Source organism: Salmo salar, chromosome ssa26 (assembly GCF_905237065.1).
Source record: "Salmo salar chromosome ssa26, Ssal_v3.1, whole genome shotgun sequence".
Lineage (NCBI taxonomy): Eukaryota > Metazoa > Chordata > Actinopteri > Salmoniformes > Salmonidae > Salmo > Salmo salar.
The window spans coordinates 20,755,932-20,877,827 of NC_059467.1; the positions used below are offsets into that span (position 1 = coordinate 20,755,932).

General features: G+C 42.6%; 4 protein-coding genes and 1 non-coding gene across 6 annotated transcripts in view; 3 read left to right on the top strand and 2 right to left on the bottom strand.

Annotated features, from left to right (window-relative positions):
* Positions 1-21,704, top strand: part of LOC106587342 (disintegrin and metalloproteinase domain-containing protein 10) — a 105,194-nt gene extending 83,490 nt beyond the window's left edge. Inside the window, exons 5-16 of the mRNA XM_014175660.2 lie at positions 3,745-3,845; positions 4,508-4,675; positions 8,934-9,026; positions 10,808-10,991; positions 14,601-14,764; positions 15,012-15,195; positions 15,383-15,533; positions 15,684-15,867; positions 15,983-16,091; positions 16,256-16,476; positions 16,694-16,820; positions 17,068-21,704. Of these exons, the coding sequence (XP_014031135.1) occupies positions 3,745-3,845; positions 4,508-4,675; positions 8,934-9,026; positions 10,808-10,991; positions 14,601-14,764; positions 15,012-15,195; positions 15,383-15,533; positions 15,684-15,867; positions 15,983-16,091; positions 16,256-16,476; positions 16,694-16,820; positions 17,068-17,177 (1,796 nt within the window). The 3' untranslated portion in view covers positions 17,178-21,704. The remainder of the gene's footprint in view (positions 1-3,744; positions 3,846-4,507; positions 4,676-8,933; positions 9,027-10,807; positions 10,992-14,600; positions 14,765-15,011; positions 15,196-15,382; positions 15,534-15,683; positions 15,868-15,982; positions 16,092-16,255; positions 16,477-16,693; positions 16,821-17,067) is intronic.
* A 1,091-nt stretch (positions 21,705-22,795) lies between these two features.
* On the bottom strand, positions 22,796-42,768 carry LOC106587343 (hepatic triacylglycerol lipase). Of its 2 annotated transcripts, none has more exons than XM_014175663.2 (9): positions 42,478-42,768; positions 40,767-40,951; positions 36,899-37,078; positions 36,595-36,712; positions 34,332-34,568; positions 33,287-33,529; positions 29,445-29,559; positions 25,702-25,763; positions 22,796-23,509 (listed from the first exon to the last, which is right to left on the bottom strand). In XM_014175663.2, exons 1-9 carry the CDS (start codon positions 42,566-42,568, stop codon positions 23,334-23,336), a joined length of 1,407 nt encoding a protein of 468 aa, XP_014031138.1. In that variant the 5' UTR covers positions 42,569-42,768; the 3' UTR covers positions 22,796-23,333. The 2 variants fall into 2 exon arrangements, with proteins under 2 accessions (XP_014031138.1, XP_014031136.1); XM_014175661.2 differs by lacking the exon at positions 25,702-25,763 and adding an exon at positions 25,446-25,661 and having other exon boundaries at positions 42,478-42,767.
* Positions 23,690-23,762, top strand: trnar-acg (transfer RNA arginine (anticodon ACG)). The gene has a single exon. It is a non-coding gene; the product is annotated as a tRNA-Arg (tRNA).
* An 8,047-nt stretch (positions 42,769-50,815) lies between the features above and the next one.
* Positions 50,816-68,187, bottom strand: LOC106587344 (aquaporin-9-like). Its single transcript, XM_014175664.2, has 6 exons — positions 67,945-68,187; positions 66,437-66,563; positions 58,713-58,850; positions 58,364-58,482; positions 56,917-57,134; positions 50,816-52,758 (listed from the first exon to the last, which is right to left on the bottom strand). Exons 1-6 carry the CDS (start codon positions 68,059-68,061, stop codon positions 52,596-52,598), a joined length of 882 nt encoding a protein of 293 aa, XP_014031139.1. The 5' UTR covers positions 68,062-68,187; the 3' UTR covers positions 50,816-52,595.
* Positions 68,188-72,449: 4,262 nt separating this feature from the next.
* LOC106587345 (retinal dehydrogenase 2) lies at positions 72,450-97,367 on the top strand. Its single transcript, XM_014175666.2, has 13 exons — positions 72,450-72,756; positions 83,500-83,604; positions 84,130-84,270; positions 87,317-87,446; positions 89,120-89,181; positions 89,917-90,045; positions 90,314-90,427; positions 93,568-93,670; positions 94,885-95,069; positions 95,330-95,494; positions 95,716-95,873; positions 96,111-96,185; positions 96,385-97,367. The coding sequence occupies exons 1-13, from the start codon at positions 72,634-72,636 to the stop codon at positions 96,455-96,457; spliced, it is 1,563 nt and encodes a 520-aa protein (XP_014031141.1). The 5' UTR covers positions 72,450-72,633; the 3' UTR covers positions 96,458-97,367.
* Positions 97,368-121,896: the final 24,529 nt, after the last annotated feature.

Sequence of the window (121,896 nt, forward strand, 5' to 3'; positions counted from 1 at the left end):
GGTTGTGATGGATGTAAGAGTGCTGATTGGTGTAGACTAAATGACACGCATACATGTACTGTAATTACATTGTCCTAGTTGTAGGATTGATTGCTTGTGTTTACTGGTGTGTGCTTTTGTTGTGATTAGGGGGCTTTCGCTATTGACTAGAGCAGTGGCATCGACTGTGTGTTGTGTACATTAGGGAAAAGATGCAGTGGAGAGAGGAGACCTTTATTGAAGCGTGCAGTCAGCATTATTGACTCCATCTCACTGCATGTTACTATCTGGGGATAACTTGGGGAGTGAATCATCTCTCTGCTTGGAACTGATCACAGAGCAGTCTGACCTGACCTTGTTTTATTATCAGCACATTGTACAGTAACGGCCTGATTGATTGATGGCATATGCATTCAGTTATTCTGTGTATTCAGGGTTGTTGTATTGCGGTGTATAGGTTAAAACATTCAAAGTGCTGAGTGTGGGATTGTGCTGGCCTGTGTTTTGAAGTCCTGTCTCAGGTATCTGAAGCAGAGTAGGGAGGGCATGTTGCCCAGGGGGGGGAGAGATGGCTCTGTTATCCCAGAGTCCTCATTAGTGACAGACACACACACACACACACACACCGCATCTTCCTCCTCACCCTGCCTGCTCTGTTATGCAGCCCGCTTAGACAGCAACAGAGCTGTCAGGCCTGGTTGACACTGCGCCATTCCCCAGGCCCAGAGAGCCCCGGCTGAGGCCCCTGAGTTCACCTCACTCTGCCCAAACCCAAAACAGCATATCCATATGTTACTCTGCCTACCTCTGTCTCCCGCATAATAAGGGTCAGAAGTTTTCCATGGTCACGTAACCTAACCAGGAAAAAGTAACTTCCTGCCTCCCAGTGTGTCCTCCATACCTGTTCCCAACCCTGCGCCTTCGTCCTGGAACAAATGGCTTTGTTCTGTAGGGACTGACATCAGACAGAGATGGTGAAGTAGTTTGCTGTGAATAGATAAAGCCAACTAGGGAAGAAGTAGAAAGCCCTGTGTTATTCTGTTGACTAAACACACAGCCGTAATTGGAGTTCATTAGCATTCACGCCTGCTGTGAAGGTAAAGAGTGTAGATTACAAAAACCCATTATAAGAGTTTTCAGATTTCCACAGGCAATTATGGCTCTCTGCTAAGAGTTCTGTGTCACTATGGTTTACTCACTTTCATTAGTGTTTCACTGTGCAGTTCTGTGTTCTGCATTGTGATCGCTGAGCTCATTCTACAGGGGAGCTCTGTACTATGGTGAGACTGCTTGTTTATTGACTCATTTATGAACAGGATGGTGATGACAGGGAGGTGATGACAGGGAGGTGATGACAGGATGGTGATGACAGGGAGGGTGCTCTCCAACTTGCTTGCTGGCTGCTCTTCAATGGGTGACATCAGAGCAGAGTCAATAGATTTGAATTGGATGCGTTAATCAAAATGTTCAGTTTTATGAGAAAATTGGATCTGTGCACCTGCTTTAGGCAGACGCCCGTGAACAAACTGTGTTCTTGGTGATCACCATGTTACCTGGGTTGTAAAGTACCCAGCTGTTTTTCTGTTTTTACTGATTTGGTCCCATTGGGAATGCTCCAGCAGCCAGCCAGTCCACAGAGGGACACAGCACCACATGTTGTTCTGGGCAATGGCATTATTTGTCAGCAGAGGGCAAGGACACGGTCACTGCTTAGATGGAGGTTTAAATCTGGACTCTGTGGCAAAATCTGTGGTATCTCAGACCATTCTTTCGCATTGATCTGTGTCAGTAATTGTGAAGGTGTATTGCTGAATACTGGACATTTCTGGATACTGTAGTTTCAAGTAGTAGTGTTGCTCCTTATTGAGTCTGGTGTTTTTCAGAGCCTCTGGCAGAGGAAGGTAGAGGAAAGTCGAGCAGTGAGTGAGTCAGTGACATGTAATTTGGGAGGAAGACTGCTTTGTTACTCTCCAGCCTGGAGAAGGAGACGTCAGCGGTGAACAGAGGCCTATTCTTTCAGTTAGCGTAGACAGTCTGTGTGTTACGCCTTGTTACACACACACACACACACACACACACACACAGACTGTGTTAGGCCTTGTCTCACACACTGAGAGCGAGATATTAACTACCCCTTCTTTCTGTCCTCTTGAACAATGACATATAATGCTCTGAAAGATATCTCAACCCTCAGATGAATGTTGCTGCTAGGAATAGTAAGGTTATCGTACGGGTATGTTTTAGAGGGCCTTGCATAGAGTAGATTAGGTTATACTGGTATGTTTTAGAGGGCCTTGCATAGAGTAGATGAGGTTATACTGGTATGTTTTAGAGGGCCTTGCATAGAGTAGATGAGGTTATACTGGTATGTTTTAGAGGGCCTTGCATAGAGTAGATGAGGTTATACTGGTATGTTTTAGAGGGCCTTGCATAGAGTAGATGAGGTTATACTGGTATGTTTTAGAGGGCCTTGCATAGAGTAGATGAGGTTATACTGGTATGTTTTAGAGGGCCTTGCATAGAGTAGATGAGGTTATACTGGTATGTTTTAGAGGGCCTTGGATAGAGTAGATGAGGTTATACTGGTATGTTTTAGAGGGCCTTGCATAGAGTAGATGAGGTTATACTGGTATGTTTTAGAGGGCCTTGCATAGAGTAGATGAGGTTATACTGGTATGTTTTAGAGGGCCTTGGATAGAGTAGATGAGGTTATACTGGTATGTTTTAGAGGGCCTTGCATAGAGTAGATGAGGTTATACTGGTATGTTTTAGAGGGCCTTGCATAGAGTAGATGAGGTTATACTGGTATGTTTTAGAGGGCCTTGCATAGAGTAGATGAGGTTATACTGGTATGTTTTAGAGGGCCTTGGATAGAGTAGATGAGGTTATACTGGTATGTTTTAGAGGGCCTTGCATAGAGTAGATGAGGTTATACTGGTATGTTTTAGAGGGCCTTGCATAGAGTAGATGAGGTTATACTGGTATGTTTTAGAGGGCCTTGCATAGAGTAGATGAGGTTATACTGGTATGTTTTAGAGGGCCTTGGATAGAGTAGATGAGGTTATACTGGTATGTTTTAGAGGGCCTTGCATAGAGTAGATGAGGTTATACTGGTATGTTTTAGAGGGCCTTGCATAGAGTAGATGAGGTTATACTGGTATGTTTTAGAGGGCCTTGCATAGAGTAGATGAGGTTATACTGGTATGTTTTAGAGGGCCTTGCATAGAGTAGATGAGGTTATACTGGTATGTTTTAGAGGGCCTTGCATAGAGTAGATGAGGTTATACTGGTATGTTTTAGAGGGCCTTGCATAGAGTAGATGAGGTTATACTGGTATGTTTTAGAGGGCCTTGCATAGAGTAGATGAGGTTATACTGGTATGTTTTAGAGGGCCTTGCATAGAGTAGATGAGGTTATACTGGTATGTTTTAGAGGGCCTTGCATAGAGTAGATGAGGTTATACTGGTATGTTTTAGAGGGCCTTGCATAGAGTAGATGAGGTTATACTGGTATGTTTTAGAGGGCCTTGCATAGAGTAGATGAGGTTATACTGGTATGTTTTAGAGGGCCTTGGATAGAGTAGATGAGGTTATACTGGTATGTTTTAGAGGGCCTTGCATAGAGTAGATGAGACCACACTATGGCTGCTATTGTGTACAAACTTTTTCATTACCATTCTAAACAAGTTTAGCCTGAAGCTGAGAGAAGCAATATTACTGGAAATATGGTTGAGCTCATATTGATGGTTTCCTCTTCTCCTCCCAGATTACCCTCATAAGTATGGCTCAGAGGGGGGCTGTGCTGACCACTCAGTGTTTGAAAGGATGAAGAAGTACCAGGCCTCGGCTATGGAGGAGCCTCTCAAGGTGAGCTGATAATACCCCACTGTGAAACCAACCCTATAGCTATACAGCACTCACCAATACTGTACAACAACGTTCTGGACACAGTACTGGAGGACCATACAAACCACCTCACATCTTGCTCCATGGTAAAATAACAGTTAGCATGATAAGGAAACATGGAAGTGATTAAGTCAAACTTGTTATTGGAGCTGTAACGAGAGCCAGATTTATCTTATTGTTCCTGGGTTCTTATCCCTTTCAGCTCTGTGGAACATTGGATGACTGAGTAGAGTGATGTCACAGATCATTTGGCAGGGTGAGGAGTTAGTGTTCTCTCTTCCCAGGGATGAGTCAGACCAGACCAGGGGTGTGTCAGGATATGTTTCCCCATGTTCTGGAAGACCTCCTCCCTTCAGAAGCCAGGGCCCTCTTTCTCCACATTTGAAGACATGGGATTTTTCCCTGACCAAAATGGCAGAAATCCTTACACATTCCTGTTAGTCACCTTCTCATGTCATTTCTTAGACTTGGGCTCTTTTTTTTTTTTTCAATTTCCCACTCTCAATCTATCTCCCCTATCGCTCTTCTTCCAGCTCCGCTCGTTCCACTTCACTCTCCCTCACATCCATCTCTCCCTCCTAGTTGACTAATGGTAGGAGTTCCTCTGGTTGTTGTCTCTGCAGGAGGCCAGCAGTGTGGTGGAGGAAGAGGAGAGGTCCCATGGACATGGTCCGCTGATCCTGAGGAAGAAGAGAGCAGCTCAGATAGAGAAGAACACCTGCCAGCTCTTCATCCAGACTGACCACCTCTTCTTCAAGTACTACGGCACCAGAGAGGCTGTCATCGCACAGGTACTGAGGCTGTAACACACACACTAGGGCTGTCCCAGACTAAAAAAAAATATTGGTTGATCAAGAGTCCTCTGTTCTTTCAACTATTCAATTGGTCTACATTGTAAAAGTGTATTTTTCCATATATAGACACACCCGAAGAGTTTGAATAAAATCAACTATATGCACTGAGCTTGTCTGATGCTTTAAGCTCACTGTTTGATTAAATAAATAAGACACACAAATGACTCAAGAAGGGAGCCCGATGGCCATGCTCTGTTAAAATGAAATGACAGCGGGAGCCTGTGTGACTGGTGCGTCTTGTCTCGCTCTCCTCCCTGCTGCTGCGAACAGGCACCACAGCACAGCAAGTGTTTATCGCCGTTGTCTGTGCTGAAGCTGCAACATAATTACAGCCATTTCCTGTCTTACTTGTTTCTGACTGAGGTTCTGTAACTGAAATACCTAATTTGTTTAGGAAAAACATCTCTTTACGTAAAACATATATGCAGGGCATGCACTTGACCAGTAGGGTCTGACCTATAACCTATCATAATCACATCAATATATTGGTTATAACAAACTCTGAACACCATAACACGTGACAGCAAAATGGATGAAGAGAACGTGAAAAATAAACCTGAAATGGGGGGATGTTTACTGGTTGCGTAAGAGGGAAAAGGAAAGTCAGATGTGTGAAGACATTTGACTTAGTCGTGGAAACTATTGAAGATAAAGGAGGATATAGGAGCAAGCTCTGAATGAGTATTGTGTAGCAAACAGGTGCAGTTGGAGTACAATATTATACACTGCTCAAAAAATAAAGGGAACACTTAAACAACACATCCTAGATCTCAATGAAAGAAATCATCTTATTAATTACTTTTTTCTTTACATAGTTGAATGTGCTGACAACAAAATCACACAAAAATAATCAATGGAAATCCAATTTATCAACCCATGGAGGTCTGGATTTGGAGTCACACTCAAAATTAAAGTGGAAAACCACACTACAGGCTGATCCAACTTTGATGTAATGTCCTTAAAACAAGTCAAAATGAGGCTCAGTAGTGTGTGTGGCCTCCACGTGCCTGTATGACCTCCCTACAACGCCTGGGCATGCTCCTGATGGGGTTGCGGATGGTCTCCTGAGGGATCTCCTCCCAGACCTGGACTAAAGCATCTGCCAACTCCTGGACAGTCTGTGGTGCAACGTGGCGTTGGTGGATGGAGCGAGACATGATGTCCCAGATGTGCTCAATTGGATTCAGGTCTGGGGAACGGGCGGGCCAGTCCATAGCATTAATGCCTTCCTCTTGCAGGAACTGCTGACACACTCCAGCCACATGAGGTCTAGCATTGTCTTGCATTAGGAGGAACCCAGGGCCAACCGTACCAGCATATGGTCTCACAAGGGGTCTGAGGATCTCATCTCGGTACCTAATGGCAGTCAGGCTACCTCTGGCGAGCACATGGAGGGCTGTGCGGCCCCCCAAAGAAATGCCACCCCACACCATGACTGACCCACCGCCAAACCGGTCATGCTGGAGGATGTTGCAGGCAGCAGAACGTTCTCCACGGCGTCGCCAGACTCTGTCACGTGCTCAGTGTGAACCTGCTTTCATCTGTGAAGAGCACAGGGCGCCAGTGGCGAATTTGCCAATCTTGGTGTTCTCTGGCAAATGCCAAACGTCCTGCACGGTGTTGGGCTGTAAGCACAACCCCCACCTGTGGACGTCGGGCCCTCATACCACCCTCGTGGAGTCTGTTTCTGACCGTTTGAGCAGACACATGCACATTTGTGGCCTGCTGGAGGTCATTTTGCAGGGCTCTGGCAGTGCTCCTCCTGCTCCTCCTTGCACAAAGGCGGAGGTAGCGGTTCTGCTGCTGGGTTGTTGCCCTCCTACGGCCTCCTCCACGTCTCCTGATGTACTGGCCTGTCTCCTGGTAGCGCCTCCATGCTCTGGACACTACGCTGACAGACACAGCAAACCTTCTTGCCACAGCTCGCATTGATGTGCCATCCTGGATGAGCTGCACTACCTGAGCCACTTGTGTGGGTTGTAGACTACGTCTCATGCTACCACTAGAGTGAAAGCACCGCCAGCATTCAAAAGTGACCAAAACATCAGCCAGGAAGCATAGGAACTGAGAAGTGGTCTGTGGTTACTACCTGCAGAACCACTCCTTTATTGGGGGTGTCTTGCTTGTTGCCTATAATTTCCACCTGTTGTCTATTCCATTTGCACAACAGCATGTGAAATGTATTGTCAATCAGTGTTGCTTCCTAAGTGGACAGTTTGATTTCACAGAAGTGTGATCGACTTGGAGTTACATTGTGTTGTTTAAGTGTTCCCTTTATTTTTTTGAGCAGTATATTTTTTTCCTGCCCATTTGGAAGTGTAAACAACACTATATAAAATAAAACAGACTCTGGTATTACTTATAACGAAAAAAAAATTGCAAAGCCTTTATTACAGCATAGCAAAGATTGAAAAACAGCCGAATTTGTGAAATTGCTTTATACGACATTTTGCAGTTGCGTGAGGCTTGGTGCTCACGCAATCAGTAGACTATTAAACAAACACTGAAACTGTCAACAGAAGCAGGATCTGTCTTATTTCTGAAGATGTACATGGACGATTTCTAAAGCCATGCACGTTTAACAGTTAGGTTATTGGTTATAGACCTAATTAAGCTGATTCCCTGTTTCCTCACTCCGCTACTGCCTCTGCCGCATTGTTGTCAACACCATTATTATGCACATAGCAACATTATTATTATTATTATTATTATTTTATTTTCTTCACCTTTATTTAACCAGGTAGGCCAGTTGAGAACAAGTTCTCAGTTACAACTGCGACCTGGCCAAGATAAAGCAAAGCAGTGCGACACCAACAAGAACACAGAGTTACACATGGAATAAACAAACATACAGTCAATAATACAATAGAAAAAAAGTCTCTATACAGTGTGTGCAAATGAGGTAGGATAAGGGAGGTAAGGCAATAAATAGGCCATAGTGGCGAAATAATAATTACAATTTAGCAATTAAACACTGGAATGATAGATGTGCAGAAGATGCGTGTGCAAGTACATACTGGGGTGCAAAGGAGCAAAATAAATAACAGTATGGGGATGAGGTAGTTGGATGGGCTATTTACAGATGAGCTATGTACAGGTGCAGTGATCTGTGAGCTGCTCTGACAGCTGGTGCTTAAAGCTAGTGAGGGAGATATGAGTCTCCAGCTTCAGTGATTTTTGCAGTTCGTTCCAGTCATTGGCAGCAGAGAACTGGAAGGAAAGGCGGCCAAAGGAGGAACTGGCTTTAGGGAAAGGCACCAATTCAACGGCTCACTGAAGATTAAGTTTCAGAACCGTGGACAGGGCCCGCTATCCATCGCGGGAGAAAGCACATTTATATAATATTATTTTATTTATCAGTGTTGCGCCATTATTCTTAAATAGTATAGCCTTTTTACAATTTCAGTAGCACGTCTTAGAGGGATGGACTGTGCCATCCCAGTGGCTTCCGCAATGGATTAGTCCACTGAGACCGGTGCGAATCAGACCGGTGTCTTGTGCACCATTTAATTATTTTTATCAATTTGCAACTGCTCGACTAATGAAATCTCGGTCAACCAACAGCCTATCGACCAAACAATTGACTAAATGGTGTCAGCCCTAATACACACACTCTGAGTCATTCAGCAGGGGAAAACCAGGGTCTGCCCTTTAATTCCGCCAGGAGAAATGGATTACAAACAGAATAGTGTTTGTCTGTGGGTCTGATCAGTTGTTGTTGTTGTTGGCTTCCTTCAGCCAGCCTGCCCAGCATCGCAGACTTGTTCCTCCTGACTGAGTTCTATAGCCTAACAAATCAGATGCAGAGGAAATGCTGCCTTTCACTGGGGTCCAGTTAAAGGAGAGACTAGCTGATTAAAATGTCATTTCTGTGGACACTCACTCTCTCCATAGGTGAGATAAAAAAAGGTTCAGTGTGATGAAGTAAATGGGTTCGTTAGGATTGTGGTTTAGCTCTGAGACTAGAGGCTTGTTTATAGGATGGGCTGGACAGTGTGGAGCAAATCTTCAACAGATTGATTTCAATAGGCTGAATGCAGTGATTCTGTAGTTAGAGATATTATTCATGTGTTCATTGGTGGGGTAACAGACATGTCATGTCTTTAATGTAATGCTATGATTTATCTGATGTTCTCTCTGCAGTGCAGTTGTTCCACACTTCTCATCATCTAATGGTGACTGTTTTATTCTCTAGATCTCCAGCCATGTAAAGGCCATTGACTCTATCTACCAGGGTACTGACTTCCTGGGCATCCGCAACATCAGCTTCATGGTCAAAAGGATCAGGGTGAGTTTGTGTTCACGCTTGGGGGTTTGGGGGTGTGTGGGTGGTGAGCACCACTATTTGCCTCACTCATCAGTATTCCACCACACTCCAAGACCTAATAAATCCTTAAAATCCTCAGGTGAACACCAGCTGCCATTTAAAGTAGGGAGCTCTGGGCCCCATTCCAAAATCAATTCAAAACAACTCTCACAAAAGGTTTCTCTGGGGCCAAAGAGCTGGCAACTTTTTAAGTAGAATGATTTCTCTATCTGTCTAAAGCCTTTTCCCACTCTCTCTTCAAACAAACATTAGCATAGTTACCTTTAGCAATGATTATAGTGATGTAGATACAGTGGCCTTTGTTTGAAGTCTCTTCTCCAATACCCCAGGGACCTGTTACTGTAGGCCCTCCTAACAATGCTCCCGTCTGTTCCCCTATCGTGTGTGTGTGTGTGTGTGTGTGTGTGTGTGTGTGTGTGTGTGTGTGTTACTGAGGGTTTCAGTTAGCCGGTAATAGCCTGCTTTTAGCCCAATTTCTTTTTTTGAAAGCCGATAAATAAAATTGCCGCTGGTCAATTGTCCGGGAGAAGGACAAAAAATCCCTTTTGTGAAATAATGCTTTTTAGCCTATTAATTTATGTTAATACCAGTAGATGTAAATACATTTATCGGTCTATACGTTAATTTGCTTAATTTAGTGGAATTTAATTGGCACTTGTGCACAGTATATTTCGTTTTTTAGGCATATCTTATTTATCACACGCCTACAGCATACAGATACAGAGCCTTTGAGTGGAAAATCTGTCAGAGCGCGAGAGCTGCTGCTACAGCATCTCAAACAGCAAATGCATAGGCTCTTCATCAGCGCATCACACACCACTTTGCAATGAGCTGGAGGCAGTATGCATTTTGAAAACATATACTTAATTGTTTGAAACCTGAACGTTTTAATACATATGAGGCATGTCTTACCTTGCAGCACAGAAAAAAAAAAAAAAAAAAATGTATGAAATGTATGCATTCACTACTGTAAGTCGCTCTGGATAAGAGCGTCTGCTAAATGACTAAAATGTAAAAAAAAAAAAAAATGTTAAAAAATCTCCCGTCTTTCTAACGGATATTTTTATCTCTGTCACATGAAACTGGTGAGCTTTTTCCTGCTTATTGCATTATGGAAGGAACATTCACACTCAGCCTACTGCCTTGTGCGCATTGCTGCGTTTTATAATGTAAATAAAAACGTTTCTCAACATTTTAAGCTAAACGTTCTAATCTGTTGCATCAGACTCATTGCTTTTTCTTTTTATTCTCTGTCCCAGAATCTGTTTGGAATAGGCTATTTCTTTCTTGACAAGCTGACCAACAGAATAGGTAACCTTTTCTACTATGGGGGATAGTAGGTTTACAAAAGCTAGGGATTCTGCTGTTCGTCACTGGTCTTGTTGGCTGAGGAACAGGACACGTTATTCTAACATCAGAATTCAGTAAGGAGGAACGCACATTGTTGCATTCTTGACTTGCATGTTCTGTTAATATAAATTACCATAATCTAAATGTCATTTCTGTCATTCTGAGCACCGTGGGTGGACACACTTATCAGGTTACTCACCCAATGCGTATGGGTCCGGTAGATTTCTCAAATGTCTGATAAATGAAAATGCTGCTGGTCAAATGTCCGGTGCAACATTTTCCAAATGGAAACCCTGGTGTGTGTGCGTGTGCGTACGTGCGTGTACATAAGCATGTATGTGTGATTACCTACTCATGACCTATTCAATGAGCCCATTCTTCTACATCTTCAGATAAACACGACCAGTGATGAGCGGGACACCACCAATCCATTCCGCTTTGCTAACATCGGGGTGGAGAAGTTCCTGGAGCTCAACTCAGAACAGAACCATGATGACTATTGCCTGGCCTACGTCTTCAGCGACAGGGACTTTGACGACGGGGTGCTGGGCCTGGCCTGGGTCGGAGCTCCTGCAGGTACACACACACCAATTGAACTTGTGTACTGCACTCATTTGTATAAAGGAATTCAGTGGAGAATTTAAAAAAGAAAACTGAGAATAGTGGACATTTTATGCCTACTTAAAGAGTAGGAAGGTATAGCATCCAAGAAGTCACCCAAGTGTCCAGTGGTCTGTGAGAGACTCCCTGTCTGCAGTATCTCTAATAGGATCGCTCCATTGTAAAGAGCACAGGAAGCAAAAGCTGTGCTGCAGGTTCCCTGCTCTGCCCTCTGAGTACCTGCAATCTTCTGATGTTTATCAGAACGCTCAATGAACCTCAGCATCCCAGCACACGCCCTCTGATACGCTGCTCCATCTGTCACTGCAATATCCCTACTTTCTCTCTTTCTCCCCCCACCTCTCTCTCGTTCCACCGCAATATCCCTACTTTCTCTCTTTCTCCCCCCACCTCTCTCTCGTTCCACCGCAATATCCCTACTTTCTCTCTTTCTCCCCCCACCTCTCTCTCGTTCCACCGCAATATCCCTACTTTCTCTCTTTCTCCCCCCACCTCTCTCTCGTTCCACCGCAATATCCCTACTTTCTCTCTTTCTCCCCCACCTCTCTCTCGTTCCACCGCAATATCCCTACTTTCTCTCTTTCTCCCCCACCTCTCTCTCGTTCCACCGCAATATCCCTACTTTCTCTCTTTCTCCCCCCACCTCTCTCTCGTTCCACCGCAATATCCCTACTTTCTCTCTTTCTCCCCCACCTCTCTCTCGTTCCACCGCAATATCCCTACTTTCTCTCTTTCTCCCCCACCTCTCTCTCGTTCCACCGCAATATCCCTACTTTCTCTCTTTCTCCCCCACCTCTCTCTCGTTCCACCGCAATATCCCTACTTTCTCTCTTTCTCCCCCCACCTCTCTCTCGTTCCACCGCAATATCCCTACTTTCTCCCCCCACCTCTCTCTCGTTCCACCGCAATATCCCTACTTTCTCCCCCACCTCTCTCTCGTTCCACCGCAATATCTCTTTCTCCCCCCACCTCTCTCTCGTTCCACCGCAATATCTCTCTTTCTCCCCCCACCTCTCTCTCGTTCCACCGCAATATCCCTACTTTCTCTCTTTCTCCCCCCACCTCTCTCTCGTTCCACCAGCATGTTTGTCATTTAATTTTCAAGGCCGAGGAGGACTGGATTTGCTAAGGCATCGTCTCCACGCTGTTTCCACTTGAAGTGCATTTTTAAGTTGTTGAATTTTTGCCTACTCAGCATGTTTTGTGATTTCCGCTTTCTCTTTCCATGGGTGTTTGTCAAAACTGCAGCGTTCTCCAAACAAGGTTCACTCAAGGACAAAGGAGCGACATACAGAGTCCTTCTCCTGAAGGAAGTTCTTAGACGTTTGTAGAATGTGAAACAGTCCATGGAGATGATCACACCTCTTTCTATAGCCTGCAGCTGGGTCTCCCTCTGGTCTCCACCAACCCCATAGTGTCAGTCAGTCAGTAGTGTGGACTGTGAGAAGGGAGAAATCAATGAGACAGCCACAGCACACAGACAGAAATGGCCCTGTCTCTCTCACACACACACACACACACACACACTAAACAAGTACAGGCTCAACACCTCTGAATTAATGATTCACACTAGAATAATATGAAGTTGAGTGTGACTGGAGCGGTGCGCTGTCCAGTGACATGGGTGACCCAGAGCTGTCCAGTGACAGGGGTGACCCAGAGCTGTCCAGTGACAGGGGTGACCCAGAGCTGTCCAGTGACAGGGGTGACCCAGAGCTGTCCAGTGACAGGGGTGACCCAGAGCTGTCCTGTGACAGGGGTGACCCAGAGCTGTCCCGTGACAGGGGTGACCCAGAGCTGTCCCGTGACAGGGGTGACCCAGAGCTGTCCCGTGACAGGGGTGACCCAGAGCTGTCCCGTGACAGGGGTGACCCAGAGCTGTCCCGTGACAGGGGTGACCCAGAGCTCTACAGTGCTGGCTGATGGGTCATAATCAGATAGAACAGGAGTCCATACAGATGCAGGCTGTGCCTGGTTCAGGATATCCTCACAGTAATAATCAAGACATAGCGAGAGTGGACAGTACTGTAGTTGAACCCCACGCTCACATGTTACTGCTATAAGTTTCTTTCAATGAGCAGCAGCCCCAGAGGTCAGAGTTCAGGCTGTGTTTTCCTTAGTGAGGTTTAACTGAAGGGTCAGTGTCAGTTGGCCCAGGTATCGTCAACATAACTTGATTAACTTCTAACTCACAGAACCCAAGATGAAAAACGACAGCAAACACTAGGAATCAATACAGGCAAATAAGCAATGTTCTAAGCAGGCTGAATCGATCTGGGTCTGTAGCGCTGTAGAGGGAGGCTGTGGGCTCGTAGAGAAGAGATCTGCCTTGAACGCTCCAGTGGAGTGGACTGACAACAGACGGCTACTAGAGATACCAGTCAGGCCTGGGTAATGGTTTTCTTAATGGATTTGATCCATTACCACACTCATAAGTGACTTCAATGGAAGCATTCCTCATACACGCACCACACCACTTAAACACACACACACACACACACACACACACAATATGTGCCTATACTGTAAAGTGCTTTGGTTTCATGTTTCTGTGTGTCTAAAAGCTGTTGTAGTCAAAGGTGCGGCCTCCTTATGACTAAGCACACAGGCTATTCTCAGATAAAGATGTCGCCACTGCCTGGTATTCCAGCAGAGCCCCAGTCCTCCTAGCCTGGCTGGTTAGAAAATAAAAACCCTCTAGTCCATAGTTGTAGGAGAGATTGGACCTTACTGCAACTGGGATTTCTACTTCTCTCTCTCTACCCCCCCCTACACACACACACTCTCTCACATAGAAACACTCTGTGATCTCAGACAGGGCAGTGTTGAGTGTATAGTGCAGGGGGAGCCCAGAGGCAGACCGGCAATGTGCCAGCTGAATCTGATAGTAGGGTGGGACAGAGAACCTGTTCTGACTCAGCTCTGTCTGACTTTAAACACTCCCTTTGAACACAATATGAAACTATTCAATCAACTATTCAATCAAAACCAGGTTTTCCAATTGATTGAGAAAAATCTAAGTGTGTCAGTATGCTCCACACTTGCACTTTACAGCTAGCTGGCCATGTCTGTCGATGTGTGTGTTCCAGACGGTGCGTTTCTCTCTTTGAGAATGGGTAAGTGAGCAAGTTTAAATTGGCATTCTCAGCGACTGTGGAGCAGCGCCCTTCAGGTCCCCTGCTGTGCCCGAGCTGCCACTCTCCCCCTGCGGGCATATTCAGCACCACCTGGCTGCTCTGCCTCCTCTCCTCTTCCTGCTGCTGTCTGTGTCTCTGTGTCTCACCTACACGGGTGGCCACTGGGCCCAAATGCCCTCTGCTCCCCAACAGTAGCAAAGATCTCTGCTTATTCACTCCAGGCAGAGTATCAGGTTTAATTTACTCCAATAAGAGTGTTACATCATTTCACTGTCACTTGTGTCAGAGTTGGAAACAGTACATCCTCAATGCCATGGAAATCCTTACTATAGTCCTGTTAGTGTGTTGGGTGGGATACAGTGTGAAAGACAGAATCCTCCATGGTGTGTACTGTATGTAATCTTGAGTGGTTTTACTGTGTTCTTAGGGAGCTCCGGAGGTATCTGTGAGAAGAGTAAGTTGTACTCTGATGGGAAGAAGAAGTCTCTGAACACTGGCATCATCACGGTGCAGAACTACGCCTCCCACGTCCCCCCCAAAGTCTCCCACATCACCTTCGCACACGAGGTTGGACACAACTTTGGCTCTCCGGTGAGTATTCTGTCCTGGGCCTTGTCTGGTTGTAGTCTAGTCTTTTATCGCAGTTCACAGCTCTAACCAGATCATACTGCACATGCTAATCAGTTGTATATACTTGAATACCACTTTGTTGAGATACTCAACATAGGATCTCTCTTGGTTTAAAGTCTCAGTACTGGAGGAGTCTGTTAATGCCCTCCTGAGGGAGGAGAGGGATGCTCATTGGCTCCCTGTGAACCTCTTCCCTATGGTTTGACAGCATGACTCTGGGACAGAGTGCACCCCAGGAGAGTCCAAGGCCCAGGAGAAGAAGGAGCAGGGGAACTACATCATGTACGCCCGGGCCACGTCAGGGGACAAGCTCAACAACAACAAGTTCTCCATCTGCAGCGTGAGGAACATCAGCCAGGTCCTGGAGAAGAAGAGGGGCAACTGCTTTGTGGGTAAGTGCCGTCTTTCTGAGGGTGGGTATGTGTGTGTGTGTGTCTGTCCGTGTCCGCACATGCACCTGCGGACGTCCATCTTTGCATATGCAAAAGAAGTGTGGGTGCGCTTGTCATTGGAATGGACATCCAAGGTTATGTGTTCTCTACTGCATCTCATCAGTCCTTCCTGTGTGTGTTTGTGCAGAGTCTGGCCAGCCCATCTGTGGTAATGGTCTGGTGGAGGCAGGGGAGCAGTGTGACTGTGGTTACAGTGACCAGTGTAAAGACGAGTGCTGCTACAACGCCAACGAGGCCGACGGCTACAAGTGCAAACTTAAGCCCGGCAAAATCTGTAGGTAAGTGGCCAGCAATGTACGACACAATGTTGTTGATTTTACGGTTAGTACTGTTGTAGTATTTATTGAATATAGTATTCAACTTGTTTCTGTTTCTGACTTAGTAAAAAGGAAGTTGAAGCTGACTTGGTGTGTGATCTGTGTTGTCAGTCCCAGCCAGGGTCCGTGCTGTACACCTACGTGCAACTTCAAGGGCACCAATGATAAATGTAGGGATGAGTCGGAGTGTGCTGAACAGGGCATGTGTAACGGAGGCACTGCCCAGTGCCCCACCTCTGAACCCAAAGCCAACTTCACCGCCTGCCATGGAGCGACACAAGTCTGCCTCAACGGGGTATGGTCTAGCTCTCTGACCAAACGTGTGCTGAAGTGCTTTAAATCATGACAATGGAGCATAACTGACACTCACCCTGTTTTTCCCTTTCCCTCTCCACGTCTCTGTCGACCAGGGCTGCTCTGGCTCCATCTGTGAGAAGTATGGTCTGGAGGTGTGTACCTGTGCCAGTACTGAGGGAACAGACGAGACTGAGCTGTGCCACGTCTGCTGTCAGGAGAGAAGTAAGTGTCTGTTATTTACCTGTTACCACTATCATCGGCCCATTATTGGCCATCCGTCCCAATATGACATGTATCTTAAACCACCAAGACCCTGCAAAGACTGGGACTGTCCTGTTAGCAGTGACCTCACAGTGACATTCCCCCTCTCCTCCCCCACCCTGCAGTGAAACCTGACACCTGCAGCAGCACGGGCTCTGAGAAGTGGGCCCGTTTCTTCAGCAAGAAGATCACCACGCTGCAGCCAGGCTCCCCCTGCAACGACTTCAAGGGTTACTGCGACGTGTTCATGAGGTGCCGGCTGGTGGACGCAGACGGCCCCCTGGCCAGGCTAAAGAAAGCCATCTTCAACCCAGAGCTCTACGAGAACATCGCAGAGTGGATAGTGGTTAGTGTCCCAGGCCCAGCCAATGTCCTAATTGTACTGTAGTTACCTGTGTTGTTCATAATATTAGTTCACCCTACTGCTGAAACTGTCACTCCCGTTGGCATTAAAACTATTTCAGGAGCTGAATACACCTCAATTTATAAAATGTTCTTACCAGTTTCAATATGAAAGTTGTCAGACACTGAAAAAATATGACTTTGCATAATCTGTGTTCCAGGCTCACTGGTGGGCAGTGTTGCTGATGGGCATTGCTCTCATCATGCTGATGGCTGGTTTCATCAAGATCTGCAGTGTCCACACACCCAGCAGCAACCCCAAACTGCCCCCACCCAAGCCACTGCCAGGTACGTTACGCCTCAACACTGGGGGGGGACATATCTCCCCAGCTAGACTGAAGATGTGGGGGAGACAAAATATTCATAGTGTAGCGTAGTATAGTGTAGCGTAGTATAGTGTAGCGTAGTATAGTGTAGCATAGTATAGTGTAGCATATGTGTTTGGAAGAAGTGTAACTGTGGTTCATTTTATGAAAGCAGGTATGTGTGTTCGTGTTATGATGTTGAGAGCAGTGTGTTCGTGTCTCCCATGCAGGCACGTTGAAGAGGAGGAGACAGCAGCAATCGAATGGCCAGCAGCCCCAGCAGCAGCGTAACCAGCGCCAGCCCAGAGAGAACTATCAGTTGGGTCAGATGAGACGCTGAGACACTGGGCCCCTCTTTGCCTTGGTTCTTCCTAGTGCCTACAGTGGGAACACTTCACTCCAAAGAGTTACCTGTACCATTCATTGCAACCACCCATCTGCAAAACTAACTGGCAACAGAACTGATTTCAATAGACAAGACATACAGTTCCAGGACCTAACACTCAACACCACTGCTCTGGGAGCCAGCCGAGCTGTCCTTCACACAGCTGTAAGCAGAAAATATTATAGGAAAGCTCTTGGCAACGACGGGAAGAGAAAATGACTGATTTCTGTTGTTGTTTTTTCTTTCTTTTTCACTGGAGTGCAGGGGAGAGCAGCAGCATTGTGGTAATGCAGCCTTTCCTCTCCTCCTTTTTAGCGTCTTTCTTTCATCTGTTTTTCCTTTCTGAAGTGCTGCCCTCCTGAGCAGGAAAACAGGACTGCAGGTCACATGGGTTTTTGCAGCCATGCAAAGCCAGGATGTGAGACATTGCAGCAGAAGAGACTAATTTGCCAATGTAATTATTATTTTGTAATCAAAACATAAGAAAAAATGCGCAGGCTTTTATTTCCAAAGCATACATGTTCTTTCTGCGTGCAATTGTACAGGTATTGAGATATAGATTTTTTTTCTTTGTATCATATGAAATCGATTGTTTTCCTGCTGTCTGATAAAGATTATTTACTGTTTTAATTCACTCTCTCAGGATTAATAAAACAAAAAACAGCCCTATCTGTCACATTTAGAAGCTGCTGTGGGGTGGATCAGAACAGACCTCTGTTATCAGAACATGGAGGGAATGTAAACAAAGCTGAATGTGATTAAAGCAGGGTATAGAGAGGCGACAGAGTTGTAGAGACTGTTGTGATATTTGGATGTGATATCGGAGGATATCATTGGGCTGGTGGAAGGTGTCATTTTCAGACAGGTTTGCTTCTAGAGGTGCAGTTTGGGGATGCAACTGTAGCTTTTAAATTTTTTACTTAATTGTGACATTGTTCTCTTCAGCTATTTTTTTCTGACTCAATGCATTGATGTGAATCACTGAACCACTAAATACAGCAGATGTACCTTGTCTATTGATCATTCCATGTGAGGGATGGATGGAGAAAGGAGAGAATCTTCAATGCTTTAGCATACAAGACTGTCCAAGGGCTGGCTGGTGCTACACCTCATTGACTATGCCACTGAACATGGTCACATTGTATCCTTCAAGTCACAGGGCCTTGGCCAGAGCCTGCAAACACAGGCCAGGGTCCATAGGGGGCAATATTACAGAGGGCATCACAGACTGTCACTGTACTGGTTTGGACATGCTCTCACCTAGCTCGGCTGCCCTCACCAATGTTGTTACCTTAATAAAACGCACAGTCTTTAAGAGCTGACCTGGGAACAACTGAATGCCCTGTTATATACCAGTTTGAAGGCAGCTTGAGGAATCTTCTACACTTATGGCATGCATTAGGAATGTGATGAATGGTTTGCCAGAGGAAGATCCTGGATGGCTTTAATGTGATTTGTTTTTTTCTTCTTTTGTTTCTTATTTTAGCAATTCAGATATTTGTATATGGGGGAATTGTATCGATAAAGTCCTACAATGGCTTAATGTCTGAGTGTCCAGCTATGCCAAGCTGTTACATATGAACTGAGATTGATAAGGCTACCAATTACCTGTAACTGTTCTCCCTTTGGCTATAATTTCCATGTCGTGTCTCTCCTATGATGCGTATCTGTGTTGCATGTCCTGTCTCTCTCCCTAACCCCACATCTCTATTGGAAGTACATAGCTCTGCTCTGGGGATGATCTCCACCAAAAGAGACCTATATGTCATTGTCTTTACACAAACCACAGACTATGTGTCTAAATGGAGTTGAGTCTGATTCTCCTGAGCCCATTGCAACTCCACAGTCTGTCTGGAGGTCAGTGGGGTTTGTAATGTACTGCCGACTCAGAGCCACGGAGACCAGGACAAAGACAGGATATCCAAAGAGACTCTGTTTTTCAGCTTGGAGTGCTGAAGTCTCAGGAGGCTTGAGGAAACAGATTGCAAAAGTGACACTGCTTGACTTCAGGTGTCTTTTAGAAGGTCAACTTGACTGACTGTAGGGAGAGGAGAGGACGTGGGATAAATGTACCGTCCTGTTTGTTGTCCTGTCTTTGTGTGGCAGGTGTTGAAAGTCTTTCGAAGCCTGTTACCAAGGTCTCTCAAATGAGTTTCTCAGAATGAACATAGACTAGTACTCAAGTTCAGGAGGTAACCCTAAGTAATTTTTTACTTTTGATGACTTTGTTTATCCCATTTAAATGATGTGACTATATTGATATTTTATGACTGATTCTGGTCCATTATGGCTTTATCAGGTAGGTAGACCTTAGGCAGTGTGTCCTGGAGCTTAATTAAAGACAAGCAGGCCTCTTCACATATTAATGCCTTCATTGTTTCCTCCCAAAACTGGTCAATATTGAATGAGGAAAAATGGCTCTTATCTATGTAGCCACATACAATGTCTACAAGAGAGCCTCTGAAATGGAAACAAAACTGATCCTTCCTTGATTCTAACATGTCTCTGTTCTTTCTGTTTGGTGCTGGTGGGTATGGGTTTGTGCTGGATAAAAAAAATATTGTTTCTTATTACCTTTGGCATTTAGTAAGGCTCATCGGAGTGTGGTCATCTTAAATTCATTCTTCTCATTGTGTTTTTATTCCTGTGGGAAGGTAATAGGTGGGTGTATAGGGGGCGGTGCCTGGGATTTACATTTCTGTCTTTAATTTGTCTTGCTAAAGTGTTTTTGAGAAAAGCGTGCTCTGAAATGTAAACCGAGAGAATCCAGAATGGGAAAAGTCGAATACTGCTGTCTGATTTTAATGTCTGCTGTGTTTTATACAGTATCTTCAATTTTCTTTACGATTTTCTTTTCTTGGTTCTATTTCCCGTTCTACTCAAATTTAATCATTTTACTAAATTGCTAAAAGTATTGTGCAAATGTTTTTTTTTTTTTTTAACTACTTGAAATGCTTTAATAAAAATAGACTTGATCAAAAAATGTTCAAAGAATGGATAAGAATGGCTGAGAAGTCATTCCATGGTTGGTTTGTTCATTGTCACTTTCAGTGGATGAGCAAAACAGAAGGCCCACTTCAAGATATCACACAGCTTGACTGGGCTATCGTCCAAGGAAATCAAGCTCAAAAACTCAGAATAAAAAGAAAAGTTTTACATCTCACTAAATCTGAGGGTGGTTTTAACCTCCCAGACTTGGAATTGTATCAACTCCCCACCCAAGGCTTTTACTTGAGACATTGTTAAATGCACTAAAAAGGAACTATGGGTAATTATTGAAGATGTGCATGCTCACCCCCAGAATCTGTTCACATGTCTATTTTTCAAAGGATAATGCTAAGAACATTAACAACTTCATAGTTAAGAACACTAGCACAATATGGAAGAAAATGAAACGGATTCTACAAGAACCAGTATCACTAGCAAAAAAAAACTATCCTTGAATATCTTTTCAGTATGCACCGATAATAACATGGAAAACTAAAAGGTATAGAAATTGTATATTATTTGGTAATAGGACATGCATGTATTTCCATGACAGAATTAAAAAGCAATTTTGCACTGACCGATGAGAAATTGTCAAATACATTTGTAAACTAATGTATTAAAAAGAGATCAAATTCTACAGCAGAAGGAGAGTCATATGTCTTAAGTGTAAAACTAACAATGGTTCAATAATCCATACCTTTTGGGAATGCAATACAGTCCAAAAGTAATGGGTGGAGTTAGAAAGTTGGCTGTCAGAAGTATTAATGTAAATGTACTTTTTGGTTCATATTTAAAGACCTGTCATATGAGGGTGCAGTGAGATACCCAATGGGTTGGACGATAGTCTTCTCGTCAATTATCTTGAAATATACCAATCCTCCATCGTTAAGACAATAGAAAAATCATATGGTTCATTATCTAAATATATTAAAGAGCTGGTTCGGGCTGGGCAGGTGTGATGTCATTGATGTTCGTGTGGGTCTATATGTTGTCTTTTGCATGTTAATGTTTTGTATTGTCAAAAAAGGAAATCATGCTAATTTTCTTATATTGGCAGTGGTTTCTGTGGATGATTTAGTCTCTAGTTTGGATTGTTTGAAGTGATGGGGACATTTCTCAGCAGCATCCAACATAGGGGATAATATAATACAATACTATCTCCCAAGGTTTTTTTTCTTACAACTAATGACATATTTCTCATGTTGGAACACTGTTTTCTATATCACACAGCCCCAAGGTAGCCACAGCTCTAGTAAAATCGTAGACCCAGTTACCTTTGTACTTCCTCAGCACTGAGAGCAGAGGTAACTGCCTGTAGCCTCCTTGACACTGCTCTCTGCATTCCAATCTTCACAATGACTTCTCTCCATTTCTGCCACACCAGTTGTGTGCTGAAACTCCCAATTATTTTCCCTGTGCTTATCTTGCCCCACAGTCACTTGAACATGTTAAATAGGGCTCTTCCTTCAGCATTAAATTCATTCCATTCATTGATTTATTTGATGATTTATCATGTCTCCTCTTACACTGAAAAGTTTGTGCAAATATATAGCTTTAGTGAGATGAACATGTATCATATCCCATGGGACTGTAGCAGAATTGGTTATTATAATTAAGTACCCAGGAACTGTGTCAAGTATTTGTATAAGCAGTTTGGGTTGATAATACAGTATTATAAATAGCTGTAAAATAAGTGGTTGTAATCAGGGTATCAATATGCAAGGCTATGAGGTGCTATCGTCTATGTGAAATATAACCATGGTCCCTGTCAAATCAGTGTCTTGTTCTGCAGATTGGTCTTATGCCTGAACACTGCAGCCCATAAGGGGGCAGGCTGTCTGATTGGGGCCTGCTGCAGATGCACAGTTGCTTCATAGCACCGAGCTATCTCTGGGCCAAAGCTTTCTGGGGAAACCAGGGGGCCAGTTTGTCCAGGATAGGATTTCATTTCCCTCAGACACAACTGGGACAGGGTGAGCAGTCCTGCTGTGTGCTGGGCTGTCTGATCCAGTCTGGTGTCAGACAAATAGCAGGGGTCTCATTAGAAAGGGCGAGGGAGGCCTGGGAATGAATCCTGGGGACAGAGAATGATGCTCAAACACTGTCGGCTAGACTGTAGTCTTTGCACCCAGTCTGCTTACCAAGGCTATGGCTGTTGTGGGGCTCAGTGTGTGAAAAATACTGTGTAGCCAACAAATTCTTGGGATGCTGCAAATGATTAAATTATCTCTGATGCGGTGTGCCCATCAATTCACATGCCTATTGGGAGTCAGTAAAAATTGATATGGAAAAGGCTCCAATTAGATGTTAGGCATAACAGGACAAATGAAAAGTGGCCCCGGCGCAGAATATTTTTCCAACAGGCATTAGTATAGTTGGTGATAAAAAATAAAATGTGAATATGACTGTACACAGGTTGTGAATCCTAATTTGTACACAATGTTATATTTAGAGTTACTTCTTTGCAACCATTTGAAAATATCTGTATGACATTTGAATCTTAGTAAAAATTCATGATTGTCAAGATTTAAAAAAAATATTTTGATAAATATAGGTTGGAAAACAGATACTGTAGTTGGAGAAAATTGAAATATTACAAACCAATGTTTTATTTAGTCAGGGTCTCAACTTACTTTTGAGAGTAAAAATAGTAGAATACACCAGGTGGTTGTGCATCAGCAGTTTTTAACTTATGTCAGTCACTTGATTGGCTGACAATTACCCATGTCAATTCTTAGTCTAGCCAGCTAACTACCAATCTATCTAAACTTGTAGTAATCGAATACCGACTGGGCATTCAGGGGTCCCCCATTGATTTTGATAGTCATTCTCACTCATATTAACATGGCATAAGTCATGGCAAAATGTGTAGAATTGCAGGAAATAATTTTTTGAAATAGCAAAAATGGGTACAATTGTATGAAATTAGGTGTGAAACTGCAAATATATATATATAATCTGTCCCATGGCAAAATTTGTAGAATTGCATTACATTTGTTATAAAATTGCAACATTTTCTTTCTGGCCCAGTAGAACTGCAGGAAATGAACTGTAAAACATAACATTTCCGCTCAACTGTCAGCTGGCACTAAAATGTTTTGCGGTGAGGTGGCGAGACCAAATCTAGTTTAGAGCCCCCAAAAAACTAGAGCCGGCCCAGCTGATCGAAGTATCCGACTCAAGACAAACGCGTTTTTCTTCTGCGCTGTTTTTGAGCATTTTCTTCACAGCGCACGAAGACATTCTCTTGCGATGGCCGAATGTATATTCCATCACTTGTCTGGGCACAAAAAGTCGTCCTAAAAACAGAGTTGTACATGATCAGGTGTGTCTGGTGTGTCTGATGATGAAGCCTACTGTATTGTTCTGTAATAAAATTATTGGTTATAAGTACCATAACAATCAAATTACCGTCCCTCGCCAGGAAACTATATTTCACCAATGAGAGGAAAGCAACCGTGGCTCTGTAAACAAGAAGTGGGCTTGTGGCGCAATGGATAACGCGTCTGACTACGGATCAGAAGATTCTAGGTTCGACTCCTGGCAAGCTCGTGCATTTTGTCTATGTCTGAATGAAATTAGCGATATCTTGTGAATTTGTGCTGTGTCTTTGCCTATATGTGCCATAAATGCATAGCTCATATATACACCAGTAACGCTGATGCGGTATCAATGGGCAGATTCGATTATGCTGAGCCGCGGGGTTACCGGTCGTGAACGTGAACGGGCAAAAGCGGTGAGGGAGGAGCGCCCTTCTCAAATCGAACAGTAGTCGAGTCTACTCCGCTCGATCATGTTGTCGACAAGGCAGCATGGTGCGTCGTCCAGAAACATTCAACATAACTTTTCCTTAAAATATATGTTCGAATGTTCTAAGTAGTTTTAATTGGGAAGGCAGATAAATCGTTTTCATAAAATAAAAAACTATCACTTTTGCAGGTGAAAACACTGAATCCTATTCATTACTCGACGTACTTAATTGCGTCACTTTTGTTTTGAGCCGACTTCGGCGTTGGTTTTGAACGGGGGTCACGCCAGGGAGGCAGTCCGATTCCAAATTTCACCCGGTGAAAAACACCCATTACCGGGCGCCTGGCCCAGATTAATCGAATCCCCTCAATGTCCACAAATTGGATGCGACGAATAACCATAATAACCAATCATATTGCCGTCTGCTACCAAGTATCCAGAATTGACCAATCAGATGGTAGTTATGGTGTCTTGTCATTCAGTAGCGTGCTTGTGGCGCAATGAATAACGCGTCTGACTAAGAATCAGAAGATTATAGGTTCGATTCCTAATTTTGAGTGAGATTTGAAAATCAGTGACACTTTGTCAACGTGTGCTATATGCAACATCAACAGTTCGGATTAGGCGGAATCAAAGTCCAAAACTGTAACATGCGTTAAAATTCAAAGTGAGGAGAAAAGTAGATCCACGATAGATATCTTTCATAATTCACACACCAGAGGGCGTCAATTGCCATTGAAATAGTACTTTTCGGAAATACTGTACTGTAGGCCTCAAACAGACAAAAATGCTTGTACTGTGTGGTTCAGTATACTGCTGATATTGATCAACTCATAGTATACATGATTATTATGGTATTTTGTGGTGCTTGTTAGAAAGATTGATATTTATAGCACAGCATCTCAAGGGTGGAATGGATGCTGCACATGCAGTGGAGCCTATACAGCCTTAACCTTTAAGATTTATAATGTGCTCTTGCATGAATTAATTTACAACGTAATATGACATGGACATCCTGACAACTAAAACACAGCATCCAACAGCCTATAGGCTAACTGGTGCATCTGTGATCTCTCTCTCATGTAGCATACAGTGTATTTTCCAGAGCAGGGGCACTATGACAAGACTCCACTATGCCCCACAAGCCTGTCTCTGCCTGTGTATACCCATTAGGATTACATGCCTTCCACTAACTATCTATTTCATTATTTATGTATCTTTAATCTTGTTATATAACGAGGGCTGCAGTCAGTGTGCCTTATCACAATTAGTGTTACATAACCTTACCATCCAGAGAAAGCTGAGCCCCTCTGGTAGTTCATAGCTGGGTGACTAACGAGCCAAACGAGCACGTTAGCAGACAGAGCTCTCAGTGTGTCCGCTCCCTTCTCACCTACCCACCCATTCCTCAACGGCCTTTATTGATCTTTATTAATGCAATTCAATCTCACACCCTCCTTGCCCCCCAGAGGGATGGATACCCACCTATTTTGTGTCTCGCCTGCTTTGACACGGATTTTGCCCACGGTGAGCTTGGCATTCATTCCCCCACTGCTCCAGGGGTTAAAGGTCTGCATCTTGCTCCACATATTGTTTACAACACTCCCCTCCCAGCGGAACTTCAGCATCATCAGGTCCCCAATGTCTGAGTCCAGGGTGATCAGAAAGGTGTATGTCTTATTGCCTGAGATCTCCTCGATGCTGAGAGAAAGAGAGAGAGGTTAGAGAGAAGTACATTTACCTTGATGCACTTCTTCAGGTTTTTCCCAGGTTTCTTTCACACATGGGCTGCAAGTAATGAACCTGAAAAGCAGAAGAAGGGTTTGACTATTACATTGTTATTTATTAGCTGAAACAGCTGTGCATGTGAAATAACCATAGTCTTGGGCAGCCTCTTTTATAAGGACATTCAGGGGTGGTGGTGAGGAAATACAGTATTTTCATCCCCCTCCAGAAGTGTGACAGTAGGGAGGGAAAACCATGTGACTCAGTGTAGATGCACGTGAATCATTCATTAGGCGATATAGAGCAGAATGGGATCAAAATGTAGGTTGGCAGGGAGAGTGTTCCTTTGTGATGCACACACATCAATTATTGATATCTCCCTCTCCATTCATAGTCCTATTTCATTCAGAGGTATGAGCTGTTTCCATGTACTTCCGTTACTGCTACCCTATGTTGTACAGCTGACTGGATGCAGTCTCTAGTGAAAGTCTACAGACCACTTGCACAGTCTTCACATTTAGCTGACTTTAAATTCAATCTGAAAAGGGATTCAATTAGATAGATCTACACAATCTAATTCTAGAAAATCTTCTAAATTAGTAAAACAAAATGAAGATGTATCGATTGTCTTCACACCCCAGAGTTATTACTTGGTTGAAGCACATTTGACAGCCGCTACAGCTGTGAATCATTTTTAATAAGATTCAACCAACCTTGCACATGGCATCATATATATCCATAGTTATTTTGTAAAAATTGCTCAAGCTCAGTAAATTAGGATGGACAGAAATATTCAAACCTTGTCTCTGATTTTCAAGCAGATTTAAGTCAGGGCTGAGACCGGACCATTCAGGAACCCTCAATATATACAGCATCTCACAAAAGTGAGTACACCCCTCACATTTTTGTAAATATTTGAGTATATCTTTTCATGTGACAACACTGAAGAAATGACACTTTGCTACAATGTAAAGTAGTGAGTGTACAGCTTGTATAACAGTGTACATTTGCTGTCCCCTCAAAATAACACAACACACAGCCATTAATGTCTAAACCACTGGCAACAAAAGTGAGTACACCCCTAAGTGAAAATGTCCAAATTGGGCCCAAAGTGTCAATATTTGGTGTGGCCACCATCATTTTCCAGCACTGCCTTAACCCTCTTGGGCATGGAGTTCACCAGAGCTTCACAGGTTGCCACTGGAGTCCTCTTCCACTCCTCCATGACGACATCACGAAGCTGGTGGATGTTAGAGACCTTGCACTTCTCTACCTTCCGTTTGAGGATGCCCCACAGATGCTCAATAGGGTTTAGGTCTGGAGACATGCTTGGCCAGTCCATCATCTTTACCCTCAGCTTCTTTAGCAAGGCAGTGGTCGTCTTGGAGGTGTGTTTGTGGTCGTTATCATGTTGGAATACTGCCCTGTGGCCCAGTCTCCGAAGGGAGGGGATCATGCCCTGCTTCAGTATGTCACAGTACATGTTGGCATTCATGGTTCCCTCAATGAACTGTAGCTCCCCAGTGCTGGCAGCACTCATGCAGCCCCAGACCATGACACTCCCACCACCATGCTTGACTGTAGGCAAGACACACTTGTCTTTGTACTCCTCACCTGGTTGCCGCCACACACGCTTGACACCATCTGAACCAAATAAGTTTATCTTGGTCTCATCAGACCACAGGACATGGTTCCAGTAATCCATGTCCTTAGTCTGCTTGTCTTAAGCAAACTGTTTGCGGGCTTTCTTGTGCATCATCTTTAGAAGAGGCTTCCTTCTGGGACGACAGCCATGCAGACCAATTTGATGCAGTGTGCGGCGTATGGTCTGAGCACTGACAGGCTGACCCCCCACCCCTTCAACCTCTGCAGCAATGCTGGCAGCACTCATACGTCTATTTCCCAAAGCCAACCTCTGGATGTGACACTGAGCACGTGCACTCAACTTCTTTGGTCGACCATGGCGAGGCCTGTTCTGAGTGGAACCTGTCCTGTTAAACCGCTGTATGGTCTTGGCCACCGTGCTGCAGCTCAGTTTCAGGCTCTTGGCAATCTTCTTATAGCCCAGGCCATCTTTATGTAGAGCAACAATTCTTTTTTTCAGATCCTCAGAGAGTTATTTGCCATGAGGTGCCATGTTGAACCTCCAGTGACCAGTCAGTATGAGGGAGTGTGAGAGCGAGGACACCAAATTTAACACACCTGCTCCCCATTCACACCTGAGACCTTGTAACACTAATGAGTAACTTTTTATCTGGGGTTCACTCCTTTCATATTTCTTTTGATCCTGACAAACTCCCAGTCCCTGCTGGTGACAAGCATACCCATAATATGATGCTGCCACCACAATACTTAAAATTACAGAGGGTTTCACTCTGCGTTATGTTGTATTGGATTTGACCCAAGCCTGTAGTTTTTAATGTAGTTATTTTATTTGCCGTGTTGTATTGCGGTATTACTTAACGGCCTTGTTGCAAACAGAATGGATGTTTTTAGTGGAATTTTTAACACAAGCTTCCTTCTTTTCACTTTGTCATACAGGCCAGTAATGTAGAGTGAATGCAATGTTGTTGATCCTCTGTATTTTCAAGTATTGTGGTGGCAGCATCATGTTATGGGTATGTTTGTCACCTGCAGGGACTGGGGAGTTTGTCAGGATCAAAAGATATATGAAAGGAGCAAAGCTCAGATAAAAAGTTAGTGGAAACCCTGTGTCAGTTTTCTGAATGTATAACATACAAATGTTACACAAATGTTAATGCCAAAGACACACCAGAATGGCTTTTCTAGAGGTGTTGAGCGTTCCTGGTCCAATCTACGTTCTAACTTAAATTTGCTTGAAAATCAGAGACAAAGTTTAAATATTACTGTCCATCAATGATTCCCAACCAAATTTACTGAGCTTGAGCAATTTAATCAAAAACAATAGATTATATGTTGCCCTAAGAGTTGTGCAAAGTTGGTAGAATCTTATTAAAAATTATTAACAGTTGTGATGGCTGCCAAAGGTGCTTCCACCAAGTATAACTCTGGGGTGTGAAGACATATACAATCAAGACATCTTCATTTTTTATTAATTTGGAAAATTTTCTTTAATATTCTTTCACTTTGAAAATGTGGAATAGGTCTGTAGGAAAAAAATCTAATTTAATCACATTTTAGATTTAATTTTAAGGCAGAAAAATGTGAAGACTGTGCAAGAGGTGTGTTGACATTCACTTGGCACTGCATGTAGAGACTTGAACACTGTAGCCCCGGTTGTCACGTCCTGACCAGTAAAGGGGTTATTTGTTATTATAGTTTGGTCAGGACGTGGCAGGGGGTATTTGTTTTATATGGTTTGGAGTGTGTGTTTATGTAGAGGGGTGTTTGATTTATGTATTCCGGGGTTTTGGTTTAGTTCTATATTGTATATTTCAATGTCGAGTCTAGGGTGTTTATTTCTATGTTTAGGTATTTGGGATTGGGGCCTTCAATTGGAGGCAGCTGTGTATCGTTGCCTCTGATTGAAGGTCCTATATTTAGGAGTATGTTTTTTATGGGTATTGTGGGAGGTTGTTCTTTGCACTGCTGTATTTAGCCTGCAAGACTGTTAGTTCGTTGGTTTCTTGGTTTGTTTAATAAGTGTTCACAAATAAAGTTAAGATGAGCACTCGACCCGCTGCGCCTTGGTCCATTTACTACGGCGACCGTGACACCGGTGTACTGTCTGTATGAAAACTCAGCTCACATCAGGGCCTTGTCTGGTGTGATACTCACAAAGTGATGGGCATTTCAGGGCTGTCCTCCTTTGTCCCAGTGAGAGAGATGATGAGAGTGGGCTCAGTCTTCTCTATCTGGTTGACAAATTGAATCCTGAACTGGTAGTGGTAGACTGCAGGGAGAATAAGAGAGGAGAAGTCATGAAAGATGACATGGACAAGACATACCACATATAAAAGTGCATAATATCTTCATCATCACTAAACAATGTTTTGAACTTTAACCTATGTAGCTGCTCCAATATACACTACCGTTCAAAAGTTTGGAGTCAGTTATAAATGTCCTTGTTTTTGAAAGAAAAGCACATTTTATGTCCATTAAAATAACATCAATTGATCAGAAATACAGTGTAGACATTGTTAATGTTGTAAATGACTATTGTAGCTGGAAACGGCAGATTTTTTATGGAATATCTACATAGGCGTACAGAGGCCCATTATCAGCAACCATCACTCCTGTGTTCCAATGGCACGTTGTGTTAGCTAATCCAAGTTTATAATTTTAAAAGGCTAATTGATCATTAGAAAACCCTTTTGCAATTATGTTAGCACAGCTGAAAACTGTTGTTCTGATTAAAGCAGTAATTAAACTGGCCCTCTTTAGACTGTTGAGTATCTGGAGCATCAGCATTTGTGGGTTTGATTACAGGCTCAAAATGGGCAGAAACCAATACCTTTCTTCTGAAACTCATCAGTCTATTGTTGTTCTGAGAAATGAAGGCTATTCCATGCGAGAAATTGCCAAGAAACTGAAGATCTCGTACAACGCCGTATACTACTCCCTTCACAGAACAGCGCAAACTGGCTCTAACCAGAATAGAAAGAGGAGTGGGAGGCCCCGGTGCACAACTGAGCAAGAGGACAAGTACAGACGCCTCACAAGTCCTCAACTGGCAGCTTCATTAAATAGTGTCCGCAAAACACCAGTCTCAACGTCAACAATGAAGAGGCGCCTCCGGGATGCTGGCCTTCTAGGCAGAGTTGCAAAGAAAAGCCATATCTCAGACTGGCCAATAAAAATAAAAGATTAAGATTGGCAAAAGAACACAGTCACTGGACAGATAACTCTGCCTAAGAAGCCCAGCGTCACCTCTTTTTTATTTTACCTTTTTTTAACTAGGCAAGTCAGTTAAGAACAAATTGTTATTTACAGTGAAAGCCTACCAGGGAACAGTGGGTTAACTGCCTTGTTCAGGAGCAGAACAACAGATGTTTACCTTGTCAGCTCAGGGATTTTATCCAGCAACCTTTCAGTTACTGGCCCAACCTTTCAGTTACTGGTCCAGGGTGTGTGTAGGTGTGTGTGTAGGGTGTGCAGGTGTCTATGAGTGTAACATTCTCTACCGTCTCTCTACTGGTCTCTCTGACTAGAGCATGAAACTCTGCCTCCTGCCTGTCTGGCCCCGCCCAGAAGCTGATGTCATAAACAAAGCTCTGTGGAAACAGGGAGAAGGGATGGAATGGTTGCTCTGGCAATGGGCGGAGCAGGAAGTGGTTGAGGAAGTGGGGGTCAGGTGACCAGAGCAGGAGCAAGTCAGTGAGGGAGTACCATTATACTGCTGAACATTGCACCCCTTGTACACTGCTGCTACTCGCTGTTTGTTTGTTACTTATGCATAGTCACTTCGCCCCCACCTACATGTACAGATTACCTCAACTAGCCTGTACCCCTGCACACTGACTCGGTACCGGTGCCCCCTGTATATAGCCTTGTTATTGTTATTATTATTATTGTGTTACTTTTTATTATTACTTTTTATTTTAGCCTACTTAGTAAATATTTTCTTCTTCTTGAACTGCACTGCTGGTTAAGGGCTTGTAAGTAAGCATTTCACGGTCAAATCTACACTTGTTGCATTCGGTGCATGTGGCAAATAAAGTTTAAATTGATTTCAGTAGACCAGTGACGCCAGGAGGTCAAGGTTCAGACACACACTGACGTCATCAGTGAGGTCATCAGCCCACAGCCGGCCTAGCCGTCCCATTGGCTCGGCCGCCAGCCACAGAGACCCCTGCTCCTCAGCCAGGGAAAGCCAGTAGGGGGGCAGCAGACGCTCCAGACTCCGCCCCAGGTCAGAGATTGACTGAGAGGCTTTGGGCCATGCTCCCCAGACGAGGAGCTGGTGGAAGGCAGGCGGGGACCAGGGACTGATGTGAACTCTCTGAAAGACTAGGCCGCTCACACCATGCAGAACCTCCTCTCTCTCCTCTCTCTCCTCTCTCAGTATCTGCATCTGAGGCAGTAGAGAAGGACGCAGCACGTACCCCCAACACCTACGCACTCCTCTCCCTCACCTTCACACACACTGACCTCTCCCTCACCAACACACTCCCTACCACAGCTGCTACAGTCTCTCTCCCTTCCCTCATCCTCTGAGTCGTAGGTTATGTGTGTGTCTGCCAGTAAGTCCACTAGTGTCTATGTGTTCATGATCATCCGAGGTTGTGTGTGGTGATGTGTGTGGGTGGGGTGTAGCCAGTAGCAATGTGTGTGTGTGTCTTGTATCTCAGGGCAACAGGCATTTAGTCTCTGGGGGGAGGAGTGTATGAGCAGGGGGAGGGGCTCTGTAACCATGGAGACAGGCCAATCCCTCTCCAGGGCCTGAACCAGAAAGTCCTGAACCAACCTGACGGGATGATTAGAACTAGAGGAGAGAAAACCCCTGTGTATGTAATGTGATAGTTCAGCAGGTATGTGGTAGGTCAGTGTGTGTCCTCCCAGAATGCTCTTCATTTATCACCTGATTAATTTAACAAAAGGCACATCTTAATATGTGGTCCAGGTATCCTCATGACATGGCAAAAGTGGGGGGGTGGGCCTTTCGTATTTTGTTCTCTATTGCTCCTCAATTGTTTCCTCAAGCAAGGGGGAGGCCGATGACACCAGAGGGCACCGTCAGACCAACTCCTTGAATGGCCTACTCCTTGAAGTTTGCAGTTTTGTCTAGAAAACACTATTTTGCTTAAAACATAATTTTTTTAATACATTAAATACTACCCGCAAAACACCAGTCTCAACGCCAACAGTGAAAAAGTTGGGGCGGCAGTGTAGCCTAGTGGTTAGAGTGTTGGACTAGTAACCGAAAGGTTGCAAGATACACAAGGTACAAATCTGTTGTTCTGCCCCTGAACAAGGCAGTTAACCCACTGTTCCTAGGCTGTCATTGAAAATAAGAATTTGTTCTTAACTGACTTGCCTAGTTAAATAAAGTTTAGAAAAGTGAAAAGGAGACTGGGATAGGACTTTAATTGGCTTCAGAGGAGGAGAAGCTTTAAAGTGGCTGTTATTGGCTGTGCTCCACAGCAGATAATTTTTTTTTCAATAAAGCCAGTCTCAGATTTCTAAGCTCCTCCTCCTTATCAAAGTTCATCATATCAATCAAATATATTTTATAAATCCCTTTTTACATCAGCAGCTTTCACAAAGTGCTCTACAGATACCAAAAACTGTCCCCTTGATCTGAAATAGACCCTAGACCCTTATTTCCTAGTGAGAACTTGTCATGGCATATATTCATCAAAGTGTGTCCCAACTAATATGGTCTTTGCATCAAACAATGTAACATGCCTACAATTCCCTTTTTTTCTCTTCCCATGAGACTTTATGGTGTTATTGACCATGGACTTGTGTTCCAGAAAGCTCTTCTGCAAAATGTTATTCCTGGTTTTGTACAGTACAGTACAATGCCATGAAGTTAACATGTATTACTCTAGGCTCCTGCCTGTGCTAACTACACACTTTCCTGCTTGTTAAGTTCTGACATTCTACAGTATTTCCTAAGTACATGGAAGAGTGGGTTTTGTCTGTAAGGGACATGGGACACCATTGTGTGCACTTACGTTTGTAGGGCATGTGAGAGCGGGTCTTGTGGTAGAGCTTCTTGCCGGTGGCACTGCGCACCCTCCTGACGTTATAGCCCAGTGTGTTGCATTTGTTCTTACGGCAGTCCAGGCAGGTACCCTTCTCAAAGGCATTGTCATCCCTGCATCTGTAGGCCATGATCTGCTTGTCTTTGTTCAGAAGGGAGTCGATGAACAGGTAGACTGAACGCTCATGGGCACATTTCACTGTCTGCTCAAAACCTAGGAGAGAAAGAGTGGAAATGTGAGTGGAATTTAAAAAGGGGGCAGGTAATAAGACTGTAACACATATGAATTGAGCATTCAAACTTTGGACTCAAATGTTCCCCTTTGTGATCAGGTCACTGCATCATTCTAGCCCTGGTTAAACTAAACTGTGACTGAGGCTATTCAGAACTGTATCTGTGTCAGCCTTCAATCTTTTCCTCTCCTCAGAATACAGACTACGCCTTAACAAGATCCTGATTATACTTTTTAGTTGGTCATTATTTGGGGATTGGTCATTATCCCCAAAGCAGATCTGTCATAATGTCCTGTCACTTCTCTGGGTAAAAAGGCCTGTCAACCTCTTTATGTCTGTGAGCTGACTGATCTGAGACCTGTCTTCAGGCCAGCTTCTCCTGAGGAGATCTCATACCAGCCTGGAGGCAGAATGCAGAGTGGACGGACAGTGCTGAGGGAGACGTATTTGGCTAATTAACTCATGAGGATGACAGATGCTTTAATGTGCTTCTGTCTTTCATGTAAGAAAAAAAAAGTTTGATTGAATCCCCCAAAATCCCACTACCACTTATTTCTGACTATTGGGAATTCTATTCATATTCAGGAGAGCAGCGTGAATATAAGATGAGGCACTGCTTTCACACAATACTGCTTTATTATTTTAGTTTGTGCCTCTCTGCAAGGTAAATGGTAATGGTTTACTTTGATCAAAAATAGCTCTTCTCCTTAATATACCCTACCAATATTTTTCTATATGCCAAATGACTCTCACCTCCCCACTCCACCACCGTGACAGACTCACCATTGATTCCATGCAAGGCGATATGTTCCATTAAGCTCCGGAAAGGGTGGCATCCTGGTTGGAAGTCACCCCCGTTGGGGTAGAAGTCAACATGTGCCACAGGTTGCTTGATTCCCACACTCAGCCCCATGCGTTCTTGGGTGTAGGTGTGGATGGCATCCACAAAGAGGGCATCATCAGGGGACAGTCTGTCTGATGCTGCCATGCCCTCAAACAGGGGACCTGCTGGATCCAGACCTGGACAAAGAAACACAAAGGATCTCAGGCTTTTCACCGGAGTGCCATTAGACTTGGATACTTCTATAAGAATTGTACTCTGTCGTGTCTTTGGGCATCTGTCACGTATCCCACCGAAGGTGGCTCCCCTGCCTGCTCGGGCGGCGCTCGGCGGTCGTCGTCGCCGGCCTACTAGCCGCCGCTGATCCTTTTTTCCTTTTCTGATTGTATGTCTTATTGGTTGCACCTGTTCCCTATTTGAGTGTCTTGATTTGTGTTTATTTAAGCCTGCTTAGCCCGCCCAGGTTTGAGCGGGATTATTTTATGTCAGTGTGCTTTTTGGATGTGCTGGCTATTTCGCCTTGATTTTCTTTCCGGACTGTGTGACCGTTATTACTGGGTTGGTCATTTTGTTCACGCGCCTGTTGTGTTGGCGTTGACCGTTTTGTACCGGAGAAAATATATCATTATTTCCTTACCTCTGCTCTCTGCGCCTGACTCCTACCACCACTCCTAGCAATTCGTGACAGCATCATTAAAACCAAAGACTTATTTTTATCAAATAACTCTCTGTAATTATTATTACGCGATTAACTGATTAATCGTGTAACTGTAATGAACTATAAGGTCGGGACACCAAGGAAAATATTCAGTTTACAAAGTTATAATTTTCCTAATATAACTTTCCAGATATCATAATATCTGACCTATGAGTCTTCTGATTTAATGACTTATTTTTACCTCCCGTCAGTCTCATTCCAAACGTCGTAAATTGTTGTTATCTGCACGAACCCTGTCTTCACTAAGTCATCCATACATCAATGGTCTTAAAATCATTTATTTACTAAACTAATTAATTCACAGAAAGCATACAAAACAGTAGGTATTGTTACAAAGCAATGGTAGAGGAATGTGTCCTAGTGGGCTAAACCGGCATGGCAGCTTGTTAAACAAACAAGGGGTGTGGGGGCAGCGGAGAAGACACTACAGAGTTGATAAATATTAACAATTGATATGCTAATCCTTTGCACATGAACGCTCACTCATTCGGAAACAATTGCAATCAATATATATATTTACGCTCAGTGTGTCATCGTGATCTTTGTTGGAGAGTTTCGTCCTCTCTTTCTCTCTCTTGGTTAGAATGGATCTTTCAAAACGACATTCATTAATGTCGTTATAGAATGAATGTTTCGTCGGTCTTCGCGTTCAATGATACCGAATTTCTAGCTGCAGACTAGTAATTAATATCAAAGACTTATTTATTATTCTGTCGGTATCGATAGTCTAAAAGTTTAACCACGTGGTATGGTTAAAGTTCAATAGAGGAATGCATGGTCAAACCTTGGCCCTCTCTTCTCGAGGTAAGCTGGTCTAAAGAAAGAAACCCTGGGTGGGGGTTCATATACTGAATGTAGAAAAGGCTGTCACATGACGCCTTGTCCTGTCTGTGTCCCTGGGGGGCGTGCCGGTGACTTAGTTAAGCTTTGAACAGAAATACAATTCTCTCACATTAACATCAGTACATAGCATCTCAACATATTCCAAATAGGTTTATCCTTATTCATTCCGTTGATACAACCATTTAGATGTAAGTCCCATAGCTGAGGCTATTATATAAACATTATTATGGTAATATGGCAATATTGTCTCTCATGAGTTTCATAAAATTGTACCAAGCGGACCAGTTCGTAGCTGGATTCTTCACTGATCTTTTATACCTTCTCCAGAACATAAATGTCGTTCGGTTCCCCCATCCGGTGAGGTGGAAGAATTCCTTTGTCTCTCTATGAAACCACCCTGTCTCAAAACTGTGGCCTGTGAGGCAGGACATTCCCTTTGGAATTTATGACCGCCTTCTGACCACAGCAGCCTGGGTAGGGGGAGGTAGGTAGGGGGATGGTGCATAGAAAAGGCCTGGTGCAGAGGGAGGGGATTCAACTGTGCTCGCTGTACCCAGAGAGAGGGCAACGTCATGACAACTCTAATGCATTATTTAGCCAGGAAATGGTGTGACAAAATATTTACAGAGAGTAGAAAACCTCACCAGTGATTCGTCCAATCTTTCCACGTCCTCCCAGGTAGCTTCCAGCAAATCCAGAGACGTGAGCACCAAGACTGTATCCAATCAGATGAACTTTCTCTGCAGGAAACTGGTAAAACTCCTGACACACAAAGATCGTTATTGTGTTAGTGTTGATGTGAAAAGGAGGTGATGATGTGACATTATCGTCTTTTGTAGGAGACATATTATATGTCCTAAAGAGGTTGTCTTCACATTTCTGTCACACAAACAGTACTTTGCTATGGCAGTCCTTGTCGAACACATTGAACACTTTCCTGACTCTCACCTGCAGCCACTGTAGCAGGAATGCTATGTCCTTCCCCACTGCCCTAGTGTTCTGGGCTGCGTTAGGGTAGTTCATATTGGCCTGTAAAAGCCAGTCAGTAACGATCACATTGACATCTCCAAGACTGGTCTTCAGAGCAGAAGCAAGAACGGGCACCCAGCTCTCCATCAGAGCATTTATCTTGGAAAAAGAGAAACGGGTTTTAGTCTAATTTGAAGGGTTGCATAGGGAGGGTATCTAACTGGAATACACAGAATTATGGTAACTTTCAAGGTTTTTGGGGGAATTTTATCAGATGACATCTAGTGGCTTTTTTGGGTTCTCCAGATCATCACAGGTGTACGTAATTATTTCTGGCCCTCTACGTGGCCTCATCACATGTGAAATATATAAAAAAGAATCAAATAACATAGTTTTAAAATAAAAAATAGAATGACAAAGCTGTAAAACATTATCAAAAATATAAATCATCAACTCAGTGAATACCATTGGTGTTTAATATGAGGGTGTCAGCATGAAATATACTTTAATTTTTTTTTTACACCCTTGTATTTATTTTTATATTTATTTTAATATGTCAATATGTATTTTGTCACCAAACTTGAAGCAGTTGTGAAAAAAGTAAATAGTTGGAAGAGTTGCAGAGGTAATTGAAAATAATGCCATTGCTGATAAGTTGCTTTTCTTAATTTTATTTTTTTAACATTTTTATCATGAAACATAACCACTAGAAACTCATGGACAATATGGACACAGACATAAAAAATGTATTCTATATACAGTTGAAGTCAGAAGTTTACACCTTAGCCAAATACATTTAAACTCAGTTTTTCACACTGGTCTATTAATCCTAGTAAAAAATTCCCTGTCTTAGGATCACCACTTTATTTTAAGAATGTGAAATGTCAGAATAATAGTAGAGAGAATGATTTATTTCAGCTTTTATTTCTTTCATCACATTCCCAGTGGGTCAGAAGTTTACATACACTCAATTAGTATTTGGTAGCATTGCCTTTAAATTGTTTACTTGGGTCAAACGTTTCGGGTAGCCTTCCACAAGCTTCCCACAATAAGTTGGGTGAATTTTGGCCCATTTCTCCTGACAGAGCTGGTGTAACAGAGTCATTTTTGTAGGTCTCTTTGCTCGCACACACTTTTTCTGTTCTGCCCACAAATGTTCTATAGGATTGAGTTCAGGGCTTTGTGATGGCCACACCAATACCTTGACTTTGTTGTCCTTAAGCCATTTTACCACAACTTTGGAAGTATGCTTGGGGTCATTGTCCATTTGGAAGACCCATTTGCGACCAAGCTTTAACTTCCTGACTGATGTCTTGAGATGTTGCTTCAATATATCTACATAATTTTCCATCTTCATGATGCCATCGATTTGTAAAGTGCACCAGTCCCTCCTGCAGCAAAGCATCCCCACAACATGATGCTGCCACCCCCGTGCTTCATGGTTGGGATGGTGTTCTTCGGCTTGCAAGCATCCCCCTTTTCCTCCAAACATAACAATGGTCATTATGGCCAAACAGTTCTATTTTTGTTTCATCAGACCAGAGGACATTTCTCCAAAAAGTACGATCTTTGTCCCCATGTGCCGTTGCAAACCGTAATCTGGCTTTTTTATGGCAGTTTTGGAGCTTCTTCCTTGCTGAGCGACATAGGACTCGTTTTACTGTGGATATAGATACTTTTGTACCCGTTTCCTCCAGCATCTTCACAAGGTCCTTTGCTGTTGCGCTGGGATTGATTTGCACTTTTCGCACCAAAGTACGTTCAGCTCTAGGAGACAGAACGCGTCTCCTTCCTGAGCGGTATGACGGCTGCGTGGTCCCATGGTGTTTATACTTGCGTACCTTTGTTTGGACAGATGAACGTGGTTCCTTCAGGCATTTGGAAATTGCTCCCAAGGATGAACCAGACTTGTGGAGGTCTACAATTTTTTTCTGAGGTCTTGGCTGATTTCTTTTGATTTTCCCATGATGTCAAGCAAAGAGGCACCGAGTTTGAAGGTAGCCCTTGAAATACATCCACAGGTACACCTCCAATTGACTCAAATGATGTCAATTAGCCTATCAGAAGCTTCTAAATCCATGACATCATTTTCTGGAATTTTCCAAGCTGTTGAAAGGGACAGTTAACTTAGTGTCTGTAAACTTCTGACCCACTTGAATTGTGATACAGTGAATTATAAGTGAAATAATCTGTCTGTAAATAATTGCTGGAAAAATTACTTGTGTCATGCACTAAGTAGATGTCCTAACCGACTTGCCAAACTATAGTTTGTTAACAAGAAATTTGTGGAGTGGTTGAAAAACAAGTTTTAATGACTCCAACCTAAGTGTATGTAAACTTCCGACTTCAACTGTATGAATATATTTATAGAAGTTATTCAAGTATAAATTACAAAAAAAGTTACCACGTCTGCCACTCTGATCCGTAACACTGGGGCCCCTCAGGGGTGTATACTTAGTCCCCTCCTGTATTCCCTGTTCACCCACGACTGCGTGGGCAAACACGACTCCAACACCATCATTAAGTTTGCTGACGACACAACAGTGGTAGGCCTGATCACCAACAACGATGAGATGGCCTATAGGGAGGAGGTCAGAGAACTGGCAGTGTGGTGCCAGGACAACAACCTCTCCCTCAATGTGAGCAAATCAAAGGAGCTGATCGTGGACTACAGGAAAAGGTGGGCCGAACAGGCCCCCATTAACATCGACAGGGCTGTAGTGGAGCGGGTCGAGAGTTTCAAGTTCTTTGGTGTCCACATCACCAACAAACTTTCATGATCCAAACATACCAAGACAGTCGTGAAGAGGACACGACAAAACCTTTTCCCCCTCAGGAAACTGAAAAGATTTGGCATGGGTCCCCAGATCCTCAAAAGGTTCTACAGCTGCACCATCGAGAGCATCCTGACCGGTTGCATCACCGCCTGGTAAGGCAACTGCTCGGCATCTGACCGTAAGGCGCTACAGAGGGTAGTGCGAATGGCCCAGTACATCACTTGGGCCAAGCTTCCTGCCATCCAGGACCTATATAATAGGCGGTGTCAGAGGAAAGCCCATAAAATTGTCAGAGACTCCAGTTACTCCACAACAGCTTCTACCCCCAAGCCATTAGACTGTTGAACAATTCATAAAAATCGCCACTGGACAATTTACATTGACAACCCCCCCTGTACACTGCTGCTACTTGCTGTTTGTTTGTTACCTATGCATAGTCACTTCGCCCCCACCTACATGTACAGATTACCTCAACTAGCCTGTACCCCTGCACACTGACTCGGTACCGGTGCCCCCTGTATATAGCCTCGTTATTGTTATTCTTATTGTGTTACTTTTAATTACTACTTTTTATTTTAGCCTACTTAGTAAATATTTTCTTCTTCTTGAACTGCACTGTTGGATAAGGGCTTGTAAGTAAGCATTTCACGGTAAAATCTACACTTGTTGAATTCGGCGCATGTGGCAAATAAAGTTTGATTTGATTTGATATATTACCTGTTCATTACCAAAATTATAGAAGATTCCGGTAACTTTGGTAATTCACCTGTAGCTTTGCAACCCTACTCATTTGGCTCACATTTTGTTGTAAGGGAACATACAAATCTATATAACTTCATTCCCCCCAATTTACTACAGTTTCCATCAGATTACCGGCCTGCATCTGAAGTGCAGAATAACAACTGAGTAAAATAAGGAGAACTGCCACCATATTATATCTTTCCCTCCACTGTATATCATTGGGTGCATCTACCGTCCATTAGTGATGTGTTTTACATAGGACCTAATGGCCATGTTGTGTATGTGTCATCACTAGTTGAGCCAGGAGGAGAGGAGAGAACAGGCCGTACCGACCATCCGTGGGTGATGATGATGAGAGGATGACTGCTGTTGAAACCACAGGAGGTCTGAGTATGAGGTCTGAAAGCCTCCACCGTGCACCAGTCCTCCATGTCTTTAGCACCATCAGAGTAGAGCTTAAAGACTGTGCTGGTAATGTGAGGCATCTTCATTCTCAGGACAGGCTTCGGGTCCACTACAAATGTAAAAGAAAATACAAAACATGGCGAATGCAGAGTAATAGAGTTAAAAGGTATAATGTTTTAGGATTTTATATTTGACAATGATGTGTTTTGAACTACAACAACAGATTATTGTGTATAGAGTGGTAGAACAAGCATTTTCATGCATGTGCATTTCATACATACCTGATTATTGATTAGCACAGGGTTCAAACTCATTGATTTAGGAATTGATTCCCCTGTCCACTCAACCTCTGCATAGATTTTTTGGTTCTGGTATGTTTTAACTTGTGACTAGAGTCTGTGTATTCCTTGTCTAGTTTGACCATGAGTGAACACTAGGCTAGACAAGGAATACACAGACTCTAGTCACAAGTTAACACTTACCAGAACAAAAAATCTATGCAGAGGTTGAGTGGACAGGGGAATCAATTCCTAAATCAATGAGTTTGAACCCTGTGCTGTTCAATAATCAGGTATGTATGAAATGCACGTGCATGAAAATGTTTGTTCTACACTTCCCAATATACAGTGGTGATGCTGTAATCCAGCTTTCATTTGTAATTGCAAGAAATATGAGTTGGGAAACAGCCCTTAGAGATGGTAGATTTTTTTGGTTCATACAACTGACTGTATTTTTGTATATTTATATATTAATATTTTATATTAATATTTAATCTTTTATACCTATTTTTTTTATATTTGTTTATATTTTATATGCACAGTGTTTTCGCCAAACTCTCCCTCCACATTGTTGTCACTTCAGCCACAACAATGATAGTATTGTAGTAGATCCTTCACAACAGTAATATATTTTACATCTAACTAGCACTGTTAGTATCTTCATTCTCAGAATTGGTCATTTCACAGTCACCATTTTGACCCAAATAGGAGAGTTATTACTTGAACAACATGCACTTGGGCATTCAGAAAATATGCACAGCCCCTAGAAATAGATATTAACCAATTGAATTAATCTCTGGTGGTTTAAATATACACTAAATTAAATCAAATTGTATTGGTCACATACACGTGTTTAGCAGATGTTATTGCTGGTGTAGCAGAAAATGCGCTTCTAGTTCTGACTGTGCAGCAACATCTAACAATTTCACAACATTAGATGACTAATAGGGGGCACTGTATTGAAGCCGCCATGCGTCCATCTATAATGTCTTTAGATTACTAACGTTACTGTCCCCACTACAACAAAAATACTTAAATACATGTCCGTTTGTCCTTGAAACATGTCATTTAAATACTGTAGAATTCCATTCATTCCTATGGAGGACTGCTCCTACTGGGGAGTGTCAACATGGCCAACCAGGTGCTACAAAGCCTCTCAATGGCCAATACACAGCATCAGCAATCCAGGGTTTATATACATCAATTGTTTCCACCCAGGGGCAGAAAATATATTTAAGTACCTCTTTGTATTTTATAAAGCATGGCCTGTAGTCTTTATAGTAAGGCTTAAAAATATTTTTGATTAACACCCAACCCAGGATTGAAGTTCCTTATAATTGACAAATCAGACACTCACCTGTTCCACTTCCCTTGATTCTCCTGGCATCACCCAGGTGATAAGTGAGCAGCAGGCAGCACAGGACTCTGAGCACCTGGACCAGAGCCATGGTGTCGACACAGACTCCCAGGTAATCCTACATACACACACACTTCAGGTGGAGAGCACAGCAGCTGAATGAGGCTAATAGAAGAGGAGAGTTGGAATTATTTAAGCAGAGTGTGAGCTGGAGGTGAGACCCTCCCTGAAGACATGTGCAGGGGGTGATTCATGAAGTCAGGGTGGGCTTAAGAAGAGAGTAAAGAACACTTTGTACTCAGAGTAGGAAAAAGTAGGAGCAGGGGCAACTGGGAAAGGGAGACAAGTCAGGTCCTGATTGGCTGTCGTCCCGGATTGCAAAAGTGCAGAGGTGGGTGTTGGGCTGATTGTCAGACGGTTTTGTAGCAGAGAGCAAAGATCCTGGATGAACCCAAGCTTTTGTTAGCGTTAACCATACCTGTTAGTGTTAACCGTGCCTGTTAGTGTTTCCTCAGTTTACTGGAACCTTCTGGAAAAAATGTCTTTGAATTTGTCAGTTCTCTCTCACTCTCCATTGTCTTAGTTTGAATCAATATCTCTTTAACAAAAGGGATAAAAGCACTAACAATCTTAGTTCTACTATTTCAACTTCTGTTTGCTTTGTGTCTGTGCTCATCTAAATCACTATGGTTATGCATACATCAGTTATGCTAGTGACTGAGTTCTTCAAAAGTAATTTAGAACACCATACAGCAAAAATAAAAATTCATAATACTTAAGGTATCTGTTCCAGGTCTAAAATCTGCCGAATTGCCAAAATGGTATCAGTTTCAAAGAAATCATACTAACAATCATATATTTTGTCTGTTCCACTTTACAATGTACTCTGTCTCAACTTACCTGAGTGTTTACCTCAGTATTTGCTGAATTCTGGAAGTTGGGCTCATGGTGTACTTTATTCTGCTTTGTCTTGGTCCAATTTGTCTTGGTCCATGCCAGTACACATCCCACTGGGCACAAACTGGTTGAATCAACTTTGTTCCAACGTCAATGGATAAGTGGAATCTGTAAAATTGATTGGATTTGCAAAAAGTAATCAACTGTTGTTTTGAGGGTGAAATTTCAACCAAAGGATTATGTCATCATGTTAATACTTGAGATGTGTCTTCAACTTGATTGGAGTCCACCTGTGGTAAATTCAATTGATTGGACATGGTTTGGAAAGGCACACACCTGTCTATATAAGGTCCCACAGTTGACAGTGCATGTCAGAGCAAAAACCAAGCCATGAGACAACTATCTTTGCAGCACTCCACCAATCAGGCCTTTATAATAGAGTGGCCAGATGAAAGCCACTCTTAAGCAAAAGGCAGCCCGCTTGGAGTTTACCAAAAGGCACCTAAAGGACTCTCAGATCATGAGAAAACAGATTCTCTGGTCTGATGAAACCAAGATATAACTCTTTGGCCTGAATACCAAGAGTCACGTCTGGAGGAAACCTGGCACCATCCCTGCGGTGAAGCATGGTGGTGGCAGCATCATGCTGTGGGGATGTTTTTCAATGGCAGGGACTGGGAGACTAGTCAGGGTCATGGGAAAGATGAACGGAGCAAAGTATAGAGAGATCCTTGATGAAAACCTGCTCCAGAGCGCTCTGGACCTCAGACTGGGGGCGAAGGTTCACCCTCCAACAGGACAACGACCCTAAGCACACAGCCAAGACAACACAGGAGTGGCTTGGGACAAGTCTCTGAATGTGCTTGAGTGGCCCAGCCAGAGCCCGGACTTGAACCCGAACGAACATCTCTGGAGAGTCCTGAAAATAGCTGTACAGGAACGCTCCCCATCCAACCTGACAGAGCTTGAGAGGATCTGCAGAGAAGAATGAAACTCCCCAAATACAGGTGTGCCAAGCTTGTAGCATTATACCTAAGAAGACGCAAAGCTAATCGCTGCCAAAGGTGCTTCAACAAAGTACTGAGGAAAGGGTCTGAATACTTATGTAAATGTAATATTTAAGTTTTCTATTTTTTATACATTTGTAAACATTTCTAAAAACCTGTTTTTGTTTTATCACTATTGGGTTGTCATGGCTGTCGTATGAACGAGACCAAGGCGCAGCGTGCGTTTCGTTCCACATCTTTATTTGTATGTGAAACTATGCAATACATACTATAAAAAAAAAATGTGAGGAAGAGGTACAACATGCACTAACTCAAAACAATATCCCACAAAACCTAGTGGGAAAAACAACAACTTAAATATGATCCCCAATTAGAGACAACGATGACCAGCTGCCTCTAACTGGGAATCATACAAAAACCCAACATAGAAAAAATAAACTAGAACCAACATAGAAATAAATAAACTAGACAACATAGAAAAAATAAACTAGAACCAACATAGAAATAAATAAACTAGACAAAACCCCCAACATAGAACGGGACGGTTGAGCTAACTTGCGCTAATGTGATTAGCATCGTGTTGTAAGTAACAAGAACATTTCCCAGGACATTGACATGTCTTATATGGGCAGAAAGCTTAAATTCTTGTTAATCTAACCTCCGTGTCCAATTTACAGTAGCTATTACAGTGAAAAAATACCATGCTTTTGTTTGAGGAGAGTGCACAACAAAAACTTTTATCACAGCAACTGGCTTGATACATTCACATCTGAAGGTAAATAATGGACTTACATTCAATAATCTTGCTCTGATATGCCATCCTGAGGGTCTCAGAGATAAAATGTAGCATTGTTTTGTTTGATAAAATAAATTGTTATATTCAAATGTCGGAACTGGGTTCTACAGTTTGAACCCCGCTGTGTCTGAGGTCCTGTTAGAACCCCTTGCTTCAGGTCCTGAGCTACAGGAAGTGAAATTTGGGTATGTCATTTCAGGTGAAAATTGGAAAAAAGGATCCTTTAGAGGTTTTGAAATGGGTGTAAATAAACAACACCTTTAAAAATGGTTTAAAGTGCAGTGACAACACATTACTAAACCAAAAATGTGACATTGTTTTTCCATTGTAATTTGGTTGTGGTTTTAGATGGTTGAATGCATAGTAATAACACATTGGGAATTTAACAAACTTTTGGGTTTCTTTTTGAGTGAGTTGTAATATTATAGGTTGTAATCTCACTGATCAAAGTCTTAACCAAATATAATCCAATTGTCCATGTTGAAATTACATGGTGTGCCCAGTGGGATAGCACCTCTGTTTGGTCTCTTTCTATAGTGTAGGTCAGTGGTATTCAAAGTCGGAGTCGTGAGTCACCGAGTAACTCCATTGGGGTCGCCATTAAAAAATATATATATTATCATTTTTTTACAAAAAAAGTAAGAGCACAGATTATAGACAGGTTATCTGACAACATCACAAAAAACGTTGCGCATGCTTCAATAGGGCACAAGGACGTATGTTGTTGTGATTCTGGATGGCCAGATAGCTAGCAACAATGACAAGCTGCCATGTGGGGAATCGTAGGTGGTTTGTTTCAGCTAGTTTTTACCTTGTTCTTGATACCATGTCTTGTTTTGAGGTATTTTGACTGATGCCACACCTATGCTAATATGGCAAGCTAGCAAACCAACAACTATAACAATGTATTTTAGAGACAACAAGTGCACATTGTGCAAATGTATTTATGTTTTCAATAAACATTGTGATAGAGTATAGTTTACATGTTTGCCCCATAGTTGCGCACTCGTCGGTTTTGTTGCAAAACAACCAACCCATCTATTGAGTAAATTGAAGGTTATTTGTTGATGTAAAAATCAAAATGTACTGATTTTAAGTTTGTGTCATTATATTTGGGGTAGGGTGGGGTGGCAAGAAATTCTTGCGAATAAAAATGGGGTCCCACTGGTGTGGGTCATTTAACTCTGGAGGTGACAAGGTTTGCAAATTCAAATATACATTTCCCAAGTTTGTTTGGAGAGCTATGGTATATAAACACGATCTATTCATTTCAGTTTATATGGAGACAATGTTTTATCAAGCAATGACACCCAGCTGTTAACTTAAACAAAGTAGTGTATTGTACTTCTGTCTGAGCTCACGTCTTTAGATTAGATGACTAGCGGCAGAGCCCAAAGAGTTAAAGAAACATCCTGTGTCATCTGTGATGTCAGCTGCAGGTTAACCTATGGTAAGAGCAAACAGAATGAACCTTTGCTTTTTCAAACACAGGCAGTGCTTGTTTGCTGTTTGCTGTCACCTGACCCATGTCAACCTACAGTTATACCACCTGTAAAGAGGGGAGGTGGACCCCTGTCCCCCTCACTGACCGTGACTACATACAGTCAGTCACCTGTGTGGTCAAGGATAAACAGGTCTTTGTTACCTGTGTTGTCAGCTCTGTGACCAACAGTACACTGAACCGTGGGATGTAAAGCATATTGTACAGGTAACTGACAAAATAAAGGAAACACCTGAGTAAATGAGGGATACAAAGTATATTGCTGAGCTGACATGGAATTGTTCTAAGATGGTCATACTATGAATCCTTTAGCTATTTGATTTCGAATTTTAGGACCCCTTTAGGTATATACACTACCGTTCAAAAGTTTGGGGTCACTTAGAAATGTCCTTGTTTTTGAATGAAAAGCAAATGTTTTGTCCATTAAAATAACATCAATTGATCAGAAACACAGTGTAGACATTGTTAATGTTGTAAATGACTATTGTAGCCGGAAACGGCTGATTTTTTATGAAATATCTACATAGGCGTACAGAGGCCCATTATCAGCAACCGTCACTCCTGTGTTCCAATGTCACGATGTGTTAGCTAACCCAAGTTTATAATTTTAAAAGGCTAATTGATCATTAGAAAACCCTTTTGCAATTATGTTAGCACAGCTGAAAACTGCTGTTCTGATTAAAGAAGCATTAAAACTGTCCTTCTTTAGACTGTTGAGTATCTGGAGCATCAGCATTTGTGGATTCGCAAAACACCAGTCTCAACATCAACAGTGAAAAGGGGACTCCGGAATGCTGGCCTTCTAGGCAGAGTTGCAAAGAAAAAGCCATATCTCAGACTGGCCAATAAAAAGAGATGATTAAGATGGGCAAAAGAGAACAGACACTGGACAGAGGAAATCTGCCTAGAAGGCCAGCATCCCGGAGTCGCCTCTTCACTGTTGACGTTGAGACTGATGTTTTGCAGGTACTATTTAATGAAGCTGCCAGTTGAGGACTTGTGAGGCATCTGTTTCTCAAACTAGACACTCTAATGTACTTGTCCTCTTGCTAAGTTGTGCACCGGGGCCTCCCACTCCTCTTTCTATTCTGGTTAGAGCCAGTTTGCGCTGTTCTGTGAAGGGAGTAGTATACGGCGTTGTACGAGATCTTCAGTTTCTTGGCAATTTCTCACATGGAATAGCCTTCATTTCTCAGAACAACAATAGACTGATGAGTTTCAGAAGAAAGGTCTTGGTTTCTGCCCATTTTGAGCCTGTAATCAAACCCACAAATGCTGATGCTCCAGATACTCAAGTCTAAAGAGGGCCAGTATAATTACTGCTTTAATCAGCACAACAGTTTTCAGCTGTGCTAACATAATTGCAAAAGGGTTTTGTAATGATCAATTAGCCTTTTAAAATTATAAACTTGGATTAGCTAACACAGTGTGCCATTGGAACACAGGAGTGATGGTTGCAGATAATGGGCCTCTGTACGCCTATGTAGATATTCCATAAAAAATCTGCCATTTCCAGCTACAATAGTCATTTACAACATTATCAATGTCTACACTGTATTTTTGATCAATTTTATGTTATTTTAATGGGCAGCAAATGTGCTTTTCTTTCAAAAACAAGGACATTTCTAAGTTACCCCAAACTTTTGAACGGTAGTGTATATATATATTTTCTTTACAAATATTTGATAAAATATTGAATTTGGCTTTTACTACTATAGCCCAGAGAAACGCATTCAATAACACATTCATAAACACATATTTAACCCCTTTTGTGGGAATGCACAAAACTACCATTTCACACTTCCATTAATTTTGTTAAACGGGTACCAGTTACCGTCAGACAATGTGCCAACTTTGTGTTCGTGACAATCTCCCCTTTCCACAGTGGGGTCACGTTAGTTTGTAGCCCAAACAGTTTGGACTCTACAAACGGAAGTGGCACATCGATGGTACCGACTTCAGAAGAGTCCCCTGACACTTGAGTCTCCCCTTTCCATAGAGTGACCACTTTATGCTGATGTTTACTGTATTTTGGCAGTTACCTGTGTCCTGAGACCCCTGCAAGTAAACTGGATAGACACAGGCTGGAATTCAATCATCACCTGTATTTGTGATTTAAAGGGAGATGTATGGTAGGGACGGATGCTACCAGTTGAAACTGAATTTAACCTCTCTGGGACATGTGGGACGCTAGTGTCCCACCCGCGGTACACACTATCAACAGCCAGTGAAATAGCAGGGCGGCAAATTCAAAACAACAAAAATCTCATAATTCAAATTTCTCAAACACACAAGTATTATACACCATTTTAAAGATAAGATGCTCCTTAATCCAACCACAGTGTCTGATTTCAAAAAGGCTTTACGGCGAAAGCATAATATTAGATTATGTTAGGACAGCGCCTAAACATGAAAAACCACACAGCCATTTTCCAAGCAAGGAGAGGCGTCACAAAAACCACAAATACAGCTAAAATGAATCACTAACCTTTGATGATCTTCATCAGATGACACTCCCAGGACTCAATGTTACAAAATACATGTATGTTTTGTTCAATAAAGTTCATATTTATATCCATAAACCCCATTTTACATTGGCGCGTGATGTTCAGAAAATGTATTCCCACCAAAACTTTCGGTGAATGAGCACATCAATTTACAAAAATACTCATCACTCATCAGAATATTTTTTAATATTCAGAGTAAAGAGCTCAGCCATCAAAGCAAGCTATACAGTTACCCGCCAAGTTCTGGAGTCAACTAAACCCAGAATTAGTATTATAAATCTTCCCTTACCTTTGCTGATCTTTGTCGGAATGCACTCCCAGGACTCCCACTTCCACAAGAAATGTTTGTTTTGTTTGATAAACTCCCTATTTATGTCCAAATACCTCCGTTTTGTTCGCGCGTTCAGATCACTAATCCAAAGGCATTACGTGCGAGCGTAAAACCAGAGACAAAAAGTCAAATAGTTCCATTACCGTTCGTAGAAACATGTCAAACGATGTTTACAATCAATCCTTAGGGTCTTTTTAACATAAAACTTTGATAATATTCCAACCGGACAATAGCGTATTCATTACAGAGGAAAAAGAAGGAGCGCTGCGCCAAAGTGCCCGTGCAGTAAACAACTCACTGGTCCCAGGCAGTCCACTGATTGACTGAGCTCCTATTCTCTGCCCAGAAACAGTGGACGCATGAAACAAGTTTCTGAAGGCTGTTGACAGCCAATGGAAGCCTTAGGAAGTGCAAAATGACCCCACAGACACTGTAGTTTCGATAAGGATTAGATAGGAAAAACTACAAGTCACTTCCTGGTTGGATTTTTTCTCAGGTTTTTGCCTGCCATATGAGTTATGTTATACTCACAGACATCATTCAAACAGTTTTAGAAACTTCAGAGTGTTTTCTATCCAAATCTACTAATAATATGCATATCCTACCTTCTAGGCCCAAGAAGCAGGCAGTTCAATTTGGGCACGCCTTTCATCCGGACGTCAAAATACTGCACCCTATCCTAGAGAAGTTTTAAAGAGTTATTTTCTCTGTGAGTACAGTATGTGAGCTGGCATGAGCCACTGTGAGGGTCCTAGTGGTGTGTCTGTTATTCACACATACAGTGAGATGAACTCTGCAGAGGGGAGGCAACAAACCGGGCCTAAAGAGATAGATAGATAGATAGATAGATAGATAGATAGATAGATAGATAGATAGATAGATAGATAGATAGATAGATAGATAGATAGATAGATAGATAGATAGATAGATAGATAGATAGATAGATAGATAGATAGATAGATAGATAGATATAGAGAAAGAAATCATGCCTCATCTATTCTCCATGACATTACATAAGTATTTCCGATTGCTGCCTTTCTAAAATGTTTTATTCACTCCACAATGCGCTGGGTGACTAAGTGGTTGTACTTAGTGACCGTGACCGGTTTTCTGGCCTGTCATTTTTAGGATTGCGTACGAGTAATATGGAATGGCTTCCAGTTACTACCAATGCACTTATTCCAGTGCTAGTGGAACACAGTGATTAGTGACAGTTTCTCATTGAATGTGTGTTACTTCCCTTAATCAGTAGACCATTAATAATGTGGATTGATTGATCAAGACAGACTATGAAAGAAATACACATCAAATATTTATTTTTGTAAAATCTACATTACAGTTGTATAAATTACATTATTACCTTCACAAAAAGTAACTTTTATCAAATAGCATCTGTGAAAAATTGTGAGAGTAAAAGTGCCTTTTATCTTTTTTTAAGCCAAGTGAAGCAACAAAAAACAACAGCCATAAAACATTGTACTCCTCCAAAGGTTGAATCTCAGGAGAATCAAGCTAACATCATGTAATCATCCAAAGTACATGTTGCAATTTTTTTAAACAAAAAACTAACTACAGTAAGAAACTACAGCAACTAAACCACTAAGTAACAAAGGTGTAAAATAATAGAGAAAATCATTTCTAAAGAGCTTTATTTTTCCCTACGAATTATATCTGGTTCAGTAGTAAGCCACATACAGGTTATAAAATGCTATGTGTTTCATTGGTGAGGGCTCTTCTGGGAATAGGGAACTAGTGTTCCTCTGCCCACCCATGTTCCTCTGCCCACCCATCACTGAATTACATCACTAGGATGGAAGGACTTGATTCATTTGAGTGTTTTTGTCTGAGTTGAAGGGCTCTATTCTTGAAAGTTGTACTGATGTTATTCTGTTATTGTCCAGTTCACTAATGGTCATAGTGTAGGAGTTCCTCAGTGGTTAAATCCTAGTCACATCATTGGAGGAATAACGTAATGATTACGATAAACAAACAATTTTTATACATTCCCATATGGCCATTGGCCAGTGGGGTAAACTATCTCTCATTGGACTCTTCATACAGTATATTGTTTATTAAAACATTTCAATGCTAGGTACTGTAGATACTAGGCTTCCCTACTAATGCTTCTATGAAAATGTTCACACATGACAGCAGGAACGTTATATAAGAGGAAATAAAAGTCAGATAAAAATAATTTAGTAGTGCCGTGTCACGATACACAGTTCTGTGCTCAACGAGAGAGAGAGAGAGAGTACAAACTGAACGGTGGGAGGCTCATTTCACACACATTAAGGCTGTTTTTTCTGCACTCTAAAAATAAAAGCTAGGAAAAAAGACTATGAGCATTTCAAAGCACAAATACATAGATGTGTGTTAGCTATAGCACACATGCAGTGATGTGTGCCGCAGCAGGCAGAGCGATTCACACAACTGTAACAAATAGATGGATGAAGTGAAGCAGAAGACGGAAGACACTCCAGTGAGGGTACCATTAAACTAGCTCAATGACAAAAACGTATACACACTACCTTCCATCACAGAAACTGTTACTGGCTATTTTCTATGTTGTTAATAACATTTGCCATCAATGTGGTTATTAATAACATTTACCATCACCTCTGCCTGAAAGATAGAAAATATTGAGACAGTTTCAAACTTGGCAAATTCCTCCTGCAATGAAAAATGGCCCTATACAAGAGATGCAATATAAATTATTAAAAATCACTGTAGTCAGGAACTATCCTCAGAGTAGAATGGATAGTCTGAACACCTGATGTTGATGATGTCATGGGCTAGTAAACATGCCTGAGATCTCAGCTTGTGGTTGTGAATTTAACATTAACATTGTTTGTGTTTTTTATGTTTTGGCTCAATTGGCATTCTTTCAGCGGACCTGTCCATGAGAGTGCAGAGACTGAGACCTGACCTCAGGTCCCTTAGACAGAGGAAATGACTCTAGTGCAAGCAGAGAAGGTTGTGTCAAGTGTGGCCTCATTGAGGTGAATGTTTAGCCTGTTGAGGGTTAAAAGGGTCGGAAGCTGCCAAGCCTCAGTACCATTGGGGCTCATGGCCTCTCTGTCTAATTCAGGGTGACCATCTCGTATTTGTCCTTGACGTTGTTCTCGCCCTGTTCCTCAGGCTCGGCATGGTGCAGCTCGATGAACAGGAAGTAAACGGCAGCCCCCACCACTCCTCCCACCATGGGCCCCGCTACTGGGATCCACCACCAGCAGCCTCCAGCACTGCACAGACAAGAGGAGATTTATATACAGGGATTCAGGAGTTTACATTTGACTTTATAGTGAGTAAGTTAAAATAAACATTTAATACCAAATACACTGGGTGTACAAAACATTATGAACACCTGCTCTTTCCATGACATAGACTGATCAGGTGAATCCAGGTGACAGCTATGATCCCTTATAATGTCACTTGTTAAATCCACTTCAATCAGTGTAGATGTAGGAGAAGAGACAGGTTAAATAATACTTTTTAAGCCTTGAGAAAACATGCTTTGTGTATGTGTGCTATTCAGAGGGTGAATGGGCAAGACAAAATATTTAAGTGTCTTTGAACGGGGTATGGTAGTAGGTGCCAGGTGCACCAGTTTGAGTGTGTCAAGAACTGCAACGCTGCTGGGTTTTCATGCTCAACAGTTTCCCGTGTGTATCAAGAATGGTCTACCACCCAAAGGACATCCAACCAAGTTAACACAACTGTGGGAAGCATTGTAGTCAACATGGGCCAGCATCCCTGTGGAACGCTTTCGACACCTTGTAGAGTCCATGCCCCGACGAGGGGTGCAACTCAATAATGTTTTGTACACTATCTACAGTGTAAATAGTGGTCACCCGCGTTAAAGGGACAGTGCAGTCAAAAACATGATTTACCAGTTTTTTTAATGATATCTCCAAACTATGAGGTTGAAATAACACTCTAAAATTGTGAAAATTATTATAATGCCCTTTAAGAGTAAGAGATTATTGAAAACATGCTTGGAATTTCAGCCTGTTCAGGTGGGATGGAGTTTTTGGCCGACAGCATTAAATCATAATCTAATCTAATTATTCGGACCAATGAACAGTTGTCTTGTACCTGCATATGTATCCTCCTAATTTGAAGGGGTAAGCAGGGATCATCCTATCCGCCAATCAGGGATGTGTATGAAAATATATTTACATTTGTATCAACACGCCCACACAATCAGACAGCATAATCGATAGCAAAAGGGGCTCAGGGTAATAAATAATAAAAAATATATTTGCTGTTATTTTCATGAAATAAACACACACAGTGATTTATTAGACATACAGTGATGATTTAAAATAGATTGAAAAAGACTGCATGGGGCTTTAAAGCAACCCAGGAACGTAACATGGTCTGGGGTACGCGACTGTACATTACACAGGAGGTTGGTGGCACCTTAATTGGGGAGGATGGGCTTGTGGTAATGGCTGGAGCGGAATCAGTGGAATGGTATCAAATACATCAAACACATGGACCATTCCATTTTCTCTGTTCCAGCCATTATTATGAGCTGTCCTCCCCTCAGCAGCCTCCACTGGTACATTGGGAGCAGATTCCACTACTACCTTTTGTTTATTTATACAGTAAGACTCCCTGGATAGGCTCTCTCTAATCTCCACCTCTCACTACTCTACTCTCTTTCTTAATCTGCCTGCTAGTATATTGATTCGACTATACATAAAGTTGATCTGTTCCCACTCCCCACCAATCCATTTCTATAAATGCCTAATTCTAATTGTGCTTTACAAATTTGCTAGTAATCTTAATAGCGGGTAATAGTCAAACTCCAACCTAAACAGCTCTCTGCTACTGTAGCCTACGTAGTACATGTCCTGATTCTGTCCTGAACTGAGCGCTTGATCACCTCAGGGCAACTCCCTGATAGAGATTAGCCTCCCTCTGCTAGTACTGACTGGTTGGATCCTGTGGGCGAAAGGGACTGAATTACCAGCACTGACGTGACAAGGCCCAGGTTGGAAAATAGACAGTGTCTGAACAGGCTGTGTTTAGCTGCTAAACTACCAGGGGGTGGATGCAGACTACAGGACTGGTGGATTAGGGTGTGTAATCTATGGGCAGAGCCAGGTTGACTAACCATATCCCATAATCAGGCCTGAGGACGGACAGACACACTGGGTCACACGATGACGTCTCATGGACATGGCACCCTGCCAGCTCTTCCTACTGATGTCAAAGGAAGGTGCCACTGTACCTGGTCGTATTGCTTTCAGTTTCCTTACAGAGATTCAGTGGATGTGATGTATGGTGGATGGAATATACACTTTAAATCCTACTATCACCCTTAGACATCTCTATCTTAACATTGTGATTACAGCTGTGTGTGCTGCTAAAATGTCTGAGATTTAAGGGATGTATTTAAATTTATATTTTAAAAGGGCAGATTACGTCAAATTTGACAGTATGATGTAAATCTCAGGACCGCAGGTTTATGTGTGCATTAGAGAGAACTAATGTTAAATGTATACGTATACGGATAATCCCATATAGACATAGGATCTTAATTTGAGTCAGTTTGCTACAGAAGGAAAGGAATCCTGCAGCAACAGGAAATTATAATTCATGGACATTTTTGTAGGAGTTGATACATTTTTCGAAATATGGGCGTAATGCAGTCTTCAATCTCAAAGTGGAAATTACAAACTTTAGAAACCTTTTTAAACTTCAAATACACTACAAGTTTTAAATGTCCTGCATTGCAGGAGAGTTCTCCTACAACAGGGTGATCAAATTAAGATCCTACATCTGTATGCGAAACATCTTGTAAGATGTAGCGTGAACACGGTATAAAGTAGTGGGTCAAATACTGTATGTCAACGTTTCCCACCCCAGTAGGGGACCCCCAACCATTGCACACAATTGTTCTATTCCAGCTCCAGCACTCCTGATTCAGCTTGTGATTTAACCAACCAGCCACTTGAATCAGGTGTACTGTGCTAGTGCTGGAATAGAACAAATATGTGCAAACATGGGCTCCCCAAAGTGCAGGTTGGGAAACTGTTGACTGTGGCCATTAGATCAGACAGCGCCATCTACTGAAGAGAAGTCTATAGTGCACTGGCAGAGAGGTCCCTCATTAAATTATTATTTTTTTTTCAATTGAACCTTTATTTAACCAGCTAGGCCAGTTGAGAACAAGTTCTCATTTACATCTGTGACCTGGCCAAGATAAAGCAAAGCAGTGCGACAAAAACAACAACACAGAGCTATACATAAAGAAACGTACAGTCAATAACACAATAGAAAAATCTATGTACAGTGTGTGCAAATGTAGAAGAGTAGGGAGGTAAGGCAATAAATAGGCCATAGTGGCGAAATAATTACAATTTAGCATTAACACTGGAGTGATAGATGTGCAGATGATGATGTGCAAGTAGAGATACTGGGGGGCAAAAGAGCAAGAGGATAAGTAACAATATGGGGATGAGGTAGTTGGGTGTGCTATTTACAGATTGGCTGTGTACAGGTACAGTGATCGGTAAGCTGCTCTGACAGCTGATGCTTAAAGTTAGAGAAGGAGATATAAGATTTTTACAATTCGTTCCAGTCATTGGCAGCAGAGAACTGGAAGGAAAGGCGGCCAAAGGAAGTGTTGGCTTTGGGGGTGACCAGTGAAATATACCTGCTGGAGCTCGTGCTAAGGGTGGGTGTTGCTATGGTGACCAGTGAGCTGAGATAAGGCGGGGCTTTACCTAGCATAGACTTATAGATGACCTGGAGCCAGTGGGTCTGGCGACGAATACGTAGTGAGGGCTAGCCAACGAGAGCATACAGGTCGCAGTGGTGGGTAGTATATGGGGCTTTGGTGACTGTGATAGACTGCATCCAGTTTGCTGAGTAAAGTGTTCGAGGCTATTTTGTAAATGACATCGCCGAAGTCAAGGATCGGTAGGATAGTCAGTTTTACGAGGGTATGTTTGGCAGCATGAGTGAAGGAGGCTTTGTTGCAAAATAGGAAGCCGATTCTAGATTTCATTTTGGATTGGAGATGCTTAATGTGAGTCTGGAAGGACTTACACTGCGTGCCTAACTCCCAGCCACTGCTGGAGAGGAGGACTGAAAAGCAGAATAATGTGCCTGCATCTCCGCTTGGCATGCCCAGATCAGAGAGGGGCTTTCCTTTCACACACACATACTCTGTTTCTGCATCTTTATAAATCTTTCAATGTTCTACTGTAAAGTGAGCATGCGCTGTTTGAATTTTTTGGAGAAAAAAGCACATTTTCAATTTCAAAGGGTTTCAGGGCAAAAGGCATCTAACAATGTTTGTGAAATTCTACTGTACTTATGGAGGCCATCCAGCTCTCATTTGTGGGACTTGTCTTTTCTCTAGTACAAGCATTGTTGGAAATTACCGGAACACCTCCATGCCCCATCCAGCCACAGCAGTGAAGAGCCTTGGGCCCAGATCTCTGGCAGGGTTGATGGGATAGCCACAGTTGAGTCCCATGGACACTCCGATGGCCATAATGATCAGGCCAATGCACAGTGGCTCCATCCCTTTAGGAGCTCCAATGTTCTTCCCATCAATAATGGCCAGAATGCACAGGATCAAGGCAGCTGTTCCTATCACCTGGAGACAAGCCATCAACCATGAGTTTGAGATAGCAATGATCAAAACAGATAATTGACAGACATACAGATGTAGGATCTTAATTTGAACCAGTTTGCTACAGCAGGAAAATAATCCTGCAGCATCAGGAAATGTGAATTATTATGTAGATTATAATTAAAGGGATAGTTTTCCCAAATTACAAAATTACATATTGGTTTACTCAACCTGTAAGCAGTCTATGGACAAGGTATGACAGCAGTCCATGCTTTGGTTTAGATTCCCTGGCAGTTGCTGGCATCGTTTCCAAATGCTAACAGCCTTTTTAAACAATGAATACACTGCAAATTTGCATTTCCTGCAGTGCAGAACAATTCTCAGCAACAAAAGAGTGATCCAATTAAGATCCTACATCTGTATTCAGTATATTCATCATCACTACAAAATGAACAATCTGTAGCTACTGCTCATGCTGTCACTGTGATGCTTCCACCAATATTGAAAAGACAGCCTCTCATAATAGCATAACAGTGGTATTCCTTGTAGCTTTTTATGTAATGGTAGATGATAATAGGAGTTGGATACCAGACAGTGACAGGGGGAGAATGGCTTGTTGTTATGGTCTGGGTTTTATAATGACTGTCTGTGGCCAGCAGGACTCATTTGCCTAAGCCTATAATGGGGCTATATATCTTGTTGCTTAGTCACTTTATTCCTAGCTATATGTACATATCTACCTCAATTACCCATCGACTCGGTACTGGTACCCCATGTATATAGCCAAGTTATCATTACTCATTGACTATTTATTATTACTTTTATTATGTGTTATTACTTTTCTATTATTTCTCTATTTTCTCTCTCTCTGCATTTTTTTTATTTTTTGGGGGAATGCTTAGTTACTTACATGCACATGACTGATCTAAAGGCATTTGGGGGACCGAGGGGCGGCCGTGATCGGGAGTCCCATAGGGTGCTGCACAATTGACCCAGCGTTGTCCAGGTTAGGGTTAGTTTGGCCGGGGTAGGCCGTCATTGTAAATAAAAATGTGTTTTTAACTGACTTGCCTGGTTAAATAAAATAAGAAATGTGCACATTCACTTATATTCATACTATTACACATGTACTGGCATGTTCTAGCTCAGGGACTTCAAACCTAAATCAGGGTGTGTGCCTGTGCGGCTCATATCATTCAGTAACAAAGAGGATTAGGATATGGTTAGATAACCATTGATGGTGCATCTCTCACCTGGTCTACGAATCCTCCAAGGACTGAGATGTGCTTGGCAGGGTAGGATGCCCATATATTAGCTGTGGCATTGACGCCAGTAACTTGCATAACTCCTCCTGTGTGTTCCATTAAGGCATCTATGGAAAAGAGAATAATAGAATTAGGCATTGAGTTTTCCCAATAATGTTAGTGTTAGTAATAACCTATAATGTTCCCACTCCAATAACGATCAATACCTTTCCATTCAAATATCACACTGGTTAATGCTATGAATATGGGTTCCATTTAGAATCTCTGCATTAATGTGTATGATCATAATGAGGATGATGATGATTATGATGATGGACATGTTGACAGTAACACCTACCATAATACAACCCATAGACAGCACAAGATCCAGCGAAGGCACCCAGGAACTGTGCTGCCACGTAGACAGGGAACTTCTTTATAGGCAGCTTGCCCAGGACCACCATGGCCAGAGAGACTGCTGGGTTCACATGGACCCCTAGAACAAAGGTTAAAACTGGAATTGAAAACAAGGTTCAAGCTTATGTAGAAAGCCCGAGGCCACATTCATTTGTAACCACTATCCTTATCTAGTGGATTCAATCATAGACACAATTATGGCACAACACTAGGCGGGGCCCGAAGTGGGGACTGAGGCTCTGGGTGACCTCAGCGGGGCAACACTGCTGGGGGTTTCAGAGTGCCCCAAACACTAATCCCCAGCCTTGTTCACTAACTGTGGCCACAACAGCCGGCTGAAACATCCGATCGGAATTGGGTCTGACATAATCTGCCTGAATCTGCTTAAGACTCGCGCAAACCGCATGTTGTTGGAACACACCTCCGCTAACAAGGGTGCTGGTTTACTCTGCCTGTAAATTAGCACCGCCGACATAGGAGTGAAAAGGAGTGGGGGGAAACAGAAGTGTGTTGTGTTCCACTTGGAGAGACTAGGCTGGCTGGAAAGCAGAGCGCCCCACCCCCCTCCACCACACTAGAGACCCATGCCCCAGTAAAGCTCATTAGTCCAATACCTTTGATCATCATCAGAGATGTCACCTAACAGTGTGAAGGCTTCTCATCCACACATGGGCCCCAGGGTTGAATGGCCCAATCATGCAGTAAAGGTTCATATACTGTAGCCTACTACACACTCCAACAAGAATAGCACACATACTGTAGTACTGCTCTACTGCAGCTATATACCGTCTCCATCATTACCCACTGAACCAGGATCTAGATCCTCTGTGTCAGAGTGATCAGCTAGTCTGTAATGAAGCAAAGAGGGTTGGAGACGAGAGACTTGTTCTACAGTTCCATTCTTCCTCAGTTCCATTATTCCTCCATATACTACCCACCACTGCGACCTGTATGCTCTCGTTGGCTGGCCCTCGCTTCATATTCGTCGCCAAACCCACTGGCTTCAGGTAATCTAGAAGTCTTTGCTAGGTAAAGCCCCGCCTTATCTCAGCTCACTGGTCACCATAGCTGCACCCACCCGTAGCACGCGCTCCAGCAGGTATATCTCACTGGTCACCCCCAAAGCCAATTCCTCCTTTGGCTGCCTTTCCTTCCAGTTCTCTGCTGCCAATGACTGGAACGAACTGCAAAAATCATTGAAGCTGGAGACTCATATCTCCCTCACTAACTTTAAGCATCAGCTGTCAGAGCAGCTTACAGATCATTGCACCTGTACACAGCCCCTCTTTAAATAACCCACCCAACTACCTCATCCCCATATTTTTTTTCTTTTTTTTTTCTCCTTTGCACGCCCGTATCTCTACTTGCACATTCATCTTCTGTATATCTATCACTCCAGTGCTTAATTGCTAAATTGTAATTATTTTGGCACTATGGCCTATTTACTGCCTTACCTCCCTAATCTTACTTCATTTGCACATACTGTATATAGACTTTTGTATTGTGTTATTGACTGTACTTTTGTTTATTCCATGTGTAACTCTGTGTTGTTGTTTGTGTCGCACTGCTTTGCTTTGTCTTGGCCAGGTCGCAGTTGTAAATGAGAACTTGTTCTAAACTGGCCTACCTGGTTAAATAAAGGTGAAATAAATAAAAACTAAAAAATCATTTTTGCTCAAGGAAGCTCCTCCAAACATGGCATAAATGTTGGCTCCCCAACATCTGCTGTAGCTGTAAATCAGGCCCTGAGGATGAGGGGTGGTCCTGGGTTGAGTTTTAGAGACACAGCACAAAGGCTAAGCTCACACTCTGCCAACACTGGATTTTGTAAGATGAAAGCACATTGAGTATGGCTCATATAACACTCATATTAGCTCATATGCTACAGTGTTCATATTATCCCGGGGGTGGGCATTAAAAGCTCTAATCACATCGTTGCTCTTTTATGTCCCAATTGTGATGGAAATTACCACGGAAATTTCAAATTACAACTCATCATCCCCCATTACGTAAAGCCTCGCTGAGACATAATGAAACCCTTGATTGATGATTAAAAACCGCTCTCCACCTTGCTCAGCAAGCTCACCTAAGACAGCGTGACATTTAAAAAGTGATTCCTCCTAATGTTATCCCTCTGTGTCATTGCTGCCGAAGCGAGAGGGAGAGGGCTCTCCTTGCTTTAATCTCTATGGAATGTACCCAATAAAGTTCCCCTGGACATGAGGACACACAACTTCAGCCTTGTAAATCTAGTCGGCACACTTCATCCTCTGACATCAAGAAGCAGCCAGGCATTAGGAATGGGTAATCGAGCTATTACATATTTCTTCCATTTCCTCTGTGCCTCTCCCCAAGTTAGGGTAATACTAAATGGTGCCCACGTTGAGTCCAGACTGCTATGGAATACTAACATGATGTTCTCTGTATCATTTTTGCCATGTTGCTGAGTCTCTAGTGATGACCTAGGTCTCCACAGTCCATTTATGTTACTGTATGTGGACTTTTCCCCAGGACACAAGTTAGGGTGAAGCACACAGGATAGTGTTAGTGATCCATGAATGTACTCTTTACTTTCTCTCCTGTGATCTACAGTTGAAGTCGGAAGTTTACATACACTTAGGCTGGAGTCATTAAAACTCGTTTTTCAACCACTCCACACATTTCTTGTTAACAAACTATAGTTTTGGCAAGTCGGTTAGGACATCTACTTTTTCATGACACAAGTAATTCTTCCAACAATTGTTTGCAGACAGATTATTTCACTTATAATTCACTGTATCACAATTCCAGTGGGTCAGAAGTTTACACATCCTGTGGCGTTCTGCATTAGCATCGAACAGCTCCGGTGATATGCAACTTTTCAGGGAAGTTAGGAACAAATATACACAGGCAGTTAGGAAAGCTAAGGCTAGCTTTTTCAAGCAGAAATGTGCATCCTGTAGCACAAACTCAAAAAAGTTCTGGGACACTGTAAAGTCCATGGAGAATAAAAGCACCTCCTCCCAGCTGCCCACTGCACTGAGGCTAGGAAACACTGTTACCACTGATAAATCCACAATAATTGATAATTTCAATAAGCATTTTTCTACGGCTGGCCATGCTTTCCACCTGGCTACCCCTACCCTGGTCAACAGCCCTGCGCTCCCCACAACAACTCGCCCAAACCTCCCCCACTTCTCCTTCACCCAAATCCAGATAGCTGATGTTCTGAAAGAGCTGCAAAATCTGGACCCCTACAAATCAGCTGGGCTTGACAATCTGGACCCTCTCTTTCTAAAAATGATCTGCCGAAATTGTTGCAACCCCTATTACTAGCCTGTTCAACCTCTCTTTCGTATCGTCTGAGATTCCCATAGATTGGAAAGCTGCCGCAGTCATCCCCCTCTTCAAAGGGGGAGACACTCTAGACCCAAACTGCTACAGACCTATATCTATTCTACCCTGCCTTTCTAAGGTCTTTGAAAGCCAAGTTAACAAACAGATTACTGACCATTTTGAATCCCACCGTACCTTCTCCGCTATGAAATCTGGTTTCAGAGCTGGTCATGGGTGCACCTCAGCCACGCTCAAGGTCCTAAACGATATCATAACCGCCATCGATAAGAGACATTACTGTGCAGCCATATTCATCGACCTGGCTAAGGCTTTCGACTCTGTCAATCACAACATTCTTATTGGCAGACTCAACAGCCTTGGTTTCTCAAATGATTGCCTCTTTTGGTTCACCAACTACTTCTCCGATAGAGTTCAGTATGTCAAATCGGAGGGCCTGTTGTCCGGACCTCTGGCAGTCTCTATCGGGGTGCCACAGGGTTCAATTCTCGGGCCGACTCTCTTCTCTGTATACATCAATGATGTCGCTCTCGCTGCTGGTGATTCTTTGATCCACCTCTACGCAGACGACACCATTCTGTATACCTCTGGCCCTTCTTTGGACTCTGTGTTAACTAACCTCCAGATGAGCTTCAATGCCATACAACACTCCTTCCGCAGCCTCCAACTGCTCTTAAATGCAAGTAAAACTAAATGCATGCTCTTCAAACGATCGCTGCCCGCACCTGCCCGCCTGTCCAGCATCACTACTCTGGATGGTTCTGACTTAGAATATGTGGACAAATACAAATACCTAGGTGTCTGGTTAGACTGTAAACTCTCCTTCCAGACTCACATTAAACTTCTCCAATCCAAAATTAAATCTAGAATCGGCTTCCTATTTCGCAATAAAGCATCCTTCACTCATGCTGCCAGACATACCCTCGTAAAACTGACCATCTTACCAATCCTCGACCTCGGCGATGTAATTTACAAAATAGCCTCCAACACTCTACTCAACAAATTGGATGCAGTCTATCACAGTGCCATCCGTTTTGTCACCAAAACCCCATATACTACCCACCACTGCGACCTGTATGCTCTCGTTGGCTGAACCTCGCTTCATACTCGTCGCCAAACCCACTGGCTCCAGGTCATCTACAAGTCTCTGCTAGGTAAAGCCCCGCCTTATCTCAGCTCACTGGTCACCATAGCAGCACCCACCCGTAGTACACGCTCCAGTAGGTATATCTCACTGGTACCCCCAAAGCCAATTCTTCCTTTGGCCTTCCAGTTCTCTGCTGCCCATGACTGGAACGAACTGCAAAAATCTCCGAAGCTAGAGACTCTTACCTCCCTCACTAGCTTTAAGCACCAGCTGTCAGAGCAGCTCACAGATCACTGCACCTGTACATAGCTCATCTGTAAATAGCCCATCTGTCACGCCCTGACCATAGAGAGCCTGTTTTATTCTCTATTTTGTTAGGTCAGGGTGTGACTTGGGTGGGCATATCTATGTGTCTATTTCTTTGTTGGCCTAGTATGGTTCCCAATCAGAGGCAGCTGTTTATCGTTGTCTCTGATTGGGGATCATAGTTAGGCAGCTCTTTTTCCCACCTGTGATTGTGGGATCTTGTTTTTGTGTAGCTGCCTGTAAGCAGCCCAGAATGTCACGTTTCGTTTTCTTCTGTATTGTTTTTGGTGAGTTTCATATTTATTGAACATGTGGAACTCTAAGTACGCAGCGCTTTGGTCTCATTTCAACAACGGGCCTGACACCATCCAATCTACCTCATCCCCATACCGTATTTATTTATTTATCTTGCTCCTTTGCACCCCAGTATCTCTGCTTGCACATTCATCTTCTGCACATCCTACCATTCCAGTATTTAATTGCTTTACTGTAATTACTTCGCCCCCATGGCCTATTTATTGCCTTACCTCTCTTAACCTACCTCATTTGCACATGCTGTATATAGATTTTTCTACTGTATTATTGATTGTATGTTTGTTTATTCCATGTGTAACTCTGTGTTGTTGTATGTGTCGAACTGCTTTGCTTTATCTTGGTCAGGTCGCAGTTGCAAATGAGAACTTGTTCTCAACTAGCCTACCTGGTTAAATAAAGGTGAAATAAAAAAAATTAAAATAAACATACACTAAGTTGACTGTGCCTTTAAACAGCTTGGAAAATTCCAGAAAATGATGTCATGCCTTTAGAAGCTTCTGATAGGCTAATTGACATCCTTTGAGTCAATAGGAGGTGTACCTGTGGATGTATTTCAAGGGCTACCTTCAAACGCACTGGCTCTTTGCTTGACATCATGGGAAAATCAAAAGAAATCAGTCAAGACCTCAGAAAGAAATTGTAGACCTCCACAAGTCTGGTTCATCCTTGGGAGCAATTTCCAAATACCTGAATGTACCACGTTCATCTGTACAAACAATAGTACACAAGTATAAACACCATGGGACCACGCAGCTGTCATACCGCTCAGGAAGGAGACGCATTCTGTCTCCTAGAGATGAACGTACTTTGGTGCGAAAGGTGCAAATCAATCCCAGAACAACAACAAAGGACCTTGTGAATATGCTGGAGGAAACAGGTACAAAAGTATCTATATCCACAGTAAAACGAGTCCTATATCGACATAACCTGAAAGGCCACTCAGCAAGGAACAAGCAATTGCTCCAAAACTGCCATAAAAAAGCCAGACTACGGTTTGCAATTGCACATGGGGACAAAGATCGTACTTTTTGGAGAAATATCCTCTGGTCTGATTAAACAAAAATAGAACTGTTTGGCCATAATGACCATTGTTATGTTTGGAGGAAAAAGGGGGAGGCTTGCAAGCCGAAGAACACCATCACAACCGTGAAGCACGGGGGTGGCAGCATCATGTTGTGGGGGTGCTTTGCTGCAGGAGGGACTGATGCACTTCACAAATTAGATGGCATCATGAGGCAGGAAAATTATGTGGATATATTGAAGCAACATCTCAAGACATCAGTCAGGAAGTTGAAGCTTGGTCGCAAATGGGTCTTCCAAATGGACAATGACCCCTAGCATACTTCCAAAATGGCTTATTAAGAACAACAACGTCATGGTATTGGAGTAGCCATCAAAAAGCCCTGACCTCAATCCTATAGAAAATTTGTGGGCAGAACTGAAAAAGCTTGTGCGAGCAAGGAGACCTACAAACCTGTCTCAGTTACACCAGTTCTGTCAGGAGGAATGGGCCAAAATTCACCCAACTTATTGTGGGAAGCTTGTGGAAGGCTACCCGAAACATTTGACCCAAGTTAAACAATGTAAAGGCAATGCTACCAAATACTAATTGAGTGTTTGTAAACTTCTGACCCACTGGGAATGCGATGAAAGAAATAAAAGCTGAAATAAATCATTCTCTCTACTATTATTCTGACATTTCACATTCTTAAAATAAAATGGTGATCCTAACTGACCTAAGACAGGGAATTTTTACTAGGATTAAATGTCAGGAATTGTGAAAACTGAGTTTAAATGTATTTGGCTAAGGTGTATGTAAACTTCCGACTTCAACTGTACCTGACAACAGGGATGGACATCATCTCCCCCATTTTTCAAACAATGAACAGGTGAACATGTGGATGTGAGGACATCCATGGAGCCATGACACACAGTTACCCAGACATGTGGGAAGTACATGTTGTCCTTTAAGAGTTTAGTACCTGAGAACAAAGAGAGCCAGACATCCATGGTCAAAGTTCATGGCAAAGTAAAGCCGTTTCATCAAAGACAAACAACCATTGGTGACCTTTGAGTCCTGCACACATATTTAACCCAAAACCCTCTTTAATATTAAGATCCTTTAATTGGTCAATTGCACAAAATTTGACTTCTGCTTTTAACCCCTCTGAGACACACACGAGCAGGTTTTTGGAGAGGTGCAGGGGGCTGCCACACTGGGCACCCGGGGAGCTGTTGTTGTGGGGGGTTAAGTGACTTGCTCAAGGACAACGGTACACTCTTAAAATAAAAGGTGCTATCTAGGACCTTAAAGGTTTCTTCGGCTGTCCCCATAGGAGAACCCTTTGAATAACTAGTTTTGGCCTTTGTACAAAGGGTATATTGACATAAAAGGACATATACAAAAGAGGATATAATGACATATAAAGGCCTGACCTATAAAGTGAGGTGCTGACCAACTGAAAAGTCTCAACACTAAACACACATGTTGGGTTGCAACTTCAATCATACTGCAAAATCAACTTTTTGGGATGTTAGAATACTGTATGCTGGCTATGTGCAGAGTGGACTGTAGAAATGGATGTTGTGAATCCAAAGTTATGTAAAGGAGGCATGGTATTCACCTGACACTCCCCCAGCCACGTAGACGGCCATCATCACCCCCAGAGTGAAGCCGATGTGGATGGTCAGGGGTTCTCCCAGAGCTCCCTTACTCAGCACTGTCTGGGCCACCGAGCCACATCCAAAGAGCTGGGACGGAGACAGAGACAAAAAACAAATGCAAAAACATGTTGGCAGGAGGAAGAAAGAGTCATTGTTTTTTCATTTCTAATTATGCACTAAAGACTAGTCCTCTTGTTCTACAGCCTTCATTTCTAATTAGATGGCCTTTTAGATCAGTGCGTTCCCCCTGAACCCTGTAAGAATGCCATAGAAGATGTCCCATTTGAAGCATGGGAAATGATCATTAATCCTTTCATTTTTTTATTAGAAGGACAAGTAAATCAAAACAAAAGTGTTGAAAGAAGGATTTTGTCCAAAAATAGCTGTTTCTGTTGTGAGAAGTGGATTAGTCTGTTTATGTTGTGCCGCTGATCAGGATGACCACTGACTCACTGAGCCCACTGAGACTGAGCCTCAGTAAGCCCAGCCACTGAGCTGTGCCACTCAGACAGACAGGACAGGACAAGGAGGTGAACCTAGAGGGGACAGGTGGAAGGCAAAAGACAGGTCAGCTTATTAAGGATCCCTGTAGATGTCACCTCAGTAAACAGTGTTTCCCTCCAAGCTTGGTGATGATGGGGAAATATGTGTGTTTTTACATCAGTAATAATGCAGAGAGAAAGAGTGTGTATGTCTGTTTTAAGGGGAAAAATGAACTGTGAATTGGACCAGGTGGTCTACCTTATGCTAATGACTACTCTGTATTCAGTGTAATATAAATCTGTTCTCATTCTATATCAAATCACTGTATTCATTGGCAAGAAGATTGCAATTGATAGGGGGGGTATGCTTTAAAAATGTATTAAATATTGATGCTATCATATGATGATTTTCAGCCTACAAGCAACATATAGGGTAGCCTTCTTCATCAAATAATGAAGCTTTGCGGAAATATAAAGGTGTGCAGTATGCTACATAATTTGGGTCTATTTATTCACAGATTAGATACATTCAAAAGAAATATGAATGTCAAATCACTGTGATGATCATACATCATAGTGCATGGTGCATGGTGAATGGTGCATAGTGCATGGTGCATGGTGAATGGTGCATGTCAGTAAAGGTTTATTGTATTTGATCATGCTTTTCTTTATGTCTGAAAACACCAAGCATCCCATTAATTCTCCCCCTCCTATCCTCCACCTGTCAAACTTGCCATTACAACATTCTCTAGATGTCTTAATTATCTCCCAAGGAGTTTCTCAGACCAGAATTATGGATACATCAAAGAGAAGCCACATTATCAGGATATATTAGTCAGCACCTAAACATGTCAAAACATGATATCCCTGTTGACAGATCAAGTCCCCTGAGAACAATTCTGACACCTTATTACCATATTGTTGCAGCTTTAAAGCAGGCTATTAAATGACAGTCAGGTGATGAGGGATAGTGTCCATGTACTTACTATTAATACGAATATCCCCAGAAATTCTGCCAGGAACTCTTTGATGATGTCCTTCCTCAGGGCACATTGCTCCTTCATTTTTCTTTTGCCCTCAAGTTCCATATTTCCCGCAGACATTTGATGTCTCACTCTTGTCAGGACAGACAGTTGATAAGTAGTGTGAGTGTGAGCGTGAGCATGGGCATCTCTCCGGTAGTTTAGGATATAACCCCTCCTCCCCTTAGTAGCCTACTACACTTGTATTATGTACACTCGACTGACATGACCTGTTAATCTTTTTTCTTCCTTGAAACTGTCCCCCATCACCACCGCTACCGCCAGGGGTGCACTTGTTGGATCTAAGTGCTTTATTGGTCAATAAGTGTTTGATTGGTCAATATTGACTTCAATGGTCAGCAGTTGACTGATTGTGGACAGTGCGCATTTATACGTGCAAATTTTAGACAGTGTGCTTTTACTCATAACTTGTCTATTTTCGATCAACAAAGTAATTATTTCAAGTTGTAATTATATGGTTGATAACACTGGGCACAAACTGGTTGAATCAACGTTTTAACGTAATTGTGGTGTGGAATCTATGTGGAAAATACATTGGATTTGAAAAAAGTAAATAATCTAAACTGTTGTTTTGAGGGTGGAATTTCAACCACAGGATTTTGCAATCATTGTAACGGATTTTCAGCATAGACAAACATTGTATTATATATGTTGAATTTGTACATTTGAAACAAAGTCAGATCTTCAAAGTTATATCCACTATCAGAAAAAAAGCAATAGGCTGTGCAGCACTTCCTACTGGAGAGTTGATCTCTCTATAGCTATTCATTTGGTCTCCAATCCAGGGTTTTAACCAAACCCATTTTACCATTGCTATTTGTCACTGAATACTAACAATGTGCTATTGTGAGAATGATTATTGAGAGATCTCTTAATAACTCAATTCACTGTTGCTATCGAAATCATTCCAAAGGGTAGGTTTAACAGAGTTAAACAGCTATTGTTTCAATTCAACTCATGGTTAAACTAAAATAGACAATACACAATACATATAGGTCTATGGTTTCAAACTTTGGTTGATTTAAATGTAATCTTCAAGTTAGTCATTAATATGTTGGATTCACGTCTCCATCTCAACTAAAACTTAAAGAATAGGACTAAATCAAATCAAACTTTATTTCAAGTGGGATTAAGCCAGTGGCTCAGATGGAGCTCTCCAAGCAGTACATACATCTCCATTAAATGTTGATTTTTGGTTGCATTGTCAACACAATTCAATATGACTTTTGTAGTACAGTAAATAGACTAATGTTAAGGCTGTCTTACAAACAAACGTAACATTCAACCTTAAAATGAATAACACATCCATGGCCACATTTTGAGATGAATTTAACTATAAATGTCTTCTTATGTAATCATATAAAGCGTGCATGTTCAAGATAGCATGCAGAGGTGATCACAGGTCTGTGGAGATCTTCACAATTGCTGTAATAATCTGCACAATTTCTCGAACGTCATTGATCACTTGCACTATGTACTTTAATGTAATCTCAACTGCAATCCATCAAGGTAATTTGGTTCTGATATTAGATGAAGCACAGTGATAACACATTAATCTCTTGTATAAACCAAAAATCTGACATTGTTTTTGCATTGGAATTTGGTTGTGATTTTAGATGGTTGAAAGCATAATGATAACACATTGGAAATTCAACAAACTTTTTGCTGTCTTTTTGAGTGGGTGAATTGTAATCTCATTAATCAATGTCTAAACCAAATATTTCTCAATTATCCACGTTGAAATGACATAGTGTGCCCAGTGGGATGTTGAGCATAAAACTATGTGGATTTTGTGGGAATGCCATGGAATAGCAGTAGCCTAGCCTGTATGATAATGTGACTCATTTGGCTATACATGTGTGTTGTTAACTATTCATGTCTTATCATATTGACCCATTTTAATTTCATGAATCCATTTGATGTTCATGAGAATATTGTGTAGAGCCAACCTCTGTCCTCTTCTGAGAGAGTTGGGTTAGGGTTATGCACTTAACCCTAGGCACTTATCAACAAACTCTCACCTCTCATGTCAGAATTAGACATTCATCCATGTTTCTCAAACATCACATTTCGAAGTTGTTCCAAATGTCTAATTTCGAAGTGTTTAAGGTTGAGTTTAGGCATTAACTCAGAATGTTTGTTAGGGTTACGTTTAGGGATCAACTCTGAATTCTTAAGGTTAGGCACTAACTCCAAGTGGTTAAAGTAACTGTAAAGGTTTGGGGTAGGCTTAATCAATACATATCAAAACAACTCTCTATAGCTGGATTCGAACATGCAACCTTTGAAACCAGTCGCAGATGCTCACGAAACCTGCTTGAAGGTAACATCGCTCACTGTTGCCCCTAGTGGCCGTTTTCCACGTCATCTCCCAACATTCTCTGATGGATGGATGTTGAATACTAACTTGTATCACGGGTGCTTGCACTTATATCAGGGGTTACTGCCTGCACGTATACCTGATACGTTTCTTCAAACACCTATAGAGCAATGCTATTCAGATAATTCAATAGCCATTTATTTCATAGGGAATAGAAATCCCCTCGAGGCTTTTGACCTTTTAAACATTGGTATCATATAGGCTACCTTCTGCTCAATCAAGTTGCCACCAAAGGAAATTATAACTAGGATCAGAGTGTCATGTTACTGTGTTAGACCGAGTTAGGAGTTGATGTTCTGTCCAACAGAGGGAGCTCAATGAACAGAGAATGAGTGGAGTGGTAGCAGGGAAGTGGCACTGTCTACATGTATGTCTTATCTTTTGCTCCCTGTAGTCTTTTAAAAGGAGAGGCGACAGGTAGAGGATGGGATGTTTTGGTTGCATTAATCAATGTCACTTTTTCGTCTATGTCGTCTTTGATGTGAAACAGACACGTTAGGAGTGTCGCCCATGCTGTGAAAAAAGTGAGCTGTGGTGATGGAGAAAAAGCACCACTGCGGGGTATTTCCAAATTATACAACTCCGTCCACTTTTTTTTATTCTATCAGCCGCTTCTTGGATTGTCAATATATTCAAGGCATGTGGAAATGTCACAGTAAGAATTTATCTTCTCCACTAGATAGATGTCCAACAACAGTAACCTATAGTCTATTTTATAGATGTTCATCAATAAGTAGCCATTAGGTTGGAATAAATAAATAAAAAGTGGGATTATCCAATATGTTATTGCTAAAAAAAGCTATCAAGAACATTGTATTTTAAGAGAATGAAATTCTACATTTAGGCCTTGTGGATTTCCTAGTAGGTTACCTTATTAAATAATTTCATGTAGCCTGTAGATGTATTATCAAAACATGGAATCACATGAGAGAGTTCAAATAAGCTCACCCAACCAACATTATAAAGGCTATACCTTATATTTTAAATCTCCGTGATGAGAGATTACTCATGCCGGTTTAAGAGCTTTGCTTCCAATCACTCGATTTATTCATACATTTAAAATGTAAAAAAAAGTTTGACCCAATAGCAATAATGCGATGTCAGTCATTTTTGGTTTTATTAGTTAACTATTTTAACCCAAAATTGTTATAGCCCTATCTTGAGCCCTATCTTGAGTAGGCCTACCATCACTCCCGAGGTGTAAATATCCGTGTAATTCCTTATATTTTTGAGACATCGCTTGAGCCGACTTAAATCGTTCAAATGTGTATTGGGAAGTTTGAAGTGAATGCTAACAGGGTATTATCACCACAGGAGAGATGCCTCTCATCAACAGACTAGGAAATAATAGTGATGGCTTTAAATCCACACTAAATAACATCTTAAGACCTTGTGAGGATGGTGTAACAGGCGAGTTGATGAAATGTGTGGCAAACGGACCTTATTCATAGACATCACACTTAAATATGACAAGTGTAGCTAAAGAATAAATACATTATGTCATTCGGGTTTGTTCTAAGTAGTCCAGCATCAGGATTAATTCTTATGCTTCTTATCACCTCTTATGGAAATAAGGTCACTGGTATTTCATTAATAGATTGAAGTGTTAGCTACAAAATAATTATCCGGGTACTTAAAAATACTCTATACATTTGCCTATTATAGACCCATATCTGGAGAGAAAAAAGTTCAGAATCTCTCTTTCACACTTTTTCATATAAAAAAGGTTCGTTTACTTAAAGGCGCACGGTGGAGTCTTTACAGCTCAAGTCTGTGCATGTTGTTTTTATTAAATAGTCGTTTAAGGAATTGCTTTCACACTTACCATTTACCAAGGTGTTTAATTATCTCGTAAATACCACAAGCACCACTTCTTCAATTATAACATCTTACTCTGATCCCATTTTGTATTGGGATATTCATTATAATATCTTAAATGTAAGTCGGTTTGTTTAAACTGGGTCTATCTATTCAATACAGATATCATGTCGATTTCAATGCGTTTCCTTTTGACTTATAACGAGAGACATTGTGATAAGTACTTTCCCTCCCCAACATGGATGGCTGGGTTCGTTTATGTAAATTAAGCTAGATTTTAATTTTATCAGGAGGACGGCCCTGTTCTCTACCCAATAAAAATGGACCGCGGCTGACACCTGGTTATAAACACAGGAAGGATTCCAAAGTCCTAATCAGAAATCAGTAGAAAAAAACGAAGACGCATCTGCTACAGACACACGGATGCAGGCGCGATGACATCCAGTAAAATCGAACTCCCTGGTGAAGTGAAGACCGACGCCGATGCCGCTGCGCTCATGGCATCTCTCCAGCTGATGCCCTCGCCGGTGCCCAACGCGGATATCAAGTACACTAAGGTCTGTGAAACAACTTAAACTTTTACTCCGAGTCACATATTATGTTCAATGTATCATGTCTCTTCTCGTATGCAGAATATTTCCCCCCCCCCAAAAAAAAGGTATTTGTCTGTAGATGATAGATAGCGCACACATTTCAAAGTGTGGAACTGCCCAATTTAGGCAATGTCTTTGCCCACAGTACAGGTGATTGAGTCAGGTTTAAAATGTTCATTCAAGTTCTGGATTTACCGTCGTAAAATTTGTTTCAGATCTTTGCTCACATTCATTGCTCAACTCATAGCATAGGATATAGCTCATCAACATGTGGCGTACAGTCTGAGTGAAACTTCTAAAAGTTATCACATACGGCCACATCGAGCGTCATCTCCAAGGCATGTTTGAATGTTTAACAGTGTTGCCAACATAATTATATTGCACAGGTGGTTTTTATTTCACTTTTATATTCACCATGACTCAAATAGTCTGTGTGTCATCTGCAGTGGCTACAATGAATAGTATTTATCACAGGTGACAGCAGTCATTTAGTAAAGGTCAGCATTTTTTCAGATAGGATGTTGTCGTTATGCAATTCTGTCCAGATAGAGTAAACGTCCCGTAACCTGCCGTTATGTGATTGATAATAATCGCATGTTATTAACTATTTATTGATTAGAAACATGATTCCCAGGTATCTTATATCACTTGCATAACATCTGAAATTCATTCACACCTGTAATTTCAAAAGACGGTTGAATTAGAAATATTCACTTTGTAAGATATTTTTGTTGTTGCAAAAATCCATGGTTTGGTCTGATATACATTTTATAGCCATATTATAATATTTTATGTTAAGTGTGCTTTTTTCGTTTCAAAATATGTATTTAAACTAATTTTATTCAACCTCCTCATAAAATGAGGAGGGTTTTGGTTTCTTTGCCTGCTGTAAGAAGCAATTTAACTGGTTTCAGAACGCCTTAGGCATGTTGTAAATTCTATTAATTTCACTGTGATTCAGAATAAGTTATTAGATTCACGGAATGAATTGCACTCTTGGTGCTGTAGTCCATTATTGTCCTTAGAAGTCCGCATGACTCTTCTGACCTCATGCAAAATTACGCAAGAACATCAATGAAATGTGAAGACCTATTTCAATCACAAGTCTAATATTTCCTACATATTTTATTTTTTATGTGTACTCTATAGCCTATAAATTGTATTTGAATGGTATTTGAATTTATTTATGTGCGGTTACACTTGTGGTTGGTTATTATGGGCTCTGTGGGCGTTTAATTAGGCCTACACAGCAATAGCAGGAATCAGACTCCAAGGGGTTCCTCTGAAAGTGTCATATTTTTGGTAATTGTTGTTTACACATTTAGGCTTTACATTAATGTGAATAATGTAGGCCCTGTGATGTCAGTATAAGCTATTTCTAAACTCCCCTTTATTTAATGCTGGTATATATGTAATCAAATCACTAGGACCTGACTGTAGAGTCACCATCCAAACATGTATAATATGTGGATGTTTGTCTGTTTCCTGAAGCATGGTCGCTTCTGCAGTTTGAAATCCAATGCTTTTATTGCCATGAGTGTGAGTAAAGGGCACTTCTTATTGAGGAGAGCTCCATAACAGCGCAATATGTAAGTACAGTGTTATAATCAGTGTTAGCCTCACACCTCGTTGTTGTAAGTTCAAAGGGCACTTCGCCGAGGCAACAAGCAACTTACAGTGGTCTACTCGCCATAAGAGGAGAGCTGGTTTAGTATGCCTGCCTTATGTGCACAGTCATGCTATCAGCTCTCCTTCCCTCTCTCTACCTCTCTCATGCTTAGTATTATTTAAAAGAATGCACGCAAAGGGTGGAATGTATAGAAGAACCTTTAGGGAGCGCAGGCCTTGGTGAATTAACCCCCAGGAATTTGAATCATCCAGTCCCTGTTGGTTTGGTGGACATGGGGGCAGGAGATCACTGATTTATGGCCACCCCTGACGCAGGCGCTCCTCTCCTCACACCCTGTTCATGTTCTATCCACCCCACCGCCTGCCTGCCAGGGGGAGAATGAACACTGCAAGCAGAGTCTATAGCTAGGAGAGAGCTGGCCTTCTGGACTGTGGGCGCATGCTCTCTGTGTAGCCCTATGCATTCTTCCACTCCTTGTAGGCTAGTTGTGTGATGTGCCTCTGCCTTTTGCAGCCAGACGTCCAGTAGAGAGTTGAGAATGAACTTGCTTGTAACGCAGCTCCTTACACTCCGGGTTAGAATTGTTTCCTTGGTCTCACATGAGTTTGAGCATGTTGATGTTTTTTCTACGTACTGTAAAACATGATCATTGATAAGTGAATATGAATACACTTTGAGATAGTCACCATGACTGGGCATGCATTTTTTTCAGTCAACAGTTTTGTTTTACACATGAAGGTTACCAATAGTGTGTTCCTGAAGATATGCCCATAGTATGTTTAGCACCAACAGTGACTGTAGAGAGGTGTGAGATAGAGAGGTGTCATCGCCATAGACGTTTTGCCCCTTGTCCCTTTCACTGAGCCATGAACTGTTTGCCGTCAAAGAGACATTTGTGTGAACGTGTCAGTTAAGCTATCTCCCTCCCTGCGTGGGATTGTGCAGATCAGTGAGACTTTGCAAGGTCTGCTCAGGTCTCCCTTTGCTTTGTTATAAAAAAAAATCTCACTTTTTCACACCCCCGCTCTCCTGTAGCTACAGCCGTAAAAAGAGGGTGCTCGGGTCTCGGTTCCTCCATCCACCCTACCCCCACTTCACCATAGCTTGTGGCCTGAAACCAGCTGGGTAGTAAGACACTAAGCTAGTATAAAAACATAGCACTTGAATGGTCACAGGAGAGTCGGCTTTAGAGCTCTCCGTCTGTGAGGTAGTCCGCAGGGTTGATAGCGCCACGACGGAAGCCATAAATTAGCCTACCCTGATGGGCATTTATTGATGATTTTAGCTTTTTGCAGAGCAGGGAGAGAGAGGAGAAGGATAAACTGTGTGGTGTATAGTTAATGAATGGAGACAGAGCCAGTGTTCTCAGGGTTTTAGTGAGTGATTTCTCTGGCCCGGGTGGCTTCTCACACCGCTCAATGATTAGGAGTCGTTAAACCAGACACCTAGAAGAATAAATCTTTAGAGATGGAGGGAAGGAGCATTTCTGGCACATTCTCCTTCAAGTTGTTGAGAGAGACACCTGGAAATGCAAAGTTGAGTTGACAAAATGTGCTTGAATTGATACTTAGTGTGTATGACACTGAATAGTGTTTGAACGGCCAAGGTATAGACATTTTTTCTGTCATTGTTTACTATAAAACTGTTATGCAGGGATTCCTCATTGTCAGCAGGACAGAAGTAACTGAAGTTAATGGTAACTGGAGTCACTGTAGCACGGTTGTAGTTTAGTGTACTAATACAGATGTAGGATCTTGATTTGAGAAAATAATCCTGCAGCAACAGGAGATGTGAAATATTATGTGGATTATAATTCATGGACATTTTTGTAGGGGTTGATACATTTTTCGTAAGGGAAAATCAAGTCGAACATTTCAAAGTGGATATTACCAACATCAGAAGCCTTTCAAAACCTCAAATACACCACAAGTTTGACATTTCCTGCATTGCAGTTCTCCAGCAACAGGGTGCTCAAATTAAGATCCTACACCTGTAAACATACATAGACTGTGGGGAATGAGGACTGTAAATCAGTGAATCCTGGCAGAGGAATTTGGACCGTAATCCAAATAGGGTTTAATTTTCAACTGTGTCAAATGCAGTGAGAACAGGAAGAGCTATGCATATGCAACCTTCACCATGTTCAAACATACCAGACTTTAACTAGACGGAGTTGCCTTGCTCATTACATAGCTTCCCAATATAAATAATGGCTTTTATTTTCCAGATTGGCTTAAGTTAACTCATTGTGCAATTGCTGACACTTTTGGCCCTAATAGGAACCTATAACCTGTCTATTGAAGCGAGGAAGAGTTTTGTAAACTAATCTGTGAGGAGAAGTCCAGTCAGTCAGTCAGTGTGGATGAATGGAAGAGGCCCCATCAATCCGTCACTGATTGAGATAGTACAGATGAAGGCTGGGGCTCCCCAATGCTAGGTGCTGTCCACTGGGCTGTAAATTATGGGCCTGTCTCACAGTGTGGGTCAGTGCCCTGCCTTGCCAAAGCCTGACCTGCACTTCTGGAGTTTTTCACTTCAAAACCACCATCTTACTGCGATGAACATCAAACAAACCCCAAGGTAGAGGATACTGGGAGCCTGAATGATTTATCACAACTAGCACAGCGAGTGTTCTCTTTTTCTTCTTCTCGCTCTCACTCCGATTCCCTCTCTTTCTCGTTTCACACTCTCCCCCCTTCTTTCTCTCAGACGCACAGTCACAAACGCAGTTATACACATCCCTGGTTGTGACAGGGTGAGCTTGCGGTACCATGAATATGTCCGTCGGTGTGAAATGGCTGTTTGTGCAGTGAGTGTAAATTATCGTCTGAGCAGAGGCGTCAACATCGCGTCGCCTGTCTCTTAATCACTCTTTAAGGAAGTCCGGTGACAGGGAGGTTATCCCATTAACTTCTATACCTTAAGTCTTCAGGCCGGTTGACATGGAACGGGTAAATCCTTATGGTGTCATTGTGAAAAACTGCTGGCTCCATAAATCCTCTGATATCCATAAAAAACTGTCCCCTCTAGAGAGGCTTAGATACACAGAGAGCAGAAGTCTGCCAGACATGAAGTCATAGTCACCAGGCCCCAGTCACCCCTTATCACTAGTGGATCACTGTAGTTATATTCTACCCAGATTACATTTATTTGTGTTATTTCTCCCACTGACAGAATGTAGTGGAAGCATAGAATATTAGATTCTTACATCAATGTAATAATTTGATAATTTGAACCCTTAGAAAAGTATGGTTAAGTCTTTCAGTCTTAAAGGCTTATGCTCTTTATGAACATCTGGGATTTGATATCCACAATATTATTTTATGAAATTAGGCTATTTCTTTAACACAGATATTTATTTAATTAGGATAAATGTTATGTTTGAAATCTGCACAGATGATACAGCTGATTGAAAGACAAACTCAGTGTACCTCAGTGAAAGTGTCAATCTCAGACTCTGTAGACATTGGCACCACATGGCTGCTTAGAAGAGGCTGTGCTGCCCAACTTCAACTCCCGCATGTTCCATCCATTTGAACAAATGACAATTCATATTCAAACACAGTTTCCTATTGAATTTCTATTTCTCGCGTTAAGGAGTGAGGGGGAACAGATTCAACTTTCTCACCACACACACAGTCAAGACAAAGATGTTTGCCAGTCGGTGACAGCGGGGTCGTCCCCTCCACACCCAGGAGAGCAGGGTGGCATTGTCTCTGGGTGTGTGAATGGAAAACATGAAAGTTCTTTGGTGTCAGGAGGACTGGGGAAAAAACACCAACTGGGCTCCAGTTTCACATGCCCTCCCCTCGCTTGTAACAGTAGTAATTATAAATGTATTGAAACAGATCCAGAAAACAGAACGGAAATAGAGGTCCTGTGATAGGAAAGGATATGAAACTTCCTGTGCAGACGAAAGCTGCAGGTGCCCTGATCGGGATCCGTCTGGCTGTGGAATCTTGGCCTGTTGTGTATAAACATATATGTGTTTTTTACTCTCTCCTGCCTCCCGAAAATGGACGAGAAATGAGTCCCATTAAATATTCCTTAAGCGTGTGAGCCATGAGAAGACGCTAGAGGCTAAACAGATGTTTTGCTGGCTGCTGTGAGGACTTTGGCATCCCCTGCCTGCCCTCACTCCCTAGTGCAGTTGTGTAGCAGCCTCCAGAGAGAGCACAGTGGCAGATGAGAAATGGATCAGCAGGACTGCGCCTTGAATTCACTGAACTGACGGAACATTACTCTTTAGTTTCTCAATGTCTGCTGATTGCACATGTATTCCCAGGGGACTCCCCAATATATCTACCTTTTGCTTGGTCGAGATGATAACCACCTAGTCCCATTGCATTGAGAGCATGTTGTAGATAAGCAGAGCATATTTTCATGTTGAAATGTTGTGCCCTTTATAGTGAATAATAGAGCCACGCTGACGTGATCAGAAACTTGTATTCTGTAGCCCTTATGTTCATCGTGGGCTTCAGGCGCGCATGTCTCATCATTTCATCAGCCAAACAGACAAGGACTGTCAGCACTGTGAGATTGACAGTTTTAACAGAAAAACATGGGGGTTGCTAAATGTTTGCAGCTGTCCTGTGGCCCATGCATAAAGTGTTGACCTATCTGCAGACTGTCCAGTTCCCATCCACGCCAGGCAGCTCTCTCTCTCTGTGTTGTAGGAGGATCAGATGTCACGGCTGCACTGGGAGCACAAACTCTGCCAACTTTCTGTAATACCAAAATGGCCTGCGTGTTTACCAAATAATAAGAAACCACACAGCTTGAAGCAGTTCCTTGTAAACACAAATCGATTGATTTCATTCAGTGTAAAGGTTCTATGCATTTTTAGCAGTTGTCTTCATGTTGGTGTACTGTGAGAGGGTCTGGATCCCACCACTTGTTTTCTTTCCTAGTTGCACAATACACACAACATATAGCTTTCCTATGTCAGTTATCATCTTAAAACAGGCTTTGGGACTGACATACAGTACCAGTCAAAAGTTTGGACACACCTACTCATTCTAGGATTTTTCTTTATTTTGACTATTTTCTACATTGTAGAATAATAGTGAATACATCAAAACTATGAAATAACATATAAGGAATCATGTAGTAACCAAAAAAGTGTTAAACAAATCAAAATATATTTTAGAATTTAGATTCTTTAAAGTAGGCACCCTTTGCATTGATGACAGCTTTGCACACTCTTGGCATTCTCTCAACCAGCTTCACCTGGAATGCTTTTCCAATAGTCTTAAAGGAGTTCCCACATATGCTGAGCACTTGTTGGCTGCTTTTCCTTCACTGTGCGGTCCAACTCATCCCAAACCATCTCAATTGGGTTGAGGTCGGGTGATTGTGGAGGCCAGATCATCTGATGCAGCACTCCATGACTCTCCTTCTTGATCAAATAGCCCTTACACAGCCTGGAGGTGTGTTGGGTCATTGTCCTGTTGAAAAACACATGATAGTCCCACTAAGCGCAAACCAGATGGGATGGAGTATCGCTGCAGAATGCTGTGGTAGCCATGCTGGCTAAGTGTGCCTTGACAGTGTCACGAGTAAAACACCCCCCACCATCACACCTCTTCCTCCATGCTTCACGGTGGGAACCACACATGCGGAGATCATCCGTTCACCTACTCTGCGTCTCACAAAGACACTGCGGTTGAAACCAAAAATCTCAAATTTGGATTCATCAGTCCAAAGGACAGATTTCCACCGGTCTAATGTCCATTGCTCGTGTTTCTTGGCCAAAGCAAGTGTCTTTTTCTTATTGGTGTCCTTTAGTAGCAGTTTCTTTGCAGCAAATTGACCATGAAGGCCTGATTCACTGTCTCCTCTGAACAGTTGATGTTGAGATGTGTGTGTTACTTGAACTCTGCGAAGCATTTCTTTGGGCTGCAATTTCTGAGGCTGGTAATTCTGCAGCAGAGGTAACTCTGGGTCTTCCTTTCCTGTGGCAGTCCTCATGAGAGCCAGTTTCATCATAGCACTTGATGTTTTTTTGCGACTGCACTTGAAGAAACTTTCAAAGTTCTTGAAATGTTCCATATTGACTGACCTTCATGTCTTCAAGTAGTGATGAACTGTCATTTCTCTTTACTTATCTGAGCTATTCTTGCCGTAATGTGGACTTGGTCTTTTACAAAACAGGGCTATCTTCTGTATATTACCCGTACCTTGTCACAACACAACTGATTGGCTCAAAGAAATTCCACAAATTAACTTTTAACAAGGCACACCTGTTAATTTAAATGCATTCCAGGTGACTATCTCATGAATCAGGTTGAGTAAATGCCAAGAGTGTGCAAAGCTGTCATCAAGGCAAAAGATGGCTACTCTGAATAATCTAAAATCGAAAATATATTTTGATTTGTTTAACATATTTTCCTTACTACATGATTCCATATGTGTTATTTCATAGTTTTGATGTCTTCACTATTATTCTACAATGTAGAAAATAGTAAAACTTTTGACTAGTACTGTAGCAGTTATTTTATTCAATTTGCTAGACTTGATTAGGGCTAAGACATGGTCAATTTATTTATAATGGCTCATTATCAAATGCAGTGAGTACTTATATGGGAATAATGATTTCTATACAAATGAAACCGCCATGTGTGGTGAGAGCAAGGACACCACGGGGGGATGGGAAACCAAAAAGAAAACACATCATTTCAAAATTTGCACTTTTGCACTTGAGTTTCCATCTTTGTTTTTTTCCCCTTCGTTTCTAAATGAACCTAAAAGCAATTTTAAGAAACGTTGAGAGTTGATTTAGTGTGCAGCCTTGTCGTCTTAATCAACTCTCTGAATGGGACGAGACAAAAGTCTAACAGCCCCCTGAGCCCCGAGAGGGCCGAGCCAAACGGTGGCTGATGGTTGTCCTTTTCTAGCCATGATTTAGATGGCGGCCTGGTCCACTGTTCCCCTGTTTTATCCCCTCTCCTTCGGCGGTGCCTTGTGAGAGGGGTTACGCCGTGCATAAAGCTACCCATGGACTGCATTCTTGCTCAGACTGTCGGGGCTGTCAGGGGGCTCCCCTGATTTAGGGCGTTCCACTACAGTGGCCCCTATAAATTTTAAAACTAATTCCGTGCTCTATAGGGCTTTCTGTTTTTGTAGCAGGCCCTCAGCTCCTCGTCGTCACTGACACTTTTATGAAGTGCTCTTAATGAGAGTCAGATTAAAGGTGGCCCCCGATGGAAGGCGTCTGAGAACACTTAGTTTGGATGGGCTGGGAGAGAACTCACTGAGAAGGCTGAGCTGTGGCCGGGAGAGAGCCCACTAATAAAGACTGGGTTGTGGATGGGGGAGAGCCCACTGGGGGCCTGTGTTGATTCTGCTGTCTGAAATGGCCGTGGGCCCACTTTGTGTGCTGTGCTTAGATGTGTTGGACGAGGACCCTCAGCGGGCCTGTTTCTATCTGTTGTGTGTGTGAGGAAGCGTTCAGGGCAGGCTAATGCAGATTCATTGAAGTGGTATACAAGGCTGTATGGTATGGCCCACAGAGTGGTACAGGCAGATACCGAACACCTAAAACACTCAAACATGAGTTATTCATGTGCAAGGTTCTTCTTGTAAAGCAGCCAACTGTAGGAGAGAGTAAGTGGAAGGGAGTGAGAGTGATGTCTGTGTGCTGAGTCTTCAATGGTTTCCAAGCGCGCTGGCATTTTATACCTGCCCTAAAGTAAACACTCCTCACAGTTTACAGCCAATTAAATTGTACTTAAGCCTCTAAGTTTACGTTGGTAACCATGTTGGAGAGCTAGAGAGGCCTGGGCCAGCGGGACACTTGAACCCTGCTTTCAGTTCTGCTCTCAGTGTATCTTTTCTCCCTCTCAAATAAAAGTATGGTAAGAGCAGATGTGTATACAGGAGGATTGAAGCCAGCAGATGTTTTCTTAACACCCCATCTATCAGACAGACTGACATCAATTAAAAACAGTGTCTGAGGAGGCGCTGTGATAGACCAAAACATGTCAATAAGCCAACGGGACTGAGACATCTTCTATTTACCTTACTCTTACATAAGACATCCGTCACATTTGTATGATCAAATCACACCACTTTGTTAGGGGTCTTTTTTTAAAAAGCTCACATGACTGTTATTAAACATATTCTCTCAGGCAAATTCCTTGAGATATGTCCCATTTCTGTTATTTGTCTAAACATTTATTTTTCTTTGGGTCTTTATCGAGCTTGAAAAGAGTCCGTTTGGAATCCCAGGTGGTTGTTTAACGGACGGCTTGCTTTAACGCATCTCAGAAACCAAGTGTGGCCCGTGTTTTATGATCTCATAAACGAGCAGCGATGTTGTGAAACGTGTGTCTCTCTCTCTGTGTGTGTGTATGTGTATGTGTGTGTGTGTGTGCGCACGTACGTGTGTGTGTGTGAGAGATTGAGGGGGTGTCTAGTGTCTGATAGGGATTTATCTCTCCCCCACCTCTTTGTCTGGATGTTGGAGTACTCCCCAGAGAGCCATGCCGGGCAGGCAGAAATCTCTGTCCACATTTCCACAGATTCTTCCCTTTACCTCCTTCCCTCCCTCCCTCCCTCCCTCCCTCCCTCCCTGCCTGCCTGCCTGCCTGCCTGCCTCCCTCCCTCCCTTACACAAAAACTGAGACGCACTGGAAGGAACCAGGCTCACTCTCACTAGACTTTTTTATCAGGAACTACAATTAGTTACTGAATAGATTATTGGTTTATTTGCACCACAGTAAGAAAACAATACATTTTTATTGAATAATATAACACACAATGCAATGATTCACTTTGGACATCAACCTTCCAATTATGCTCCCTCTCAAACTGATCCCAATAATCTAATCATAAAACACATCATGTTTTTTAACAGTACATTTCTTATTTGATCAGATAAATACTTCTGTCTTGATTGAGAATTTGTGTGTTGAGAAAACTGCACAAGTAAAATGTTATACCAGGGCCCCCTCTTTAGAGCAGGAATGGCTGAATAGTGTCTGGAGAGAAACAGAGCTGCTCCTAGAACCAGATTTTCCCTCTCACATGGGCCTCTCCATCCTGTGTACTGAACGCTGCATCTTTTCTCCCTGCAGATTTTCATCAACAATGAGTGGCAAGACTCTGTGAGCGGAAAGACCTTCCCAGTCTACAACCCCGCCAGCGGAGAGCAGATCTGTGAGGTCCAAGAAGCAGAGAAGGTATTGTAGAAAATAAAAACAAATCTGTAGTTTCTGCATTCCCATATCTTATATTTTCAGAAATGAAAACACAGGTATTTTCCCTTGGAGTGTTTGAGGATTAGATGTTTGTTATACAGAGCTACGCTTGGGTTTCCCACATGTGTTTCCTACCACCTCTGCCCTGGCATCCCCTCCTTCATGCATTGTCCATGTGTGAGTTATGTGTCCAAAAAATAAGGAAAGCAAACGGGTTGGGAGTTTAGTCTAATGTGGTTTGGTTCTCTGGCTCGACTGTTCCTCCTCTCCTTTCCTAAATCAGCACCTCTGTGTGGAATAACTGAAGCAGAACAAGCCTTAAACATGCTAATGGAAGATCCATTAAGTATCATTCGGAATAGACAGACACATTTTATTTGTCTCAGTGGAGGTGGAGAAACACCTGTTAACTGGATAAGGTTCTATCATTAAACCGCATACTGGATACGGTTTCTCTGTTTCTCTACCTCAGGCTGATTCAATCATTAAACTGTTTCTCTTCTACAGGCTGATGTGGACAAGGCGGTGCAGGCGGCCCGGCTGGCCTTCACCCTTGGTTCAGTGTGGCGGAGGATGGATGCGTCAGAAAGGGGTAGACTGCTGGCTAAACTGGCTGACCTGGTGGAGAGGGACAGTGCCTATCTAGCAGTGAGTCTACCACAGTGCTCAAAGTCCAGATCCTGGACTTCTTCGTTTTAGCAACATGCTCAAAGAAACATACACTATACAGTGCCTTAGGAACATTTTCAGATCCCTTAACTTTTTTTCACATTTTGCTACGTTACAGCCTTATTCTAAAATTGATTATTCTAACCCTAACCCTAACCCTAAATAAATAAAAAATCCTTAGCAATCTACACACAATACCCTATAATGACAAAGCAGAAACAGGTTTTGAGGACTTTTGCTAATTTAAAAAAAAATAATAATTTATATATATTTACATAAGTATTCAGACCCTTTGCTATGAGACTCGAAATTGAACTCAGGTGAATCCTGTTTCCATTGATCATCCTTGAGATGTTTCTACAACTTGATTGGAGTTAACCAGTGGTAAATTCAATTGATTGGACATGATTTGGAAAAGCACACACCTGTCTATATAAGGTCCCACAGTTGACAGTGCATGTCAGAGCAAAAACCAAGCCATAAGGTCAAAGAAATTGTCCGTACAGCTCCGTGACAGAATTTTGTCGAGGCTCAGATCTGGGGAAGGGTACCAAAACATTTCTGTAGCATTGAAGGTCCCCAAGAACACAGTGGCCTCCATCATTCTTAATTAGAAGAAGTTTGGAAGCACCAAGACTCTTCCTAGAGCTGGCCACCTGGCCAAACTGAGCAATTACATTTACATTTTAGTCATTTAGCAGACGCTCTTATCCAGAGCATGAGTGCATACATTTTTTATTTTTTTCCCCCTTACTGGTCCCCCATGGGAATCAAACCCACAACCCTGGTGTTGCAAACACCATGCTCTACCAATTGAGCCACATGGGACCTTTGTCAGCAATTACAGCCTCGTGCCTTCTTGGGTATGACGCTACAAGCTTGGCACACCTTTATTTGGGGAGAAGGGCCTTGGTCAGGGAGGTGACCAAGAACCCGATGGTCATTCTGACAGAGCTCTAGAGTTCCTCTGTGGAGATTGGAGAACCTCTGAATGTCCTTGAGTAGCCCAGCCAGAGCCCGGACTTGAATCCAATCGAACATCTCTGGAGAGACCTGAAAATAGCTGTGCAGCAACACTCCCCATCCAACCTGACAGAGCTTGAGAGGATCTGCAGAGAAGAATGGGAGAAACTCCCCAAATAAAGGTGTGCCAAGCTTGTAGCGTCATACCCAAGAAGACTCGAGGCTGTAATTGCTGACAAAGGTGCTTCAACAAAGTACTGAGTAAAGGGTCTGAATATTTATGTAAATTTGCAAAAATTTCTAAAAACCTGTTTTTGCTTTGACATTATGGGGTATTGTGTGTAGATTACAGAATACGGCTGTAACCTAACAAAATGTGGAAAAAGTCAAGGGGTCTGAATACTTTCCGAAGGCACTGTATATACAAAGTATGTGGACACCCCTTCAAATTAGTGGCTTCGGCTATTTCAGTCACACCCATTGCTGACAGTTGTATAAAATCGAGCACACAGTCATGCAATCTCCATAGAGAAACATTGGCAGTAGAATGGCCTTACTGAAGAGCTCAGTGACTTTCAACGTGGCACCGTCATAGGATGCCACCTTTCCAACAAGTCAGTTCGTCAACTTTCTTCCCTGCTAGAGCTACCGCAGTCAACTGTAGGTGCTGTTATTGTGAAATGGAAACCTCTAAAAGCAACAACGGCTCAGCTGCGAAGTCGTAGGCCACACAAGCTCACAGAACGTGACCGCTGAGTGCTGAAGCGTGTAGCGAGTAAAAATCGTCAGTTCTCGTTTGCAACACTCACTACCGAGTTCCAAACTGCCTCTGGAAGCAACATCAACACAATAACTGTTCGTCGGGAACTTCATGAAATGGGTTTCCATGGCCAAGCAGCCGCACACAAGCTTAAGATCACCATGCGCAATGCCTAGTGTCTGCTGGAGTGGTGTAAAGCTCACCGCCATTGGACTCTGGAGCAGTGGAAATGCGTTCTCTGGAGTGATGAATCAAGCTTCACCATCTGGCAGTCCAACGGACAAATCTGGGTTTGGCAGATGCCAGGAGAACGCTACCTGCCCGAATGCGTAGTGCCAAATGTAACATTTGGTGGAGGAGGAATAATGGTCTAGGGTTGTTTTTCATGGTTCAGGCTAAGCCCCTTAGTTCCATTGAAGGGAAGTATTAACTCTACAGCATACAATGAGATTCTACATGATTCTGTGTTTCCAACTTGGTGGCAACAGTTTGGGGAAGGCTCTTCCTGTTTCAGTATGACAATGCCCCCCGTGCACAAAGCGAGGTCCATACAGAAATACTTTGTCAAGATTAGTGTGGAAGAACTTGACTGACCTGCACAGAGTCCTGACCTCAACCCCATCGAACACCTTTGGGATGAATTGGAACTCTGACTGCGAGCCAGGCTGAATAGTCCAACACCCAACCTCACTAATGCTCTTGTGGCTGAATGGAAGCAAGTCCCGGCAGCAATGCTCCAACATCTAGTGGCAAGCCTTCCACGAAGAGTGGATGCTGTTATAGCAGCAAAAGGGGGAGCAACTCCATATTAATGGCCATGTAATGTACCACGGAAGATCAGAGAAGGATCTTTATAATACCAGACCCCCTTAAAATATAAATGTGTCAATTTGTTACTGTAAATAATAATACTAATAATAACTTGTATCTTTTAGGCACCTTTCCAGACATCCTATGTCACTTTACATTAACATAGATGTTTTCAATTTAAAGCATATGCTTCCAATAATTAATGTTTTAAAAAAAGATTTAAAACAAACGTATTGTGAAAGAGAGATGTCAAAACAAGGCACTGTTTTAAAAGATGCCGGAGAAAAGCACTACGTTTTTGCCCATGTGGTTATAATAGTGTTAAATCAACCTAATAACCCTAAGATTTAAAGGATGATTTATAACTTATAGGCACTGTAGCATGATGTTATTTCAGTATCACGTTTCCCCCCGGAGATAATGTTAAGACCCACTGTTTCTTGGAAAAAACAAAAAGACAAAGATTGTGTTTTAATATATATTTCTCTCCAGACTATAGAGTCCATGGACAGTGGGAAGCCTTTCCTGCCCACCCTGTTTGTGGACCTCCAGGGAACCATAAAGACGCTCAGATACTATGCTGGATACGCAGACAAGATCCATGGAACGTCCATTCCAATGGGTAAGTCCATTCCAACTCAGGCTTCCTGACTGTGGGTTATGTAGCGAAAAGCACATTGAATTCATATTCTCTTCAATTTCAACGAACTAGAACCCAGGCAGAATGTTACAGGTCAGAGGTATGTGGTAGATGCCAGTACCAGGTGAAGATTACTAGTTAGCTAGCAGCAGATAAGCGGAGCACCAGGCTTCTCTCTGGGGGCCTGCGGGACGGGAGATGAGCTGCACTGAGGGCACAGAGGTGATGTGAGGGTAAACATGGCTGCTCCCTGGCCAGTTGTAAATCTGAGCCTTAATGGTCGCCCTCCTGTTGAGACTGCCACCAGTGGAGCCCAGTGACAGGACTAAAGAGCGAGGGCCGCTGGCTGTTCTGGCTAATTTAGCCGTTTGAAAACGGCGCGATGGGGAGTCTATAGGAGTTAGGACAGCCACTCCGCAGCTCTGTCATAGAGCAGCCATTAGCTGGGTGAGGAGTTGGGTAGGTTGGGGTGGTGTTGGGGTAGAAGTTGGTTCTCAGGGACCCACCTGAGGACAAGATGGGGTCTGCTCATTGAGGGCCTGGCATTAGGGAGTCTATATAAGTCATCCACACTCTTTTAACAGGCATGTTAAGTCATTGTTTAGTAGCCAAGAACACAGAGGACCTAAGAAAACAGTACTAGTACTGACAACCTCCTGAGATTAGCACTGTGGTCTGGTCGCTCTTCAAGCCCCTCCTGTGTTTCTTCACCAAACCCAGCCAGTCCTCAGCTTGTTCAGAATTTGGCTTGAGCACTATTCCAATGTGCAGCAGTGTTACAGAACAAACAAACAGACCTGTTTCTGTGGCCTGGATGATGTTGAGATGTCAGCGATGTTCTTATCTTGGCCACCAGGGAAGATGAAGCACTTGGCCAGTCCACCCTTGGGCCTTAGTTCCAGGTCCAAGCTCCTCCTCCTCCTCCTCTCTGGAGCAATGTTTCATCAGCTGAGGCCTTAGTTCCAGGTCCAAGCTCCTCCTCCTCCTCCTCTCTGGAGCAATGTTTCATCAGCTGAGGCCTTAGTTCCAGGTCCAAGCTCCTCCTCCTCCTCCTCTCTGGAGCAATGTTTCATCAGCTGAGGCCTTAGTTCCAGGTCCAAGCTCCTCCTCCTCCTCTCTGGAGCAATGTTTCATCAGCTGAGGCCTTAGTTCCAGGTCCAAGCTCCTCCTCCTCCTCCTCTCTGGAGCAATGTTTCATCAGCTGAGGCCTTAGCCATCCTGTTCTCATGAACATCACATAACTCTATTGTAATAAACACTGTTCCGTTTTCTACCACTCAATAGCGATTGTTATTACTACTGTTGTAGGGAACGAATAAACATGGCACACCCTCAACATGTATCTTCCTTTACTCTGGTAATGTAAGAGGAATGAAACTACCCTTCCAACTTAATACCCACTGCTTTCTTCTGACTTTAAACAGAGTCACACGTATCATTTTGCTCAATGTAGTGTAACAAAAGAATGGTACTGTGTGATGTATTGCCTTTTTAGATCAAGATGAATTGTGTTGGTAAAAAGCACAACAAGGACACCTGGTGTTTTGATGTGTCATCCGGTCACTGCTCTGCTAATGTCTCATACATGCTCACCTCCCAAACCCAGCTAGAGCAGAGGATAGTAACGAGCCTTGTTCTTGTGTGTTCCTCTACAGATGGAGACTATCTTACGTTCACTAGACTCGAGCCCATAGGAGTGTGTGGACAGATCATCCCTGTGAGTGTGCCAGTTTGTTTTCTATTCAGATGGCTAGTCTCAGAGGACAAATCAAACAGTCACTCTCCCACATCTGCAAAGCTTCCCACTCAATATGAAGAGAGAGGTGGATAGAAGGAAAGGTGTTGGGATGGTGGTGGTTGTGAGGTCTGGGACAGAGTCAACCCCTTTGTTAAAACATATTGTGCAAGTTCCTGGAGGTCTCTGACGTGCTTATCAGTGAGTGTATATTTGGGTAAATCTGTTGGCAGCCTGAGAAAGAGACTGTGTCAGGTCAGTATAAGCTCAGAGAGAGAGAGAGGGGAGGAGGAAGGGGGAGAGAGAGAAAGAGGGGGGGCACTATGAAAGAGACAAGGGATAGGAGGACAGAAGTAAGAACAGAGCATTGATTGTGCAAGAGCTTGAGGAAGCGTGTGTGGGTCTGTGCTGAGGCCTACTGGGGTTCAGTGTAAAGTAGAAATAACACCAGCCTGTGTAGTACCATGACACGCTCTAAGTACTGCACATGTGTTGCAATTTCCTTGTTTTCTCAGTGATGTGGGAAGAGAATAGATAGGGCGAGAGAACATTTCCTGTCATGACTATGTTGGGCAAGTGAAAGTGAGAGTCTATGAGTGAGTAAGCGACGGAATGTGTGGGAGAGCAGGGAGAGCAGTGCCGAGTTATTGAGTATGAGTGAGCGCCCTTTGTCAAGAGTCTGATGTCCTGTGTATGTGGGGGTGTTTGTGTCTACAGTGGAACTTCCCACTGATGATGACTGCGTGGAAGCTAGGTCCAGCACTGGCCTGTGGGAACACAGTGGTCCTGAAGCCTGCTGAGCAGACTCCCCTCACCTGCCTGTACATCGGATCTCTGGTCAAAGAGGTATAGTACAGCACAATCACCACAGTAACCCAATCCTTAGAGCCTCTTTATCCACATCCTCCATGTCTTCTCTCTGTGTTCGGCCTCTCCCCTTCACTGATACAGTGTGTCTCTCTCGCCTCTTGTCTTTTTGATGTTCTGTCCATTCTCTCTGGTCTGCTGGTAGGGAGGTTGGGTTGGGTCCGGATTCCCCCACACTGCCTGTGGTTTTGCTTGGCTCTCCTGTCCTCTCCTCTAAAGCTTGTTTCCTCTCATATTGTTTTGACAGGCCGGGTTTCCACCGGGAGTCGTCAATATTTTGCCAGGATTCGGGCCAACGGCAGGAGCTGCGATTGCTTCGCACATGGGCATAGACAAAGTGGCTTTCACAGGATCAACTGAGGTAATTTCCCTGAACAAAACGATTGACGGATAATCCACTGTCCCTATTGCTTTCTTTAGTGACACAGTGACCAACATGTGCAGAGCAGCAGAGATGCAGGGCTGTGTAATTAGGGGACATTGGCTTCCTGTATTGAAGTCTAAATGACAAACAAACGGGGTCTTACATAAGCTGCGTGCCCTGTCATTACTTCTCACCACAGGGGGATCAGAGGTGAGCAGTCTGCTGCTGGACTTTAACACACACACAGACACACTAATGTACACATACACACACACACACACACATCTACACTGTACACATACACACACACACACAGACACACTAATGTACACATACACAAACACACACACAACTACACTGTACACATACACACACACACACACACATCTACACTGTACACACACACACACACACACACACACACACACACACACACACACACACACACACACACACACACACACACACACACACACACACACACACCATAGACATACTGTACATATACTGACATACATAGACCAGTCACAGACAAACTGGTTCATAAGTGTCCCAGCCAGTGTAATGACAACCTGCTACTGTACCTTACAGACATTGAGTTCTCTATCAGGTCCCTGGAAAAACAGCCTCCTTCATAGTGGAAAAATGTTGATGGAAAACTAGGAATGATCAAGGCCACACCGTGTTAGGCAGTGAGCATTAGGAGATGTTGTGGTTGGATTGCATTCCTCCGTCTTGTGTGATCAGTCAGAATGACAGCCAATTCCATTCATGTAGATCATTTTATAAACATCTGTTATTGCTAACCACAAATGTACCCCCTCAGGCAGTAAGAGCACGTACAGTAATCTTAACATAATTATGAAGCGCCATAAATCGACGGATTTTATATGTTTTGAAATGACCTGCGTATATTTCACGTGTATCTGTCGTAAATGAAACAGGGTTTTGTAGTGTTTAGAGAAGCCCTAGAGTTTATAGTGTCTTTGCTTTGACTCTGGGGATCTGTTTGGAGAGAAAGGGAGGAGAGTGACTGTTTGTGTGTGGTATTCAGCACCCACCAACACTGCTATGCATGTGCAGACATAATAGATTGCTCTTGGTGATAAGGGGACAAACAGAAACACTGTAACCAAAGCAAACTCACATACTATGGAGAAAAATATTTATTTCAATTGTGTGGTTGAATCAAATCCAGGCCTTTATTGAGAATATAAGGGATTTGTACATTTGTAATTTTTTTTTTTACATCAATGTTGCAACATCTCTGTCAAGCACTGTAAGGATGACAAAGACCCAGATGTCCAAATCATCTGAACGGTTATTAATGAGAACCTGAATGCAGTAATAAAGTTAATGAGAGTGAATCGGGTTTCAATTGATCCTCAGAGTCCATTCATGCAGCCCGAACTTAAGTCATTTAATCATTTGATCAATGCTCCATTACCTAACCAATGAACATCCACAGGGCTTTGTCCACCATCACTTTACATGCTACCAGGCAGCACACACATACTAGCCTTCCTCTTTCTTTTTTACCATCGGCGGTTACAGAACATTTCCCAAAAAAGTGGCCAGTTGTCTTTAACGGCTTTCTCTGTTGTTTCCTGTGATCTGGAGTCAATTACAGAGTGGATGAAGCGCTGCTGTGAGAGAATGTAGATGCCCAGACTGTGAGTCACCCTGGGTTTCAGTCACACCGGGCGAGAGGGGACAGTGGACACAGCATCCTCTGAGAGGCTGGAGGGGGTAGAGGGGTGGATGGGTAGAGGCTTGTAGGGGGGTGTGTTTTCAGGTGGCCATTGCGTCAGTGGTGCCTCATCCTTGTACTCACACACACACAGGGCTGTGACTCTCCACAGTAGCGGCCCAAGTGGGAGCAAGCCCAGCGTCTCTCCTTTACACTTGAGTGAATGCACGCTAACGTCATGTTAGTCAGCACCCCTTGAGCCCCGCCATCAAAGACAGCGACAGCCAGGACAGCTTTAGAGAGCGTTCTGCCTGCCTGCTGCCTGCCTGCCAGAGGAAGGTTTGTCCTGCTGTCCCTATCACACAACTGCTCTACCACTCCAAGCAGAACACTCAGCAGGCTGCCCTGCTCATTTCCTAACACAGAATAACGCAGTCTGGCAATATTGGGAAAGGGAGACATTCCAGTGCTAAACATTGTTCGTGCGAAGAGATGAAGCATCATTCTTTTCCACGGGGGGGGGTGGTGGTGGTGTCTCAGAAGGGTTTTTTCTTCCTCCCTTGACTCCCTCTATCTTCTCCCAGCGCTTCTCACTATCTCCTGGAAAATAAAATCATGTGTGTCAGTGACTCCTGGGTGGACAGGAAGTGTGCTTGTTGGTTTATGGTTATGAATGCTGCTCGCTCTCTTTCTCAGGCTTGTCTCTATGTAATAAGGGTATATCTCATCTCATGGTGTTGAGAAATAATGTTGGGGTCAATACAATACATCAGTATAATAAGAGCAGCTGGGCAGACTCAAATACTCACAAGGGATTCACTTTCACTGAGAGCTCACGCCATGCATTACTAGAGAACCACTGTTTTTACACGTCTCCACTGTGTGAGTCTGGAGGGAGACGGGAAAGGGCTGTGGAATTCAGCAGTATTTGGATAATGGTGAGAGCAGCACTTTTGATGAGGGGGAAATTGTGAACAGAGAAGTCGAAAGGAAAGCTCTTGCTGCTATTTGATAAACACTCCCAACTCCTCAGATCATCCTCAACATTCAGCGCTGCCAGCCAGGGCAGTGTAGGCCCACGTCGCACCAAACAGGCACCACTTTACAACTTTTCACAGTTAGGTACTTCAATGTGCCACAAGCCCAGGCTGCTGCTGCCACCCACACAACCTGTGGTTGCTTCTTCCTGCGCTTGATTAAACAAGAGATGCTGTTCGCTGCTGAAACATCACTTTATTTTCCTGCTGAAGCCTCCCAGAAACTGTAATAGATATTTTGGCTGTGTGTTTGGCACACTCGTGTTTCAGCGGACCCAGTGGTGCGTCCCTTGTTTTGGGCCTAACCAACCTGCTAAGCTATTTAATGGCTGCCTCCATTTAGTGATCCGGCCACAGGTCTGCTTGTGTCTGCGTGAGTAAACTAAACCCAAGCCCTGTTTCCTCCCCAGGTCGGCAAGCTGATCCAAGAAGCAGCTGGGAAGAGTAATTTGAAGAGAGTAACGCTGGAGCTAGGAGGAAAGAATCCCAACATTATTTTTGCAGACGCTGATTGTAAGTTTGATGACACTGTTTTATTAGTTCCTCCCGTTTCCCCATAGGTGGTCGTCCAGATGGACGTAGGGGTTCCCTATGTGGCATCGCCTGATTTGAAAATGGGGTCGCGAGAGAAACGATGATATAAAATATGCGCTAGATTGGGGTTGTAATAAACAGAGCCGTTTCAGTTTTTTTTCCTACAAATTTGGCTCTATCTTTTGAACCTTTTAAGCTGCCAGAAAATATTATGAGCCCATCACTGTTTGCCTCTACAATGCCCACAAGCCGTGCAGGACTCATTAGAATAGAGTGGACAAAACCAGGCAATAAATCAGACTGGGAGGAAAAGAACATCATCAATGATGATGTTCTTCTCTACACAGAAGATCATACAAAATGAATGCCTGATGATCTTCTGAACTTTTCAATATCTTTCTAATGCATTTCAGTAACTTTAAACCATACTTCCTTCAGATTGAAATACTGTCAAAAGCACTGTCAGACTGATTTGTCACATGACTTTTTTTTTACATGGTGGGGTCGCGAAAATATTTTGATATCAAAATGGGGTCGCAGGACAAAAAAGTTTTGGAACCCCTGCCTTAAAGACATTGTCTTGATAGAGGGTCGAGGGGGAATATCTACAATGTTTTGTCCAATAATTTAGTCTGACATGCAAAATGAGACAGCGGATATGTCCACATGGAGTGAGAGCTCTGGCATCTTCAAAAGCTTCCGCTGGGCTTCACAGGGCTGTGAAAACCAATGGATGGATGGCTCTCATGTTAGCTCTAAGTGTCTCACAGAACTGGGGATGCCGGGGCTTTCAAATGCTTTCAGCAGCCGCGAGAGGGGCTCCCCAAGGCCCGTAAATCAGGGGAATGGAACCTGCCGCGGCCGCCTGCATCAGCCCGAGACCCATAAATCACTGGGCTCCGTTAACCCCTTGCGTGCCACGGCAGGGGCCTGTCTCTCAGGTGTCAGATAGCAAATGCACAGCACAGAGAATAGCTGGACAGTGGTAGAAAACATTCTGACCATGATTGGAAAATACATTTTGTGCATTTGTAGTGTATGTGCCTTAATGATATTCACTTTTAATTCATGTAATTTATAAGAACCATATGGAATTTAGTCAACATTTTTCAATATGTTGTAATATTCTACCACATACCGCTAAAATGAACTGTATACTGAGCCCCTCTCTTCCTCTTCATCCTCTTCCTCAGTGGATCTAGCTGTGGAGCAGGCCCACCAGGGAGTGTTCTTCAATGCAGGCCAGTGCTGCACTGCAGGCTCTCGTATCTTCGTAGAAGAGCCCATCTATGAGGAGTTTGTGCGCAGGAGTGTGGAGAGGGCCAAGAGGAGGACAGTAGGAAGCCCCTTCGATCCCACCACGGAGCAGGGTCCACAGGTGAGGATAGAGGGCCATAGAACCCTGCAAGGAGGGAGGAGTCAAACAATACCCTCTATGACAAAACATATCAGCTATCGACTCAATATGTGCATGACCAAATATAATGTATTTTATTTACTGTATGTTAAATATACTCCTTTGGCTTTCCTTCTTATTTCCTCCTCTCCTCTCCTCTCCTCTCCTCTCCTCTCCTCTCCTCTCCTCTCCTCTCCTCTCCTCTCCTCTCCTCTCCTCTCCTCTCCTCTCTCTTAATCCAGATCAGCCAGGAGCAGCAGAGCCGCGTGCTGGAGTTTATTCAAAGTGGCATCAGTGAGGGAGCCAGGCTGGAATGTGGAGGCAAAGCCCTGGGCCTGAAAGGATTCTTCATCGAGCCCACTGTTTTCTCCAATGTCAAGGATGACATGCGCATCGCAAAAGAGGAGGTACTGACTGGTACACTGAATGACTGATACAAAGTATGACTAAAACTGCCAGTATGACTGAAACACAGTATGACTTTCCATGCCCTATGATTTTTTACGGAAGGTGGTTTCCAAATAAGTTCAAATGTCTATTAATGGCCTCGCCCCCCACATACTTAATGGTGTGACTAAGCAAGCATGTCATCATGGAATGTTTCAACATGTCATCTTACACACTACAGATCTTTGGACCAGTTCAGCAGATCATGAAGTTCAAGACTATTGATGAGGTGATTGAAAGGGCCAACAACACAGAGTACGGCCTGGTGGCAGCTGTGTTCACCAGCGATATCACCAAAGCCATGACCATCTCCACAGCCATGCAGGCTGGCACCGTCTGGTAAGACCCTCTCATCATCATAACTATCTATGTGTCCCAGGTTAACCCCATAGATCGTAGAAAAGGTTGACTCATATTACTGTAGCTTTTTAAACGATAGCTCATACAGTATTCAACTCCACTCCACTCAGCATGCTCTTCATTTAACCAGTCTTGACAGCATTACCATTCAACATGATTATTAAACAATGCAGAAGACTCAAAAGCTGATGTTTGATGTATGTTTTGTCTATTTAGGATAAACTGTTTCAATGCCCTGAGCACGCAGTGTCCATTTGGAGGATATAAAATGTCTGGCAACGGGCGTGAATTGTAAGTATTATTTTCTGGTTCCTAGCCCACTGTCTGAAAGTGTGTGACTAAAGCCAAGCAAGTATTCATGTAAACTGTGTGTTTACAATAGAGAAAAGTTTGGTTGCAAAATATTCCAAAATGAACCTTTGTACACAATAATCTTTCTACAGTTCATTAGAAATCTGTTTCAACTGACATTGTGTGTGTTTGTTTGCAGGGGGGATTGTGGCCTGAAGGAATACTCAGAGGTGAAGACCATCACCATAAAGATCTCAGCCAAGAACTCCTAAAGCCACTACACCACACGTAGTGGAGGAGGACTTCCTCTGAGGCGCACCACTGACCGTCTGGGTGTCTGTCTGTGGTGGTAAAACACACTGATCATCCCAACCAGCCATGAACATGGGCAACTAACTCTATTGGCTGTGAAAACTCCCTGCCCACTCTTCTCCCTCACCTCCCATGGGCAGTCCTCACATCAACATCAGCTGTCTCCATCAGCCCGGTGTCCACTGGCAGTCTCAAGTTCACACCAAACCTCTACTCCACCTACTGCCATCACCCACCTCCTCCACTAACCACACTAAAGCACTCGGAGAGACGATGGGAGAGGCTACTCTGTTCACGTCCCCCCCAAAACCCCCCTAACCCCCAGGAGTTGGACACTCACAGACTTAAGCACCACACCGCCATCCCTGCTTTGCCCCATGTCAGCTAATCATTGTAGCATGTTGGGAGGCAGTGTGGTCGTGTTGTGGGGTATCATTGTCAAACCTCATACTGTATGTTATTATGTGTCATTGCTTTGATTTGCCAGGTAACATTCATGGAAGCATATCAGCTCATTCTAAGACCACTGAAGCTCTCAACCTCAGAAATGAATGGATGAGTCCATTGAAACTGTTAATTAGAATTTTTAATTGTTAATATCTAATTGTTCATGTTTTTATTTGAAATTTTACCACTTAACACTGTATGTCAACGTATGACCAATGTAAACGTGAAAACAAAAATGGTTAACCTCTTAAAAGCATTTTAGTCATACCTGCTAAGAAGAGGAGTAATGTATTTTAATCATAATGTAAGTTTCTTATTGATGTCCATTTATGTTCATGTTTATACAATTATGTACTATGAAATTATAAGATATAAAAATGGACCATAGCTTTTTTAGTAAATTTTTTTTTTTTCTCTCAAAAACCTGGCTCGGCTGTGTTTGTTTCATTGCCATGGGAAGTAATATATTGTGCAGTCACTTGCATCAAAGCTCAGTTTCCACATACATGCCTCAGCTATCTCGGCTCTGATATATTTCTCAGATATTTCATGAGGTCGCACAATTTACAGTTCCGTTCTGGCCAGAGATCTGAGGAGGGCAGACAGGGAGGGCCCCAAGTCTCGTTTCTTATTTAACTATCAGCGAGACGAAGACGAGGCTGCTGTTGTAACTCATGGTGAAAAACAAGAGGAGTTTACTCTCTTAACGAGGCATCTGGTGCAAGCATTATGTTATGTCTGAGGAGGAAGACACTAAACTGCAACTGCAGTAACAGAGTTAACAGAGACGCTCTTCTGGTGATTATTACAATGTCTTGAATATTAGTGTTAATCTTAACATTCATACCATGAAAGACAATTGTATATTTCTACAGTACGTAGGCCTGAGGATAAAACACAAACAATAACAGGCCAATACATCTGGTAGGTCCCTCCATGCAGCTCCTGCACAACAGCATTATAAACACTATGCTCTCTGGACACATATACATTTGCAAACAGATCTTCTATTTGATATGCCAAAGACCCAATGAAAATAAGAGATCTAGGGCCAAGGGACCAATGAAAGGGATTAAGAATCAGAGTGTGTGCGAGAGGCCGCCTTGGAGGAGGGGAGTTGTGCAGATGTGAGCACCCTTCGCTGAAGCCTTCCCTTGGCAATTGTCTTTTGAAATGTCAGGGTCGATTTTCCCACAATCCCCCTGCCTGTCGGTATCTGTAGTCATTCCAAAGGGATGATGAAAAAGTGATCGTCTTATTACGGCACTCTATTAGCTCAACAGGGAACGTCAGAGCAGGCCAGGGACACACAGACATAACCTCCAGTTAAGGACATCCGCTTGGAAACAAACCACACTGACAGGGACGTTCAACCTGCTGTTCAGACAGCTCCTTATCTCTCAAGCACCACGTTTCGGACTTCTGTCATCCCTCACATAGTGGAGAAGCTATTCCTTTTATCAACTTCAACAAAGTGCTCACATACCTAATCAATCCATTTCTGTCTCAGTGTTTGTCTCAGATTCTGCTTCAGGATGGTCCTCTTCTATTTCTTTCCTCCTGAAAGGTTGTTTTTTGTTTTCAGCCCAGACCACTACTGTGCCATGGTATGCTTTAGCTTTAGTGAGATGGATTGTGGCACTGTGTGTGTAATGAACACTCACGAAGGAGGGAGGACTGTATGCGTAGAGCTAAGAGATTGCAGGAAAGGTCTGATCCTTCTCACTAGAATGTTGTGCAACAGTTTCTATACAAGCGTTTCACTCCAGCAGAGTATGAGCCAAAGCTCAGTGAACAATCACTTCTCCAAAGCCTCATGTTTCCCTCTCCAAACTAAATGGGTACAAGTTCATGTGAATACATAGAATTTAATTGATGGGAAAGTTGTATGGTACAGGTAGCGCTAATTACATAAAACCTCTCAGTAGGACGACATCTTTTCCACAGGCATATTGAAGATAGACATACTCCTTGTGGACATTTTTTTGTGTGCACTGTAAAAACATACCAAAACATCAAAATAGAGGCAACAACGCCCCACAAACCTACAATAGAAAGCATATACAGTTGAAGTCGGAACTTTACATACACTTAGGTTGGAGTCATTAAAACTCGTTTTTCAACCACTCCACAAATTTCTTGTTAACAGACTATAGTTTTGGCAAGTCGGTTAGGACATCTACTTTGTGCATGACACAAGTAATTTTTCCAACAATTGTTAACAGACAGATTATTTCACTTATAATTCACTGTGTCACAATTCCAGATGATGACTGTGCCTTTAAACAAGCCTGGAAAATTACAGAAAATGATGTCATGGCTTTAGAAGCTTCTGATAGGCTAATTGACATAATTTGAGTCAATTGGAGGTGTGCCTGTGGATGTATTTCAAGGCATACCTTCAAACACAGTGCCTCTTTGCTTGACATCATGGGAAAATCAAAAGATATCAGCCAAGACCTCAGAAAAAAATTGTAGACCTCCACAAGTCTGGTTCATCCTTGGGAGCAATTTCCAAACGCTTGAAGGTACCACATTCATCTGTACAAACAATAGTAAGCAAGTATAAACACCATGGGACCACGCAGCCGTCATACCGCTCAGGAAGGAGACGTGTTCTGTCTCCTAGAGATGAACGTACTTTGGTGCGAAAAGTGCAAATCAATCCCAGCGCAACAGCAAAGGACCTTGTGAAGATGCTGGAGGAAACAGGTACAAAACTATCTATATCCACAGTAAAACAAGTCCTATATTGACATAACATGAAAGGCCGCTCAGCAAGGAAGAAGCCACTGCTCCAAAACCGCCATAAAAAAGCCAGACTACGGTTTGCAACTGCACATGGGGACAAAGATCGTACTTTTTGGAGAAATGTCCTCTGGTCTGATGAAACAAAAATAGAACTGTTTGGCCATAATGACCATCGTTATGTTTGGAGGAAAAAGGGGGAGGCTTGCAAGCCGAAGAACACCATCCCAACCTTGAAGCACGGGGATGGCAGCATCATGTTGTGGGGGTGCTTTGCTGCAGGAGGGACCAGTGCACTTCACAAAATAGATTGCACCATGAGGCAGGAAAATGATGTGGATATATTGAAGCAACATCTCAAGACATCAGTCAGAAAGTTAAAGCTTGGTCGCAAATGTGTCTTCCAAATGGACAATGACACCAAGCATACTTCCGAAGTTGTGGCAAAATGGCTTAAGGACAACAAAGTCAAGGTATTGGAGTGGCCATCACAAGTCCTGACCTCAATTTTATAGAACATTTGTGGGCAGAACTGAAAAAGTGTGTGCGAGCAAGGAGGCCTACAAACCTGACTCAGTTACACCAGCTTTGTCAGGAGGAATGGGCCAAAATTCACCCAACTTATTGTGGGAAGCTTGTGGAAGGCTACCTGAAATGTTTGACCCGTTAAACAATTTTAAAGGCAATGCTACCAAATACTAATTGAGTGTATGTAAACTTCTGACCGACTAGGAATGTGATGAAAGAAATAAAAGCTGAAATAAATCATTCTCTCTACTATTATTCTGACATTTCACATTCTTAAAATAAAGTGGTGATCCTAACTGACCTAAGACAGGGAATTTTTACTCTGATTAAATGTCTGGAATTGTGAAAAACTGAGTTTAAATGTATTTGGCTAAGGTGTATGTAAACTTCCGACTTTAACTGTACATGTTTAGAACAACCCTTTTTTTTTACAAATTTGTAAAAGCAACAAAAAAAAAACACTAAAAGCTTGCTTAAAACTGAGACGGCACTGTGATACCTTGTCAAGAATAGATCTTCGTGATGAATGAATCAGTGACACCAGAAGTCTAATATGTAACATAAAATACATTTTCCATTAAGATGTGTTATCCTCAAAGATTGGTCAAGCCTTTATGGGACAGACCATGTACAGGTTGATTTAAGCGCTGTCTTGGAATCACTCCAAGGTGATGATCCTATATCCATCAGGACCTGAATCCCCATATGAATGAACCGCTCTGTGTATTTATTGGAAATAGCACTTATGGTGTCTGATAAGTATCATTCACTAACCATTACCCTTTGCTCCTTAAACTGATTTATGAAAACCATTTGCATATAACCTTAACATATATTGAATAGGGTGAAGGATTCAATATTGCTGTGAAAACTCTTAAATTCAACCAACGAGACATACTTTCCAAAGAATGAAATTACTTAAATGATCTATGGATCATTTGTGTGGTTTGCCAAATAGATTCTGAGACGAATGCAATGTGTCATTTAAGCCGTAAGAACCTAAATGAGAATGTGACATTGCAGTCTTAAATGTTGTCATTTATCTTCATTAAGCTTAGAGGAGACCTTACCCATGCCTGAGCTGGAGCACTTTCTTGTCCATAGCGATGGGACAGAGAAGTTGACACCTAATGGACAGAGATCAGAAGGGACTTTACCACTTTGTCCCTCTAGGGGGAGACACCTATTTCTATACCACTGCCTTCCTTGGGTCTCAATACAGATCAGGCCTGGCCTAATACCATAGCAATTAAATGTAACATCAACCCCATGACAGAGGGAAAATTAAACATATCTATCTCTACTAACAGTTTACATTTTCTTTATGCATTTGGTAATTTGACCAGTACATTCGTCATTGGCCATCATGCTCATTAAAGGCTCAAAGCAGCCATTTTTACATCAATATTAAATCATTTTTGGTTAACAATTAAGTACCTTACTGTAATAGATTTCCATTAAAATTGTCAAAAATGTTTTTTTGAGCAAAAACCTATTTCTCAAGCAAGAATTTTGCTAAGACTGTCTGGGGGTGGTTTGAATGGGGAGGGGGAAATGAAAACTAGCTGTTATTGGGAGAAAGGTTTAGAACTCTATTTTTTATTGGTCTATAAACCGATGTTACCATGGAAAGCCGAAACTCCCGCCCATGCAAACCTGCTGATTAGAATGTCCTGTGTAGATTGTATTTTCAACCAGCAACTATCAAGAAATAATATTTTTTCCCACACGTTTACAGTGTTACTGTAGTTTCATCAGCTGTTGTGCAATACGTTATAAAACACAGGAGAAACAGATTTTTTTTTATTGCACTAGGCCTTTAAATAATTGCAATAAAGTTATTTTTTTATTTGGCATAAGAAACTGCATTACCTTGTGCCAATGATATGATAGATTATATGTAATTACATAATTAGGCATATGGTGACTCATTTCAATTGTTGAAAAAGTTTCCATAATCTTATAAGGCCATTGATGACTCCAGAACAAACTGATGAAAGGTTTCATCATTTCATGATGCTCTAACAGTTACAGGATTTCTCAAACTCAGGTTGGTCCTGTCCTGCCCCCCCCCTCCCCATTTTGGTTTGTAGGGATGTAGACTAATCATCCAGCTGGTTATGGGGGTCTGACCCTGGTTCATCACACAGGCGTGCCAATGCTGACTTCATCACTCAAATAAATAGGGCAGGGCAATTCAATTACAGTCCTGGAGGGCTGAAACACTAATTCTGTTTCTATCTGGCAGGTACTTGTACTCACCTGGTGTTCTAGGTCAAATTAGTTCCTGAGTAGAGGGGAAGAATGATCAGAGATAGGGTGTAAACTAGGTCTACACACACTTTATTATTATCAAGTCTCCCTCTTGGCTAAACGCTCACAGGGTAGCCTAGTTAATCCAAAGATAACAGATGGAACTTGTGCTGGCAGAAACCACAAGACCTGTGTGTGTTCTCCAACTCCCTCCAACATAAACAGTTTGCCTAATACCACCACTGGTAAGCTGCTTCCCTACCGCAGCTGCTTTTCTAATCTAAGCGACCACGACAGGTAGCAAAGCAACTGTAAATTATGGCAGCATTGAGCACCTGGAACGGAGGTTTTGATTCCTCATCTGTGGATTCTATTGACATGCCACTGGACAGCAGTGGAGATTAAGTTTGGTTAGATTGAAATGTGACCATTTTACTAGCTGATTTGACACACTGTAAGAGCACATTTTATCCTCTTCCATGGTTCATGTTTCTGCTGTAATGTTTTGTACATGGTGTAAGATCAAAGTGTTCTCATACAGTAGGCTTAAATCACTGCTCCTACAAGTACAAGGAAATGTGCACTGTAGACAACAAAGATATAGGCAAACGTACCATCTCAGCTTTGGTTTTTCATTTCAGGACACTCATATTGGTATATACATTTGAAATCGGAAGTTTACATACACCTTAGCCAAATACATTTAAACTCAGTTTTTCACAATTCCTGATATTTAATCCTAGCAAAAATTCCCTTTCTTAGGCCAGATAGGATCACCACTTTATTTTAAGAATTTGAAATGTCAGAATAATAGTAAAGAGAATGATTTATTTCAGCTTTTATTTCTTTCATCACATTCCCAGTGGGTCAGAAGTTTACATACACTCAATTAGTATTTGGTAGCATTGCCTTTACGTTGTTTAACTTGGGTCAAATGTTTCGGGTAGCCTTCCACAAGCTTCCCACAATAAGTTGGGTGAATTTTGGCCCATTCCTCCTGACAGAGCTGGTGTAACTGAATCAGGTTTGTAGACTTCCTTGCTTGCACACACTTTTTCAGTTCTGCCCACAAATGTTCTATAGGGTTGAGGTCAGGGCTTTGTGATGGCCACTCCAATACCTTGACTTTATTGAGTAGCTTGGATGAAGAAGGTGCCCAGAGTAAACTGCCTGCTACTCAGGCCCAGAAGCTAAGATATGCATATTATTAGATATGCATATTATTATTGGATAGGAAACACTCTAAAGTTTCTAAAACTGTTTGAATGATGTCTGTGAGTTTAACAGAACTCATATGGCAGGCAAAAACCTGAGAAAGAATCCAACCAGGAAGTGTGGAAATCTGAGGTTTGTAGTTTTTCAAGTGATTGCCTATCCAGTATACAGTGTCTGTGGGGTCATTTTGGACTCCCTAAGGCTTCCACTAGATGTCAACAGTCCTTAGAACGTTGTTTCATGCTTCTACTGTGCATGGGGAGAGAATAAGAGCATATGGAGTCAGATGACTGAGAAAATGACATGAGCTCAATTGCGCGTGCTCCCATGAGAGTTAGGTGTGTTCCTTTTCCTTTCTGAAGACAAAGGAATTGTCTGGTTGGAATATTATGGAAGATTTATGATAAAAACATCCCAAAGATTGATTCTATATATCGTTTGACGTTTCTACGAACTGTAATATAACTTTGACTTTTTGTCTGAACTTACTGCGCGAGCACAGTGCATTTGGATTACTCGACTGAACGCGTGAACAAAAAGGAGGTATTTGGACATAAAGGATGGACTTTATCAAACAAAACGTACATGTATTGTGTAACATGAAGTCCTATGAGTGTCATCTGATGAAGATCATCAAAGGTTAGTGATTCATTTTATCTCTATTTCTGCTTTTTGTGACTCCTCTCTTTGGCTGGAAAATGGCTGTATGTTTTTTTGTGACTAGGTGCTGACCTAACATAATCGTTTGGTGTGCTTCGCTGTAAAGCCTTTTTGAAATCGGACACTGTGGTTGGATTAATGAGAATCTTACCTTTAAAATGGTGTATAATACTTGTATGTTTGAGGAATTTTAATTGAGATTTTTGCTGTTTTGAATTTGGCGCTCTGCACTTTCACTGGCTGTTGTCATATCGATCCCGTTAATGGGATTTCAGCCGTAAGAAGCTAAGCCATTTTGCCACAACTTTGGAAGTATGCTTGGTGTCATTGTCCATTTGGAAGACGCATTTGCGGCCAAGCTTTAACTTCCTGACTGATGTCTTGAGATGTTGCTTCAATATAGCCACATCATTTTCCTGCCTCATGATGCCATCTATTTTGTGAAGTGCACCAGTCCCTCCTGCAGCAAACCACCCCCACAACATGATGCTGCAACCCCCATGCTTCATGGTTGGGATGGTGTTCTTTGGCTTGCAAGCCTCCCACTTTTTCCTCCAAACATAACGATGGTCATTATGGCCAAACAGTTCTATTTTTGTTTCATCAGACCAGAGGACATTTCTCCAATAAGTATGATCTTTGTCCCCATGTGCAGTTGCAAACCGTAATCTGCCTTTTTTATGGCGGTTTTGGAGCAGTGGCTTCTTCCTTGCTGAGCGGCCTTTCAGGTTATGTCGATATAGGACTTTTTTACTGTGGATATAGATACTTTTGTACCTGTTTCCTCCAGCATCTGCACAAGGTCTTGCTGTTGTTCTGGGATTGATTTGCACTTTTCGCACCAAAGTACATTCATCTCTAGGAGACAGAACGCGTCTCCTTCCTGAGTGGTATGACGGCTGCGTGGTCCCATGGTGTTTATACTTGCTTACTATTGTTTGTACAGATGAATGTGGTACCTTCAAGCGTTTGAAAATTGCTCCCAAGGATGAACCAGACTTGTGGAGGTCCACAATTCTTTTCTGAGGTCTTGGCTGATTTATTTTGATTTTCCCATGATGTCAAGCAAAGAGGCACTGAGTTTGAAGGTAGGCCTTGAAATACATCCACAGGTACACCTCCATTTGACTCAAATGATGTCAATTAGCCTATCAGAAGCTTCTAAAGCCATGACATCATTTTCTGGAATTTTCCATGCTGTTTAAAGGCACAGTCATCTTAGTGTATGTAAACGTCTGACCCACTGGAATTGTGACACAGTGAATTATAAGTGAAATAAATCTGTCTGTAAACAATTGTTGGAAAAAGTACTTGTGTCATGCACAAAGTAGATGTCCTAACCAACTTGCCAAAACTATAGTTTGTTAACAAGAAATTTGTGGAGTGGTTGAAAAACGAGTTTTAATGACTCCAACCTAAGTATGTAAACTTCCAACTTCAACTGTATCTGGAACACTCAAATGATCTTCCCTTTGATATACTAGAAAAGTGTTGATTTTTCATTAGAGATGATGAACGGCCAACGTTAATGTATAAATTAAATTCATTTAATCCATTCAGTCATTTGTCTCCATTTCATCCCTCTACAATGTTCCATTTATGTAGGACATTTTCACAGGATGTTCCTTTTTGAAAAGCTGTTATCTCAAACCCCCTAGTGACGACAATTACTCAATGATAATAAATTACAGCTCATAATCAGATATGCCAAAGGAAGCAAACCGGGACATCTTACTTTTTTAAGGAAAGAAAGGGGGAAGAGAGAAAGGAAAGTTTTTAAGTCAATCTGGGTCTCTGCCAGTTCGACTGTAACCTTTGCTCTCTTGGTTTGGGAGTTAGCTAGTTTCCTCTTTCCTCTGACATCACTCTCCGGGATCCACACAATAATAATATGACCCCAATTGCATGACATTACTGCTTCCTTAAATGCACATGGGAGAATTGTGTTAAAAATCCCTCACAACTGCAGGCTGACTGCAGTTCCCAGCAAGCACCAGCTGCACAGCTGGTGTCCATGGGAGAGGCAGAGCGGATACACAGATTCCAGTCTGTTATGGACGAGGGAAAAACATTTCATTGGGCAGGAGTTCTCATACTGTACATTGGCAGCCCACATATATAGGCTACATCCCTGCTATTATTATGACAGAGGCAGCTCCAATATCTCTTTCACATACTCACATGACACTTACATATTTACATCATATTTACACAACATGTACTGTATCTATGATAAAGTGCAGGTAGTTCCTAATGTACTCATGGGGAAGTGTTTAGGGCTGGACATCTAGTGATACATTGCAACCTTTCAATTTGACCTGGGGAAGAGAAAAAAGTGATATACAATTCATTTTAAGCACTGTTGTAATAGTGGCAGTCTACCTACTGTGATGTGGACCTTGTATTTTTATTAATTACTATATTACCATCATTTATGAGGAAGCACTACCTTCAAATTATTCAAACATAAGAGGGAATTCCGGTTTATTTACAAGCCAAATGGATTTAACTATGACAAAATTGTACCCATTCTCTGCCAGCTTGATAAATTAAAAAACCCATTATCTTAGCATCCAGGCTCCAGTCCACACAGCAATAAACCTTAGTGAGCTCTTAAACTCCTGTGTCTAGTATATCGAACCCCCTGGAGAGTCTGGTTCTGAAATTTAAAGCAAATTGCTGTTTGAAATCAGTGCTTTTTTCTCCAAGCCTCAGATCTTAATTTGTTGTTGTAGCCTATTTTAGAAATATGAGCCAACTGCTAAAGTGCACACAAAAAGAGGCAGAAAAAAATGCACCTTGTGTGATTCTTTTTAATGCAAGCCAGATGTGAGCAAGAAGCATGGAAACAGGTGATGATAGCATTACGCTAGGATTGCACACAGATGGAAAGGGGCTTGAACCTATTCCTGTCTCGCTGTTGGGGTCATAAATACATATTTTTTTTGTCTCTTTCTGATGAAATGATTTCTATATGAATTGGGCCAGACCAACTCTTGGTGTTGTGTAAACGTGGAGGGCCAAAGGGCTGCTCTCAGGGCTAAAGTCATTTCACAGGCAAGACAAATAATTCATTTAGAGTTTTTTTGAGAATGCGATTCAGTATTACATAGAGAATCAGCACATCCATGTGAAGCGATACCTCGCAGATTGGGAGATCCACACCACTTCCGAATGAAGGAGCTGAAGATTAGCTCATCTAGCCAAGGCCTAACAGATATGGTATGACATCAGTGTTCAACACAGTGTTCAACACAGGGTCCAACACAGTGTTCAACACAGGGTTCAACACAGTGTTCAACACAGTGTTCAACACAGGGTCCAACACAGTGTTCAACACAGGGTCCAACACAGTGTTCAACACAGGGTTCAACACAGTGTTCAACACAGTGTCCAACACAGTGTCCAACACAGTGTTCAACACAGGGTCCAACACAGGGTCCAACACAGTGTTCAACACAGGGTTCAACACAGTGTTCAACACAGGGTTCAACACAGGGTTCAACTAAAAATAGAAAATACCTGTATGTACATCTTGGCCTATGGCTTCAAGCTTTGGTTGATTTCAAATGAAATCTTTAAGTTTATCATTAATATGTTGGAGTCATGTCTCCATTTCAACCAGAAACAAATCAATGTTAAAGAATACCACAAAATCGAATCAAACTTTATTTAAAGTGTGTTTAAAGTTTGATTAGATTACATTTGAAGGAGATGTATTTTCTACTTGGATAGTTCCATCTGTACCACTGACTTAGTCTGGCTTTATTTAACTCCAGTTTGTCTACAAATGTATAATCAATATTTTGGATTCACGTCTTCATCTTCAAAGTTAAAGAATAGGAAACTTTAAATCCACTTTAAATAAAGTTTAATTTGAGCCCTATTCTTTACCTTTGATTCTTGGATGCGATGGAGACATGAATCCAACACATACATTATTAATTTGTAGACAAACTGGAATTTGTTGACAACCAAACACAATTCAATATCGCTGGCCACATTTTGAGGTTAGCCTACTGTAACTATAAATGGCTTCTTATGTCATCATAGAAGCGTGCATGTTCAAGATAGCACGCAAAGGTCGTAGGTCTGTGGAAATCTTCACAATTGCTGTAATAATCTGTGCAGAATCTTGAAAAGCATTGATCACTTGCAATATGTACTTTTAATGTAATCTCAACTACAATCCAGGTAATTTGGTTGTGCTATTTGATGAAGCACAGTGATAACACATTAAGTTGTATAAATACAATTTATCTGCCATTGTATTCCCATTTGAACTTTGTTGTGCTTTTAAAATGGTTGATAGCGCAGTGATAAGACAACTAAACCAGGAATTTGGTTGACTAAACATTGGAATTTGTTTAAGCCTTTAGATGGTTGAAAGCATAGTAATAACACATATGGAATTCAACAAACTTCTGCCTGTCTTTTTGAGTGGGTAAATAAAGGTTGAAATATCATTGATCAACGTCTTAACCAAATATGACCATCATTTTCATGTTGATGGGATGTTAAATGTTAGCATTAAACAAGGTAGTTTTATTTTGACTCCTCGGTATATCTTCTCTCCACAGAGACATTTTCTCCTTCCTCAGTCATGCGGTTCCAGCTTCACCAGGGGAGATGAGTTCAGCCAGTCAGTCTTCCTGATTCATAGTGCGGGTCTACAGGATACAGGTCTGCTTCACGTCAGGTGAAATGACTGCTGGGAAGGGAGTGTCTCCAGCAATCAGCCTTGATGAGGCAGCCAGTGGACCTGTCCTGTGAGACAGAGGAAAGCCACTGTACGTGTCAGACTAGCTGCAAATGCGGATGGACACAGAGCAGACCTCTGCATTAAGGCAGGCTGGCCACCCCTGAGAGATGGGTATTTAGCCAGCAATTATGCATCTCACAGGACTGAGGGAGTCAACGGGAATGTCCCCCTCAACCCCAAAACTTGTGGAATGTTAATCTCGGGACCTCATCTCATGAGTTAAACGTTTGCATGCACAGCCTCTAAGAAACATGAACAGAACATAAGCAGGGAAATAAAGAAAACGGCTCAATGTAACATTGTCATTTCCTTAATTAGGGAGTTCACTTTGAGTCATAGGAACGTATGGTTTCAGAAGTCATAAAAACCATTGTTCATTGTTTTAAAAGACTTAGGCGACTTACAGCAAAGATATGTACAGTGAAGTGACACCTCCCAGGCAGGGCAGGCTATCCCTGGAGCTACCACAAGAGAGCACAGCTGGCCGGCCACCCGGCCCCATGCATCCATCCCCTCTCACAGCACAGCACTACCTTCCTGCTGTCACAGTCACACACAGGTTTAAAAGCCCTGGCTTTGAACACAGAGCCAGGCACAGGGAAAGTGACAAGCAGAAACCCCCCAAAGACAGACAGCCGTCCAAATGGGGCCACCCTGTCCCCTCCGTTGGCAAATTGCTGGCCAGCTAGCCATTTGGGAAAGTGGTCGTTCACGTCGATAGACTCATAAGAAAGCGACACGTTGGCTCAGTGTGGTGCCACTGGACTACGTGACAAATAGGGAGCTCCTAAATCATTACATTACAGTGTGAAATGACTGATTGGCACAGCAGACGGCCTGATCCAGGGAGAGTTAAAGATGCTCTCTGTTTTAGATCTCACCCGTTCTGTAACATGTTTATGCAGCTGGATAGTTTTATTGGACCAATTGAATTAAGTTGTGATAATTGAGCTTAAGTACCATGCTCAAGGGTGCACTAGCAGTACCCCACCTGTCATGGTGCTGGGTGTTGAGTCACATTCTTATTGAGTCTATATTAAACTATCAGTGTACTTAAACTTACAATTAAAATGGCTATAGACATTTATAGAGGCTGTATTAAAAGCTGAGCATTCTACATAGTGGTTCAATTGGGCCTGAGCCAACCCACTGGACAAAAACTGGCTGAATCAACGCTGTTTCCACGTCATAAAACAATACAAAATCTATGTGATGACATTGAATCAACTTGGAAGACGGACTGAATTTGCAAAAAGTCATCAACGTTAGGGAATTTTTTCCAAAGACACGTTGAATTCATGTTAGTTGACACCTCGACCAAATGTAAATCAAAACTAGACGTTGAACTGAAGTCTCTGCCCAGTGGGAACCTTACTGTTACAATAACCCTAATCCTAGCTTCATGTTCCAACCCTGGCTCAACCCTAACCCTAGCTTCATGTCCAAACCCCAGCTCCACCCTAACCCTAAACCTAGCTTCATGTCCAAACCCCGGCTCAACCCTAACCCTAAACCTAGCTTCATGTCCAAACCCCGGCTCAACCCTAACCCTAACCCTAGCTTCATGTCCCAACCCTGGCTCAACCCTAACCCTAGCTTCATGTCCAAACCCCAGCTCAACCCTAACCCTAACCCTAGCTTCATGTCCAAACCCCGGCTCAACCCTAACCCTAACCCTAGCTTCATGTCCAAACCCCAGCTCAACCCTAACCCTAACCATAACTTCATTTCCCAACCCTGGCTCAACCCTAACCCTAGTTTCATGTCCAAACTCCTCCTCAACCCTAAACCTAACCCTAGCTTCATGTCCAAACCCCGGCTCAAACCTAACCCTAACCCTAGCTTCATGTCCAAACCCCGGCTCAACCCTAGCCCTAACCCTAGCTGAATCTCCATTGCTTGGCCTATACCATTGAGACTCAAGGACAGACATGTTATTTAGATATTGAACGTTCCCTCATTCTGAAACTGTAAATTAGGAGCTACTAGCGCTGTAAAGCTTAGTGACAGTCTGCACGAGAGGATCAACTCATTTCCTTTACCGTGCAGCACAGTGTGGAGAGAACACAATTCACATCTTAATAGATCAAGGGCTTCTCTTTGTCCCTGCAGCCGCACAGCCTTTGTGACTCACAATGGCGTCAGCGAGGATGTTGGGCTGGCGTGACACTTAACTGGAGAGCACAGCTGACCACCTGACCTCCCACTGGTGCTTGGGGAACACACACACAGCTGCCTGAAAACCACTAATTGTGCCTCTTCCCCCCCTAGTGACAGCAGATGCACTTGTGTGTTCATTAAATCCCCACCCATTCTATATTTAAGGAGTATTGTTTTGTTTTGATGCACACCGGGCATACACACACACACAAACACATCTTAAATATATAGACATACGTTTTTGTATCAATTCCCAGTTCATTGTTTTTTCCCAAATAGCTTTTTGAATAAGAGATCTATTTACTCATCCACTCACTCAACCATCCCTCCATTTATCGCTCCATTTACGTCACGCCCTGACCATAGAGAGCCCTTGGTTCTCTATGGTGTTGTAGGTCAGGGCGTGACTAGGGGGTGTTCTAGTTTTTTCATTTCTATGTTGGTGCTCTTGGTATGGTTCCCAATTAGAGGCAGCTGATGTTCGTTGTCTCTAATTGGGGATCATACTTAAGTTCTCCATTGTTCCCACCTGGGTTGTGGGATATTGTTTTGTTGAGTGCTGATGTGCGCTCTGTTACTTCACAGTCATTGTTTGTTTATTGTTTTGTTGAAGTTTCACTAATAAAAGATGTGGAACTCGATTCACGCTGCGCCTTGGTCCATCTATCCCAACATCCGTGACAGAATATCCCACCAAACAAGGACCAAGCAGTGTGCAACGGAAGGAAAAGTGAGTTGGACCTGGGAAGAAATCATGGGAGGACACGAGACCCTTCCTTGGTGCGAGTCGCCAAGGAGCATAGGGGGACAGCGACGACGCCGGGGACCGCGGTCACAGAAACCCCAAGATTCTTTGGGGGGGGGGGGGCACGAGGGGTGGTCGGCCGAGCCAAGGAGAGAGCCAGAGCCCGCCTGGGAGTCGATGGAGCAGTGTGAGGAGGGATATCGGAGAATGACTTTGGCGAGGAGTATGCTGCAGCGCAGGCATGCTGCAGAGCATGACACCAGTCCGGTGCCATCTGTGCCAGCTCCTCGCACTCGCCCTGAAAGGCCAGAGACCGCCAGGGAGGCGATGGAGAGGTTGGGGGAGAGAGAGAGGAGAGAGATGTTGGTCAAGTGTGTTCTGCTCAACATTCGACCTGAAGAGCCTGTCAGCAGTCTGGTGAAGTCTGTGCCAGTTTCACGCATCTGGCCTCCAGTGCGCTTCCCCAGTCCGGTACGTCCTGTGCCAGCTCCCCGCACTCGCCCTGAAGTGTGTGTCATCAGTCCAGTGTCATCAGACCCCGTTCAGCCCGGCGCCATGGCCGGATCCGGGGTCTGGGCGTGGGCGGCGACCCGCACCGGAGCCGCCACCGACACTAGTCACCCCCCCTACCCTCCCCATTTGGTGTCAGGTTTTGCGCACCTTTGGGGGGGTACTGTCACACCCTGACCATAGAGAGCCCTTGGTTCTCTATGGTGTTGTAGGTCAGCGCGTGACTAGGGGGTGTTCTAGTTTTTTCATTTCTATGTTAGTGCTCTTGGTATGGTTCCCAATTAGTGGCAGCTGATGTTCGTTGTCTCTAATTGGGGATCATACTTAAGTTCTCTATTGTTCCCACCTGGGTTGTGGGATATTGTTTTGTTGAGTGCTGATGTGCGCGCTGTTACTTCACGATCGTTGTTTGTTTATTGTTTTGTTTAAGTTTCACTAATAAAAGATGTGGAACTCGAATCACGCTGCGCCTTGGTCCGTCTATCCCAACATCAGTGACAATTTATCCCTCCTTCGTATCTATCTGCACGCCTGTCTGACTTACATAGTTTCGTAATTACTGTATATCTTTTACTTCCAAGTCTTACTCTTAACATTAAAATAGTTGTGAAACAAAAAGGAGATGCAGTGTTGGACAGATATACTGTAGCAAGGGATTTAGATTGAGTAGATTGGATTTGAATGTTATGGCAATATTCTGGCAACTTAATGGAATTTTACATCAAAGCTGTTTATATATTCGGGACTTATGATTTACGGCGCTGTCCTTCAACCATTTCCCCCCCAGAAAATACAGCTGCAAAGCTATAAAAACCAGAGGAAATTGGATTTGACAGTGTTTTTCATTCTCTCATCCCCCCAAAATAACATTACCTCTGATTTCCCATCTCTGACAACCGATGAGAGGAGGAGGGCAAAAGCTAAGTTTACAACAGCAGATCCTCATTTGGAAAGGTGGCCAAGACAAGATAGAGAAAAAAAATAAACAGTCGCTGGCTGTGGCCATTCTTCAGCGAGTGCTAGAATGTCCCATCCCTCCAACCACTGGGATGGAGAGTCTTGGTTAGTGATGACAACTGATCTCTTCCCTCTGCAGGCACTCTCCTTTGACGAAGCCCAGCACATCTCTCTACTACTGGACAGAGCAATCAACCCCCTCTCTCTGTATCACATGCACAAGTGCACACCCAGCGCATGCACGCACACACACACACACACACACACACACACACACACACACACACACACACACACACACACACACACACACACACACACACACACACACACACACACACACACACACACACACACACACCTTCTACACTGTGTGCCATTTGTGTTGTTAAGTGTGTGCTAAATGCTACAAGGTGATTATCAGGAGGGGCAACTAATTGCCCCCTGTCCAGTAAGAACACCTTGGCTGTTGTGACTCTCACAGTCCTCTTTGAACTTCAGTGGAGAGGCCTCACTGTGCTGAGAGTTCCCAAGCCCTGTCAGTAAGCCTCAATACAGGCAACAGACATCAAATTAAATATTTTGGACTGGAAATATAAACAATAAAAATATGATACTTTTTTATCATTGTATCATGGAGACAGCTGAGCTCCAAGTCTTTATTGAGGAATGTTTTCTTTCACAACTTCGCCTTGATACAAATCATGCAACATTTAAACTGCTTTGAAAACATTGTTTAACGGAGGGGAATTGTGAACATTGGGTCTTTTTACAAATCCTGTCCAGAGTATGACAGAGCCTCCCCTTCCTAATAATGGAGGAGGAGAACGGGGCTGAAGGGATGAACATATTTCCATGATGCACTGTGGTCACTTCTTATCGATAATGTAATGATCAAGGTTATTATAGTTTTGTGTCTTTATGTTAGTTTTTATTTCCATTTGTTTTAGATTTTGGGGGGGAATTCAATTCAGTTTCAGCTAGTTTTCTGACTTGATTTACTAGTTTTTATTCAGTTTTTGTTTGATAAAAACATTTATAATTTATTTCTATATTATTCAGTGTCAGTTTTAGTGTTAGGGACATAAAGTAGCCTAAGCATTGGAGGCTAGGAACCTTATATGTGTTGTAGGATCTATTTATTCCCTGTTAGCTAGTGATAGCTGGCAGTCTCCTGTTAGCTAGTGATAGCTGGCAGTCTCCTGTTAGCTAGTGATAGCTAGTAGTCTCCCGTTAGCTAGTGATAGCTAGTAGTCTCCTGTTAGCTAGTGATAGCTAGCAGTCTCCTGTTAGCTAGTGATAGCTAGCAGTCTCCCGTTAGCTAGTGATAGCTAGTAGTCTCCTGTTAGCTAGTGATAGCTAGCAGTCTCCTGTTAGCTAGTGATAGCTAGCAGTCTCCTGTTAGCTAGTGATAGCTAGCAGTCTCCCGTTAGCTAGTGATAGCTAGCAGTCTCCCGTTAGCTAGTGATAGCTAGCAGTCTCCCGTTAGCTAGTGATAGCTAGCAGTCTCCCGTTAGCTAGTGATAGCTAGTAGTCTCCCGTTAGCTAGTGATAGCTAGCAGTCTCCCGTTAGCTAGTGATAGCTAGCAGTCTCCCGTTAGCTAGTGATAGCTAGCAGTCTCCCGTTAGCTAGTGATAGCTAGCAGTCTCCCGTTAGCTAGTGATAGCTAGTAGTCTCCCGTTAGCTAGTGATAGCTAGCAGTCTCCCGTTAGCTAGTGATAGCTAGCAGTCTCCCGTTAGCTAGTGATAGCTAGCAGTCTCCCGTTAGCTAGTGATAGCTAGCAGTCTCCTGTTAGCTAGTGATAGCTAGTAGTCTCCCGTTAGCAAGTGATAGCTAGCAGTCTCCTGTTAGCTAGTGTTATCAATTAGTCTTGGAAATCCCAAACCTAGAGCAACAAATAAATAAAATAAAATGTTATTTGTCACATGCTTTGTAAAAAAGCATCCTCTCCCACTATTGGGAAATTGCCTTTTTATTTTGGTACGTTCATTATATATATTTTTTAATCACTTTACAATAGACATTTTTCTCCACTGGTTTTTCATCTTGCTTCTGAAATGCTTACTAATGGGTCATTTTCCAACAATGTAGAGTTAAAGATAAAGATAGAAAATAGAAAATAAAAATTGAAATAGTAACACAAGGAATAAATACACAGTGGATAACAAAGAACAATAACAAGTAAATAATAACATGGCTACATACATGGAGTACCAGTACCGATGTGCAGTCGATGTGCAGGGGTATGAGTTAATAGCGGTAGTTACAGTTGAAGTCGGAAGTTTACATACACCTTAACCAAATACATTTAAACTCAGTTTTTCACAATTCCTGATATTTAATCCTAGTAGAAATTCCCTGTCTTAGGTCAGTTAGGATCACCACTTTATTTTAAGAATGTGAAATATCAGAATAATAGTAGAGAGAATGATTTATTTCTGCTTTTATTTCTTTCATCACATTCCCAGTGGGTCAGAAGTTTACATACACTCAATTAGTATTTGGTAGCATTGCCTTTAAATTGTTTAACTTGGGTCAAACATTTCAGGTAGCCTTCCGCAAGCTTCCCACAATAAGATGGGTGAATTTTGGCAATGAGCCTCCTTACAGAGCTGGTGTAACTGAGTCAGGTTTGTAGGCCTCCTTGCTCGCACACACTTTTTCAGTTCTGCCCACACATTTTCTATAGGATTGAGGTCAGGGCTTTGTGATGGTCACTCCAACACCTTGACTTTGTTGTCCTTAAGCCTTTTTGCCACAATTTTGGAAGTATGCTTGGTGTTTTTTTCCATTTGGAAGACCCATTTGTGACCAAGATTTAACTTCCTGACTGATGTCTTGAGATGTTGCTTCAATATAGCCACATCATTTTCCTGCCTCATGATGCCATCTATTTTGTGAAGTGCACTGGTCCCTCCTGCAGCAAACCACCCCCACAACATGATGCTGCCACCCCCATGCTTCACGGTTGGGATGGTGTTCTTTGGCTTGCAAGCCTCCCCCTTTTTCCTCCAAACATAAAGATGGTCATTATGGCCAAACAGTCCTATTTTTGTTTCATCAGACGAGAGGACATTTCTCCAAAATGTACAATCTTTGTCCCCATGTGCAGTTGCAAACCGTAGTCTGGCTTTTTTATGGCGGTTTTGGAGCAGTGGCTTCTTCCTTGCTGAGCGGCCTTTCAGGTTATGTCAATATAGGACTCGTTTTACTGTGGATATAGATACTTTTGTACCTGTTTCCTTCAGCATCTTCACAAAGTCCTGTTGTTCTGGGATTGATTTGCACTTTTCGCACCAAAGTACGTTCAGCTCTAGGAGACAGAACACGTCTCCTTCCTGAGCGGTATGACGGCTGCGTGGTCCCATGGTGTTTATACTTGCTTACTATTGTTTGTACAGATGAACGTGGTACCTTCAGGCGTTTGGAAATTGCTCCCAAGGATGAACCAGACTTGTGGAGGTCTACAATAGTTTTTCTGAGGTCTTGGCTGATTTCTTTTGATTTTCCCATGATGTCAAGCAAAGAGGCACTGAGTTTGAAGGTAGCCCTTGAAATACATCCACAGGTACACCTCCAATTGACTCAAAGGACGTCAATTAGCCTATCAGAAGCTTCTAAAGCCATGACATCATTTTCTGGAATTTTCCATGCTGTTTAAAGACACAGTCAATTTAGTATATGTAAACTTCTGACCCACTGGAATTGTGATACAGTGAATTATAAGTGAAATAATCTGTCTGTAAACAATACTTGTGTCATGCACAAAGTAGATGTCTTAACCGACTTGCCAAAACTATAGTTTGTTAACAAGACATTTTTGGAGTGGTTGAAAAACTCCAACCTAATGACTCCAACCTAAGTGTATGTAAACTTCAGACTTCAACTATACGTACATATAAGAGGGGGTAAAGTGACTAGGCAACAGGATAGATACAGTGCCTTCAGAAAGTATTCACACCCCTTGACTTCTTCTACATTTTGTTGTGTTACAGCCTGAATTTAAAATGGATTAAATTTAGAGTTTATGTCACTGCCCTACACACAATACCCCATAATGTCAAAGTGGAATTATGTTTTTAGACATTTTTACAAATTAATAAAAAATGAACAGCTGAAATGCCTTGAGTCAATAAGTATTCAACCCCTTTGTTATGGCAAGCTTAAATAATTTCAGGAGTAAATATTAGCTTTACAAGTCACATAATAAGTTGCATGGACTGACTCTGTGTCCAATAATAGTGTTTAACATTATTTTTTAATGACCACCTCATCTCTGTACACACCACACATCCAATTATCTATAAGGTCCCTCAGTTGAGCAGTGAGTTTCAAAAACAAATTCAACCACAAAGACGAGGGAGAAGGGTAAAAAACAAGCTGAATATCCCTTTGTGCATGGTGAAGTTATTAACTACACTTTAGTTGGTGTATCAATACACCCAGTCATTTCAAAGATATTGGCGCCCTTCTTAACTCAGTTGCCGGAGAGGAAGGAAACCGCTCAGGGATTTCATCATGAGGCCAATGGTGACTTTAAAACAGTGGTAGGAGAAAACTGAGGATGGATCAACAACATTGTAGCTACTCCACAATACTAACATAAATTACAGAGTGAAAAGAAGGAAGCTTGTATAAAATAAAAATATTCCAAAACATGTATCCTGTTTGCAAAGCACTAAAGTAAAACTGCAAAACATTTGGCAAAATGTTTTACTTTATGTCCTGAATACAAAGTGTTATGTTTGGGGCAAATCCAACACAACACATCACTGAGTACCACTACATAATTTCAAGCATGGTGGTGGCTGCATCATGTTATGGGTATGCTTGTCATCGACAAGGACTAGGGAGTTTTTTAGGATAAAAAAACCTGGTTCAGTTTGCTTTCCAACAGACACTGGGAGACAAATTCATCTTTCACCAGGACAAAAACCTAAACCACAAGACCAAATATACAGTGGAGTTGCTTACCAAGACAACGTTGCATGTTCCTGAATGGCCTAGTTACAGTTTTGACTTAAACCAGCTTGAGAATCTATGGCAAGACATGAAAATCATGAAAATCATGAATATTTTATTTTTAATAATGTGCAAATATTGTACAATCCAGGTGTGCTAAGCTCTTAGAGACTTACCCAGAAAGATGGCTGTAATCACTGCCAAAGGTAATTCTAACATGCATTGACTCAGGGGTGTGAATACTTATATGAATGAGATATTTCTCATTTGTGTGTGTGTGTGTGTGAGTGAGTGAGTGAGTGAGTGAGTGTAAGTGTATGTGGCGTCAGTATACATGTATGCGCATGTTATTTGTGTGTGGGTGTATGTAGTGTGTGTGTGTGCGTGTGAGTGTAAGTATCTGTGAGTGTGTGGGTATGGGTATGTGTGGACCATGTTAATTCCTTAGTGATGTGGACACCGAGGAACTTGAAGCTCTCGACCCGCTCCACTGCAGCCCGATCAATGGGGATAGGGCCGTGCTCGCCCCTCCGCTTCCTGTAGTCCACGATCAGCTCCCTTGTCTTGCTGACATTGAGGTAGAGGTTGTTGTCCTGGCACCACACTGACAAGTTTCTGACCACCTCCCTATATGTTGCCTCATCATTGTCGGTGATCAGTCCTACTACCATCGTGTCATCAGCAAACTTGATGATGGTGTTAGAGTCATGTGCGGCCATGCAGTCGTGGGTGAACATAGAGTACAGGAGGGGACTAAGCACACACCCCTGAGGGGCCCACGTGTTGATGGTCAGCATAGCGGATGTGTTGCTGCTTACCCTCACCGCCTGGGGGCGGTCCATCAGGAAGTCCAGGATCCAGTTGCAGAGGGAGGGGTTCAGTCACAGGGTCCTGAGCTTGGTGATGAGCTTGGAGGGGACTATGTTGTTGAATGCTGAGCTGTAGTCAATGAACAGCATTCTGACATATGTATTTCTCTTGTCCAGGTGGTTGACGGCAGTGTGGAGTGCAATAGAGATTACGTCATCTGTGGATCTGTTGGGGCACTATGCGAATTGGAGTGGGTCCAGTGGGTCTGGGATGATGGTATTGATGTGAACCATAACCAGGCTTTCAGCATTAGGTCTGGGGAGGATGTCAGATTCTCTTGGACATTTAGAAAAACTTGTTCTGGGGAGGGTCCTCTTCAGACAGACCAAATCATAAGTTTGAGTAGGCGGGCCAAGCCTGAAAAATCGAACTCTTTCCGTAGCCTGTAGGCAGACATCTCAGAACGTCGCGATTCGAAACAGTTTTCTGGCAAAATCTTTGCTGTGGTTTTAGTGAAGGTAGATGAGGCAAACTAGCCACTTGAAATGCACTCATTAAAATAACCTCCACATTCTCCATCTTGCTAGCTAGCTAGCTACTACTTTGTGTCCGGCGGGGATGTTTATGCTAGGGCAACAAGCGGATAAGGTGGTGATGTCACCGGATAAGGCAATGACGGTCTTCACTGTTCTGACTTTTCCTCTTTGTCCCAACTGACGCAGGTATTGTACTTGTACAGATGTGTATGCTGAAACATTGGTACATTGTGGGAGGCAACCCATCTGTCTAGAAAGATAGATAGTGATAGTGATGCACAAGTTATGCCCATTTGAAACATCACCTACTTCTGGCAGAATTTACCTGCCAGATTCAGAAGCTTGCAAACACAATTGGAAAAAAAAAGTTTAGAAGAGAAAAAACTGCAACTGAACATAATGTTTTTTTATTTTATTTTGGAGTCAAAGCTAGTTTCAGTATAGTTTAGTTTTGAAAGAGGTTTCTTAATTATTTTATTTCAGTTTACTAAATTGTTTTTTCATGATTAGTTTCATGATTCCTGTAACATCTGTAGTAAACCTAATAGGTTGGCCATCCACCGTAACTACATCTCCAATCCCTTGGTCGTATATTATATATTCCATTTAATTATTGCATGATAACCTTACATAGCACACTGGGTAGAAAAGGAAGACTGATTATTTATCTTTTTCCATCTTGCCTAATATGTGTGAACCCATTAGTGAGTCCTGTGCATGGGAGTTTGTGCATGTGGCTCCAGCTGAAAAGAGTGCCAAAATAGGTTTTTTAAATGTCCATTTATTCGGATTTGCCAGCGTTGTTTTCCTCTTTAGGTCTCTTAGAGACTGGTTTTACACTGTCTATACGCATTACTTCTATAGCCGGTTGAAGGCTGATCCTGTCACCCACAGTTTGTGTGCAGCTGGGCCACCCAGTCTGGACGTGCCTCTAGCATGTCATCCCTCTGTGTGGTCCTCACAAAAGAGAAACAGATAGATGGAGGGAAATGTAGGGAAGTGCCAACTAAGAGAGAGATGTTTCAAAATCTGACACTGTCATTTCTGGGCAAGGAGGGGAGGGGAAAGGAAGGGAAGGAAAAGGACGGAAGAAAAAATACAATAAAGCATAGGAAGAGACAGAATGTGTTGTGAGTCATGCCATGGGAGGAAAGAACTAAGTTGGAATGGTAGTGTGAGAGGTGTCAGAGGAGGAGTGAATTAAACCATCCAATTGGATTTGCAGGGAAATAACTCTATATTATAGTAGGTACCTGTTGGTAGGCCTGGATATATGTGAGAGGCAAATTCTGCAATGCTGTCATGAAGGCAAAGGGTGGCTACTTTGAAGAATCTAAAATCTAAAATATATTTTGATTTGTTTAACACTTTTTTGGTTACTACATGATTCCATATGTGTTATTTCATAGTTTTGATGTCTTCACTATTATTCTACAATGTAGAAAATAGTAAAAATAAAGAAAAACCCTTGAATGAGTAAGCGTGTCTAAACGTTTGACTGGTACTGTATATATATTGAACTATGCTTCCCTCCTGGAGCTGATAGTATGAGAGCCATTGAAACCATGGATCCCAAATTAGAGCAGTGAGATTATTATACTGGAGTATATTATAGCTTTTAATAAGGGCAAACTCCCATTTCCTATTTGTAGAGTCAACACAGGTGATATCATTTACAGACATTTTTACTTTTTTAACCATCACATACAGGAGATGGGGATCATGTTTTGCAATAAAAACACAAGTAATGTAGACTATAAATACCATAAACCAGTTCGGATCTTCAAATGTGGGTTTGTGAAAATTCACCATAAAGAGCACAAAATCCCCCTTAATCAGGTTTATTTGTGGCTTGCTGGACGGAGAGAAGAGAAAGGCCTTTTCCGGAGCACATGGTGCAGATCCAGTGCCCTGAAGGTGTTGTGTCAGTGAAACACAGGCAGCTGGGAGAGATTAATAAACGGCCGTGCATCGTAAATACTGCTGTGCTCCTGTGATTTATGCCACATCAGACAGTGGAGGGATGGGGAGATAAGGGCAGCGCAGAGACAAACGTTCTGTTCCAGCGTGGGAGGGAGGGGGACACATCTCCCCACCCTCCATC

Bases quoted from the DNA above. Each gene is read 5' to 3' on its own strand.
- LOC106587343 (XM_014175661.2), bottom strand. From the start codon at position 42,568: ATGGCTCTGGTCCAGGTGCTCAGAGTCCTGTGCTGCCTGCTGCTCACT. The intron at 36,713-36,898 runs GTGAGAGTCAGG...TTTGTGTGTCAG, and splicing joins TCCTGCTACAGTGGCTGCAG to GAGTTTTACCAGTTTCCTGC. The intron at 23,510-25,445 runs GTGGGTATCCAT...CTCTGTTTTTAG, and splicing joins GCAGGCGAGACACAAAATAG to GACGACTTTTTGTGCCCAGA.
- LOC106587344 (XM_014175664.2), bottom strand. From the start codon at position 68,061: ATGTCTGCGGGAAATATGGAACTTGAGGGCAAAAGAAAAATGAAGGAG. The intron at 58,851-66,436 runs GTGAATACCATG...CCTTTGTTCTAG, and splicing joins CGTGGCTGGGGGAGTGTCAG to GGGTCCATGTGAACCCAGCA. The intron at 57,135-58,363 runs GTGAGAGATGCA...GCTTGTCTCCAG, and splicing joins TTGGAGGATTCGTAGACCAG to GTGATAGGAACAGCTGCCTT.
- LOC106587345 (XM_014175666.2), top strand. From the start codon at position 72,634: ATGACATCCAGTAAAATCGAACTCCCTGGTGAAGTGAAGACCGACGCC. The intron at 84,271-87,316 runs GTGAGTCTACCA...ATTTCTCTCCAG, and splicing joins GGGACAGTGCCTATCTAGCA to ACTATAGAGTCCATGGACAG. The intron at 93,671-94,884 runs GTAAGTTTGATG...CCTCTTCCTCAG, and splicing joins TATTTTTGCAGACGCTGATT to TGGATCTAGCTGTGGAGCAG.